Source organism: Globicephala melas, chromosome 8 (genome assembly GCF_963455315.2).
Source record: "Globicephala melas chromosome 8, mGloMel1.2, whole genome shotgun sequence".
Taxonomy (NCBI): domain Eukaryota; kingdom Metazoa; phylum Chordata; class Mammalia; order Artiodactyla; family Delphinidae; genus Globicephala; species Globicephala melas.
In genome coordinates, this window is record NC_083321.1 from 48,328,964 (window position 1) to 48,432,416 (window position 103,453).

At 45.7% G+C, this 103,453-nt stretch overlaps 5 protein-coding genes across 9 annotated transcripts; 1 reads left to right on the plus strand and 4 right to left on the minus strand.

The window, feature by feature from the left end:
- Positions 1-21,484: 21,484 nt before the first annotated feature.
- Positions 21,485-32,866, minus strand: CCKBR (cholecystokinin B receptor). The gene is made up of 5 exons (XM_030831216.2): positions 32,615-32,866; positions 23,954-24,205; positions 23,550-23,799; positions 23,070-23,242; positions 21,485-22,897 (listed from the first exon to the last, which is right to left on the minus strand). The coding sequence occupies exons 1-5, from the start codon at positions 32,763-32,765 to the stop codon at positions 22,359-22,361; spliced, it is 1,365 nt and encodes a 454-aa protein (XP_030687076.1). The 5' UTR covers positions 32,766-32,866; the 3' UTR covers positions 21,485-22,358.
- Positions 32,867-47,114: 14,248 nt separating this feature from the next.
- CNGA4 (cyclic nucleotide gated channel subunit alpha 4) lies at positions 47,115-52,017 on the minus strand. Its single transcript, XM_060304339.1, is given in 7 exon segments — positions 47,115-47,628; positions 49,338-49,685; positions 50,462-50,970; positions 50,972-51,111; positions 51,412-51,518; positions 51,718-51,819; positions 51,956-52,017. Coding segments are annotated over 7 exon segments (1,782 nt in total).
- A 3,986-nt stretch (positions 52,018-56,003) lies between these two features.
- On the plus strand, positions 56,004-77,243 carry FHIP1B (FHF complex subunit HOOK interacting protein 1B). Of its 5 annotated transcripts, none has more exons than XM_060303589.1 (12): positions 56,004-56,156; positions 63,273-63,601; positions 63,732-64,370; positions 64,737-64,895; positions 65,089-65,175; positions 65,382-65,582; positions 69,541-69,620; positions 69,834-70,039; positions 70,427-71,206; positions 73,686-73,864; positions 74,024-74,186; positions 76,721-77,243. In XM_060303589.1, the coding sequence occupies exons 2-12, from the start codon at positions 63,464-63,466 to the stop codon at positions 77,080-77,082; spliced, it is 2,994 nt and encodes a 997-aa protein (XP_060159572.1). In that variant the 5' UTR covers positions 56,004-56,156; positions 63,273-63,463; the 3' UTR covers positions 77,083-77,243. The 5 variants fall into 5 exon arrangements, with proteins under 5 accessions (XP_060159572.1, XP_060159573.1, XP_030687068.2 ...); XM_060303590.1 differs by having other exon boundaries at positions 69,834-69,997; XM_030831208.2 differs by having other exon boundaries at positions 65,382-65,549.
- Positions 77,244-77,566: 323 nt separating this feature from the next.
- On the minus strand, positions 77,567-82,264 carry C8H11orf42 (chromosome 8 C11orf42 homolog). Its single transcript, XM_030831215.2, has 3 exons — positions 82,193-82,264; positions 77,966-78,764; positions 77,567-77,700 (listed from the first exon to the last, which is right to left on the minus strand). The coding sequence occupies exons 1-3, from the start codon at positions 82,262-82,264 to the stop codon at positions 77,567-77,569; spliced, it is 1,005 nt and encodes a 334-aa protein (XP_030687075.2).
- A 4,982-nt stretch (positions 82,265-87,246) lies between these two features.
- On the minus strand, positions 87,247-88,214 carry OR52W1 (olfactory receptor family 52 subfamily W member 1). Its single transcript, XM_060304443.1, is given in 4 exon segments — positions 87,247-87,356; positions 87,359-87,566; positions 87,569-88,153; positions 88,155-88,214. Coding segments are annotated over 4 exon segments (963 nt in total).
- Positions 88,215-103,453: the final 15,239 nt, after the last annotated feature.

Here is a 103,453-nt window from a genome sequence, read left to right on the forward strand (position 1 = left end):
AGATGAATGCATCTTGGTGGCAGACCCCCAAAACTGTTTTTTTAAAATAATTAATTAATTAATTAATTTTTGGCTGCATTGGGTCTTCGTTGCTCTGCCCGGGCTTTCTCTAGTTGCAGCAAGCGGGGGCTACTCTTCGTTGCGGTGCGCGGGCTTCTCATTGCGGTGGCTTCTCTTGTGGAGCACGGGTTCTATGTGCGCGGGCTTCAGTAGTTGTGGCACGCAGGCTCAGTAGTTGTGGCTCGCGGGCTCTAGAGCGCAGGCTCAGTATTTGTGGCGAACAGGCTTAGCTGCTCCACGGCATGTGGGATCTTCCCGGACCAGGGCTCGAACCCGTGTTGCCTGCATTGGCAGGAGGATTCTTAACCACTGCACGCCACCAGGGAAACCCCCTCCAAAACTGTTAAAAGGTCATTTTCAAAATTTAAGAAGTATGATTCTAATACACGTATAAAGATGTATTAAAAGATTTTATTTAACTCATTAATGAGAATCCAAAGAACAGACACATTTACAAATTAGAAATATTAAAATGCATGTGCAAATGGAACACAAACTGAGTGTTTTGGGGGGTGGGGTTTGGGGTGAGGGAGGTGTTTTGCATTGCTATTTTCTGCAACTTGAGTAGTAAGACAGCTCCAACAAGATCAGAATCAGATAATGGGAAGGGTGTACATAGACAATACATAGTTCTATTGAAGCTTACATGACCTGGCTATTGTAAATAGTGCTGCAATGAACATTGGGGTGCGTGTGTCTTTTTGAATTATGGTTTTCTCTGGGTCTATACCCAGTAGTGGGATTGCTGGGTCAAATGGTAATTCTATTTTTAGTTTTTAAAGGAAACTCTATACTGTTCTCCATAGTGGCTCTATCAATTTACATTCCCACCAACAGGGCAAGAGGGTTCCCTTTTCTCCACACCCTCTCCAGCATTTGTTGTTTGTAGATATTCTGATGAAGCCCATTCTAACTGGTGTGAAGTGATACCTCATTGTAGTTTTTATTTGCATTTCTCTAATAATTAGTGATGTTGAGCAGCTTTTCATGTGCTTCTTGGCCATCTGTATGTCTTCTTTGGAGAAATCTCTCTTTAGGTCTTCTGCTCATTTTTTTTTTTCTTTTTTTCTTTTTCTACTCATTTTTTGACTGGGATGTTTGCTTTTTTAATATTGAGCTGTATGAGTTGTTTATATATTTTGGAGATTAATCCTTTCTCTGTTGCTTCATTTGCAAATATTTTCTCCCATGCTGAGAGTTGTCTTTTCGTCTTGTTTGTAGTTTCCTTTGCTTTGCAAAAGGTTTTAAGTTTCCTTAGGCCCCATTTGTTTATTTTTGTTTTTATTTCCATTTCTCTAGGAGGTGGATCAAAAAATATCTTCTGTGATTTATGTCAAAGAGTGTTCTTCTTATGTTTTCCTCTAAGAGTTTTATAGTGTCCAGTCTTACATTTAGGTCTCTAATCCAGTTTGAGTTTATTTTTGTGTGTGGTGTTAGGAAGTGTTCTAATTTCATTCTTTTACATGTAGCTGTCCAGTTTTCCCAGCACCACTTATTGAAGAGACTGTCTTTTCTCCATTGTATATCCTTGCCTCCTTTGTCATAGATTAGTTGACCATAGGTGCGTGGGTTTATCTCTGGGCTTTCTGTCCTGTTCCATTGATCTATATTTCTGTTTTTGTGCCAGTACCCTATTGCCTTGATTACTGTAGCTTTGTAATATAGTCTGAAGTCAGGGAGTCTGATTCCTCCAGCTCCGTTTTTTTCCCTCAAGACTGCTTTGGCTATTCAGTGTCTTTTGGGTCTCCATACGAATTTTAAGATTTTTTGTTCTAGTTCTCTAAAAAATGCCACTGGTAATTTGATGGGAATGCATTGAATTTGTAGATTGCTTTTGGTAGTATAGTCATTTTCACAATGTTGATTCTTCCAATCCAAGAACATGGTATATCTCTCCGTCTGTTTGTGTCATCTTTGATTTCTTTCATCAGTGTCTTATAGTTTTCTGAGTACAGGTCTTTTACCTCCTTAGGTAGGTCTATTCCTAGGTATTTTATTCTTTTTGTTGCAATGGTGAATGGGAGTGTTTCCTTAATTTTTCTTTCTGATCTTTCGTCATTAGTGTATAGGAACACAAGAGACTTCTGTGCATTAATTTTGTACCCTGCAACTTTACCAAATTCATTGATTAGCTCTAGTAGTTTTCTGGTATCATTTTTAGGGTTCCCTATGTATAGTATCATGTCATCTGCAAACAGTGACAGTTTTACTTCTTCGTTTCATTTTTTTTCCCTCTCTGATTGCCGTGGCTAGGACTTCCAAAACTATGTTGAATAATAGTGGTAGGAGTGGACATCCTTGTCTTGTTCTTGATCTTAGAGGAAATGCTTTCAGTTTTTCATCATTGAGAATGACGTTTGCTGTGGGTTTGTCACATATGGCCTTTATTATGTTGAGGGAGGTTCCCTCTATGCCCACTTTCTGGAGAGTTTTTACCCTAAATGGTGTTGAATTTTGTCAAAAGCTTTTTCTGCATCTATTGAGATGATCATATGGTTTTTCTTCTTCAATTTGTTAACATAGTGTATCACATTGATTGATTTGCGTATGAAGAATCCTTGCATCCCTGGGATAAATCCCACTTGATCATGGTGTATGATCCTTTTAATGTGTTGTTGGATTCTGTTTGCTAGTATTTTGTTGAGGATTTTTTTTTTTTTTTTTTTTTTGCGGTACGCGGGCCTCTCACTGTTGTGGCCTCTTCCGCTGCGGAGCACAGGCTCCGGACACGCAGGCTCAGCGGCCATGGCTCACGGGCCCAGCCACTCCACGGCATGTGGGATCTTCCCAGACCGGGGCACGAACCCGTGTCCCCTGCACCGCCAGGCGGACTCCCAACCACTGCGCCACCAGGGAATCCCTTGTTGAGGATTTTTGCATCATGTTCATCCATGATATTGGTCTGTAATTTTCTTTTTTTGTAGTATCTTTGTCTGGTTGTGGTATCAGGGTGATGGTTGCCTCATTGAATGAGTTTGGGAGTGTTCTTTCCTCTGCAATTTTTTGGAAGAGTTTGAGAAGGATGGGTGTTAGCTCTTCTCTAAATGTTTGATAGAATTCACCTGTGAAGCCATTTGGTCCTGGACTTTTGTTTGTTGGAAGATTTTTAATCACAGTTTCAATTTCATTGCTTGTGGTTGGTCTGTTCATATTTTCTATTTCTTCCTGGTTCAGTCTTGGAAGGTTATACTTTTCTAAGAATTTGTCCATTTCTTCCAGGTTGTCATTTTATTGCCATAGAGTTGCTTGTAGTAGTCTCTTAGGATGCTTTGTATTTCTGCAGTGTCTGCTGTGACCTCTCCTTTTTCATTTCTAATTTTATTGATTTTAGTTCTCGCCCTCTTTTTTCTGATGAGTCTGGCTAAAGATTTATCAATTTTGTTTATCTTCTCAAAGAACGAGCTTTTAGTTTTATTGATCTTTGCTATTGTTTTCTTTGTTTCTATTTCATTTATTTCTGCTCTGATATTTATGATTTCTTTCCTTCTACTAACTTTGGGTTTTGTTTTTTCTTTTTTCTGTAGTTCCTTTAGGTGTAAGGTTAGATTGTTTATTTGAGATTTTTCTTGTTTCTTGAGGTAGGCTTGTATTGCTATAAACTTCCCTCTTAGAACTGCTTTTGCTGCATCCCATAGGTTTTGGATTGTCGTGTTTTCATTGCAATTTGCCTCTAGGTATTTTTTGATTGCCTCTTTGATTTCTTCAGTGATCTTTGTTATTGTTTAGCTTCCATGTGTTTGTGTTTTTTACTGCTTTATCAATTCCCTGTAATTGATTTCTAATCTCATAGCATTGTGGTCGGAAAAGATGCTTGATATGATTTCAGTTTTCTTAAATTTCCTGAGGTTTGATTTGTGACCCAAGATATTATCTATCCTGGAGAATGTTCCATGCACACTTGAGAAGAAAATGTAATCCGCTGTTTTTGGATGGAATGTCCTATAAATATCAATTAAGTCTATCTGGTCTATTGTGTCTTTAAAGCTTGTGTTTCCTTATTAATTTTCTGTCTGGATGATCTGTCCATTGGTGTAAGTGAGGTGTTAAAGTCCCCCTCTATTATTGTGTTACTGTCGATTTCCTCTTTTACAGCTGTTAGCAGTTGCCTTATGTATTGAGGTGCTCCTGTGTTGGGTGCATATATATTTTATATCTTCTTCTTGGATTGATCCCTTGATCATTATGTAGTGTTCTGCCTTGTGTCTTGTAACATTCTTTATTTTAAAGTCTGTTTTATCTGAGTATTGCTACTCCAGCTTTCTTTTGATTTCCATTTGCATGGAATATCTTTTTCCATCCCCCACTTTCAGTCTGTATGTATCCCTAGGTCTGAAGTGGGTCTCTTGTAGACAGCATATATATGGGTCTTGATTTTGTATCCATTCAGCAAGCCTGTGTCTTCTGGTTGGAGCATTTAATCCATTCACGTTTAAGGTAATAATCGATATGTATGTTCCTATGACCATTTTCTTAATTGTTATGGGTTTGTTTTTGGAGATCCTTTTCTTCTCTTGTGTTTCCCACTTAGAGAAGTTCCTTTAGCATTTGTTGTAGAGCTGGTATGGTGGTGCTGAATTCTCTTAGCTTTTGCTTGTTTGTAAAGCTTTTGATTTCTCTGTCAAAGCTGAATGAGATCCTTGCCAGGTAGAGTAACCTTGTTTGTAGTTTCTTCCCTTTCATCACTTTAAATATATCGTGCCACTCCCTTCTGGCTTGTAGAGTTTCTGCTGAGAAATCAGCTGTTAACCTTATGGAAATTCCCTTGTACATTATTTGTCATTTTCCCCTTGTTGCTTTCAATAACTTTTCTTTGTCTTTAATTTTTGTCAGTTTGATTACTATGTGTCTTGGCCTGTTTCTCCTTGGATGTATCCTGCCTGGGACTCTCTGCACTTCCTGGACTTGGATGGCTATTCCCTTTCCCATGTTAGGGAAGTTTTCAACTATAAACTCTTCAAATATTTTATTGGGTCCTTTCTCTCTCTCTTCTCCTTCTGAGACCCCTATAATGCGAATGTTATTGCATTTAACATTGTCCCAGAGTTCTCTTAGGCTTTCTTCATTTCTTTTTATTCTTTTTTCTTTATTCTGTTCCACAGCAGTAAATTCCACCATTCTATCTTCCAGGTCACTTATCCATTCTTTTGCCTCAGTTATTCTGCTATTGATGCCTTCTAGTGTATTTTTCATTTTAGTTATTGTATTGTTCATCTCTGTTTTTTTGTTCTTTAATTCTTCTAGGTCTTTGTTAAACATTTCTTGCATCTTCTTGATCTTTGCCTCCATTTTTTTTCTGAGGTCCTGGATCATCTTCACTATCATTATTCTGAATTCTTTTTCTGGAAGGTTGCCTATCTCCACTTCATTTAGTTGTTTTTCTGGGGTTTTATCTTGTTCCTTCATCTGGTACAAAGTCCTCTGCCTTTTCATTTTGTCTGTCTTTCTGCGAATGTGGTTTCCATTCCACAGGCTGCAGAATTGTAGTTTTTGTTGCTTCTGCTGTCTGCCCTTGGTGGATGAGGCTATCTAAGAGGCTTGTGCAAGTTTCCTGATGGGAGGGATTGGTGGTAGTTAGAGCTGGGTGTTGCTCTGGTGGGCAGAGCTCAGTAAAATTTTTATCTGCTTGTCTGCTGATGGGTGGGGCTGTGTTCCCTCCCTGGTGGTTATTTGGCCTGAGGCGACCCAGCACTGGAGCCTACCCAGCCCTTGGTGGGGCTAATGGCAGACTCTGGGAAGGCTCATGCCAAGGAGTACTTCCCAGAACTTCTGCTGCCAGTGTTCTTGTCCCCAAGGTGAGCCACAGCCACCCCCCGCCTCTGTAGGAGACCCTCCAACACTAGCAGGTAGGTCTGGTTCAGTCTCCTATGGGGTCACTGCTCCTTCCCCTGGGTCCCAATGCTCACACTACTTTGTGTGTGCCTTCCAAGGGTGGAGTCTCTGTTTCCTCCAGTCCTGTCAAAGTCTGCAATCAAATCCCACTAGCCTTCAAAGTCTGATTCTCCAGGAATTCCTCCTCCCATTGCTGGACCCCCAGGTTGGGAAGCCTGATGTGGGCCTCAGAACTTTCCCTCCAGTGGGTGGACTTCTGTGGTATAAGTGTTCTCCAGTTTGTGAGTCACCCACCCAGCAGTTATGGTATTTGATTTTATTGTATTGCGCCTCTCATACCGTCTCATTGCAGCTTCTCCTTTGTCTTTGGATGTGGGGTATCTTTTTTGGTGAGTTCCAGTGTCTTCCTGTCGATGATTGTTCAGCAGTTAGTTGTGATTCTGGTGCTCTCGCAAGAGGGAGTGAGCGCACGTTCTTCTACTCTGCCATCTTGAACCAATCTCTCAGTTTTCTTGCTTTTACTAGAACAAACATGGGAAATTTCTACCTTTCTTACTTTGCTTAAAACTATTTTTCTTCCCTGGAATTCCTTTTTACATTCACCTGAAAAAACTCTAGAGCTCTAGAGAGTAGTCTAACTTAGAGTGTACTTCCTTCACAAAGCTTTCCCAAGTCTCTACAATCAAAAGCCCTATTTTGTCCATTATTGCGCATTCAATGGGAGTGTAGTCTGTTTGCTGTAAGGTATTTTATGTACACCTATGTCTTCCAAAAGTTGGTGAACCTGTGCAGACATGGGTCATGTTGCAACCACCTTCACAGATCCAGCCTCTTGTTTGTATTTTTCATCTCTCCTTTCCTATAGCAGGAAATATTTGTTCACTCACATTAATCAGTGGCTTGGCCAATATTGTAATCCTCACCTCCTAGACATAGTCCCACTGTTTCATGAAGGTTAGAGTCACCTGGGTGCTTGTTCAAAAGTCAGATTCCTGGGTTTTACCGTAAACCTAAAGAATCATATAGTTCAGGTAAAGAGAACAAAAAATTGTAGTACTAACAACTGCCCCAGGTAATTCTTATCATGACTGAAATTCAGAAAACACCATGGAGGGACTTCCCTGGTGGCGCAGTGGATAAGAATCTGCCTGCCAATGCAGGGGACACGGGTTCGATCCCTGGCCCGGGAAGATCCCACATGCCACGGAGCAACTAAGTCCGTGCGCCACAACTACTGAGCCTGCACTCTAGAGCCACCAGCCACAACTACTGAGACTGCATGCCACAACTACTGAGCCTGTGATCTAGAGCCTGTGAGCCACGACTTCTGAGTCCGCACGCCTGGAGCCCGTGCTCCACAACAAGGGAAGCCACTGCAATGAGAAGCCCGTACACCGCAACGAATAGTAGCCCCTGCTCGCCGCAACTAGAGAAAGCCCGCGGGCAGCAATGAAGACCCAACGCAGCCATAAATAAATAATTAAAAACAAAAAACAGAAAACGAAAATACCATGGAGTATAATTTAGGTCAGGGAATTAGCAGGTGCTAACCCTAAGCTAGATGTTTGCTCATTCACCTATTTTTTCCCCCTGTGGCTGAATAGGTGTTACTGCAGGAGGACTTGTTTTTCTCCAGCACTTTAAAAGGGAAGGAAGGAAATGTGTTTTGCATATAGAATTATTTCAAGATGGATGTTTGGAACTGCGAAGAAAACCTGAACTGGAAATCTGGATTAAAGAGTAAATTTTCATAGAACAGACCTGAAACCCAAATTTGAGAGAGAATCAGCCTAGAACAGGAGCACCTAGTATACTCTAGGAGTTGTTAGGCGTTCTATGTATAACTCAATATGGACTTAATCCTGACGATTTTCCCTATAAAGTAGGCTTTGTTATCTACATTTTGTGGGTTAGGAGACTGAGTTTCAAAGAGGTTAAGTGACATATAGGTCACAGAGCTAGTAAGCAGAAAAGCTCCCAAATCTAGCGTGATTGTTTACTCATTTAACAAATGTTTATTATGTCTCCCGTGTACCATGTACCTTTCTAAAACATAATTTATCCTTTTCTCTAGCAGATTCTCAGCTTTTCTCCTTTACTTGGGTTTTTAAATAATTTAATTATGATGACTCTAGGTGTTGATTCTTTCTGTGTTTATTGCAATTCATAGGGTTTCTTGAATCTGTGGCTTTAGTTTCTTGCTAGAAGCTGCCCTAAGCTCCTTGCCATGTGTCTACTCACAAGACCAAGACTTTTATAACATAACAATCATGAGAGGAACATCCTATCACTTTGCCATATTCTCTTGGTTAGACTAAAGTCATATAGGTCTCTTCTCCTACACTTAGGGGGCTGGGGGATCCCTTAGTGCCTGTTTACCAGAGTCTCCTATTAGATTCCCTACTTTGCAAGCCCCTGGCTTTGATTTCTGTGCACTGGGACCCTTGACGCTAACATTCTAATTTGGGGAATATGCAAGTACCTTCAGGGTGAAAGCGGCTCTCATGGCTTCTTACCCTTCTTAAGTCCACTTCACATTTTAGCTTGATTATTCCTTACTGTTTTATCATCTCTTCATTGACCTTAAGAAAATGTTTCTTACGTTTTGTTCAGTTTTCCTCTTTCAAGTTATTTTTAGCCAGAGGGTTGATCCAAATAACCTAGCCCACCATTACTGGGAAAAAGAAGTCCTGATTTAGTGTTTAGAAGATTCACTCCGATTACTGTTTGAGGAACAGCCTGTAAGGATACAAGCATGGAAGCAGAAAGATAAACTAGTTCGTCATTGCAATAATCCAGGTGAGAGATGACAGTGGCTTTGTGAAGGGTGGCAACAATACAGAAACTCCAGACAGAAGGGGCAAATAATTTAAAAATAAGCCCTTTAAAAATAGACATTTAAGGGTTATATATCATCATTTTCTCCCAAGTAAAATAGTTAAGGCTAGGGTTGAATAGAAGCTCATTAGGACTCTGAAATCTACTGGGTGGTGTTACATTCCAGTATTTTTTACACTTTAGTGGAAACTTATGGTTCCATTGCCACCATACCCACCATCAGACATTGGTTAAAACTGTATATATATATATATACATATATATATATGTGTATATATATATATATATATATATATATACAGTCTAGCTATACATTTTTAGCAGACAAGCCCTGAGCTAGTGAGTAATAAACTTCCATGTACTGACATCGACTGTATAAAAGATTTCCCATTTTTCTGCAGACAAGGGAATGGGAAGGTGCATTCCCATCCTCAGAGGAAGTCACTTAAGAGACTCTGCAGCTTTGAATTGGGCTTGTGGTCTAAATATCCTCTCAAATACTCCTGATTTTCTGGGTTTGAGTGGTTGGTGTGGCTCTTGGTGAGGGTCTTTAGGTCACTGGCATTCTGTGTTGCAAACTATTGGTCTTTGTGTTTCCTCCCGTTAATCCATGCCATCTTCACATAGGAGGCTCAGCCAGGTTGGCCTGGGTTGCCTTGTTGCACCTCCTTTGCTATTCTGCAGTATTAAATCAGTGTCTCTAAGGGAACATTTCTATCTCTTCGGGCAGCCCAGCCCTGCCCAGATTTTATCCCTAGCCTGCAAGTCCCTCCAACCACTCCTATGATTGTGGTTGGCCCCTGCCTTTCTCTTTAACTCCATTTCATGCCACTTTCCCCAGCCTCCTGGGACATCTGTTTCCTGAACTCACCAAGGTTATTCCTGCCCTAGAGTCTTTCCTTCCCTGTTCCATCTGCCTGGAAAGCTCTTCCTCTAGACCTTCTGGTAGCTGGCTCCTACTCACCATTCGAAAGTCCCTAAATCTTCCCTTGGGTTCAGCATCAGTGGATTAAATGAACACCTAAGTTATATGGATCCTGCACACCAATCAGAAGAAAGGTTAAACACCTTCTAAAACAATAAGGGAGGGCAGGCAAGCCAGTCTAAAAGACAAGAGAGAAGTTTGTAGCACCGTCTCACTCCTGCAGAACAAAGGAGCAATAGTTTCACCTGAGCATATTTGATACCTCCTAAGCTGTGAGTCCTTTATGGCTCTGTTATGGTCTGAATGTTTGTGTTCCCCCAAAATTCATATGCTGAAACCTAACCCCCAAGGTGATGGTATTAGGTGATGAGGCCTTTTGGGGTGATTAGATCATCTAAGCAGAGCCCTCATAAATGGGATTAGTGCCCTTATAAAAGAAGCCCAAGGAAGCTCCCTTGTCCATTATACCATGTGAGGTTACAGCAAAAAAATGACCATCTAGGAAGCAGGCTCTCACCAGACACCAAACCTGACAGCACCTTGGTCTTGGACTTCCCAGCCTCCAGAAACATAAATTTCTGTTCATAAGCCACCCAGTCTATGACATTCTCTTATAGCAGCCCAAACAGACTAAGAAAGGCTCCCAATTTCTAAACTATTACTCTGAGTAAAGGCATGCCTGATAGAGAGAGGGCTCCACACTGAGGGCTCTCAGAGATGCTGTAGTGGGACCAGGAGACCTGAGGTCCAGGGTGATCTGCCTTTCTGGAGAGGATGATTTTTGAGTCTGGAGACATTTTTTTGTGGTCTCAGCAAGTCATCAGTTCTGTGTTACGTCTTGTCACTGAGTCACATCCTACTAGAGTTATCTTTATTCCAGACTGGCCGATATTGGCTTCAATAATATCGTAACCAATCTGTTGTTTCTACTGAGTCATTTACCTTATCTGTGACTCTGAGTAAGTCATTTCTGTTTTAACTTCTTTGCCTGTAAAGATGGGGATAATGTAACCATCTCAAGACATTACTGGTGTTGCTGCAGTGACCAGGTTCGAACAAGAGGAAGTACTTCGAAAGGGTTAATTAACCATTACGTGACTAGGAGGTAGGATTATTAATTACTTGCATTTTGTCAGATCACAACAATTACAACCCAACCCAACAGTTAACAGCAGTGTCTTCCAAGTCCCGCTGAGTGGGAGGCCTGCCAGTGTCAAAACATATTAGGCTTACCCAGGCAGCTACTTCTGGGGTCCATAACAGCACGTGTTTTTCCTGTACTTGGTGAGGGCCCGTCCTTGCTGGAGTAAGTGAGTACACTGGCTCTCCTCCTAAGTCCTGCCTTTCCCCAAATAACTTTCCATCCTCTATTTCACTTTCCTTTCTTCTTCTTGCCCATCTGTTTCCCTTCCTTATTGATCACTCAACTCAAGCAGCCCTGCCCTTCATCCTGGTCCCTTCCGTTCATTACCTCCTCCTCTGATTAGTCTCCCCAGCCGCTCACCCTCTCCCGACCCAGCCACTTTTCTTTGCACGTCTTTTCTGTCGCGTCCCTGTCCAGAAAGCCCATTTCACCCAGCGGCACCCTCTGTGCACCAGACCCTCTCCCTCCTCTCATCCCAGCCGTTCCTGACAGCCGTTTCCGGTGCATTGCTCAGGTTCCCAACAGCAGACACTGCAAGTTCAAAGCTGGCAGGAGCGCACGGGCTTCACGTGCGCCCACGGGTCGGGGCCCAAGGGGCGGGGCGTCGGGAGGGCGGCGCCTCAGCCCCTGAGAAACAGACAGATCAGATTTCCCTGGGGCTCACCCAAGCAAGGTGACCTATCGGTCGGTACCAGCTGGAGCCCGAAGTTTTGCGTGTTGCGTGTGGCAGGGCCTGGCGCTGAGCCACCCCTCCCTTGGGCACACCTCACATGTCTGCATCTCCTCCAGAACTGGCCTGGGTCAGTCTCTCCTTCAGAACCTGCCCTTGAGAGGATTTACTGGAAGGCAATGTGACAAGGCAAAGACCATGCAAGCCGGACCTAGTACCCATTCATGGGAGTGTCCTCCCTGTTCATGCTCTCTCTATAAAATAACTAATTTTATCATTGTTTTTATAATTGTTAAATTATACTTGTTACAACTAAAGTGATTATTTAAGGAATGCACTGAATATGCTGATAGTGGAATTGTAGTTCCACAAGCCCCAGCAGAATTTGCTCCTTAAAGGCCAAAATTTACCTCCTAAAGCAGCCCATTGGGTGCTGGATAATTCAAGAGAAAACTCAGCAGAGGCCTCGGGCACTTCCCAGGAAAGATTACACTTTGAACACAGTCATAACATTTTGCTCTCTTTTAAAACCCCACTAAAAGTACAGGAAAGGGATTTTCCCCCCTAATGTACTATTTGCAATATGGGTGAAGGTGAGAGGAAGTTAGGGAATAGGATTTCCTCATCTATCCCAGGCCAAAATGTATAATGTGCCCCCACCTCTCATGCTCTGTTGCCCCTCTGGCACCACGTTGAGGATTTCCTGATCGCTTAACTGAGTTTCAAGGGACTTTTTTTAAAGGTGTAAATCCTCAGAGATGGTGAGAAAAAAGAGGTGATGACAAAATTTTGGAAACTGAAAAATAGATGGACAGGTGTTTTATGACTTAGGACACCTAAGTAAGCAGAAACCTAACCCTTCAGGGTAAACAAAGAACTGCCCTGACTAAATGACAGAACCCTCAAAAGGCCTAGGAATTGGTGGTTCGAGATCTCTCTGGAAATGGGAGGGGGAGGGAAAATAAAAGAAGATTCGTTGACAGCTGTTGAGAAAAAGATTTCTAGATCCCTTCCCTAACTCTCTACTGCTCTTCTCACTGGGCAGAAGACAAGAGATTTGTCTGGTGAAGGAAAATTGAGGGTTCTTCAGGCACCCTTGAAAGCAGGCATACCATAAAACAACCGCACGCTTAAGTGCCCATATGCACAGAAAATGCCTGGTCAGCCTACCCCCACCCCAAGGTCTGCTCCCACTGGCTCCCCAAATGCTGCAACCTGGGCCTTTATTCTCTTCAGGGAATTGGAGAAGTTCTCTAGGACATCTCACCAGCCAATAAGGAAAGAACTGAAGGTCTAGACATCTGGAGTTCCCAACAAACAGCCTGACCAGATCAACCCACAATGAAGCTCCCAGCTGCCCAGCTCTAGCCACTGCTCAGAACTTCTGATCAGCTGTTAGTCCTCCACTGTTAAACTAAGTCCTGTCCTACTGTGAATAGGACTGACCTGTACAACCAACCAAATTCCAAAATCGACAGCCACTACATAAAGTAAAGTTTCAGAAGTCAAATGACTTTGGTCTTCAAAAGAACATCTTCAGGGCTTTCCTGGTGGCGCAGTGGTTGACACTCTGCCTGCCGATGCAGGGGACACGGGTTCGTGCCTGGGTCCAGGAGGATCCCACATGCTGCAGAGTGGCTGGGCCCGTGAGCCATGGCCGCTGGGCCTGCATGTCCGGAGCCTGTGCTCCGCAGCGGAAGAGGCCACAACAGTGAGAGGCCCATGTACCGCAAAAAAAAAAAAAAAAAAAAAAAAAAAGAACATCTTCAAAATATTGGTTAAAAAATTCCCAACCTAGAATTCTATATGTGGCCAAACTAAGAATCCAGTGTGAGGGTAGAATAACACATATATAGACATAAAGATATCAAAAGTTTACTTTCCATGCATCCTTTCTCAAGAAGCTATTGGGATATGTTAGGGCCAAGACCAAGGTAAAGTTAGGTACTTTCTTGCTTTGGTTGCAAAATTTAAAAGAGCATCAAAAAATTTAGTCATCAAGATAAAAAATAATTTAGTGCAATATTAAAATAAATTAAAATTAATGCCAAAAAAATCCATGTTGAACAAAAACATCAAAATGTTGAATAAAGACAAAATCCAGCAGGGCTGGGATTAAGGTGAGGTGAGTGAGGCCAGCTCATGCAAGTGCAGGACGGGATCCCATCTTCATTAAACATTTTGATATTTTGTTGGTTATATACATCAGCCCTACTTAAAGTAAGACAGGACTACATAAGGTCATGAATACAAGGAGGTGAACATCATTGCGGATCACCTTGGAGCCTGGATATCACAATAACAATAATTATGCTATTATTTTATTAGGTGAAAAGGGGGTATAAGATTGCGTGTGTCTGGTTGGTGGAAATGAGAGTTAAACCCTCATCTTCCTTGGAGGGGTAGTCAACAGGTAATACTGCCAAACAGAAGAACCCAGAAGTAATATTAACATGTTATTAAAAGACATGGTGTTAAATACTGGAGAAAATGGATAAAAGATTTGAAAATCATTCCCGCTGGGGAAGGGGAAATGAGCAAGGCAGGGGCCCGGGGACTGCTATTTGTCTTAATGTTGTAGAATAGTTGACTCTTTAAACTGTGTGCACATATGACTAATAAAAATATTAAAATAAGTAGATCAGTGTTCGAGATTTCAAAAAAAAAAAAGAAGACTCTAAAGTACTCATAATGGGGCACTTCCCTGGTGGCACAGTGGTTAAGAATCTGCCTGCCAATGCAGGGGACGTGGGTTCGAGCCCTGGTCCGGGAAGATCCCACATGCCGTGGAGCAACTAAGCCCAGGCGCCACAACTACTGAGCCTGCGCTCTAGAGCCTGCAAGCCACAACTGCTGAGCCCGTGCACCGCAACTACTGAAGCCCGTGCGCCTAGAGCCCGTGTTCCACAACAAGAGAAGCCACCGCAATGAGAAGTCCACGCACTACAAAGAAGAGTAGCCCCTGCTCACCGCAACTAGAGAAAGCCCATGAGCAGCAATGAAGACCCAGTGCAGCCAAAAATAAATAAATTTAAAAAAATAAAGTGCTCATCATGGGAAAGGCAGAAGTTTATTGGACTTCATTACATGATGTTATGATTCAGTATTATTTTTACTTTGGATTACGTATAGAGGTGGCTGCCAGCGTTGTCTCAATGCTAGGGCATCTAATAATTTTCCTTAGCTTGTATTTCACAGGGGAGATAGCTGCTGTATCTCATGTAGCCCACACAACCACATAGCAAGGCATAAAATATCCCCAGGTGAGGGATACTGACAGATGGGGGGAACTGAGGCTCAGAAACAGAAAGTAACCAGTCAGAGCTAATCACTCCATAGTTAATGGTATTTGGGTAGACTGGGTACCAGATCTTTTCTGTGAGACCAGTTTTTCTTTTTTTCCTTTGGCCATTGGGAGCACAGGATCTTAACCACTGGACCGGCAGGGGAGGTCTCTGACCAGGAAACTGGTGTTAGCTCTTCACCCTGTAGCTGCATATTGGTCTCCTCTAGCCAGATCCCCACTTTTTTTTTTTTTTTTTTTTTTTGCGGTACACAGCCCTCTCACTGTTGTGGCTTCTTCCGTTGCGGTGCACAGGCTCCGGACGTGCAGGCTCTGCGGCCATGGCTCACGGGCCCAGCCGCTCCGTGGCACGTGGGATCTTCCCGGACCGGGGCACGAACCTGTGTCCCCTGCATCGGCAGGTGGACTCTCAACCACTGCGCCACCAGGGAAGCCCCAGATCCCCACTTTTGCTGCCTAGTTCTGGTTTGATTTGCATCACCGTCCCAAGTTCGTGGATGCCGCTGCTCCCTGACAATGTGAGGGTCCTCCATCTCTCTGGCTGCACTTAAAGCCAGCCTTCCTGCCTCAACTACGCTAAGCTCTTGCTCTTGCCTTTTCTGGGCTGAACTACAGATCCCCACATCTAGGCAGCCTGGGGGCTTCCCTTTAAGTTCCCTGAACTGCTGCCCATTACTTCATGGAGGGCTAATACAGCTAAATTTAGAAGGATCAAGGGATTATCTGATTTGAGGCAAAAAAGGGATTTCTTTGCCCCTGCCCACAAACTGAATTCTACCTGGAAGGCTCTGCCCCTGTCCAGGTGGGGCCTTTGCACCTGCCTTTCCTTGTCCACATGCAGTGTGGTAGCTCTGTTTCTTGACACGTAGATGGGATCTTGTATCTTGGCTGGGAGTGTCTTGTGTTCTGCCTTTCCCTTGTGGGTCAAAGCCCATTTGTTTCACCCTGGGAAATTCACTCAAACCAGCCTTATCGTTCAAATAAATGTACATTCCTCAAGAGCCCTTGCATGTCTTATCTCTCACTACTTACATGCCAGGTTAGTATCCTGGAGCCCCAGACTCTTTGATTAAGGCAAAGTGCCTAATTTGATTAAGACAATGTGCCTAAGACAATGAGCCTAATTGGTTAACTATTTCCCTTCCCAAATGTAGATACATGGCTGGGTTAGAATTCTGTTTTGAAAAGACTGGGCCCTACCGAAAGGGAGGGGCTGATCTTTGTGATGGACTAAGCATCTGGCTGACCAAGTGCCCCCTGAGGTTGGGGGACAGTTAATGAGGCTCAGACAATAGGAAGCAACCAGTGAACCACGGTTAGAATCTGTGACAAGGACTGTCACTTCCGGGATGGCCCCACCTCCAGGCATTATATCCCAGCAACAAAGCTTTGACCTCAGAGGGGACTTGCTTTCTTCCACACCCTTTCCATTTGCTTTTCTTCCCATAGATAACCTGAAGGAACAAAGTCTGTCCATAGAACATCCCTTGCTCCCCACTAGTCATACCTGAGTAAGCAGAGTGTATAGTCCTCCAAAGGTCTGGCTTGAGTTGCCTATGAGAGGGGCCAGCTTCTGGCAGAAGGGCCCCCACACCCCCATGCAGGTTCACTGTGATACCTCCCCTTCTCTGGTTTGTCCCCATATCTGAGACTTAGCTGGAAACCTGCTTTCCTGGAACGTTTGAGGGGGGTTAGATTTCCAGGACAACTGCCATCCTCATGTTTTGCGGATCTGGCTTCCCTTTCTCTGGGGGGCTTCCCTCCAGGCATAGAGATACTAGAACTGGGGCTTGCTGAAGGATCCAGGTCTGTAGAGATAGACTTACCTGTGCTTCTACTTTGAGCCCTGAGAAGTGTCCTGAGTGGTTCTAGTTGCTCCCAACTCCCCAGCCCTGAATGTCCCCTCTTGGAGGTCAAAGTCAGGATGTATAGTGAAAAGAGCATGGGCTTTGGAGTCAGGTAGACCTGGGTTCAAATTCTGACTCTACCACTTTCTAACATCGTCTCCTAGCAGACTCTGAGTCTCCCCTTGGACTCAGGGTTCTGTCCCCCTCAGTTAGGGGAGGCCTTCTCTCTGCAGAGGGCTTTGTTTCCTGGTGCTGTTCCTTCATCCTGGTCTTAAAGCAATCTCAGATCTAACCATTCCTATGATATGTGCTTGTACAATGGTACAATGATAAGCACATTTTTTTTTGGTCGTGCCGCGCGGCTTGCAGGATCTTAGTTCCCCAACCAGGGATTGAAACTGGGCCCTCGGCAGTGAAAGCGCGGAGTCCTAAACACTGGACCAGCAGGGAATTCCCAAATAAGCACTTTTGAGCATTGTTTCACCTAATTCTCAAAATGGCAGTGTGAATTATGCTTCTGATACCAATTACAATGTTTTTTACTACACCATCAAGCAGTGCTCTGACACCAGCTGGTGTCTTATAATTCAACCCAGTTCAGACATTATCTACCTGGAGATAGTGTCAGATCCCACAGATTAAGAGCTCAGTCCTACAAGACTGGCCCCCCCTCCCCACCCCCACTGCCCCAGATGCTGTCGTGAGTCCAGGTTGTCACTTGTGCTTCTGACCAGCCAGTTATAAATCGAAGGTTCCCACAGCCCCTACCTTTGGTTTGATTCATTTGCTAGAGCAGTTCCCAGAACTCAGAGAAACATTTTACTTACTAGTTGCTGGTTTATTATAAAAAGATATAACTTAGGAACAGCCAGGTGGAAGAGATGCATAGGGCAAGATACGTGGGTAGAGGTGCAGAGCTTCCATGTCTTCCCAAGTGAGACACTGTCCCCAAATCTTCATGCGTTAACCAACCTGTCAGCCCCTGTCCTTTTGAGGTTTTATGGAGGCTTCATTACATAGGCACAATTGATTAAATCATTGGCCATTAGTGATTGATCTCAATCTCCAGGCCCTCTCCCCTCCTCCCATCCTTGGAGGTCAGGGAGTGGGGCTGAAATTGACAACCCTCTAATTACTTGGTTGGTTCCTCCGAGGAACGAGCTCCCATCTTTAGGTAACCTAGGGGTGGTCCAAAAGTCACCTCATTAACATAACAAAAGATACCTTTATGGCTCTCATCACTTAGGAAATTCCAAAGAGCTCTGTGCCAGGAACAGGACAAAGACTGAATGTATATTTCTTTCTTTTTTGTTTTTAAATCTTTATTGGAGTAGAGTTGCTTTACAATGTTGTGTTACTTTCTACTGTAAGGCAAAGTGAATTAGCTATACATATACATATATCTCCTCTTTTTTTGGATTTCCTTCCCATTTAGTCACCAGCATTGAGGGGAGTTCCCTGTGCTATACAGTAAGTTCTCATAAATTATCTATTTTATACCTAGTATCAATAGTGTATATATGTCAATCCCAATCTCCCAATTCATCCCACTACCCACCCCCCTTCCCCTTTGGTATCCATATGTTTGTTCTCTATGTCTGTGTCTCTATTTCTGCTTTGTAAATAAGATTGTCTATACCAGTTTTTTTCAGATTCTGCATATAGGCGTTGATATATGATACTTGTTTTTCTCTTTCTGACTTACTTCACTCTGAATGACAGTCTCTCGGTCCATCCACATCTCTACAAATGGCACTATTCCATTCCTTTTTATGGCTGAGAAATATTCCATTGTATATATGTGCCACATCTTCTTTATCCATTCCTCTGTCGATAGACATTTAGGTTGCTTCCATGTCCTGGCTATTGTAAATAATGCTGCAATGAACAATGGGGTGCATGTGTCTTTTTGAATTATGTTTTTTTCTGGGTATATACCCAGTAGTGGGATTGCTGGGTCACATGGTAGTTCTATTTTTAGTTTTTTAAGGAACCTCCTTCCTGTTCTCCCTAGTGGCTGTATCAATTTACATTCCCACCAACAGTGCAAGAGGGTTCCCTTTTCTCCACACCCTCTCCAGCATTTATTGTTTGTAAATTTTTGTGGTGATGATGGCCATTCTGACTGGTGTGAGGTGATAACTCATTGTAGTTTTGATTTGCACTTCTCTAATAATTAGTGATGTTGTGCATCTTTTCATGTGTTTGTTGGCCATCTGTATGTCCTCTTTGGAGAAATGTCTGTTTAGGTCTTCCACCCACTTTTTGATTGGGTTGTTTGTTTTTTGATATTAAGCTGCATGAGCTGTTTGTATATTTTGGAGATTAATCCTTTGTCAGTTGCCTTGTTTGCAAATATTTTCTCCCCTTCTGAGGGTTGTGTTTTCATCTTATTTATGGTTTCCTTTGCTGTGCAAATGCTTTTAAGTTTAACTAGGTCCCATTTGGTTATTTTTGGTTTTACTCTCATTACTCTAGGAGGTGGGTCAAAAAAGATCTCCCTGAGGTTTATGTCAAAGAGTGTTCTGCCTATGTTTTCCTCTAAAAGTTTTATAGTGTCTAGCCTTATATTTAGGTCTTTAATCCATTTTGAGTTTATTTTCGTGTATAGGGTTACGGAGTGTTCTAATTTCATTCTTTCACATGTAGCTGTCCAGTTTTCCCAGTACCACTTATAGAAGAGGCTGTCTTTTCTCCATTGTATATTCTGGTCTCCTTTGTCATAGATTAGGTGACCACAGGTGCGTGGGTTTATCTCTGGGCTTTCAATCCTGCTCCATTGATCTATATCTCTGTTTTTGTGCCAGTACCATATTGTCTTGATTACTGTAGCCCTGTAGTATAGTCAGAAGTCAGGGAGTCTGATTCGTCCAGCTCCATTTTTTTCCCTCAAGATTGCTTTTGCTTATTATGAATCACAATATCACAGAAGTTAACGTAATTATTCCCATTTTACAGGTGAGACTGAGAACTCACTAAGATAACTTGTGCAGAATCACACAACTTTTAAAAGGCAGGACCACTGGTACACAGATCTTCAAGGCTTGAAAGAAGGCAAAACAGCATAATGGAAAGAAACAAAGCTTTGGAGGCAGATACCCGAGCTCAGTTCCTGCCTCCGTTCTAGCTGTAGGGCTTGTGTAACTTCCCTAAGCTTTCTCAGCTTCACTTTCCTCTTCTGTCAACTGAAATTGTTCTGGAGAAGAGTTTTGAGAATGAAATGAATTGGTATATACAAACTCCTGTCACACAGCACCAAGAAGCATCAGATTTCACCCCACCCCCTCCATCACCCCACCTTCTAGGCCCAGGCTCAGTCATCTTCCCATGACATCATGATGTTCCCTGCCCAGGATGGGAAATCAGGCAGGAATACAAATAAGTATGACAGAAGAGAGAAAGCAGTAAGTACTCTACAAGCAGACAAGCTTTGCGAGGATGACCAAGCAGGACTTCATGGAGACAGTGGTATTACATCTGGACCCGAAATGTTTTGTCAGATTTCAAGAGATGGAGAAAAGATGGGAGGATCCCAAGATTCCACATCTGGTAACTAGATAGGGCACAGGGTGGAGTGATGGATGTGTAAGTATTCTGCAGATGAAAGGGCGGCACAGTGTGTGAAATGGTGTTATTTAGGCCGTGCCTATGCACTAGGTTCTAGGTTAGCCCTGGGCCACTGTACTTGAGCTCATACTCCAGGCTGAGAGGCTGGACTGATCCCTCCCCCACTGAGCTCCCCACCACCATCTGATGGTCAGCAGGAGCCCAGGCCCCAGCTGGAGGGGCTGACAGTGGGGCAGCCTCAACAAGGCGGTCTCTCCTTCAGAAGGGATAGTGGGGCTGGGGGCTGGGGAATGCTGCAAGGGCAATGGGCAACCTTATTTCCACCCCCTGGAAAGCTGGCATGAGAGAAAAAGGTCCAATATCTTGCTTTCCACAACTCCGACCAGCTGGGATTCTATTTTTAACCAGTGCTGTCTTAGTTGACAGCTTGGAACGCCTTCTCCACCCTTTTCTTCCTTCCTCCTGCCTCTTGCAGCCCAGAGCCCTGTAGAAAGGATGGATGGGAGCAGCTCAGCATTGGTAAAGAGAAGACCACTCTCCCTTCTCACTACCCTTCACTCCATCCAGGCTTTGTCCAGCATAGTGGGTGGATTTTAGAGATATTATTGGCTGAGAAGCTAATGAGGCTTAAATTTCAGGGCTCCTCATTCCACAGGTCTCTTCCAAAGGCCCTGGTCAGTGTCCTAGCAATTTTGTATCTTTAATTTCATTTTTTTTTTTCTTAAAAAAGGGCACCCAGTTTTATAAGCTCCAGGCCCCACAGAACTTGGGTCTGCCCCTTGATGGGTACGGCGTCTCTCCCACCTCCAGCTCAGTGCCTACTTCAATAGGGTTATTTCTGTCTTGGTCCAATTTATTGTATTACCTTGAGCAGCTTTCTTTCTTGTTCTGGGTCTCAGTTTCCCCAACTATTACAAGATGAAGTGTCAAGGAGCCCTCTCCCAGCATACCATGCCTCTGTTTATTTATGTATGTCCCCTTGGTGAGGTCATCTGTTCTTCCTGTTTGTCATCATGTGTGTGGAGGGGTGGTATTGCTGTCTCCGTCCCTCTCTGGGGCTGGATCAGTCTTATAGTCAAGAGGGAGGCTGGGCTCTGGGACTCCTATTCAGGTCCAGGCCCCTGTCTCCCTACGCTACCTCTCCTCCTTGCTGCTGGCCAGTAAGGGTGTTTCCATGGGGAAGAGTGCATTAAAAAGTCCCTACTCTTTAATTAATTCTGTATACCTGTCATGTTCTGACCCATGGTGTTTCAAATACACATTGAATAAACTGAGTCTTATCATACACTGCTTCCTCTTTTCATTAAAATTTTAATAAGCATCTATTAATACAGCACCTTAACAATGGTACCACTTTAGGACAATGTGCTCAGGAATCATTATGTGTCATGGATGTCCCACCTCCCAGCCCCACCTCCATTCCCAGCTATTGCATACGACTGTGGTGTGAGGCGGGTCCAGGTTGACCATTCGGAGAGAATTTACACAGCCTCATCTAGACTCAGACCACGGGCTTTTTGGCAGGGGGTCATGCACAGGAGTGAACAGCAGGGGGAGGGACCTGACGGAGAGGACTCTACAAAATCCTGTGCCTCCACGCGTGCCCCAAAAAAGTCCAAAAAGGAAATTAAGGGGGAAGCCAAGTCATTTATTATTTCTTGAAAAAGTTGGGTAAGGGAGGAGGGGAAGGCCTATAGTATTTAACTGGAAAGGAATGAGAGGACTTTTCAGTGCAAAACAGCTTGTTGGTCTGGGAAGTGTGAGATTAGACAGGTTGGTGTTTGCAGCACTGATTGGGGAAGGGCACGGTGAGGTCAAACTGGGGACAGCCTGGAGCATCTCAGGAGTCATTCCTGTGCCAGGCTCCAGAGCCCTAAAAGATTCAATGCCATTACTATATGTGTAAGAGGCAAGTCAGCCCCTGTCAGAGTTTCCACAGTGTAGAGATAGTCCACAGCTAGGGACGCTGTGTCTGTATGTCCAAGGTCAGTGCCATGTCTCTGTGTGCCAGGCTCAGTCCCACATCAAGTGCCTTCTTTCCTGTGTGGGGTAAGCCACCTTTTCCTGTGCGTTGGGGTTAGTCAGTCTCTTGTGTCCGTTGGTCTGCGTCTTTCATGTGTCTGGATGGGGCCAGTCCGTCTGTCCCGCCTCAGCTCCCACTCCCGCTCCACCCCTCAGCCAGGTCCCAGCGTGCTGATGGTGGTGTAGCTCAGTCTGGACAGTGAGGCGATGGAGGGGGTGGGAGGATCCTCGTCCGGTAGAGGTCTGGGGCGAGCTCGCGGAGGCCGAGGGCAGCAGCGGGCGCAGGTGTCGAGGCAGGCCTGGCGAAAGCGACGGTGCATGAAGCAGTAGACCAGGGGGTTGACACAGGCAGAGGCGTAGCTTAGCAAGTGGATGAAGGAGATGGGCGCACCCGAAAGGGCGCGATGTGCACCGGGGCCGTCGAAGGCGCGCCACGTGTTGGCGCTGTACACTGGCAACCAACACAGGAAAAAAAGCACAACGATCACCAGTAACATCCGCACCACGCGCTTCTTAGCTAACAGCTTGGCTTGGGCCGGCCGGGTGCAGGATCCTGGCCCAGGCGTGGGTCCGGTCAGCGCGGACAGCTCCAGTACAGGCCGGGAGCGCGGAAGCTGCACGTAACAGCCATCGCCGTCCTCGCCAGCCAGCCGGGTCTCCGACCCGCAACGCCCGTTCGGGTGGGCAGGACCTGAGCACAGACGGTGGGCGGTCAGAACCGAAGGCTGAATTCTCCAAATCCCCATTGGTCTCCCCCCAACCCCCCCATTTCCAGTCTCTCTTCCTACTCACACACCTTTCCGCCCCACCCACTTTATGTCCCGCCTCTTCCCAAAGTCCCGCCCCTCCTGGATTTCACCCACCTCGTCCGGTCCCACCGGGCAGTCCTCCTTGACTTCCGACCCGGCTCTGGCTCTCGCTGTCACTGTCACCGTCAAAGCGAAGCCCTAAGTAGAGCTCGCGGGAGATAAGCCCGTAGGCCACCGCCATAACCACCCCCGGCACGAAAAACAAGAGCAGAAGCAGCAGTACCGACCTAGAGACAGAGCACAGACCAATCGCGCGGATCTCTGTCCAGCTATAATCACAGATGGAGGAAGACGCAAGGGTTGATGTTTCTAGGGCTGGTGACCAGGCCCCAGAGGTAGAAGTAGGATTTGGGTATGCGGCCGGGAAGGGTTAGAGAACTGGGGAGAAGCCCCAATGGGAATCCCAGGATGGTGGGAAAGGCAATTGTAGTGATAATTGTTAGAGCAGCTGGAGGGAGATTCTGGGTAATGCTCGTGAGTATCTGATGGAGATGGAGAAGGGAATTCCCAGGAATGGGTTATAGGGACCCTCACCAGGTTTGGCGAACTCGCGCACTGGGCCACCGATGCATGCATTGCAGCACACGAGGTCCCGCTGGCTGCACGGCAGTGTACACCGGGTAGGGCACCATGAGCAGTCCGGACAGCATCCACGTGGCTACGATCACTCGAGCCGCGTGTGAGCGCGTCTGCCACACACGCGCCTGCAGTGGTCGGCAGATGGCGCTGTACCGCTCCAGGGCGATGGCCACGAGGCTTAGCGTGGACACGCTCACAGACACGCCTAGCAAGGGAAGAGGAAGGGGTCACCTAGGAAACTTGTACTACACACTCACCAGTGTGACTTCCATACCCGCTGACGGAGAAAGACCCCCTACATCCGGCAAGGACTTTAGAAGAGGAGAGGGGCAAGGGAGGCCGGTCGGTTGTTCACCTACCCATGAAGTAGGAAACCGCCTTGCAGACGACTGTGCCAAAGATAAATGTGCCCATGAGATTGGGCAGGAGGGTGAAGGGCATGCAAGCCACGGCCAGAAGGAGGTCGCTGACTGCCAGGGAGAGCAGGAAGGCGTTGGTGACGGTCCTCAGACGGCGGCTGAGTCCCAGGACCACGATGATGAGCACATTTCCTCCGACGCTCATCAGAAAGATCACAGCGTAGAGGGTGACCCTAATGGCCAGCTCCAATTCTGGGTGGGAAAAAGGGGGGGTGGCAGTGGGAGTCCTGGCCCCCACTCAGCCCGGCTCTCCAATTTCACTTATCCCCAGTCCTCCAACCCCCACTACCCAGCCAGATCCCCTGCTTTCCAAATCCCGGCCCCCGCCCCCAACCCCGACGACCCACTCAGTAAATGGTGAACTTGAATCCTTCACCCTCTAACCCCTAGAGGCCTAGTTAAAGCGGCCTAACGCTACTCTTCCTTAAGAAAGCCTGTCCCTTCTCAAGCTTTGTTCCAAATCCTTCCTTCTCTTTGCAGCCAAACTTCTCGAAAAGATTATTTCCATCTTTTCATTCACCCCTCCATCTGTTACAACCCAGTGACCTGTTCCCCCATTACTGTTTGCACACTTCTCAAGGTTACTGAGCTTTAACTGCTAAATCCAAAGGTCTCTTCTCAGCTTATTCTACCTGACCTCCCGGCAGCATTCGACCCAGTTGACCACCCACTATCTTTTGAAACGCAGGTCCGAGCATGTCTTTATTGTCTTAAAAAAACAACGACAACAAAACAAACAAACAAAAAGACCCTTCAGCTACTCTCACCTGTCTGCAACCCTTTAGCTTGTCATCCAGATTCTCCCAGAACTGCCCTCTTCCTCCTCCCACTTCCTCCCTGCAATGCACCCAACTTAAGGCACCGGATGACTCAGTTTCTGGAAGGCAACGTGTGCACTCATGATTCTCTCCTTTGCTCATGTCGGTTTCTCAGCCTAAAATGCTCTTTCACTGCCCCCCCCCGACTATTAATACCTCCCCCCGATTAATGACTTTCAATAACAAACTTGTTTTCTGTTATCTGGTAAATTCCTATTCACCATTGTCTTTCAAGACTCAGACAGACTGCCCCCTCCTCTGTTAGGCCTTTCTGGACACCTTATTTGGAGCTAATCTCCCCTTCCTCTGACCATGCATGTTCCCTTCACATCTGTTAGGACCGTTTTTACTTTCCACCTTATATTTTAATTATCTATAAACATTCATTCTCACTCCACAAGCATTTACAGAGGACTCCCTTTATACCAGGCCCTGGGGACAGAGGACATGGCAAATGCCCTGTGAGCTCTCATCTGAGAGCTCACAGTCTAGAGGGAAACTCAGATGTATAAACAGATAATTGTCACATGGTGTGGTAAGGAGCGAGGTTGAGGAATACACAGAGTGCTCTGGGAGCTCACGGGAGGGACATGTAGTGTTGCTGGGCTAGACAAAGGGCTGACCCCATTCATTTTTGTCATTGCCTATTGGGAGAAGGATTCATCATTGGGCTTCCATATCACAGCCAAGAAACCCAGACAAAATTGAATAGAATTAAATTAAACTGGACCCAGTCACCCATGGCCTCAGCATGAGGGAGACTGGAGCTTGGAGGGAGAGAGGGCAGGGACAGAGCCTGCCAAGTTGGGGGAAGGGAAGGGCCCAGAGCTGCAGGGCCCTTTTTCATAGCCCCATACCTTGGCTGACTTTGGCCAGAGCTCCCAAATTAAACTGTTTTCTCATAACAATAGTTTGTACTTATTCAGAAGTTGTTGTAGACTTCGAGTAAGTGCTACTTACAAGAGATCCCCTAACTGAACTCAGCAGCGATACTACTTGTTCAGAGCACCCAGTAAGTTAGGAGCCGATTCAGAACAGAAGCCAGTCTCTAGATCTCTAAAATGCTTTGCCTTCTATCGCTTCCTCCCTTCTCTGTCATTCATGATGCTGTCCCCCTCTATACTCTACCATGGCATTTCTCACTGTATTATTCTGTTCACTTTCTATCTCCACCACTAGACTATGAGCTCTTGAGCACAAGGGCGATGTCCACCATGTTCTCCAGCATGTCCCTAGCATTTGGCATAATGTCCCCTGCACAGGAGCTGTTAACACCTGCTTGCGGATGAATCTTAAACGGATCTCTGTTACTCCCCACATAAATGCACCTGCTCTGTCCCTCCTCATCCATCTTTCACCTCTGTGCTTCTAAGGCTCCAGCATGCGCTCTCCTTGCTGCCTCTGTCTCTTTAGAGACCCATGTTGGAGGATTTTGTTGGTGGAGGGGAGGGGGCAAATGACAGGCTGTGATTTTGGATGTGTTACTTTTACTATTATATACAAACCACCTGTGTCTCATTTAGAAGCTGGGCCCCTCTCTGCAGGGAAGGCTTATGGATGGTTTATGTGTGACAATTTGAGGTGTATGTGTGTGTGTGTAGGGGGAAATAAAGAACTTTGGGAGGGGGATCTCTGTCAGAGGTCCTTGGACCCAGAAGAATAGAGCAGGTGGTCTATCTTGTGCTCTATGTCTCCTCCCTGTCTATTTCCCCTCTCCGCCTCTCTCCCCCTACCCCTTAATCTCTCTAGTTCTATCTTCTCTAACACTTCCTCCTCTGTCCTCTGAATGTTTCTCTTCAACTAGTTTTTTTTTTTGGCTGTGCCACGGGGCTTGAAGCATCTCAGTTCCCAACCAGGGATCGAACCTGGGCCCTGGCAGTGATGGCGCTGAGTCCTAACCACTGGACCACCGGGGAAGTCCCTCTCTTCAACTAGTTCTTGATTCAACAACCATACCTCAAGTTTGTACGGCACTCTAAACTGTGAAAAGCACATTTCTCATTCATTCATCTGGCTAATGGATCTCGTGTGTATCCTTGAACTTGGCTAATTGTAGTGTAGCTGAAAGATGGGGCTAGGCCCTCTATTATGAAGTTCCCAATCTGTGTGGGGACCTCTGAAAACTAGAGGACAAAGTCCCAGTAAAAATGGCCGGCAACTGTACAATGCTTTGCTGTCTAACTGGGCACTTCCAGCTGTTACTTTATTTCCAGCCATCACCATCTCTCTAAGTCTTTGCTGTTGAACAGTTAGGAGATGTGAAAAGGCTAAGTAAAAGCAATCTTAGACCTAGGGATCTTGGAAAAGGCAGGGAAGGATAAAGAGTTGGTGCACAGGGGACTTTTAGGGCAGTGAAACTATTCTATATGGTACTGTAATGGTACCTAAATGTCACTATACATTTCTGAAAACCCATAGAACATACAACACAAAGAGTGAACCCTAATGTAAACTATGGAATTTAGTTAATAATGTATCCATATTGGCTCATCAATTGTAACAAATGTACTACACTAATGCAGGATGTTAAGAACAGGGGAAACTCTGTGTGTGTGTGTGTATGCATCCGTGTATGTTTGTGTGGTGGCATATGAATGACCACAGTGGCTTCAGGGGTGGCAGAATGGGACATGCACCTCCTGGGGTACAGCCACGAGTGCCTTGACAGTCTATCTGTGGGCATCCTTCTGCTGGGGATGAGAGGAGAGCAGAAATCAGACCAGGGGACTCAGAAGACTGGCACAGTTCAGTTCTGCTTCTGGGGTCTAGAGGATCTGCATGTGTTCTGTCCAGATGATGGCAGAGAAGTGTGGGTACAAAAATCCAGATGACGCGACATGAAACAAAAACAGGCTTTTCTAAGAAAGGGTTCCACAGAACACTGAAGCCGCTGATGCCTCAAATCCTGCCACTCACTGGTGTGTTGGATCTGGTCACCCATCCCTCAGGCATCAAAGTAGTACCCACGCCTCTGTGGTGAGCATAGATAGCATCTAGCTGATTGTGGGTAACAGCTGGGTGATGGGGACATCCGCATGTTAATGGATTCTAACGGAGGGGGCAGAAAGAATATGCAGGGTGTGTATGTAGGTAAGATCAGAGTGAGCATTGGGTAATACTTTAGTCTTGGAGATGATATCTGGGTGGGTGAGAGTAACACATATTTCTGTAGGCAGTATCTGGAGAAGGGTAACAGCTACGTGTCTATAGGTGGTATCTGATTGAGTGTGGGTTGCCTGTAAGTTTAGGTAATATCTGAGTAAGTGTTGTAACATTTGAATGAGCCAGGGTCTGCAGATAACATCGCAGTTTGTAAGTAACATCTTCAGGAAGCGTGGGTTACATTCAGAGGTCTGTATGTGAATAGGAGAATATCCAGCTGACGGTGATCATAGCTGACTGAGCAGAAGTAATATGCAAGTATATGTGGGCAATATTTAAGTGAGTGTGAATATGAGATATTAACAGATTAAGATGTTAATCTTATTGAGTAAAATAACTGAGCGCCTGAGCGAACATAGGTAGTATTTGAGTCTTTGCGGGTAATATCTGAATATGTAAGAGTAATATCTATGACTTTATGGGTAATATCTGGAGAAGGGTTACTTAAGTGAGCATGGATAGTATTTGATTGTACGTGGATAATAATAAAACAAAAGCGAGTGTGTTTGATGGGTGAGTAATATCTGAATGACAGCGGGCGATATTAAAGTGAGTGTGGGTGACATCTGCTTTTCTGTGGGTAGCATCTGAGTGAACATGGGTAACGTTCAAGTCTATGTGGATTATATCAGAATAATGTGAGTAACATCCATATTTCTATCGGTAACACTGGAGTGAGCCTGGGTAAGATGTGTCTGTCGGGGTAACAGCTGAGTGAGTGTGGCTAACAGAGTCTCTGTGGGTAGCTTCTGACTGCCAGGAGTCACATCCAAATGTGTGTGGGCAGCAATGTCTAGATGACATGTGCTCTGAATCACTTCACATTCTGCTTTCTCAAGGTCCCTTACTCTATTAGCTAGCCCTGCTATCTTCTGCACTTCAACCTTTCTCTCTCGGCCCACTCCCCAAAAACATTTTTAAAATGGTCTTATCTCTACAACACATACACACTCAAAAGACAAACTATGCATGAGTGAGCGTGCGCACTCACACACACACACACGCACACGCACACACACCCTTCCTCAACCCCATGTTATCCTCCTCAGCCCCATGTTATTTCTAGCACTATTCTGTTTTCTCTTTGTCTCTCTCTCTCTCCCTACCAAACTTCTGGAAAGTTTTATCTGCACACCTTAGTTCACTTCTTATAACCCCTCCCCCATGGCCCAAACTTCTACCAACTGTAGCCACCCCCTAACACCCACAGCTCCTCCTAATACTTCCTTGTTATTGAATCGGAAGGATGCTGTTATGACCTTATCTGACTTATATGGGCAGCATTTGACATCACTTCTCCCACTCTGCTTGAAACTTTCTTTTTTCCTTGCCTTCTTGTCTCTCTGATGGTCTCATCTAGATCTACCTCATGGACTCTCCTTCCTCTGCTTGGCTTTTAAAAATTGGTCTTCCCATGCAGATGGCCAAGAGACACATGAAAAGATGCTCAACATCACTAATTATTAGAGAAATGCAAATCAAAACTACAATAAGGTATCACCTCACACCTGTTAGAATGGGCATCATCAGAAAATCTACAAACAACAAATGCTGGAGAGGGTGTGGAGAAAAGGGAACCCTCTTGCGCTGTTGGTGGGAATGTAAATTGATACAGCCACTATGGAGAACAGTATAGAGGTTCCTTAAAAAACTAAAAATAGAACTAACCATATGACCCAGCAATCCCACTCCTGGGCATATACCCAGAGAAAACCATAATTCAAAAAGACACATGCACCCCAATGTTCATAGCAGCACTATTTACAATAGTCAGGACATGGAAGCAACCTAAATGCCCATCGACAGATGAATGGATAAAGAAGATGTGGTACATATATACAATGGAATATTACTCAGCCATAAAAAGGAACAAAATTGGGTCATTTGTAGAGACGTGGGTGGACCTAGAGACTGTCATACAGAGTGAAGTAAGTCAGAAAGAGAAAAACAAATATCATATATCAACGTGGAATCTAGAAAAATGGTACAGATGAACCAGTTTGCAAGGCAGAAATAGAGACACAGATGTAGAGAACAAATGTATGGACATGAAAGGGGGAAAGCGGGGCTGGGTGGTGGTGGGATAAGCTGGGAGATTGGGATTGACATATATATGCTAATATGTATAACTAATAAGATAACTAATAAGAACCTGCTGTATAAAAATAAATAGATAAATAATTTTTTTAAAAAAATTGGTTTTCCTCAGGGTCCTGTCCCAGGACCTCTTTTTTTTTTTCCCCCATCTGACACAATCTCGGTATGATTTAATCTATTCTCATGGCTTCCGTTACCACCTCTAGACAAACACCTCTCAAGTTTGTATTTCTAGCTCATACCTCTCCCCTATGTTCCAGACCCTTGGATTCAACAGCTGACTGGGTAACTCCACCTGGATATTTTACCAGCATTTAAACTCAGTGGGTTCCAAACTGAATGTATAATCTCCTTCAAACCTGTTTCTGTTCCTTTGTTATCCTCATTATACAGCACCAACATCCATCCAATTGTCTAAGCCAGAAACCTAGATGTCATCCCTTGACCTCTTCCTCCCTCTCCATTTCTAATAAATCATCAAGTTCTGTTGATTTCACTTCCAGAAGTGCCTGTCAAATCCACCCAATTCTCTCCATCCCCATTGCCAGTAGCTTAGTCTACGCCAGCATCATCTTTCATCAGGACCAATGTAATATAATAGCCTTCTAAAGGATGCTCCTCTCTCCATTGGATTGTCCTCCAATCCACCCTCTTTAATGCAGAACTAATCCTGGCAGTACTACTGAACTTTTCAGTAATTCCCATTGCCCTCAGGATGAAATCCATACTCCTTAGACAAGGTCCATAAGGCTCTCTGGAAACGCTTTAGGCTGGTCTTCATCTTGAGTGTTCATTATTCCTCTCTTATGGTACATGTCTCAGGCACACAGAAACTATGACACACTGAACAAAAGGGCCATGGACTTAAACTCTGGCTGTTTACACATACTGGTCCTCTGCTCGAGATGCTTTTTGCTTTTTCTGCCCCTTCACTTGGCTGGTTTTCCCTCAGCTTTTTAATTTTTATTTCAATTTAGCCTTCACCTCCTCAGGAAGCCAACTCTGATTCCTAAGCCTAGGCTAGGCTAGATAGAGGTGCTCCTCTTCTGTGTTCCCACATCCCTCTCAAGGCACTTCCCACTCTGTACGGCAATTCTCTGCTTGCTCGTCCTTCTCCCCCACTGAACCGTGAGCTCCATGAAGTAGGAGCTGTGTCAGTTTTGTTCTACTCCTGTCCTTAGTGCTTAGCACAATCTCTGGCTCCATAAATATTTGTTGAGCGAAAGAATCTGGGTGTAACAATGAGAGAGTGCGTGACAACTGGTCTGAGAATGCATGCAATATTTTATGGGGGTAAATAAATACTTGAATTGCAATTTATTCCCATTTTCCCTTCTAAAGCTTGGAATAATTTCCTTCTGCTTAACACTGTTCCCTCTCCTGGAATCCCACTTCTTCCTTTTCTGCCTACTGAACTCCAACTTCAAGGTTCCCTCTGTGAAGTTTTCAGACCCCATCTCCTTCGGGTGCCCAGAGTTTGGTCCCTCTTGTGGGAATTCCAATGCTGACTGTGATTTTCCCATTGGTTTTTGTCTCCCGTTTGCACTGGAGATGACAGTCCAGACTGGGTCTAGTTCAGCCCTGTGTACCCGGCACCTAGCCCAGAGACTATAATAGCAGGTGTCCAGTAACCATCTAAGGAAAGAAAAGGTATAGGAAGGGGAAAAATAAGGCTTGAGCTGGGTCGTTGAGAAAATGTGGATGTTGGTTGATGGGAGGAATAAAAGTCACTGTGGGGACTGGGTGAGTGGAAGCAGTCTGGTGGTGAGGGGGAGAAGGTGGCACAAAGGGGTGGGATGATGAATGGGGCAGCCAGGCTCTAGGAGGCTGAAACCTAAGGAGAGGCAGGTTGGAGAGGGGCTTGGAAGGGACCTGGAGACATTACTTGGAGACAGCAAAAGAGGGAGGGTAAAGACCCTTGAGAAAAACTCCAACTTGGGAGGCAAGGGGATCTGAGGAAATGGAGACAGGCAGCTCTAGAGAGCAGCCCCTCAGTCCAATGTCCAGCCTAATTCAGGTTAGAGGACCTCTTTTGGGAAGGCAGGGGGTTGGGTGGGGGACACAGGAAATTATAACGCTAACTTCCCATTCGGGTCTTCCGAGTGCCCCTTCCCCAACCAAGCCCCTTCTTTCCCCCAATCTTGCCTTCCTTCCTTTCTTTCCTTCTCCACTGTGGCTCCGTGAACTGGCTGCAAAAGGAAAGGAGAGACCTGGGAGGATTGGCCAGAGGAGGTGCCTGTCTTCCCACCGTCTCTGTCTAGGAGGCGGCTGTGTGTTGGGGGTGACCAGGAGCTCTGGGGGTGGTCAGGGGACCAGGGTGTGAAGGTGCTCTGACCTGGTAGTGTGAAGCTGCCATGGAGTCTTATGAGCTGTGGGGGACACATGCGTCGGGGGAGCTGTTTGGGGACAGACGGAGTACTATGAAGGGACAGCGTGGGCGTTTGGGGAAGCAGTGGGGGCCTCTGTGAGTGTTGCGGGGTGCAGTGAGAAGGAGCTCGTGGACGGGGCTCAGGGAGGCACCCACCTCGTGTCCCGGCTCCGCGGATGCGCGGGGGCTCACAGCTGAGGTTGCCGGTGCCGCTGCCGTTGAGGAGGGGGCCCCCCGGGCGGCACAGGGAAGCCGCCGGCCCGGGTCCGTATCCCGGCACGCTCCGGTTCGGCTTGAGCAGCTCCATGGCCCCGGCCCATCCGCCGCCCCCTGCGATCGGCCGGGCCGGCTGCCCGCAGCGTCTCCACCTGCTCCAGCGGAGATTCCGGCTGAGGCTCCCGCCCCGCCTGGTTCCCGCCCCCAGCCCCGGCCCCCGCCCCTCCGCTCCTCCTCTCCTCGCCCCGCCTCGGCTCGCCTCCCTCCCAGGCTCGGGTCCGCCTCGGTCCTGCCAGGTGACTCTCCGCCCCCCTCTCCTGCTCCGGACTTACTCGTCCTCCCACCCCCGACCCCCACGACTGTCCTCGCCCCCTCCCTAGATCTCTCCGGTCTTCTCTTAGAGATTTCCTTCCCGCCCACTCCCCTTCGCCAGCGTCCCGGTTCCGGAGAATTCTCGGGAGCCTCCGCGTGTGTGTGTGCGTGTGTGTGCGTGTGTGTGTGTGTGTGTGTGTGTGTGTGTGTGTGTGTTGGCGAGGGTTGGGGAGAGGTTAGGAGTGTGTGTGTGTGTGTGTGTGTGTGTGTGTGTTGGCGAGGGTTGGGGAGAGGTTAGGAGTGTGTGTGTGTGTGTGTGTGTGTGTGTTGGCGACGGTTGGGGAGAGGTTAGGAGTGTGTGTGTGTGTGTGTGTGTGTGTGTGTGTTGGCGAGGGTTGGGGAGAGGTTAGGTAGGAGTGGATGGAGAGGTTGGGCAAGGAGGGAGCGTAAGAGGGAGAGCCCGGCTGCCGCGGGGTCTAGCATCTTTCCCTGGTGGGTCGGGGAACGTGGAGACGGGGCCGCATGCTGGGATCCCTGGCTGCAGCGCAGATGCCTTAGCCCGCGCGGAGCGCCACGGGTTCCCTACTTTGCCGCAGTGGCCGCAGTGACCGCGACACCATCGCTGGTAGTTCCCTGCAGCTCCTCGCCTCGGTGCTGGGGTAGCTCCCGCATCCTCACCTCTTACCTCAGGCCCAGCACCCACGCTTCCACCCGAAGCGCTCAAGGAACCCTTCTCAGCGGGCAAGGATGGGGAAGGGGCAGCATTTCCCTCCGGGGAACCCTGGCAGGGGAAAAGGGCTGCCTGGACGAAGAGTGACTTGGGGGTTGAAGGGCGGCCGGGGTAGCGGTGAGAACTGCCTGGGATAAACAGGAGTGGGTATGGTTCGGTTCCCAGACCAGCACAGGCATAACCCGGGAGGAGGCGGCTGGCTTTCTCTGTGGTCTCCAGGCAGCGCCCACCCTCACCCGACACACTGGCGCTCCCTGTTTGTTCTCAGCGCAGGTGGAGCAGCCTGTGTAGGGCGTCAGGTTCCCACGGGAGGGGGCTGGAAGAGGGCTGGAGCACCCGAGTGCAGCGGGAGCAAAACTGAAGGGGGCCTGCGCAGGCCTGCGCTGGGTTCCTTGGGCCGGACGTAACTCCTCTAATGGTTCAGCCCTGCTTGAGGTCATTCTTCTCCATTCCAAAGAAACTCTGATATGACCTGGAATTCCATTCTCTGGCCTCCAGCAGTAGCTGTCAGAGGTGGGAGTTATCGGTCAAAGGGAACATTAGACTGGGGATGAGGTCTGAGTTTATGGGGAATTCAGAGACTCTTAGCCAATCAGTCTTTTGGAGAGAACCTGGTCCAGCTAGCACTGAGTTTATAAGGGATGAGACACTGAAGGAGGATTTAAGCCTGAGGTCAGTGGGAATGTTGTCAACCGCCCCCCTCCCCCTTTCTCCTGGCTCTACCTGCCTTCCCCACCATAGCAGCCTGATTTTGCTGTTTGTTCAGCTCCAGCACAGGTGAGGCCTCAGATAACCTGCTGGACTTTTCCCACACTGGATGCGGGTAAGGTGTGGGAGCAGGGAAGCAAAGGAAATGTAGGGGAAAGGGGAGTGGAAATAGGAGAAGTAGACGGGCATTTACTTATTCAGCAAAGTATGTGCCAGGTATAGGGCTGTACACTAGCTGTCCGACACGGTCTGTGCCTGAGTAGCTCCCAAGCGAGTGGGGGAAAATGACAGGTAAGCCAATGATGGCAACATACGGTCATAAGTGCGTCCATCAGGATGCACAAATCGGACATCTACAAATCATCCTGAATGCCCTACTCCCTTATGCTCCTGCACCCCTGTGGTGGAGGCTGTGATGAAAAGCCCAGACTCCTGCCGAAAAATGAAGGATTTACTCTCCTTCTTCACTGAGAATGCTGCTGGAAGATAGGCCACAACTGTCAGCCCCCTTTGGGAGTTGCCTAAGCTGAAGAAAGCTGGCTCATTTAAGGTCATGTTCCCTTTCTGGGGCATCCTGCATACAATGACTGATCAGCAGAGAGGTATGAAGGTTCAGCTCCCTCACCCCGACAGAGGACAACTCTGAAAGATGTTCACAGCTGCTCATAGGGTTGACTGAGGTCGTTGGGCTGCTCAGCTTCTCCCTTTGCCCAATCCCACTTTCATCCTCTCTCTTATACAGGTGTTGACTCTGAGAGCACTCCTTAGTAAACATCCTCCACAGTAATCTCTGTCTTAGAGTCTGCTTCCTGGGGAACATAACAGGCTCCCTCCCGTGTTCAATCCATCATGAAGTGCTGTTGATTTTAGCTACTGCTCCACTGACGTTGCCCCACTGTTTCTTGTACTACTCTCCCAGCCTCCTAAGTGGTCCACATTTTACTGATGCCTCCTTACATCCACCCTCCACCTTATAGCCAGAGTGATACATTTAGAATACAGATCCGATTATGCCACTCTTCTGACCTTTGCTTTGGGGATAGAAAAAGCGTTTTAACAGAGTCTATGAAGCCTGCATGTCCTGACTCCTACTGATCTCTCTAACCACCTTGTTTTGAGTCACTGTTGTTCTTGGTCTCTCCACTGAAGACACTGGCCTTCCTTTAGTCCAGTTTTTGGATGTATATCCTCTAGTTACATGGTTTCTGGGCATTCTCTCTGGAAGTTTTCCTTCCTTATTTAATTAACTCCTACTCATCCTTCTGATCTCAGCTCAAGGTCTCAGCATTTCTCAGGGGTGTTTCTCCTGGCTTTCCCTCCTGGGTAGGCAGAATCACAAGATGATCCCTAATGACTCTCACTCTTGTATGGTCTCCTTCCCTCAGGTGTGGGTGGAACCTGTGAATGTGATGAGACTCTACTCCTAAGATTATGGTACATGGCAAAAGGGATTTTGTGGATGTAATTAATGATGCTAATCAGTTGACCTCAAGATACAGAGATTATCCAACTAGTCCTAACTAAATCATATGAATCCTTTAAAAGCCACGAATTTTCTCGGGTTGGCAGCAGAAGGGGAAGTCAAAGAGATTTGAGGAAAAAGATTTGATACACTGTAGCTGGCTTGAAGATGGAGGGGGCCATGATGCAAGGAATGGGGGTGGCTGTGGTTGGCTTTAGGATGGAAGAGGGCATAGAACAAGTACCTGAGAGTGGCCTCTAGCTGAGAGCCATCTCTGGCTGACAACCAGCAAGAAACTAGGGACCACAGTCCTACAACCACAGGAATTGGATCCTCCTAATCACAAGAATGAACCTGAAAGCAGATTTTCACCCAGAGCTTCCAGAAGAGAACTTAGTCTGGCTAGCATCTTGACTTCTGCTTGGTGATATCCTCCCTGAGCAAAGAACCCAGCCATACTACCTGTGAGCTAATAAGTGGATGTTTTTAAGCTACCAAATTCATGATAATTTGTTACCATAGAAATAGAAAGTAACACACCTCTCATCTCAGGAGGTAGCAAATACAGACCCTTGCAAGCCGTGCAAGGAAGAAGTGAGGGCATTGGAAATTCGTTAAAATTTAGAAAGACTTGGAAATATTGTAGTGGCAGCTGGTTTGGAGAGCAACTTAAGGAATGGGACCAACTGGGAACTGCATAGGAACTGTTTGATAATCACCTACTATGTTCCAAGCATATTATCTTTAATCCTCACAAAGAACTACAAATTTGGGCACAAGATTATTGATCACTATTTTAAATGAAAAAGCTGGCTCAGAGAGAGTTTTAATAACTTGCCCCAAGCCACAAAGCTACTAGGTGAAAAAAGCCACAATTCAAAGCCAGGGATTTGGGAAGTCAGAATTCAGGTGCTCCTAGTATGCTGCTTCCCAGTGTAAGTTTTATTGTTTCTCTGGTCACCTTCTTTTTCTCATTTTACAAAATATATTTTTTTCAAATTTTCTTGACTTATAAAATCTCTTATTTCATCTCTTACCCTGTTGACAGCCCATATGTACAAACACACACACACACACACACACACACACACACACACACATACCATCTTCAGTCACAACAAGTAACACGGCCTCCCACTTCATAGAGAAAATAGTAGCTATAAGACAGCAGCTCCCACCAGGGAATCTGGTCCATTTTGGATAAGTAAAGTTTCAGATGCCTATTAGACATCTAAGCAGGAATTCCAGTAGGGAGCTGAATAAGCAACTTGTATAGGAAGTAACGTAAACCATAGAATTAATGAGAGTATGTTGAATAAGGAGAAATGAGGAACCAGGTCAGAAGTCTGGAAAAGACCATTATTTAAAGGCTGGATAGAGAAAGACCAGTCTGTAAAAGAGACCAAGAAGGAGCATATAGTGGGGTGAAAGGAGAACAAGGGGAGCAAGGCATCATGAAAGCAAAAGGAGACATGCTGAATGGAATCAAATACTGCTCCTGCACGAAGAAAACAAGGATGAGAAATGTTCTCTGAATTCAGGGTCCTGGAGGTCCTTGGCCACAGAAAGAGCCATTTTGGTGAGGTCCTAGAGACAGAAGACAGATCAGATGTACTGAACGCTGAATGTCACGGGAGAAAGTGGAGCAAGTGACTTTAGACAAGGGTTTTTTTAAAAATTTTATTTAATTAATTTTTTTATACAGCAGGTTCTTATTAGTTATCCATTTTATACATATTAGTGTATACATGTCAATCCCAATCTCTCAATTCATCACAGCACCGCCCCTCCTCACTTTCCCCCCTTGGTTAGACAAGTCTTTTTGAAGAATAGTTATTAAGGAAAGGAAAGAGGGTAGTAACTAGAGGGGGATGTGGAATGCAAGATTTTAAGATGGAAGAAGTAGAACATTTTTAGGGGCAGAGGGAATTACTGCAATGTGTAGAAAAGACTGAAGATACGAGAGAGAGACACTAATGCAAGGTTCCTGAGAAAAGGTAGGGAAGTATGGAACCCAGTGCATGTGTGGAGGGTTCTAGCTTTTGATGGGAGTACAGATTCAATTGTAAGAAGTTAGTAGAAGAGAATAATTATAGATGAAAATGTCATGGCAACCAGATAACAAGTATATAGATGAAAATGTCATGGCAACCAGATAACAAGTATATTTCCTAGACTTTTTTTTGCAGCTAAGTGTGGCTTAATGACTTCTTTCTAGACAGTGGTTGTGGATGGAAGTCATAAGTGCAGCTTCCAGATCAAGTTCTTAAAGGAAAAGAGTGAACTCGCTCTTCCTCGTTGACTTTTCTTGCAGGTTGACTGTGGATGTGGATAAGCCACTTTCAGTCATGCAGTGAAGTGTGCATCCCTCACACACTAGGGATGGCAGAGTGACAAGATGGAAAGGGCCTGAGTCTCCTACATGCTCAAGTCATTTTTCCACCTCTGGTTCTCTTGTATGAAAAGGAAAGAAACTACAGTCTTAAGGCTCTACAATTTTTTTTCTCTCTTTTATCATAACAACTTGATCTGTAGCTTAAGACAGTAGGTGTTAGATTTGGTGGAGAGCTATTTTTTTTATAGTTTCTGGTTTCTCTATGAAATTGGAGATCTGTTTACAGTGAGTGGTGTGTATAAGTATGTGTGTATGTGTATAGGACTGAAATTTTAGGAGTCAAGATGGTTTAAGAAAACTGTATATAATGGGAAAGGGAAAGTGGACATCTGAGGAATGTAGTAAGATAATTAGGAAAGTGTTGAGGACCCACTTAAGAGTTGGTGACCGTGAATGTCTAGTGGTATCAGTTTCTCCAGCAGAGCCCAGACAGTTGGATGCAAGCATGGAGAATGTTGATGGTTCAGTTCCTCCTAAGTTGAGATTTTACCAGATGGGTGGGATGGAAAACAAAGGGACAAGCGTGAAATGATGGGCCACAAAATCTCAGCTGGACATGGAGAAGACACAGCTATGAGGTAGGTGACAAAGTTTAAATGAGTAATAAGTAGGCTTTAGAAGGTTGGGAGTCATCAGCAATAAGGAAGGGAAGAGGGTAGCACAATGAACACACGAGTGTCAAAGTGCAGAGGTCTATTGAGAGTAAAGAAGCAGCATTGCTGAGGGCAGAGGATCCCCAAATCTGTGTACATGGATTATGAGAGGATGAGAGGCCACCCCTTTCTGTGAAGGATATACTGTCCCTGGGGGATGGCTGGTTTTAGTTAACATGGGAGTTGAGAGGGTGTTCAAAGTTGAGGACATAGCAGTTTGCTGATGTTGGGAAAGGAGTTACAGAGGATGAAACTCCTCTGAGAAGCTTTCCTTAGCCCCACACATCTGGGTTAGGTGCCTCTTAACCCATGTACTTCTGTAACACCTGTATCTCTCATTACAGTAATTCTTACAATTACGTGTCTTGTAATTGCCGTTTTGCTTGTCTATATTTCAAGGGCCTGGTGTCTGTCCTTTTCTCCAACATTTTCTCAAACCACTCCCCACACTACTCTCATTTCTATCTTTTCTTTATGCTCAAGGAAGCTTGAGTTGTTTATTGTTTCATGGTGCTTTCCATATTGTTCATCATCCGTGTACCCTGCTCACATTCTCCCCTCGAACTAAGTGCAGTTGGGTGATGGGAGGTGAGGTCCAGGAGACGGTGGGTATAAACTGTTTCAAGAAGATGGTTTGGAAAGAGGAAAAACAACCAAGTCATGGATACAGTGGGGAAAGAGGACATATCATGATCAGAGGAGGGAGGAGGAGGGATGAAAACACACTGCTAAGAGGGTCAAAGCTCATTTCTCAAAATCAGGAAATTCCATCCATGCGAGAGTTAAGCCAACACTTGGGGAGAATGGGATTGCTTAGGGCCAGGAAACAGGGGAATTTTAGATGAGAGCAAGGAGGGAAATGCAAAGTCCATGCCAGAGGACAGAGACTTGGACCCTTGTTCCAGAACAAGTCAGAAACCTAAGAGGTCAAGGAAGCAAGTGCATGAGGTCCTGAAGTAGGGCCAGGTTCAGTCCTCAGGGAAGCTGCCTTTCTGACTCAGGCCTTGACCTGTCAATGTTGTCAGTTTTTTGGTTTTTGGTGCTTGTGTGTGTGTGTGTGTGTGTGTGTGTGTGTGTGTGTGTCTTGCAGGGGGTGCTGGCCCACCTCGCTCGACTCTTGTGGCTTAGAACAATCTACCTTTGCCTTGGGGAAGTCTCAGTCACCCACGCTACTGCCCAAGGTGGGCACATGATCCTTCTTTCAATACTCCATATCACAATTGAGATAAGAGGGGAATGTTTAAACAACATGTCAGTAAATGTGCAAGGGAAAGAACGAAAGACAGGAGCACATAGTGCCGAATGCACAGCCACATAACCTGCTTTATAAGATAGGACCTATTTCCAGCTAGCTTGCAGGTCCACAGAACATCAGCACTTTCCTTGGGAAACCCAGTGCTCACACACGGTGGTGTGAGGGTCCTGAACATGCTCTGTCTCCACACCCCTGGCCCAGACACACAGGCAGCTGGGATCCAGTGCTAGGAGGGGAACCAGTCATTTTGTCCTTGGGGTGCCAGCTTGCCCACTGGCTCAGCCCCTCCCCCTGTGGCTGATCAGGTTGCCTCTTCCCCTCCCCGTTCAAGGCCTTCTTTTCTGGGCATTTCTGTGATGTGCAGATACTCTTCTGTGCTGAGCTCCTGCCCACGCACTCCCTGCCCACGCAGAAGCCCCTTCTCTTGGCATAATTCAACAAAGAGGGAATGGGCTGAGAAGACACACCACCTGGAGCCAGAGCAGGCAGAGATGTTGGCCAGAGGAAAGAAACCAGGGGCAGGAGCAGCCCTCCAGAGGCTGGCCTTATGCTGGGGAGAGCAGAGCATACACTGGGGGCTGGCTCCCGCTGGAGGGTTACATTTGGCTTCAGATGTGGCTCTCACAGGTAGGCCAAGACAGGCCTGGATCCCCCAGGTCAGGGCCTCACTGGAGGATTAAAATGGCCATAGGAAGGCTCACCCAGGAAGTCAGATGGATAGAGGGCTTCCAGGAATACATTTGAGCCTCTGGGGCCCTGTGAAACCTACTGGTGAAGGGCAAGGCTGAGGGCAACAGGCCAAGGTACCGAAACCGGAAAGGCAATGCCAGACACAGAGAGGGCCCATGCATTCTGCGTGAAAAGCACAGGAGTTTTCAAGCTCCCAGGTAGGGGAGTCTTGAATGATCCCAGCCATTCCATAAGTGTAGATCCCACCAGGTGCCTTGGGCTCTGATTTGGCACAGCTAATGTCTCTCAGCATCACCACTGCTGCATTTTAGTTTTTGTTAAGACATCTGAATACGTTTTTTCATAACCCAAATCGAGAGCCCGGTTCTGTCTCTAAGATTCCATTTCTCCCTGGGGAATTCTCCCAGCTTTGCAAGGCAATGCAATCCTAATGCCTGGGAGGGAGCTGGAAGGAAGGGAGGAAAGGAGAGCCCTGCGCCCTCTGCTGGCCAGACCTGGCATTGCCAGCACAGCCCCAAGGCCCAGGGCCAAGCAGGGGGCCACAACCCAGCTCCTCAGGGTCCTCAAAGGCATAATGAGCTGCTAGAGGGATAGGAGTAATGGTCATAGCTATTATTCATTATTAAGCATTTGCTATCTGTCAGACACTGGTAGACAGTTTACATTTCTTATCTCATTTACATTTTAATTCCCCAAGTACTGCTTTCAACAACCTTGAACGATTTTGTAGGAGGTGAAGAGTCCCCCAGCCAGTAAGCAATGTTTCGGAACTAAAATCTGACTCTGACTGGCCTACAAGCACATGATTGCCTCCAAACTCTTTCTTATCTGTTGTGCTTTTAGGCCAGCCTAATACCTGACCTGACTTGGGCCATGCCCTGATCCCAGCTCCAGTCCAGCTTGACCATCCATTTCTGATCCAGGCGTCAAGCCAAACCCTAGCTTCGGCCCCAAGCTAGAATCCACCAACCTTGCCTCCTGTTCCTGGCTCCTAGTGTCTGCGCCAGACCTTCCCCGGGCTGGATGGCCTGTCTCGCTATGAATAGGATTTCCTCCCAAGCTTGATACTTTATTTCCATCTCTCTTTGGGGCTAGCAGCCAAACTGTCAGAAAGGAAAAGGTGAAGTACAAGGGCCAAAGAAGCTTCTGTGGGGGGAATAGCTAACTGGGAACACTGAGGAGGAGTGTACATCTCAAATCTCAGCCAGGCCAAGGTGTCCTGAGGTTAGTGACCCAAGGAGGGAAGTGGGTGAGGCCCTAGATCCTGCGGGAGGGAGAAGAGGTAAGCCAGAAGCAGCTGGGCTCTCAGCAGGAGGGCCCTTGAACAGTTCTGACACCCCTGTAGGAATCTGGCGGTGACTCCCCAACACCTGCCCTCCTCCCACAGCTGCATGTGTGCGGGCAGAGAGCTGCAATTGGCACCTCTTCTCCAGAGCAGTGGGTGGTCCCTTGTCTTTGGCAGTAGCCCTGAGATCACACTTCAGCACACTGGGCGGGCTTGCTGGTGATTCACAGGTTCTGCTCTGCACCACTGGCTCCTTCTCCTCTAGTTACTACTTGTTATCACCATCACAGCTTGCAACAGTCATTCTCAAGAAAAGAAGGAGCTTGCCTGGCCTTGACCTCAAGCTGAGGTAGTCCCTTTACTTATCTCCCTAAAAGAAACAGTAAGACAGACCTCGGTTTCTTTCCATGTGACTTAGGGGCCCTGAGATACTGGGCAAGTTATCTAATCTCCCAGAGCCTTGGTTTCCTCATTTCAAAATGGGGAAATAAGAACATCTTTCTCATAGTTGTAAAGATTAATTGAGACAATGCACTTAGCCCAGGACCTGGCATAAAACAGCTTTACAATAAATCATATGTAATATTTTTAGTTGCTCCATGGGCTTGTTTCCTGATTTGGAAAAATGAGCATAAAATCATCTAAATTTCCTAATATTGCTAATTTAAATTTCCAAATGAGATAATTTATATAGAGCAGTTATAAGTGATTCCATAACAGTGTGTTAAAAAATTGGACATTTCCTTGATTCTCTAAATCAGACAATTCTCATCTAAGTGTGTAACCACCTACCTTACAGAAGATTTAATCTCACTTGTGTTTTGTGACTTTCTTTCCATTCTCTCTTCCTCCAAATTTAGGGTCTTATAAAAGTCTCTGGGGGTTTTATTTTGGACAGAATAGCTGCAGAGGGGGAGGGCCTCTGGCAGTCAGACCATGTTGGTTATGAAGGTATGCACCTCGCTCAAGCCTGTGCTCCCCCTAAGGGTGCTGCTCTGAGGCTCCAGTGTGAGCTGGGGCAAGGTGATCTTTCTCCAGTTTCCAAAGACTCAATTCTTAGTGTTCCCTATTCTGGGCCTGCGGTGAAAGTGGGGTCCAGGTTGCTTTCCTTCCCAGAAACCCTGTGATAGGTAGAATTTTTACTTCCATTGTCTTTGCCCTCTGGTGTTACTTTTCCAGAACTGTGAGATAATAAATGGGTGCTGTTTAAAGCTCTTAAATTTAAGGGCAATATGTTACAGCAGCATAAGAAAACTAATAAAATGCTGAAGAATCCCATTCCTTTTCTTAGTCTTGGGGAATCTCCTTCCTCAGAAGTCCATAAGCTTCCGCTTCCTCAATTCTCAGTCCTTGCAGACAATCGGGCACAATTCACCCCTAGGTGAATTTTTTGTGAAAACCTCGGAGCTCTGATTTTCACAAACAAAAGGTAGGGCAGAGAGTTTCTGAAAATTTATATATGCTTTTAACTTTTTATTTTATATTGGAGTATAGTAGATTAACAATGCTGTATTAGTTTCAGGTGTACAGGAAAGTGATTCAGTTATACATATTCATGTATCTATTCTTTTTCAAATTCTTTTCCCATTTTGGAAATTTCTATTTTTGATGCTGCAATTCAAAAAGCTTTGTCAAGGGGATACAGAGATTGAGGTACTTTCTTATGATGAGAGGAGGGATAAAATGAACAAAACCCAAATGAATATCTCAGTGAAGTTTCTTGCCACATATATAAGTACGTAGCCTAGCAATTGACACACAGTAAATAATATTCTTTGGGCTAAAAGATTATTTTTGTTGTTGTTTTGTTGTTGTGATTCCAGGAACTTAAAATTGTGTTCCCTTCTGCCCATCCTGACTCAACTCTATGCAGCTTGATCCCAAGTTGTCAAAACACTGTCTTCCACACAGAAGTCACTCCACAACTAGAGGACCCCAGCACGGTATTGCTGATATTCAAGATGTCTTGCGGTGTGGTGGCTCTACCAGGAGGAATTTGATCCCCTCATCCTAGAAAAGCAGAGGCAGAGCAAGAGGCACAGCTGACTCCAGAAGAATTTTGTTCCTGCATCCAAGATAGGCAAGATGGTCAGTTATTACCCTCCTTGTGCTGTAGACCAGGATTCTATGGGGTGGCAGGGCCACCTGTTCTAAGAGAGCCTTCTCTTGGGACAGGTGTGCACCTTATCAATGAAAAGCTTATTCTCAGCACCCCAAATCCATCAGGAACCACTAAAAAGGCCTTCATTACATACCCACCCATTCTATGTCAACATGATTTGAAGGTAGAGATGGTAGGAAAACCTCTTGAGAAATTGACACTCGTCTTCCTCCAATGTTGGGCCTTTACCTGCTTCGACTCCCATCTCTTTGGTTGCCAAATATATATTTAGGTACCTACCGTATGCCAGGCACAGTTTTGGCTCTGAGGATAGAGTGATAATCAAGACAGACGGTGACAATCTGATGGATCTCATAATTTGTGAGGAGGCTATCAAAAAATAACCACACATTTTAAAATGACTTAATGTGGGGCTTCCCTGGTGGCGCAGTGGTTGAGAGTCTGCCTGCCGATGCAGGGGACGCGGGTTCGTGCCCCGGTCCGGGAGGATCCCACGTGCCGCGGAGCGGCTGGGCCCGTGATCCATGGCCGCTGGGCCTACGCGTCCGGAGCCTGTGCTCCGCAGTGGGAGGGGCCACAGCGGTGAGAGGCCCACGTACCGCAAAAGAAAAAAAAAAAAAAGACTTAATGTGCAATGACCCTCATAATCTCTCTTGACACCCTGGCTCCTGCCACAGCCTCAGTTTCTATGGCTGTTTGAAAAAGTTGTGTTTCAGGTCCTTCATATCTGAGTCCTGCATCATATCTAAAAGGTTGATCAGCTTAGAGGGCCCCAACAGCTCTGGGGAATGTCTCCATGACAACACATTAGCAGATGCTCCCTACACATCCTGCCCTCACAGCACTGGGGGCCCTAGCCTACATTCTTTTGTACTACCTGTAATAATCATTCTTGATATTTTGTAACTGATGATTCAACATCTTGAAATCATGAGAAAATTAATGACCAAAGTTGTTTACATCTCCCCTGTGATCTTTCATGGATGCCTGAAAATCATATTGCAAACACTTCAACCACAAGACCCCAAACTGTTTTTCGCTTCCTACCTAATAGGGGATGTCCCCACCTAAAAACTTGCTACCGGTATAGAAATAAAGGCTCTTTTACCCATGTTTTCTTCTTGTTGCTTCTGCCTCCTGACCAACGCTGGTGCTTCCCCATGTGGCCCTGCATGGCACAGCGTGCCCCCTCCTGTTGAGGACTCTAAGTAATCAATTCCTCTTTCAATGGCATTGATCTCTGAGTGTGTCATCACTCATCAGTGTAATATAAATTTATCAGTTTGATATTGATAAATTCAATTCCAGGCACATTTTAAAATACCACCTGGCACAGCCCACACCCAAAGACTTGCCAGGCCCTGGAGGAGCTAGAGTTGTGGCAAGGGTGAACCTGATTCAGAGATGACACCTGACTCTGCTCCGCAGACCCTATAACACCTTTTCCGCCCCAAACCTGCAGACCTTCTTCTAAGTATGTAAAAGTTTCTCCAAAACTCCACAAACACTCATCTCCTGTTGTCCCCAGTCATGATATTCCACTCCACCTAGTCTCTATTCTCCACCCTATATCTTGGAATGTATAGAGGAGGAGGGCTGGGTTTCTGACAGGACAAAGGCCAGCTCTGAGAACCAGCATGGTAGGACAGGGCCAGCTGAGTAGTTCTGGGAAATACTCTCCCCTTGGAATCAGTCCCGAGAGCAAGGTAGCCCTGGCCTCAGGTTCCAGGGCTGAACCAAAGGAAGGAAAAAGGAGCAGAGGTATTTCCTCTGGCTTACTAAGCTAGATCAAACCCTTCAGAGCTCATGAGGTTGAGGACACAAACTCTGCTGTGAGATGCAATGGTCAGTGTGTATATGTGAATGTGTCTATGAAAACATGTGCACACTTACAGCAGTGTGATGCAGAAGCCTGCTTTGCCTTGGCTCAGTGCTTCTTTTTTTTTTTTTTTTTTTTTTTTTTTGCGGTACGTGGGCCTCCCACTGTTGTGGCCTCTCCCGTTGCGGAGCACAGGCACCGGACGCACAGGCTCAGCGGCCATGACTCACGGGCCTAGCCGCTCCGCGGCATGTGGGATCTTCCCAGACCAGGGCACGAACCCGTGTCCCCTGCATGGGCAGGCGGACTCTCAACCACTGCGCCACCAGGGAAGCCCGGCTCAGTGCTTCTTGATTCATCAGGTACTCCCGCCTCTTTGAATCCAGCCCACCAACTCTACACAGCCTGTGCCCCTTTCCCCTGTAACCGAGAATTCAGACAGAATTCATCCTGGACCACATGGGCTTTGATTTTTCCCATCAGCCCCATAAATGCTTAGTGAGGAAGCAGATATTTATTGAAGTGCTACTTGCAGGGTACACTTGTGAACCTCCCATATGGAGGGGCATTTAAAAGATATCTTGGAACGAGAGGGTTATGGGAGTACTTTTGTGTTGTGCAAACCTGTGGAAGGCATCTGTGTGTACTGATGTGTGATTCTCAGTATATGCGTGTTTTTGAGGTGTGTGACTGAATGTGCATGTATGATGTGGGTATAAGACGTATCTATGTGAGAAAGCATGTGTCTGAGAAGGGGAACTCCAGAGCATTTTATATGGATTTCACAGTCTCACGGCCAGTGTGGATATATGCAGATAGGTGTGTGTGCGTGCGTGCGTGTGTGTGTGTGCGTGCGTGTGCGTGCGTGCGTGTGTGTGTGTGCTGCGCGAGCAGGGGATAAATGTGTGCTATACTCCTGCATCTCTAGGCGGTGCATCTACATATCCAGTTCACTTCCATCTCCGTAACCTAGCAGACTGGATGGCAGAGTTTCTGCAGGCAGGCTTTCCTACAACTCTGGATTCAATTGGTGGTGGGGGTCTGGGGAATGGCCATGGGGTCCCTCTGGGCTTGGGGGTCCCTCCTGGCCAGCTCTGCCCTCTCCATCCTTGGACGTTCCCTCCCCAGGTTTGCCCTCATGGTCGGCTTCGGCCAGTTCCTCAGGCATTGGCCACTCCTGAGTCTGCCACTCCTGCCGCTCGATGCGATAGGCGATCTTGAGTGCCCTGGACTCCAGCTCAGCCAGGAGCCGTGCGAACCTGGTCTGCAGATCATCGAGTTGCTGGTCGAGGCCTCGCAGCTGGGCCTCCGTGGCCTCCTGTAGGGCGGTCTCAGCTGCCTCGGCGTTTACGTCCAACTTGTTCATTGTGAGCAGGATCTCACGGCCCTTTTCCTCCATGACGGCCTGGGCCTGTGGATACTCGCTCAGCACTTCCTGCAGGTCCTCCTTGCTCAGGCAGAACAGATCCGAATAACCTAGACTCTTGATGTTGGCTGTACGGCAGTTCCCAGACATGTTCCCTGTGGCCACGGGCAGACATGTGGGAGGTTAGTCAGGGTGGGCGTGAGGGGGCATCTCCCTCTGGAACCAGGACCCCCACTTCCACATTTGTGCTTCCAAGCCTCTCTTCCTGCCTCATTAATTCTCTCATCCAGTAGAGTACTGCGTAGGGACTGGGCCCTGTGCTGGGTGGGTATCAGTGACCTGCCTCCAAGAGTTCACAGTCTAGAGGACTTAGACATTTAAGGGGATAGTTATGTAACAGTCTAGCCAATGCAGCGCAGATGTGCATCTGGTACTGTGGGAAGATAGGCAAAGAGCCCCTGACAAGCTGTAAGGCAGAGAATTTAGGGAAGCCTGGAGGAACTTATGCCTGGACTGAGTAGGAGGTAACTAGGGGAGGGGGTGGGGAGGGCAGCTAGGCGAGCAGAGGGATGGACTTAGGAAAGAGTCAGGTGGTTACAGAATACAGTAAGCAGTCCAGGAAGGCTGAAGTTCAGGGTGTGAGGAGAGATGGAGAGAGCCGGGTCATGCTGGCCTCGTAGCCCTGGCAAGGAGTCCAGACCTTGTGTTGAGGACAATGAGAAACTATTGAAATATTTCAAGCAGGAGAACTGGATGGTGTCATTTGCATTTTAGAAAGATGGTGGTGGGTGGTGGGTGGGAAGACAGGTTCGTCTGAATGCTGCAACGTCTCAGAGGTAGAAGGACCTTAGAAGGGGCAAGGGAACTACCGTTTGTTGAACTCTTGCCATGTGCAAGGCATTGCACTGGGTGCCTCACTCATAGCTCATTTAATCCTCCCAAATAACTCTTTGGGTTTTTAATATCATCCCTCTTGGGTAGGTGAGGAAACTGAGGCCTAAAAGAGGGAAGTGACTTGTCCGAAGTCAGGTAAACAGTGGCCAACTACATACAAGATGTGGGTCTTGAGGGGATCCTTGGAGGAATATGTGAGGCATTTAGGACAACTGGAGAGTGGGATCCCCAGACTGAGAGCACATCTGGTGCTCTCGTGCCCTTTTCAGTCTTTCCCATCTCCTGTGGCCTCAGTGTCTTTACCCATGATTAGGTAGAACAACTCCTACTGCACAGGCTGATAGGAGGAACAAATGAGCCAGTGTGCAGTACCTGGACTGGACTGGAGCTGCTGCAGTAAATAGGAATTCCTTCCTTCTACCTTCCTTTCCACTTGGCTATGAGATATTTGTTTCTTGTACTGTTCCCAGGAGTGTATACTTATTACCTGTGTGACCTTGGACAAGTTCCCCAAACTCTCCGTGTTCTGATTTCCTTACCTTTAAAATGGGGATAATAGTACCTACTTTATAGAGCTGCTGTGAGAATTTGATGCGTTGGTACATGTGGAGAACTTTGAACAAGGCATGTAGTAAGCAGGCAACAAATATTAACCATTATTATTATTATTATTGATTGTTATTATCTCTGCACTTTCCATGGATCTGTTGGTGCCTTGGGTGGCTATCCACAGAGCAGGTCTGCTCTCTCTTCCAAGGACCCACGCTGCTCATTGACCTTGGCACAGCCTCTTCTCAGGGAACAGACCCTCCTTGTCCTGCTTCTCTCTTGAGCCCTCTAGTGCCTCAGGCAAGGGCCAGGTGTCCTTAATCTGTAGGCTCTGAAGTACCATCTGGTCTCAGCATGGGGTTCTGCTGTCCCCATTCCCCTCCCCTAGCCCTGTCTCCGGAGCCAATGATGGCGTGCCCTCCTTTGATGTTGATGATGCTGATCTCCCCACAGTAGAGCCCTGCACCAGGCACAGCATACCGAGTGACACCATCATCGGCTACCACAGCCGGCTGACCCTCTTGGATGATGTACATCTCTCGGCCAGTGTCCCCCTTGCGGCAGATGTGTTTGCCTGGTGAGTAGGTCTGGGGCTGCAGCTTCAGCACCAGCTCCTCCAGCAGGCCGGCCTCACAGTTCTGGAAGATCCGCACCCGGCTCAGAGTAGGCAGGTGTACAGACACGGCCACTTCTGCCCGCAACCGCTCAGGCAAGTGCTGTAAGATGGCTACCTCATTGGTCATCTTCTTGTTGATCTGCAGGTGCTGGTACCTGGGGGCAAGGTACATCATCAGTCCTCACCAGCCCGCTACATGCCTCCCTCTACGTCTTCCATCAGGGCTCTCAGCTTGGCCTCGGCCAAGAACCCAACCACACCAAGTTCTCACAGGGGTCATGGGAATACTTGACAGTTGGTGGATAAACATCTTTAATGCACTACGTGCTGGTCAGAGATATGTTTTGACAGCTTCTCCCTCACCCAGGGCCTGGAAGCCTCCACCAGTGAACAGTGACTAGGATACCCTTTAGCTCTTGTCAGGCTCTACTCACCCACCATTCAGTGATGTCTTGTACCATATCACCGATATCTACTTCAGTCACCAAGCCCCATCTTCTTTAGCGATCCTCTGCTCTAGGTCCCCAACTTGGTGACACTTCCCTTTGTTCAGCCTACAGTATGGACTCCACGACATAGTCAACCGTCTTGTTGTTGGCCATCCCCTGAGGAGTATTGCTTTTCCCTCTTACCTCTTCCAGGACCTTCTGAGTCCTACCAGGTGGTGGCAGTTCCCATTCCCTGGGTTCTGGGTTATCCTTCCTTGTGTATGAATTCCTCTCCCTGTCAATCTTTTACCCAACCCCTCGCCCTAAGTCCATATCCAATTAGTGGAGGAAATCCTTTTCCAAGTCCCACCCAGTGAACCCTCCAATGAGCCACATCCTGAATGCCCTGCCTGACCCACCCGGCAATGAGAACCCAGCCACTTTTCTCAGATTCTATCCAGTACACCTCTCCCTGTCCTGGTCTGGAACCCCAGCATCCTCACCAGTCCATGACTCGCCGCTGCAGCCTGCGGTTGACGCAATGCAGCTTCATGTATTTCTTCACCAGGGCGTGGTCTGGGTAGAAGGCTGCATCTGCAGTGTTCATGTTGTAGATGACAGAGCTCATGCTACCCATGATGGTGGCGAAACCCATGACGGCCGGTAGGAAGTCTCCCACCATGAAGAGGTACTCCTCCTCCCGGTCTGACAGCGGCGTATCGCCCACGGTGGTCAGGATCAGCGTGGAGAAGTAAAAGCTATAGAGGTACTGGCGCCGCAGCTGCTCAAAGCCAGGCTGAACGGGGTCGGGGTACACCCAGGCGTCACTCCCGAAGCCCAGGTACCGGGACAGGGCAAAGTATAGGCAGCTGTTCCAATGGATGACAGCAAAAACGTAAAGCATCAGCTTGGCGATGCGGAAGGCATTCGGGTGAACTGTGCAGGTCTCCATGCGGTCAAAGGCCTCAAAGGGGCGGGGCACCCGCAGAATGCGGTTCAGCCTCAGCGTGCGTGAGCGTGTGCGGACCCAGACTCACATAGGCCACTTCCGTGGGTAACAGGGAAGCCAGGTCCAAGAAGAAGCTCCAGGTGCGAACGTAGCGACTCGAGATCCTACCCTTGTCCACCACCAGTATGCCTTGTTCCAAGAATCCTGGTGGGGGAAGTGGGGGCCGCCGTGGGTGGTGTCAGATATAGGGTGGAGTCAGGGCATCTGCCTGCCCCAGAAACGAGGTTGAGGGTGGGCAGGCCAGGGCAGGCCAGGGAGACAGTTACCGGGGACAGGGTGGGGGCCGGCTTAACCCTGCTCCAGGGTTTCTGGGGTGAGCCCAGGGATACCGTAAACATAGAGGCATGTGAAAGTGCTGTCAGGGAGGGGGTCACTTTCTTGTTACTAAGAGGCTCTCTTTAGGAAGGGAACATGGAAAAAAAGTCAGTCCTGAGACTCACTGACCAGTGTGGAAGCGCACCACGATGTCCAGTAGGTAGAGCAGGTCACTCGTGCAGTCCAGTACTAACCAGGCCACCAGATAATAGCGCTGCAAGTCGGGAAAGCAGGCTCTGCGTGGCAGGGACAGAAAGGACTGGCTTAAGGGCGCCCTCCGTGTGTTAGGTGTTCTCCCACAGCCGCTGAGCATTAAGTGCTGGGCTCTCGTATAGACGCCGCCCCTACACCAGCCCGTGCAAGGGACCCGCCCCTCTCCTGGGCCTCACTCTTTAGCCCTGGTCTCTGCTTAAGGCCCTTCCCATAGTGCCAAACCTGCACACGACGATGATGAGGTTATACATTACTGGGAAGACCATAGTGTTCAGCCACCAGTAGTAGTAATCCCCAGATGGGTCCAGGACAGGCAGCAACTTCCTGTTGGGCAAGAGGGGAAGTTGTGCTTCACTTATTCACCATTCAGTGCTGCGGTTGTGACCAGAAGCAGCAAAGAAGGATCAGCCTCCATCTGGTGAGGCAGACAGATCTTACACAGGGGACCAGGATCTCTCACCTGGCCTTGGGTGGGGCAGAACTGCTGGACTCTGTCGTCTTCACTTTGCTGTCCTGGCTCATGGTTCTGTGACCTGGTCCCTGGGTGTAAGATACCCAGGGCCTCTGCCTGCAGGTGGCTTCAGGAGGTGGGGGTAGTGCCAAGCTGCCCTTGGTCTCCAGGTGCGATTCCTCTGTCTTTGTCTTCTAAAGCTCTTAGCAACACAACCAGGGCCAGCCGCTACTGAAGGAGTGGAGGCAGTGTGGCTCCAGCGCTCCGCCCCCTGTCCTAGGGCCTGGGCTTACACCTGCCCAACTAAACATCTCTAATGGAGTCCCTGGAGATGGTGGAGTTTCATGCCTCAGACGTTAAGGCTACGCCTCGTCTCCCTCCGCCTTCCTCAAAGTTGAACTACACAGGGGCCCTCTAGTCAGGAGACCTGTGTGTCAGTATAGGCTCAGAAATTCATTCTGTTTTACCCTGTGCAAGTTCCCTGCTTGCACCTCATTTTTTATTCATTGAACAACTATTCACTGAATGGCTTATTTGTGTCAGGTGCTGAACTAGTCTCCAGGGACAAAGAACGCCTGTCACATCAGATATGAGCTCTGTTTCCATTACCTGAACCCTATCCTTCCTGCTGGATGAGTGTGATGGGGGCCATCCTGTGGCATTTTTGCCTTCATTCCCTTCTTGCTACCTCTCATGCCTGATCTCACCCGTTATTTCATGTGCTTTCTAGATCCTCAACCTCTTTCAGTTTTCCCTTTCTGTGAACATGCTTAAACCTCCCATACCAGAACAAACAAAAAAATCCTAAAAATTCTCCCTCAACTTGATGTCCCTTTCACTACTATCATCTTTCTCAGTCAACAAGTCATAACCAGAACACCTGCTATGTGCCAGGCCAATATTGTGCTAAGTATTGGGGATAAAAGATGAATGAAGCACATTCCTTGCCCTCCAGAAACTCACAGTCTGGTAGGGGGGAAGAGTCAGGTAGATAGGCAATTACACATCAGTCTGATGGGTACTCTGTTAGGTGGGTACACAGAGGGTTATTACAGTACATAGAAAGTGTCCTAATTGAGACTGGGTTCTGTAGGATGAATAGGAGTTAGTCAAGTATAAGATGGAAGAGTGAAGAGCACTCAGGCAAAGTGTATAGAGTATGCAAAGGCATAGAGATTTCAAAAAGCATGGGTGACTGGGAGAACATCACTTGGTTTTTGTAGTGAACCTGAGAGGCTAGTGGTAAAAGATGAGGCTGAATGGTGGACAGAGGACAGCTCAGGGAGAGCTTTGTCAGTCATGTTGTACAGCTAGGATTTTATCTAAAGGCAATGAAGAACTCATGAAATGTTTTGCACAGTTAAGCGATATGGCTAGATTTGTGTTTTCAGAGAGTTTCTTGGAAGGAACATCTATAGTTTCCAACATTTTATTTTATTTTTTTGAAATCCTCTTTCCCCATGGCTTCTATTGATACCATAATGTCTTGGTTTTCTGCTTATTTCTTCTCAGTCTCTTTCATAAGCCCCTGTGTCCACCCTTCCTGTTTTGGTGTTTCTTGGACTCTGTCCTAGGCCTTCCTCTCTTTGCATCCTCCCAACTCTCTCTGGTCAATCTTGGTCACCCACAGGATCTCCTTTTGCATCTAATGTCTCCCAAGAACTCTCTTTGAGCTCCAGACCTACCTATATCACTAATTGCTGTCTGGATGTCCCCACTCGGACATTCCACAGTCACTTTCAGCCCATTGGCTCCATAATTGAGCTCATTATCTTCCCCCATCTGCTCTTTCTCTTATAATCCCTATCTCTGGCTTATCAGCCAAAATACCTAGCACCAGTATTTATTATTATTACTATTGTATAACATTGTGGCAGTTTTCAAAAATAGTCACAAATTCTTTGATGCTCCTTCCTTGTGGCTGTTCAGTCAATAGAGTATAGCAGGAATGATGTTGTGTGACTTCTGAGACCAGATCATAAAAGTCCATGCAGCTTCCTTCTGGTTTTCTTTGAACACTCACTGTCTGGAAGCTCCCTCTCAGGATGCTCCCTCTTGGAACCTAGCTGCCACGTTGTGAGAAGCCCAAGCCACAGGAGGAGTCAGGTGTCTGTACTTTGTTTGACAGGCCCAGCTCAAGCATCAGACATGTGAGTGAAGAAGCCTCCAGATGATTCCAGCCACCAGCCTCAAGTCACTCGCCACACGTTTGAACTTTCTAGATGAGGTCACCCAGACATCAGGGAACAGAGACAAGCCATTCCTGCCATGTCTTGTTCAAATTCCCAGAATCTGTGAGCATAAAAAAATGGCCATTTTTTTACACTATTAAGTTTGGGATGGTTTGTTACACAGCATAGTAACCAGAACATACATAGAGAAAAGTACATATTTCCTAAGTACACAGCTTGATGAATTTCACAAGGTGAACACAGTCATGAACCAGCACTCACATCAAGAGCCCCACTCTGTCCACTTCCAGTCAACGCTTTTCCAAGGGTAATCACTGTCCTGGCTCTCAATCCTGTAGTTTAGTTTTGCCTGTGTCTGACTTCTATAAACTAAGCATCAGTTTTTAATCCTTCCTCTTATTTTCCTTTCATATTCATCCAGTCATCAAGCCCTGGTGACCTAATAACCACATATCCATTTCTCTACATCCTTACTATTCTAATTTGGGCATTATCAATCTGATTATAAAATTCTTTATAGTTCTCTGTTATCCCAAGGATAAAAATCTAAACACATTAACACGGTCTGCAAAGCTCTCTGGTACCTGACCTCTGTTTGTGTCTTCAGCCTCATCTCACAGTGTTTCCTCTGCACGTTCCCTAGGCTCCAGACAGCTGTACTGATTATAGTTTCCAGAGTACCTCCCACATGTTGTCCATTCTTTCTCACCTTGTTATGTGCTGATCCTTTGGGCTGAAACTTCCATTTCTTTTTCTTTTTAAATACTTTTCCTTTTGAACTAATTTTAGGCTTACAGAAAAGTTGCAAAAATCGTATAAAAGTCCTTGTAAACTCCTTACCCATGTTCCCTTGTTATCATCTTATATAACTAGAGCACAGTGATCAAAACCGGAGAATTAACATCGATACAATACTTGCAACTAAACTGCAGACCTTATCTGAAACTTCCATTTCTCAGTCTTACTCTTGCTTGGTTCTCAAGACTGCTCGAACATCACCTCCTCCTGGACGGCTTCCCTAGGCCCCTTCGCTCTTCTTTCCCCTCATCTTCTAAACACACATAACACGCTAAGTGCTGCTCCAAGATGGCAATTACACTACGTTGCAATTGTCTACCAATAAGGGCTGAGGTCCTGGAGGGCTGAGACTGGTTTTAATTGATCTGGAATCCTGCCTGACAAAGAGGACCTTACTCCATGTTCCTTGGGTTGACTGAAAACGATAGTGCCCAAGAGATCACAAGGCAGCAGGTGTTGGCGAGCCAACGAGGGGCGGTCATCCCCCGGGTACTATCCAAACCGTTCGTGCTGATGGTGCAAAAAAGGAACTAGACCTCTCGCTGTCAGCCCTCTCTAGGGCTCTGCTTTTCCACAGGCCCCGCCCACCTACCGACTCCTCCCCTCAGGCCTACCCTCTTGTTATCTCCTCCCCTTCCACGCCCCCTCTTCCACGGTCAGCACAGCCAAGATCCGTGACCCCGCCCCTATCACGTTAGCCTCTCTTTCAGCCGGATCTCTGTCCTAAGCCCCGCCCTCCAGTCTTTCCCTGCCTCTTTAAGTCACGTCGCTCTTTAGGTCCCTCCTTCTGCCCTCCGGTTCGACCTTTCTTCCTCAGGCTCCGCCCCCGCCCCGTGGGCCTCCGCCTTCCCAGAGGTCTTCCCCTATGAAACGCCAGAGTCCTTCAGAAGGGCGGGGTTTTCAGTGCGAGGGGGCGGAACCTGGGGGAAGAGGCGGTACTCCTTGCTTGGAATGCCGTCGGCGACCCCGCCCCTGCGCTCTGCCGTTGCCAGGAAACAAGCATCAACGCTCTGGCTTTGGCCGGGCCCAGCCAATGAGCTGGCACGCCACTGCCCAGCGGTGCGTCGCTGGGCGGTTACGTGTGGTGCGCGGGGGCGCGGGTTGCGTGTGGCGCGGGGCGGGGCGCGGCTGGTGCGCCTGAGGAGCGATGGCGGCCTCAACTCACCTAGCGCCGCGGTGGCGATCGGGCCTGCTCAGGGTCGGAGTTCTGTGACTGAACAGTAAGTGAGGGCCGGAGGGCGTGTGAGAGGGGAAGAGGGGCTGGGGAATGACGGCACTGGGTTTGGTGACTGTCCTGGTTGTGAGGGGACAGGGTGAGGGGCTGGCATGTGGTGAGGGGACAGGTGTGAGTGTTTAAGGTAGGGGAGCAGGGCGAGAGCCTCGGGGTGAGTGGGCAAGTAAGGAGCTGGGTTGTATGAGGGGCCGGGATGCCTTCTGAGGGGCCAAGTGGAAGGGACTTGTGAACACGATTTACTGAGGAGCAGGGGCTCCTGTGGGCAGGCGTGAGGGACAACCCTGGGACCAGAGTGAGGGGCTGAGGCCTGTGCGGGGCGGGGGAATGGACAGGGCGAAGGCGGGAGCATGCGGGCTGGTGGTGAATCGGGAGGGAGTTGAGAGTAGGGCATGGGGGAAGGAATGAGGGTTGTGAGACTTGGATAAAGGTGAGAGGTCGGTTCTGAGTGGAGCGTTCTGCCCAGTGAGAGCAGTAGTTTTAGACCGAGTAGGACAGCTTGGGTGGAAGTGTTGTGCTCTTGGCTCTTCTGCTGCATGGGCTCTACATATTTTGGACGATCAAAAAATGATAAGCGTCGTGGGCAGTAGTAACGATGATAATGGAAATCATTTTTTAGGCTTACTCTTCAACAGAGTCATCATTGGAATCCCTCGTTCCCTCAAGTTCCTCCTTGGGACTGCAGACTTGAAGATGGTCCCTCTCATGGAGATTTTTTGGCTATGACCGCCTATGTTTGTTGTCTTTCCACCTGCTTCTGGGCAACCTTACTCCACTGCTGCTCCTTACCTGTGCTGAGCTGTGGGGCTTTGACCGTTGCCACCTGTATTGGACTAACCACTTACAGCTGCTAATTCTACTTTCATGGAAATCATATGGTTTGTTACATACAACGCTGTATTTCGACTCCCAAACAGGATGGCTTTGCTTTCATTTTCTTACAGTTAAATTAAAAAAAAAAGCGAACTTATGTACAATAAACTACTCATATTTAAAATGTACATGTTTGATGAGTTCTGACATACGTTTACATCTGTGAAACCATTACCACTTTCAAGATACTGAACATTTCTCCCACCCCCAAAAGTTTTCTCCTGTCCCTTTGCAGTTCATTCCTCGCTCCACGACATGTTATTGGGTTCACTTTATTAGCATTTGACAGGTCCCCTTTTCCCTGCCAACCCATATGCACATGGAAATTTTGAATGTTCTAGAAAGCTGGGTTGGCCCTCAGATAATGGCTCCTTTCACACCACTAAAATTTCCTCTCTTTTGACAGTCTGCCACAGAGCAGATACCTCCCCCAACCTCAGGAAGAGGTAGACCTTCCCTATCCAGACCATTCTTTGGGAATTAGGGGCAGCCCAAGTCCCCATTCTGTTCTAGAGTCTGAGCCTCAGAACCAACTGTTCTGTCCTATGGTATGTTTTCATTGCTTCTCTCTGGAGGCTGAACAGGTTTTCATGCTGGTGGAACCCTTGGCAATCTGCCCAGATGTTCAGACCCCTATAGAACTTACATGTATAATGAAAGAGTTTAGAACAATGATTCCTGAACACTGGGCCAAGGACAGTGCCAGTCCATGATAAAGTTTTTTATCTATTCAAGGTGGAAGGAGAGAAAGGCAACATACGGAACATGAGTTTTCCATAAAGATAAATTTATTCTGAAATTATCTTTCCTATTCTTTTGGTATTAAAGTGCTCTCTCACTGGTAAAGTAATGGTGCCAGCGGATGATGGGTTTTAAAAAACGGATCTATTTGCCAAAATAAAAAGTAACAATCCTATTTAAAAAATTTTAAATCTATTTCTACTGGTTCATGAAATCCAGGAATGTAGGGTGATGATAGTGTGCCTGCTGAATTATGTTGAGGAAGCATGCATTTATACAGTAGAATTACTGTCTGACATCTAAATTGCATTCATGCATTACATAGCGATGTCAGATTTTACTGGAATTACATAGATTCCTTGTGAAGTATGCAAGGGCAGGAATTCTTATTTTATAGATGGAGAATCAAATCGAAGAGCCAGAGACCACATAGTGATAAAGTGGCAAAGCTGGACCCAAAATTTGGTTTCAAGAGAGTGACAGTGACTTGGGGAAAAAAAGTTTGTAACAGAGAGTGAAGGTGATGTGGAGTAAAAAGCATGTGATATACAGGAAGGGTTGTGATGACATGGAGGACGTTATCCTGGCAAAAAAGTCTTTTCTATGATTTGTAATTGTTCTGTTTCCAAAAGAGGTTAAAGAGACTGAGGGTGACATGGGTTTGAAGTTTTTGTTTAATAATGTGGCAAAAACATAGGAACAGGTGTACATAATACCTGGATCACATTGTGATAGTGATAGGTGAGTCAAGTCACATGTCCGCTGGTTCTTAGGGACTGTCCAAATTCTTGGCTGATATGGAGAAAGCACTGGGTTTCGTAAACTTCCTGTTTGCTATACTGAATTCTTTGTTGAATAGTGGTGCGTTAAGTATAATGGATTTTGCTTTATGATATATATAGCTGAGTGGTAGATCTGAGGAGATGAAACATAGATGTGGATGATGATGTAGAGATAGAAACATGCTTGGGGTGCTGTGTGTAACCATCTATTCCATATCTGCTATGTGTCAGGCACTCTTATAAGTGCTGGGAGGACAAATTCATTCATTCGTATAGTAATTCATTTATTCATTCAGCAAATACTTTAGCATATAGTCTGCCCTTGTGATGCTCACATTTTATGAGATAACAAGATAGATAAGATGTGGTCCTGTGAAGTCTCAAGGAATTTTCAATCTGGTTGGGAGAGATGGACACATGAAAAGATAATTTCAGTTGAGAGAGAGAATGTGAAATATGAAAGTATATCATAATGAGGTGATTACTTGTCTGTATCTAGTCTCAGTCTCTCTCTATGTTCCAGTCATATTTACTCAGTGATCTATGGTATATCTCTACAGGTATCGCAGTTAACGTGTCCAAAACAGAACTCGTTGTCTTTGCCTTGAAAGTCTGCTTTTGTACCGTGTGTCATATCGCAATCCAGGCAAGGACTTCAGTGTCATCTTCCATCTTTCTGCTCCTTCACCCCCTGTATGTAGTCAGTCACGAAAATCTTAATACATTTCCCTTTATATTATCTGTTTTCTTCATCTCCACAGCTACATCTTCACAGTTAAGGCTTTAGTTTACTACCTCCTCATCTCTCATCTGGATGTTTTTCCCCAGACAGTCTCCTGCCTTCAGGCTTGCTCTTTTCTCATCCGTCCCTGGAATGGTCTTTCTAAAAATGCAAATTTGATCATGGAGCTCCTCTGCTAAAAACTTTTGGCTCTTTGTGTTCTGTAGGATAACATCCAAATTCCTTAATATGGCATCATTTGGCCTCAACTCACCTCTCCAGCCTCATCTCGGGCCACTCTCTCTCTACTCTGTGTTCTAGCTTGAATAAATTGTTCACAGTTCCCTGACAAACATGTTACTTTTTTGAGCCTTGAAATCTTTGTAATAGCTGCTTCCTCTGCTAGGAATGCCTTTTCTTCTCTGCCCAGTGAACTTTCCTCATCCATTAGGATCTAGTTCAGTTTCACCTCCTCTTTGACTTCTTTGTCGCCCTTCTGCAAAAGGGTGGAGAAAGCTGTGTGTGACGTGGGGATTTACTGTTGTAAAGGGGAGTCACTGTGCAATAGAGTTCACGCTGTGAGTTATGAGGGCTCTGCTGGAGTGAGGTGGGGAGATCCCTGCAAGAAGCAGAGGTGGTACTGGGGAGAGGGGAGGGAGTGAGTTAGCACCATACACTGATAACCCATTTGTCTCTTACGTATAGGCTGAGGGATAGACAGGCAGAGAGGATATGTCTGAGCTGAGCTCTAGATCGTAGGCTCCTATGAGGTGGGGTTTGTTTATTTGTTTTTCCCTTTTGTATTACTATGAAGTTTTAATCAGATCTTTCTACTTTCAGAATCTAGGGTAAGAACCCATCGCTGCCTCTTACGTCAGTAAGAGGAAGAGCCATTGTAGGGGGAGAGAAGCCTCAGAACTTCACTGACCTGTCTTAGAAGGTTGTTTTGGTCTCTCTCTGTCTGCTGTAGATGTTGCAGGTGTATCCCTGCCCCCACCTTCCTCCCTCTTTGCCTCTCCCAGGGCAAAGGTTCATAAGTGAGACTGAGCCATTTCCTGCCTCGTGCCTGCTATTCCCAGGTTGGTGGACACCCTTGCTGAGTGTTCCTATAAGGCTGTATTTCGGGCCCTCCGGTGAGTGCTTGACCTTGGCCATTTTGGGGGGTCTGAAAGATCATCTCCTTCTCTTTTCCTTGTGGCTGAGCCTGTAGGTAAATTTGGGAAGAGGGATCTACTTTTCTCTAGACTTTGCTGTGGGAGGAAAGGGCACAGTAATAGGGTGGTGATCCCATTCTCTTCTGTCTTGTTCTGAACTTTTCAGGGTTAACAGGGAGTGAGGGAGTCTTAGGTGGGTGACAGGAACACCAAGCTGTGGCTTTCTTTTGGATTTCTGAAGTACGTGAAGAGGGTCCAGGTTAAGTGTTAGCTTTTGGGTTCTGAGACAGTGATTTCAGTGTGGCTTTTCTCTTTGAGGTCTTTGAATAGAAATGGGGATGGGGTGGGGAGGGAAAGTCCTGGAGGCCAGTTCCCCTTGGGTCTGTGAGCATTGCTCTATGTTAGTCAAGGAGTGGAGCAGAGGTGGGCGCCCCAGGTACATCCCAAGGTAGAAGCTGTTTGTTAGTCTTTGGAATTGAGTTCTAGAAGCTGGAAGCAGTTTAGTTGTGGACATGTTAAGGCCTTACTTTGCTGAGACTGGTTGCTTGGCCCTTCTTCAGCTCCCCTGGGGTATGAGTGTGAGGTTAGGTCTCTGTTTGCTCCACCATATGTTGCTATCTGACATATTTTTAAAGGGAAATTTGATCTTGTCATTTCCTTGTTTAAAAACCTCCTTTATTCCAGGGTGTTGATAGATAAACCCAAAGTCCTTAGCATGATATTCAGCGATATTTATAACCTTCACCCATGTTTACCCTTCAACTTAATATTGTATCTCTCTTCTCTAAATAGTCTGAGATTAAGTCACACCAAACTTGCAACTGTTCTTCAAATTTGCTATGTTCTTTCACAGTGCCATATTTTTGAACATACTGTTTTTAATATGAAGAAGGCCTTTCCGTCTGCTTTCTTTGTGGCCAGTATCTCGTTGTTAAAGATTTAAATCAGATATCACCTCTTTTCTGGAATCCTCTTATAGTTTCCCAGGAAGATTTAGTTGCTTTCCTTAGCACCCCCATGACATTTTTGTAAGTACCTCTGTTTATAATATCTATTGGAGTTTTTGTTTATGCTCCACCAACTGTTTTTATCCATTTTTGTATTTCCAGTGCTTACCTATTATTAGCACAGTGTCCCAGCACTTATCAGTATGATGTACACCGACTTAATCAGTGAGTGAGCCCTGCCTGCTGTTTAGGACTGCTCCCACCCTTTATAAGACTGTCTTTTGAAAAAAAAAAAAGACTGTCTTTTGTTCTCCAGAAGGTTTTCTTAAGCATAGTTGCTATCTTCCTTTAGTGTGCGCTGATAATGGTGAGAGGGAGTGTATCTGGGTAGAAGGGGTGGTGGTTAATATAACTGGAGGCCAAATGTGGGCCTGTTGCCAGGTCTCTGGGTTCCTTTAGCCTTATTGAGTGTAAAGAGGAAGGACAACTGAACCACACCTTTCCTCTGAAGTTTTTTTGGTTTTTTTCCTCTGAAGTTTTTATACTTGTGAGATATTGTTGACAGACAGTATTGTTGAGGGGGTGGTAGATGTGATGAGAAGGAACTGTGAGCCATGGCCGAGGCCAACAGCTGTTTTGGTACTTTTCCCCATTCTCTAGTGAGGGTGTGACGTCATGTCCCCAGGAGTGAGTGTTGGATGCATCTGACAGGAGTGGGTATATGTGTGTTTATTGGGAGTGTATCCTTGTGTTCTTTGCTAGAATGAAAATTCTTTTGCTCTTTTGGTTGGCTCTGAATTTTTACCTCTTAAGATTATTCAGCCAGTTAAAGGTCTATTAGTGTATTTCCTCCTGGGTGGGATTCTAGGGAGGGACCTGTAATAGTTAGAAAAAAATTTCTTCCTCAACAGCCCCAGAGGGCCGGAGTCAGATCAAGACTGGATTTCCTGATCTTTGTTTGTTCATTCACTCATTCACTTAAGCATCCATACATTCAGCAAATATTTATTGAGTCCCTAGGCACTGCTCTAGGTACTGGGGATACAACAGAGAAACCTTGCCCTCAATGAGCTTCATTGTAGTGGGGAAGATAGACAAATAAATAAGCAAATAAATATTTTTAGAAAGTAAAAAAACTGCTAAGAAGAAAGGATTAGGAAGCTAGAGAGTGAAGGTGGGAAGATGTGCTATTTAGATAGAATTGTTAAGTAAGTCCTCTCTGAGGAGATGGCATTTGGAAAGAACTGAGCGATGTGAGCAATGTGAAGATCAGGAAAAGTACACTCCAGACAGAGGGAAGAGCAAGTATTCAAGAAGCCTTGTATGAGTAAAGTATGAGTGAGGAGGGGTATGGTAGGAGGTTATACAGGTTAGATTATGTAATGCCCTAGAGACCAAGGTAGAGAATTTGGATTATTACCAGTGTGATAGGGAGTCATTGGAGGGTATTCAGCAGAGGAGAGATGTAGTATAATTTATGTTTTAAAACTCTGGTTGCCGTGTGGGGAATAGATGCTCAGAGGGGCAAGACTGGAAGTATGAAGACGAGATTGGAAGCTATTGCAATAGTGAGACACGTTTGGAGGGTATAGATGATAGGCTGATGAACTGGATATTAGAAGTAAGGACAAGAAGAAAGAAGGATGATGCCTAGGCTTTTGGCCTGAACAAGTAGGTAAATATTGGTATCATTTATTAAGGTGGAGAAGGCTGGGGGAGTAACACAGGTTTAGTGTTGGAATGAGTTCTGTTTTAGACATGTTGAATTTAAGGTGCTGACTGTGTGTGTGGAGTTCTCAGTGGAGTGGTGGTTCTGAGTTCTTACTGCTGGACGGTAGAGAGAGGCAAACTTCTATTAACCTCTTCCATCCTTTCTCTTTGAATTAGATTTGTAGGTCTGGATCAGGCAGTGACCTCTGAGCTCACTACTCCAGCCTGGTATATCTTCTGGCTCCATGGACAGTTACTGGCTCCTACAGACCGGATGAAGCAGACTAGAGACACAAGTAGAGAAAGCCTCCGGCTGGCAAATTCTCAGAGTGTGGCCCTCTGGCCACTGGCCCTGCCCGGCCTACCTCATGGAGAGGATGAACTGGCTGAGCAGACTGGCCTCCCGGGGCCCTGGGCATCGTGTACCACAAGGGGCCAGTCTGCAGACTCCTGTCATGGCTGACCCTGAGACCTGCCTCATGGTCTTCAAGAATCACTGGTCCCAGGTAGGAGACTATATGCTAAAGGTCCCAGTCTGCTGGCTGCCCAAGTCCTAACATTCTCTGTTCTCTCACCTTGCCATCTAGTCACCTGATCATCTTAAATTTTTTTCTCTTATCTGTCCTGATTCCCCAGGTGGTGCGAATTCTGGAGCGGCAAGGCCCTAGGGCAGCTCCTGGGGGAGCCGACGATCTCAGTGCTGTGTGCAACCACACTTACCAGATGCTGACACTGCTGGCGGAGGATCGTGCGGTGCCCTCGGCTCCCACGGCTCCTGGGCCCCTGCTGGAGTTTGCTCTGCGCGAGGATCTGCTAACCCGTGTGTTGACGTGGCAGCTTCAGTGGGATGAGCTTGGGGATGGGGTTGAGGAACGGCGGGCTGAGCAACTGAAACTATTTGAGATGCTAGTGAGCGAAGCTCGCCAGCCACTGTTGCGGCATAGTCCCGTTCGTGAGGCTCTGCTGATCTTGCTGGATGCCTGTGGCCGCCCTGTGCCCAGTAGCCCAGCACTGGATGAAGGCCTGGTGCTACTTCTCAGCCAGCTGTGCGTGTGTCTGGCCCGGGAGCCTTCATTGCTCGAGTTCTTCCTGCAGCCACCTCCTGAGCCCGGAGCTGCTCCCCGTCTTCTCCTCTTTTCTCGCCTTGTACCTTTTGTCCATCGAGAGGGCACCCTGGGCCAGCAGGCCCGTGATGCCCTGCTCCTGCTCATGGCTCTATCAGCTGGAAGTCCCACTGTGGGCCGCTACATCGCAGATCACTCTTACTTCTGCCCGGTCAGCACCTCCTGGGATGGGGGGTAGGGTATGGTGTAGGCACGGGAGAGCACCTTCCTGTCCAGGAGTTGTGGAGGGACTATGTACCAGGGCCCTCTCCTTCAGGAAGTAGCCCCCCCGGGTTTGAAAGCAGCACCTGGAGTTGGGGTGGGGATGAAACATGGGCTTAGGTGGATAAGGCAAGTATGAAGGCTCTTCATGGGCCAGTGTTCCCAGGTGATGTGTTGGCACCTTGGGTGACTAAATATCTGCTCTGGTAATAACTCTTACCCCTACTCGCATAAAAACTCTGGGTTAATAGTTCCCTGTTCCCCTTTTTTATATTGTCTAAGTCTTTGGTAACCTGTCCTTGGGGATGGCCCCCAGGTGCTGGCCACAGGGCTGAGTGCCCTGTACTCTTCACTGCCCCGAAAGATTGAAGTTCCAGGAGATGATTGGCACTGCCTGCGACGGGAGGACTGGCTGGGGGTGCCAGCCCTTGCTCTCTTCATGAGTTCCCTAGAGTTCTGCAACGCAGTCATTCAGGTGGGCCTGGGGTTCCCAGGAGATCTGGCCTTTGGTCATTCTGGGGAGATGGGGTGGGAGGGGGTGCATTCCCTGGAGTTCTGGTTTTCTTTCAGCTTGGGGGTAGGGTGCCTATTTGTATTCTACCATTCTGCTCCCTTCCTGACAATGGCCCCCTTCAAAATCCTCCGTCCTCTGTCTTGCACCCTTACAGGTGGCTCACCCTCTAGTGCAAAAGCAGCTGGTAGATTATATCCATAATGGGTTCCTGGTGCCTGTCATGGGCCCTGCCCTGCACAAGGTGAGAGTCATGGGTGGCAAGGCAGATTAAGGGATTAGGTTGAGGGGTGGTAACCTCAATGCCAGGACCAATGTGGGTGGCAGTGGGCTGGGTACTCCTCCCTTTTTCCCTGTCTGCTCCTGGTACCTCCTTAGAACTTAGGGAAAATGGCTTAGCATATGTGTGGGGAAGCCCTAAATTTCCAAACTTTCCCTTTCTTTGTCCAGACCTCTGTGGAGGAGATGATTGCCAGTACCGCTTATCTGGAACTTTTCCTACGGAGTATTTCAGAGCCTGCCTTGCTCCGTACCTTCCTGCGATTCCTGCTATTACACCGGCATGACACCCACACCATCCTTGACACCCTTGTTGCCCGTATTGGCAGCAACTCCCGGGTATGGCCCCTACCTCTGTCCTGGCTTACCTGGGTGAGCCATCTTCTCTCTCCGACCTTTGTTCTGGGAGGGTGTTCCTGCCCTTCTTTGGCCTTTGTCTCCAGCAATCACTTCAAAGTTAGGTGGCATTTTCTTTCTAGTATTAAACTTTTAACTGTTTTGGGTACAATTTTAATGTGGCCTCCTGCTTTTGTAATATACAAATCTAGGACACAGTTACCTTTTCTGGATGACTTCGGCTGCTCGTCACGGCTATAGGTGTTGCCATTGTGTGACACTTGTTATGTAGCGTTGACCTGAGGTTCTCTTCAGCTGTGTAGCGCTTTGTGACTTGCTCTGGGTGACTTGAGATCACTTCTTCAGGCTTTGTGTCTGCTTTGATAGGTGATCCAGCTGCTACTAGTACGTTTACCTTTTCTTCCCTCTGGATTTGCTGTAGAGTTATAGAACTTGGGGCACCCATTTGCCCGCCTACCTACTTATGTTCCTTCTTCCTGAAGAACATTTTGATTGAATGTTCACTATATGTCATACTGTTCTCTGGTACTGAGGATATAATGGTAAGCAGTGGTTGCTGACTTCATGGAGCTTCCTTCATAGAGGAGGTAGACAAGTAAACACATAACCAAAATAATTGAAAATTGAGGTCATTGTTATAAAAAACCCAACAGGGTGCTTAGAAAACAGTAGAGTGGTCAAAAAAACCATTCTGAGGAGGTGACATTGAGTTGAGACCTAAAGGTCATGAGGGAGTTAGCCTATTGAAGAGCAAGTGGAAGAACAGTCTAGGCAGAGGGAGCAATGCATGCAAAGTACATACGTGGGGAACAGGAAATGAAATGTATTTGAGGAAATGAAAGACCAGTGTGACTGGAGGTATAGTGAGCAAAGGGGAGAAGGGAAGGAGAGGTGGGTGAGTTCAGATCATGTGTGGCCTTGTAGACCATGGTAAGAAGTTTAGATTTTAACCAATAGAAATGTATATAAAATAGGAGTAAATTGTTTCTAAGTCATAAAGACCCGAAGTCTTTCTGGGGGAGTAAAGCATTAGTTTAGCCGTGGACTTTATGGCATTTATTTTGGCTCCATCAACCATTTTTGTTTCCTTCTTTTATTATAAATAATTGACGTTCTCTGGGTCCTTGTGTTTAAAATAGAAGTTCTTAGATCACTAAAGGTTCTAGAAAACTGTTCTAGATAACTGAGGTACCTGGTAGTAGGGTTCCAGGTAAGTAAGGTTCCTGGATAGCTATGTTTTGTATAGTTGAGGTTTCTGAAGCTACGTTAGGGTGTATATGAGATATTCTAGACTGACTCTGATTTGACCAGTGTTTCTGAACCAAGTGTACACTTTAGAATTTGAAAATGAGAGTAACCATAACAACAGATTCTAGGCTCTGCCTTAGATTTCTTGAGTTATAATCTTTGGGAGTAGGCCCAAGGCATGTGTACTTTTATAATACTCCAAAATGTAATTATGATACATGCCTTGGGTTAAGAATTATTGTCATAAACTGATAGGGAAGAGATGTCAAAGCTTTAATTTTACAAAGGCATTGAAAAAGTTTTATTTCTCATTATGCTGAAGCTCGACCAAGGTCTTAAATCTGTTTGGCCTCATGGAATGTCCTGTTCATGTTTTGGGAATGTTGATTTCCTTCCTAGGATTTGATTTTTCTTCCTGTATTGGGCTCTGTCCGTCTTGCTTTTGTCTTAATCTTATCCTAACTTCTTTGATTCTCCCTCAGTGTCTTTAGTCTTCAGCATATATTTCTGTTAGTCTTGCATTTGGTCCCCTGGTCTCAGGAGCCTTTCATGGTTTTGGGGTATTTATTCTTGGCTCTCAGTTCTTGGAGGAACCAAATCTCTTCTGGTTTTAGGATGCCCATGTTAAACATGCAGGTGCTTTCCTTTCCCCTGTTTAGCCCTTTTAAGCTTGATTCTGTTGGCCTGACTTTGTAACTGCTATAGTCCAACTTTTGTGGCTTAAGGTGAATCATGCTGGCTAGCTAGCCTGCGTATCTGTATTAGTTTCCTATTGCTGTCATAACAAATTACCACAAACATAGTGGCTTAAAGCAACACAAATTGCTTTACAGAATTTGTAAATTCTGTAATTCTACAAGTTCTGTAGGTCATGTATCTGACACGGACCTCACCCCACTAAAATCAAAGCATCAGCAGGGCTGCATCCTTTCTGGAGGCCCTAGGAGAAAATCCGCTTCCTCGCTCACTGGGATCATTGGTCGAATTTACTTAATTGTAGATATAGGACTGAGACTCCTGTTTTCTTGCTGGCTGTCAGCTGAGGACCATTCCCATCTTCTAGAGACCAACTAAATCCTTGGCTTGTGATCCCTTGTTCCATCTTCAAAGCCATCAGTGGTGGATCGAGTCCCTTTCATGCTTCAGATCTCTCTCCTTTTTGACCCAGCTAGGAAAGGTTCTTGGCTTTTAAAGACTCGTGTGATTTGAGTGGGCCTATCTGGATAATCCAGGCTACTCTTCCCATCTTAAATTTTTTAATAACCTTAATCATACCTGCAAAGTCCCTTCTGCCATGTAAGGTAACTTACAGGTTCTGGAGATTAGGACCGGGACATCTTTGAGGGGCCATTTTTTCTACCTACCGCACAATCTTTCAGTGAGTCTGAATGTTTTCATTGCTAGTTAAAATGGTCATTTAGGATAAACATCCATGCTGTCTAAAATGGGAACTGCTATCTTATCTCTTTCCCACCATGATTGGCTTTTGTTTGGTTTTGTTTTGTTTTTTCCTTGAATGTATGTGTGTATTCATTTATTTATTTATGGCTGTGTTGGGTCTTCATTGCTGTGCGTGGGCTTTCTCTAGGGGTGAGCGAGGGCTACCCTTCGTTGCGGTGCACGGGCTTCTCATTGTGGTGGCTTCTTTTGTTGTGGAGCATGGGTTCTAGGCACGCAGGTTTCAGTAGTTGTGGCACATGGGCTCAGTAGTTGTGGCTTGCGGGCTCTAGAGTGCAGGCTCAGTAGTTGTGGCACACAGGCTTAGTTGCTCCGCGGCATGTGGGATCTTCCTGGACCAGGGATCGAACCCGTGTCCCCTGCACAGGCAGGCAGATTCTTAACCACTGAGCCACCAGGGAAGTCCCATGATTGGCTTGTAATTCCCCCACAGTCATTTAGTTAATGATGAGCACCTAGACTGTGCAGGTAGTGCCCTGGACTAAGACCCAATAGTTGTCTTCAGGGTGCTCAAGGTATACTTGCCGTAAGGGAAGTATAGAGAAAGTGCTTCGGGGATTCACAGGAGTGAGGGAGTGCTTACATGTGTCTCTTCTCTTCATCTAGCCAGAGGTGAACCACCCTTTTTACTTTTCTAAAACAAAAGTTGCCCTTGTTCTGGACCCACCTATTTTTTCCTTTTCCTGTCAGCTGCCCTTGAACTTTTCTTTATCCTACCTTCTGAGAGAGACACTGGTGTTGGAGAGGTGACTCAGACCCCTTGTTCACAGCCCCACCCACTTCCCAGCTGGGATTCTTCCAGGTTCCCTCTGGTTTTTTGTTGGTAGGCGTTCAGTTACTATGCTGCTATAGTCTGTTGACAGGCATTCCCTTAGTTAACCACGTTGCTGTTGTCTCCTGTTAGTCATTCACTCAGTCCCAGTATTTCCTGGGGTCTCTTCATGGGTATTCATTCCATTTAAGTATTGCTGGTATCTCTGCTGCCAGGTATATATAGCCAGAGAGTTTGCTGACATGTGTATGGTCTATAGAAATACATTAAATCTGACATGTGGTTCGTTCCTATCTGTGAATAATGAAGTCTTGACCACAAAGATCATGTGATCATTTATTTAATATTTGAATGATTGTTTTGTGCCAGGCCCTGTGCCATCATTGCTCCAGGAGAGGTTGGTTGGGCCTGGGGTTGGGGAGGTTTCCATTTGGTAAACATCTTGGAGGGTAGAGAGCTCTTATGGTGACTCCCCGCCCCCCCCCCCCCCCCCAGCTCTGCATGGTCTCTCTGAGTCTCTTCAGGACCCTACTGAACCTCAGCTGTGAGGATGTCCTGCTGCAGCTGGTTCTCAGGTACCTGTGGGGGCAGGGCTGAGGGATGGCTGATCCTGAACCCTCTGGGCCCTCAGGGCCTTGTGCATTGCTGGGGTGATGGGTTGCATTGGGGTTGCTTGTGTGTGTGTCCTCTCGAAGCCTGACTTAGCCATATAGTTCCACTGATGTTCTCCCAAGCCCTGTCCTTCCTTCCTGATCTATCCTGTGTCCCTTTTTTGCTGTCTTTCCCAGGTATCTTGTCCCGTGTAACCATGTGATGCTGAGCCAGAAGCCAGCTGTGCGCGATGTGGACCTATATGGACGAGCAGCAGACAAGTTTCTCTCCTTAATCCCACGCTGTTGTCGGCACCGTGCCTCCAGCCCACCTCGTCCAGAGCATGCCTCGTGGGCACGAGGTGGGCCTAGCAGAGAGGCAGGGAGAAGGGAGGACACGACGGGTATGGCCCAGGTTCTGGGGGAGCTAGCCAGAAGGTGGGAGGAGGGAGGTGGCCGTGAGTGGCATTCCATCTTTGGGGAGGTTGATGAGGGGTGTTGTAGGGTGGATCCTCAACTCCACCAAAGAAATTTATCTTCTGAGCAAAGCTGTTCCTTTTCTTCACTCCAGTTGTACTCTTCTATTTCCGTTGTTTTTGTGGTGTTGGTGGTAATGAGGAGGGGGTGGTGGATGAGGAAAAGGTTAATTTGAGGGGTGGAGAGTCAGCTGTCTGAATCAGTCCCATGTTTCTTCTGCTTCATTGCCTTCTCTCTTAGTTACCCAAGGTGTCTCATCCTTCCTCCTGCACCTCTGGCTCTTTGATCTCTCTTATGTGTTTTCCCCTCTGCAGGCCCTGGAAGCCCAAGCGTTGACTCCTCTTCTGTGGTGACGGTACCCCGGGCCTCCACGCCATCTCGTCTGGCCCTCTTTCTGCGACAGCAGAGCCTGGGTGGCTCCGAGTCCCCAGCCCCAGCTCCTCGCTCACCGGGGCTTGCTGCATCCCCAGCCTCCAGCCCTGGCCGACGGCCCAGCCCTGTGGAGGAGCCCGGTGAGCTGGAAGACAATTACCTGGAGTATCTGCGTGAGGCGCGCCTTGGTGTGGACCGCTGTGTCCAAGCCTGCCGTACCTGGTCTGCCCCCTATGATGGCGAGCGGCCCCCTCCTGAGCCCAGTCCTGTTGGCTCCCGGACTAAGAAACGCAGCCTACTGCCTGAGGAGGGCAGGGGCCATGCAGGGGAAGGGGAGGTGGAGGAACTGGGGAGGGGGGCGCTGGCTCTGGGTGTGAGGGAGGGCCCTGGCCACCTGCGCCCTCCCCAGCTCAATGGGGTGCCAGGACCATGGCCTGAGGGGGCCAAGAAGGTTCGTCGGGTGCCACAGGAGGGAGCTGGGGAACTACTAGAGGGCACCTCCGAGGGCGTGGCAGGACTAGAGAGCTTTGGGCAGGAGCTCCGGGAGCTGGAGGTGGCGTTGAGCAATGGGGGCGCTGGCTCAGAGCCCCCTCTAGAGCCTTCACTACCTCTTGAGGAGGAGGAGGCCTACGAAAGCTTCACCTGTGCCCCTGAGCCCCCTGGCCCCTTCCTCAGCAGCCCTTTGCGGACTCTCAGCCAGCTGCCAAGCCAGCCCTTCACTGGTAAGCTACTTAGCCTAGGTCTTCTCCTTTGTGTACTCTTTGCATGTTCTCCACATGTTTGTGCTGGTTTCTGAGACTTCTTGCCCATGTCATTCCTGTGTACTTGCCTAGCTCCTCATCCATTTTGCCTGGGTCCCCTCCAGATACATATCATGTCATACTTGTGTCTCAGTGTCTGTCTGTAGTCTTCCATGCTTGTGCTGGTTTGAGTATTGACTTATGTCTGAGTCTTGTATGTCTGTCCTTTATGCATGTTCCTCCTCTTCCTCAGTCTGGCCATTTTCTGGGATGTGTGATTAGGATATTCTGTGTTTGGTATTTCCTGGTGAATCACAGCAATACATCTGAACCATGTGGAAGACATGCGTGCTGTCCTGTATGTGAGGCACCTATAAATCATGCTGTTCCATGTTGTTCCCGCCAATATATCTGTCTGGGTGTTGGGTCTCTCGTCAGCTCTTCTGTGGCCCAGGGTCAGCTTTCTGCTATACTTCCCTTCTTTAGCCCTGGCCTCCTTTCTCCCAGCCTCTTTAGAGAAGGGCTCAGCTTCAAGTTTCTTCTGTTCCCTATCCTTGCACCTTGTTGGTTGCCCTGACTGCTCAGTAAGACTTTCTAAGGGTTTATGGTTAGTGGTAAGAACTGAAGCAGATAGAGTGAAATACCTCTCTCTGGGTAAATTAGATCAGTGAAATACCTCTCTCAGGGCAAATGACAAAGCATGGCCCTGAGCCCCCTGGCTAAGTTCTTTTGGTCTCTCCAAAAGACCTTGGAGCTAGATCTGGCCTGAGTGGCTGGGCTAACTCCTCTTTGTTTTTGTTTGAGAGCCAGCTTTACCCAGCCCAACCCTCATCTGGCTCTTGTCCCTACTCTACACCCCATGCTGGGGATTGGTGGGGAGGCACTTCTGGGAAGCTGTATAGTGCTTTGGACTAGACATACCTTGAGTTAGCATTCCATCTATGTCTTTGTTGCATGTAAATCACTTACTATGATGCTGGTACATTGTGAGAACTCAGCATGTGGTAGTTTAGGATTATCATCTCTTGGGTGCATGGCGGATACAAGTTGACCAAGGTACCCACATATCTTCCTGTTGTTTGTAGTCAAGTTATCATGCATTGATCAGTACATGCCCTAGCTGGGCCTTGCACAGCATCAGGCCTTTTGCTCTGGAGTAATGACAACTCTCTTGCAGACTACAGAAAGTATGTCTTTTCATTTATTTAGGCTTTGCTCTGCTCTTTCCTTCTCTAGACCACGAGAAGGTGGTGTGCAGGTTTTACTACTTTCTTGAAGCGTTATTTGAAGTTCTGTCCTTTTTCTTCTTCTAAACTCATCTGAGCTTTTTCTCTTGCAGAAAAGTCCCCGGAGATGAGAAGGACAAAGTTATGGGATATCTTAGGACCCTGCTAAGCTAGAGTTGTTTTAGAGCCAAGGCTAGTCATGTGCATGTGGAGTAAGAATGTTCTAGGATCTTTCTCAGGATTCAGTGTCTCTTGCCCTTCATTGTTCTCCTGCCTCAAGTCTTAGTGCAGTTCCTAGGCACACTCCCTCTCCCTGACAAATCCCTGACCAGACAGACTGTGATGGTTCTACAGTCCTAGTGTTGGTGATCTGGCTCAGTTGAGGCCAGTTCTCCCGGAAGATCATTCTAATCCCTTCTGCCATCCTCTTTCCACCAAAGAGTCTGTCCTGAATCAGTTTTCTCTGGCCCTGAACTAAGCTCTTTTTCCCCTACAGATTCTATTTCACCACCTTGGTTCCCCGCTCCTGAACAGACCTGATTTCTTTTTTGGTTCTCCAAAGATTCCTCCCCTAACTTTAAGTTGACCAATCTAGTCACCGTCTTTGCCTTCACTATGCTTTCTTCTTGCTTTATTTCTGACTCAGGTCTAGTGTTATCCCCTGTCTTGTATGTAACCTGATTTCTTCTTTTGGTCTAATCACTTTCTCACTTGTTCTTTCTTCAGTTGTCCTCTTGGGTGAAGCTTTTTAAAAAACTGAGAACTATTACATAGCTTATGGTTATTATTGAATACTTATAATTTGCTAGACTTTGGCCTAAATGCTGTGTATCAGTATCTCTTTGATCCTCTTAATAACCTTATGAGGTGGGTGTATTTTCTTATTTTACCAAGTAGGAAACTATGCTTGGAGAGTTTTGATTCATCCAGTAACTTAACTAGTAAACGGTAAAGCTAAAATTTGAACCAAGTCTGTCTGATTCCAGAGCCTGTGGTCTGGTCCTTCAGCTAGAATGTGTATAAGCTGGCATCTGGACCTCTTGTGGGTCCATGTGGTGTCTGCCATTTTATCTCCTCCAGAATAGGTGGTCACAGGATATTTAAACATGCAAATCATTTTCTGACACAAATAATTTTCATCTAGTGGTGGGGGGGGGTTTCATTTTGGGGAGGAATGCGTGTGATGTGCATTGTGTTTAGGCCTTGTATCCTTGTGCCCACCCACCCCACCCCAGGCCCCTTCATGGCTGTGCTCTTTGCCAAACTCGAGAACATGCTGCAGAACTCCGTCTATGTCAACTTCCTGCTGACGGGGCTGGTGGCCCAGCTGGCCTGTCACCCCCAGCCCCTGCTCCGCTCTTTCCTGCTCAACACCAACATGGTCTTCCAGCCCAGTGTCAAGTCCCTGCTGCAGGTGTGCGATGCATGCATGCATGGGTGCGTCCAGGCTCCATGGTGGGCCAGGCCCACAGCTGGAGTGGCCCTGGGGGGGCTGGGAATAGGCCCAGCGGGGCTAGAAAGGACTGTGTCAGTCTAGAGCCACCCAGAAATGTCATGAAGTTGTGCTTCATAGGTGCTGGGCTCTGTGAAGAATAAGATTGAGAGCTTTGCAGCCTCCCAGGAGGACTTCCCAGCACTGCTATCCAAAGCCAAGAAGTACCTCATTGCCCGTGGCAAGTTGGACTGGACGGAGGGCCCTGCGGCAGGATCTGCCCCCCGCCGGTCTGATTCCCTAGGTGAGGCGTACCCTGCCACCACCTCCCTGTCCTCCCTAGGCAACTAATTAGCTCAGGTTAACTGAGTTTCTTATTTAGGTTGAAGCCTTGCACCGGGAACTAGGGAGTTGCAGAGAGTAGAGTCTTGATTTTGTCCTCAGGTTTCTGGGCAGAGGAAAAACATAGTTCTGTCCACTGAGAGCCAAACCAACAGTACCAGCAAAAACTACTCTAGAAGTTGGGGACGGGCGAGGGGACAGAAGAGTCTCTAGGTTGAGATATTGTTAAAGCTTGGTAAAGGACATGGCATTTGACATGGGCCTTGAGAGATGGGTAGGACTTGGGTAGGCAAAGGAGTGGGATGGCTTTATTCTTTTGTTCAGGGGACAGCATGAATTGTTTAGTTGGAGCAGGGGATTTGGAAGTTGGTGGAACAGTTGGTAGTAGGGTTGGAAAGATTTGGTCAGAGCAGAAGGTTCTCAGCGTAGAAGTTGGGCTAGGCAGAGGTTGTAAACTTTTAGGCAGTGAGAAACCTTTGGAGGTTCTTAGATCTGGGAATGGACAGATAAGTGTGTTAGTTCATGTGCTAGTTGCACTGGAGCTAGGAGAAAATGAAGTCAGAAGAGCAATTGGGAGGCTTATGCCATAATGCAGATGTGACCTGGGAGGCTTGAATTAGAATAGTGGAAATAGAAAGGAAGAATTTGATGGAAATGGGAAGGAAGTACTGGCAGAGTTTGGTGAGTGGTTGTGGGTAATAAGGAAGAAGGAAGAGTTAAATATGACCATGATATTCTAAATTTAGATCTTTCATCAACAAGTATCTGAGTGCTTGCCGTATGTGCTAGGTGTTGTCTGTGATACAGGGGACTCAGGGAGGTACAAGATGTGATCTTTGCTTTCAAAAAGCTGATAGTCTAGATAGTGACTAGAGGATTGTCATAACTGAGGGAGCAAGGTCCCAATGGTGGTGGAAGTAAGTGGAATCCAGAGCACAGGAAGGTTTTTTTCCCCCTTTGAGGCAAATGAGGAGAGATCAAAGGAGGAAATGTTATGTACAAGTGGAGTTTTGAGGTGTGGAGGGAAATTTTAGGGAGTTGAAGTCATCCTTTATTTGCTAATTGAAGTAGGAGGCAAAATAATATGCTGAGCAAGAGAGCAGAGGTGAGATGGGGGCTTAAGGAGGAAAGTGTATAGGTTGGGAAGAGAGTACCAGAAGGGTTGTTAGATAGCTGTGAAGGCCCAGCTGAAGTTCCTTAGCATGATTTCCTCATGGTCCAGTACCAGGAATTATTTCTTGCTTCCACAGTCCTGGTACTATGTTCACTGTGGAGGGCCCAGGGATATAGAGGTAAATAAGACAGAGTCCAAGCCCTTAAACTCACAGATTAATGTATGAGGTAGAAGACATGAGAACAAGTTATTAAAATGCAATGTGATAGAGCAGTAAAATGGGAAGTTAGTGGAGGGCAAATTAGAGGAGAGGTAGGGATGGGGAAATTAGGCCAAGGATGAAAACATTGAGGAAAGCAAAATTAAGGCAGAAGGGGCTACAGAGGCATGAAAGGAGCCTGGAGGGTTCCAGGAGGAGCACATAGGTGTGGATGCCAAAGCAGGCAGAGTTTCTAGAAGAGGTGGGAGGAAGTGTGTAGAGAGTTTCTAGAAGAGGTGCGAGGAAGTGTGTGAACCTGGTTGTAAAGGGCTCTGAATGCCAAATCTAATATATCTGTTTAGCATATCTCTGTAGCCATTATTAGAGGTCGAGAATGGGAATGGTATCATGATCTAGAGACTAGATCCCTAGAGTCTAGGCCCTAGATCCTGGACAGGGCCAAGAACAGATCCAGAGCCAGCAATCTAGGAGGAAGGAAATTAAAGAAGAGAAGGCAGTATTTTAAATGGTTCATTTGAGTCTAAGCTGACATGAAGTTGTCTGGCCACAACCAGTGGGAGGGTGGCTTTGGTGGATGTCGGAGAGGGATTGGTGGAAGGCCAAGTGGTGGCACAGGAGAGCAGAACTTGGAGGGACAGTGGTGTGTGACAGATCTGATAAAGTCACTGAACTATGACTGCATATGTAGCACCTGTGGGTATTGAAGGAGCAGGGGTGTGGGTGAGGTGTTACAGATAGGCAGGGGAAGGAGGAAATGTCTAGAGGATTGACCCATCTAGTATAGGAGGGTGCTGGGCAGCAAGAATAAGCGCATGTTACAGACTGAGGAGAAAGAGCTTGGTGATGGTAGAAGAGTGATTGGAAAGGGAGGTGCAGTAAGAGAACCCCTCAAGGTGAAGGGGCCTGGAGAAGGGAGGGGTCTTGTCTGGGAATGAAGTATCTGAAGGGTTGACTGCCTAAAGACTGAGCATGATGGTTGGCTGTTGGGGAGGTTGGGTAGAGGGAAGGAGGCTGGGCAGGCAGCACTTTGGTGTTAAGAGTTCTAGTGGAGAGGTCCCTGCCCCTGGGGGAGTGGGGGTGCGTGGGGAGGGGAATCTCCTCTCCCAGGCCAGGGAACTTTGCCTGACGCCAGCAGCTTCATGACACTCCTGTTTGTTCCCAGTGAAGAGCCGGAGGCCGTCCTTGGGGGAGTTGCTCCTGCGGCACGCACACAGTCCAACCAGGGCTCGGCAGGCGGCACAGATGGTTCTTCAGCCTGGGAGAGACGGCACAGGACTTGGCCTAGGTGGGGGCTCCCCTGGGGCATCAACACCGGTCCTACCCCCCGGAGGTGGGGCCCCTGACCGCCAAGGTGAGGCTCTGCGAGTCAAGAATGCTGTCTACTGTGCAGTCATTTTCCCTGAGTTTCTCAAGGAGCTGGCTGCCATCTCCCAGGCCCACGCTGTCACCTCGCCTTTCTTGTTGGATACTTCAGAGGAGGGATCTGGCCCTCCCATCTCAGGCTTTGGGCCCCTCAATCCTTAACTTTCTTCCATGGACAATCAGGGCCTTGAGTGGCCTGTGCTGGGGCCAGGGTGTAGGCTCCTTTTTATGTTTGGAGGCAGTGGCAAGAGGACTTTTTAATTTATTTCCGATGAATGTTTTCTGGAGAACTTGTTGCAATATGTATAAAAGGGAAATCTCTATTCTGTGCTCATTCTTCTTTCCCACGCTTTTTCTGTAGGGCTGGGGCCCCAAGAAAGTTGTACATGGATGGGGAAGTGGTCAGGGTGTTTTCTGTCTGGCGAGGACACGATGCCAAGGTTTTGAGGTACTTCTTATGCCTTTAGAGGGTGAGGGGACATGAAGCCTGGGGAAAAACGTTGGGACTTTCCTCCTCCACACTCCTACAGGAAGAAGCACCATGGGCCCAGGATGGTTTGGGGGAGCAGCAGCTGATGTTTATTGGGGACCAGTATCCCTTTGTCAGATCTTGGGGGCCTGGCCCCCTGTATCTCTCGCCTCAGCTTCATTCGTCGTCGCTGTCGAACTCCGAGGACAGACCCTGCAGCAGGGGCAGGGACATGGAGTGCCGCTCGGGGTCCCCAGGGCCCCCACCCTGGGCTCCTGGTGCGGGGCTTCGGGGGCTGAAGAGCCAGTTCTCTGCCAGGGTTGAGGATAGCCACAGCTTGACTCATGCCCTTGTCTTTCTGCCGCCCTGGTCCCTCCCTCTGGTCTTCTGTGCTGTACCCACCCCCTCACCAGGACCACGCTTCCATCTCGCCCTCCCCTGGCTCCCTCACTCCATCCCCCTCACCAGGGTCCAATGTGGAGTTATGGGTGCCCCACACACTCCTGGGCTCTACACCCCACGCCCTTTCCCTCTACCTTATCCCATCCCTCTCATCTTCATTTCCCCTAGCAGTACCTGACAGCATCTGGGGCCCCCTTCGGAAGGGGTTTCGGCCCTTGTAGGAGAATCTGGGTGGTCTGCCCTCTGGCCCTTCGTGGGGAGGTGGTGAAGGTGGGGCTGGGCCAGGTGAGAGCACATCAGCAGCTTCGGGGACATCAGCAGGGGCTGACATGGGGGCTGGAGGTGGCATGATGCTGAGGTCAGGTCTGACCCAACTGGCCCCATGGGGCAGTGGGTCTTTGATCAGGGGCTTCTGTGGTCCCAGCACTCCCTTGGGCTGCAGTGAAAACTTGAGGCAGGAGAAGGCAATAGGCAGTGACCGCTGTAACCAGAGCAGTTGGGGCTTCCGGGCTGTAGGCAGCAGCCCCAGCTGTAGCCAGGAACAGGAGAAGACCTGGTAGATGACGTAGATGCTGTGGGTGCTTCGGAGCCAGGGAAGAGTCTGCTGTAAGCTCACCTGCCCTGGTGGCAGCAGCAGGAAGGCCACCTTCTTGCGCAGGCCACCCATATGTAAGCGGATCCGGCAGGGCTGCCCATCCAACAGTCGCATTTCTTCATAGGCTGTCTCTGCCCGGCCATTTGGTGAGTATTCTCTAGTGCAGTGGGCAAAGGCACCTTCAGAGCCTGCCTGCTCCAGGAGGTTCGGTAGTGGCCCCACTGGTTGTAGTGCCCGCCGGCCCTGCCGACCTGGCAGAACCAGGCGGGTGTGGACTGGGCGGGACTGTTTCACTAGCACACCCAGTAGGTCAAAGCAGGCTGCATCCGACAGGAAAGGTACTGCCACTACATTGGGCCCAAAGCGCTCCTCTGTAACCTGCAGGTGGCCAGTTTATAGGTCAGGGACTGAGTTAGGGTCAGAGTTAGGAGTTATCTGGTAGCCTACTCTAGCTTGACCCTCCCACTGTCACTGCACACTGTGCTCAAACTGTTGTGCTTCCTGCTTGTCTCCCAGTTCCCTCTAGCAAAACCTGAATCTCTACTATGTGCCAGACTCTGCTAGATACTGGGAATGCATTACAAAATGAGACTTTGTTCTTGTCCTGATATAGCTCAGAGAGCAAGCTGTGGAGCAGATGAGATGTGATTTAACAGCCTTTGTCTTTGATAGAAGAGGATCAAGGATAGTTTCTAGGTGGTAATGCTTTAACTTTGAAGGAATTAGCCAGGTAGGAGAATGGTCAATCCAGGCAGAGGGAACAGCCAGTGAAAAAACTTGAACTTACAAACTAAGAGGGGCATAGTCAGGGAAGTATACTTTCATATTACTTAAGTGTAGGGTGTGGAGAGGGACAAGCACACAGGAGCTTGATTATTCAAGGCCTTGTGTGTGTGCTAAGTGATGGGACTTTTATCCTGAGGACAGTGGGAAGCCACTTGAAGGATTCTGGTTAGGAGGGGCACAATTCAGATAGGCATTTTAGAAAGTTAATTTTGAATAGGAAGGCATAAAATAGAGAAAAAGTCAGTTAAGAGTATTGTAAAATTCCAGGCAAGACATGGTGAGGCCCTGAACTAAAATAATGGGGGAAGGTATTTAGGTTATAGAATTAGTAGAACTCGGTCACTTAAGGGGTGTGGGAAAAGGCATCCTCAAGGATTAGGGTTACATGGGTGATGTCATTAACCAAGAGTGGTTACACAGAAATAGGTTTGGAAGTCCACACCGCGTCTATAACATCTTAGTATACACCTTCTGCCCGAGCTTCAGAGGATAGTTCTTTTAGGGATTTGAGGCCTCATCTTTGTAATGCTAGTTCCAGTAGGCTTTCACAGATTACAGTTCCTCTTGGTTTTGTCCTTCTGGCCTTTTTGTGCTGGGTAACCCAGTTCTGGAAAATTTAATTTCATGACCAACTGGGAAGCCCTGTAAGATCCTGTCTAGTAATTGTACTTAGGTATGATCTTGACTCATCCAAGATATTGTTGGTTGAGACTTCTGGCTCTGTGTTCTGCTAAGGAGCATACACAGTTCCCTCTTTGGGCCCCTTTCACGTTAGAGTCCTATTCTTAAAATGCTGTGTGCTCTACTTCCCTCCGCCAGACCCCCAATCCCATGTGTCTGTGCCCCTGCTGATGGCATTGCCCACTTTACTGGCTTTCTTGTAGAATTCACCAATGGTCCCTTAAGGTTGATCTGCTTTTTGCTACGTAAAGCTGTTTTGGAAGTGCTGCCCCCCAGCGTAAGGGGGGCGTAGCTAGTTGTGTCTGGACTTTACACAAGCTGAGATAGCTTGTCACTACTGTCTTGCCACCTAGCCAAGGAAGTAACTGGTGCTCTCTGTTGATCTGCCTGGAAGAATTTCCTATCATTCCTTCTCCTTTGTTTCACTAAGGTATGGGGCATTTAACTTCTGGGTGGGGGCATAGGTCTGAAGAACAGGACCCTGAGAAGAACAGTTGGATTTCCAGGGGTGAGAGCAGAGCAATGGTGGGTTACCATTTTTGTATAGAATGCTCTGCCTCATGACAGTGAAAGCATAATCATCAAATATAACCTCAGAATCCCAGCCTAGCTGCTCCTTTGGTGCCTAGGATTCTGTACAAATGAGACGAATTGGAACGTCTCCAGGAGAGGTCCCTCTAACAGGAGTGTGATGTTTCTTATGGTCTAAATTTCTGCTAAAAGGTGATTAAGCTGGAAACTCTCTTTCAGAATACAGACATGAATTTGCCATGGAAGTTTATTAGGCCCTTATTCTTACCCTGAGGGCCCCAGTGGTTATCCTAAAGCAGGAAAAATAAAGCACTCAACACTATGCTAGGGTGAACGTGTTCATGGTCACCATTTGAGACCATGACCTGCTTCCACTGCACTTCTGGGTAGAATTTCTGAGGACTTAGAGGCCTGCAAATTCAGCTCTCCCCGGGGCAGCCCAGGAAAGTCATGGTGGAAGATTATCTTCCTGGAGGTACCTTGGCGGGTTTGAATTCTGAATAGGGAGCCCTTGAGCCACATTCTGTTTTTCTACAAAGTGCCCAGTAAATCAGCAGTTCTGGAAGAGGAAACCAGGTTACTCAAAGGTATCCTACTTCTTGAACTTGTCACATACTACCAGTGATTTATCCTGAATGTCCCTACCCTGACTTTCCTGGCAATTTTCCATTTAAATAGGACAGGGAGTTTTTCTGATACTCAGAGATGGTGTAGCTTTTTAATAGTTAAAGACCCCATTTACTTCACCCTAATTCTGATTGATCTAGTCCAGGACCAACCTCTAACGCTGCTGAAACTAGTTGCTCTCATTCTTGGGAGGACCTTGGCTCTTCTCTTTCTGCTTCCTTGGGAAGCTGACCTTTGTGGTGAGCTGCTACTCCATTGCAGATGGGAGCTACGTGCCATTAAGGCTGCTTTGAGTTTGGTAGTTACTGCTTTAAGATGATTGTTTTAAACTTGGTGGGCTGCTTTCTGCAAATGCTTTAAATTCACTCTCCTTCAGATAGGCTGACCAGAACCCGATCCCTAAATTCTCTAATATCAGAAATTAGTGTCCATCTAGATTTTGTGGGATTTTCTGGACACCAGCAACTCAGAGCTGAGATCTGCCTGCTCCTGGAAATCTGTATATTTGGCTCAAAACCCAAATTTCTCATTCTGTGGAAGTTAAGCTGGAGGGAATATCTGTGAAGAGGTCAAAGGTAAAGTTCAGGTTCTTTAGAAAACGTAAAAGGCCTTTCACCGTCAGCCCCTATACCTCTTCTTCCGCATTTTCACCACTAATTCTTTGAACCCTGTTCTAGAGGACCATTTGTAGTTCACTAATTTACATTTTTCTTTCTTTCTCTCTTGGCTTTTGCATATATTCTGCCTTTAACTAGTACACTGTTCACTCACACACACACCCCCACCCCTTGCTCATTAGGTGTTTATTAAGCACCTTTTATGTGCCAGGTATTCCTCTTCCCTCCATGTGAATAACTCCTATATGCCAAGCTGGAATGTACTCACTCCAGGAAGCCTTCCTGACCTCCTAAGTCTACCCCTGACTTAGCGCTTCTCTTTTCTGCTCTCATAGCTCCCTATCCATTGTCTTTCAAGGAACCTTTCTTACTGTTTTTGCAATTGTAATTAAATTGGACACTCTGTGCAAAGCACTTAATGCAGTGCCTCACACATAAGCCAGCACTGAGTAAATGTTAGTTATTATTGTCTTTAGGCTTCCAACTCCTTCCAACTTATAAACTGCTCAGACCCATCTAGGTCCCACTTTGTTACTTCCTCTTTAGCCCTCTTTACTTACCTACCTTATCTTTGATGAGGGTCCAGGTAGCATCAGCTTCATCCAGTGTCAGCAGGTGAGGGGTACCAACCAACATGATGGAGTGTGGGAGGGGTTAGGCAGGGCAGTAGCTGCTGCAGAAACCCCAAGCTGCCCATAGAGGTGAGGCCCCAGGCCCTGGACTCTGACATACTACAGCATGAGGTCATAGAGGTCCTGCCGGGTGTTGGGGCCTTGGGTGGGGAGAGGGCAGTCGCTTTCATAGCCTCACTGTACCCACCACCTGAGTCCATACTCTTTAGTCACCTATTCATTCTCCTGCTTTAGGGGAGGTAGATGCAGGTTTCCATTAGGGTGTGCTTGTATATGTCTGTATATGTGTGTATATGTGTGTGTGTGTGTGTGTGTGTGTGTAGTTCTTTGAGTTCTTTAAGGAAACAGTATCGGGCCTTTCCTCCTTAAAGCAATTTGCTATGCTATCCTGTCAGTTGCAGATGACTTCTTTGTGAGGTTGGATTGGGGTCCTGAAGGACATGGGAGAAGCATAGATCAGGACTTAAACTGAGAACAAAGCAGTGGCGCTCAACCTCGGCCATACTTTGGAATTACCTGGAAGCTTTAAAAATTACTGGTACTTGGGTCCTACTCCCAGAAATTCTGGTTTAATTGGTCTGGAGTATGCCTGGGCATCAGGATTTCTAAAAGCTCCCCAGGCAATTCTCACGTGCAGCCTAGGTTGAAACTCATTATTAATGAGTGGGTTACAGTTGCAGTGAGAACCAGGTGTGTGTAGGAGGGTGCCATGCTGAGTGGTGACAATGTGGAGGATAAGAATCGAATTGGAATAATGTTGCCTTAGTAACTGGAGAGAACTTTCAGGAAGCCAAAATTACCCAGCTAAATTTAAGGAAATTTTTCTTCATCCTCTACTTCCTTTCCAAGGCTGCTTTGTATCTAGTGGGTACTCTTCCTTTATGGCCCTAATCTATGTGTGGCTTTCACTTGCGTCTCCATCCAGAGATCTCAACCTGGTGTTTTGCTGGAGAAGAAGAGTGGTTTTTCCTTGGAGAAGAACCACTCTAGAGAGTCCTTCTAGTAGCTGCTTTCCCACTACACTCCTGTGTGCCCACGAAGACTCCTTGTGTGTGGGGAGCATCCTCCCCTATCCTTGCCCAGCATGTGGAGTTATCCCACAAAGTGACCATTGTCTGAGGTGACATGAGCATGAAGCACTGGGAAGGGTCCTACCGTGGTGGGAGAGAGTGTTACCAAGAAAAGTTTCTTCAAGGAGAGGTGACTGGCCCCAGGAAAGGGCCGGTCTTCCTAGAGAGCTGAGAGTTTGGGTATCAGGTCTTTGAGCAAAGGTTTGGCAAGTGAGCATGGGCCTGTGCTCCAGGAGAGGAATTAATATTCAAATATTTGTTGAAATTGAATGTGTTAGGGGCTATTCCAAACACTTTGAATGTATTATCTTAGTTAATCCTTTTAGTAACTTCTTGAAGTAGGAACTATCATTTCCCCATTTTACAAGTGAATTAACAGGCTCAGAGAGGTTAAATAAACTAGTGCAAGGAATACAGTGAGTTAATGGAGGATCTGGGATTCAAATCTGCGTCTGCCTGATTCCAGCTTTAACCATTAACTAGTAGTTCCTTTTGGTGAAGGGAGAGATCAACACGTTCCTTCTGCTCTCCTGAGTGTGGTGGGAGGGGTGTGTGCCAGGTGGAAGTACAACGTGATGTGGTGACAAGGAAATGGGCAGGATGAGAGAAGAGCTGCAACAGACCAAACCGGAAACCCCAAGCTTCCTGTTACGTGAAACCAAGTCTCTTCCTCCTACTGCCCCTTTAGCACATTTTTTGTTATTGTTGACAAGGAGAGGTCACCTGGTAAAGTACAACTGGCACCTCTGTTCCCTCAGAAAGGAATTCTGAGTGAGGTAGACAGAGACAAGGACAAGAGACACAGACGTGGGGCAAAACTGACCAACAGTGCAAGGAGACAGATGCAGAGGGACGGAGACGTTGAGAGCTGTTGAGAGACAGAGGCAGAGAGTGATGCACATCTGTATCCTGAAGGGGGTCCAGAATGAGAAGGGGGTGGTTGAAATAGGGGTGCAAGGATGATGAGTTGTTGGTGAAATCAGATGAGGCTCTCTTTCAGATTTTTGTTCATAGAGGGAGCTTGGAGGGGAAATTGGGTACTGTTGAACTCCTCGACCAGAAGCCCATACCTCTGTCTTCTGTCTTTTGTGGTCTGAATACCATGATTCTCTAGGATCCCTAAATTCCACCCTGCCCTTCTCTAAGTAAGTCCGTCTTTCCTTTCAGCTCACAGAGTCTGAGACTGAAATTTGATGAAGGAAAGCACATGACAGCTGAGTTCTAGGTGGAGCTGATGAGCCCAAGGCCTGGGCTCTTTGGGCCATATCCTGTTCATGGGTTTTGCCACCATGGTAGCACGTTCTGGCGTCTCCCTGGGAAAAAAGGCACAGCTTATCAGCATATCTGAGGAGTGACCAGAGTGGAGAGCACAGGGAAACAAACAGGTAGGGGCTGTTATCCGGAGAACATGCTGCTCTCTGCAAGAGCCTCCAGGGCAGTACAGAATAGTTTGGATAGCAAAGACCTCAGAGTGATCAAGAGCCCTAACAAGTCTCTTCACTTCTCTCAGGCTACAGGGATAATCCTATAGGTCCCTAATCGCTTATTTGAAACCTTTTGGGATGGATGTGTTTTGGAATTCAGAATTTTTCAGATTTTAGAAAGGGAATATTGTGCCCTTATGATATATAAAGCAATACCCCAGTGAGATTGAGGGCAGTGCCCTGTCATCAAACCCATCAATATTTCTGTAGCTAAATGTATGAATATTCATACTAAGTGAGTTAAATAGTATAAATATGATCATGACGGGTCAGGCCAGATTTTGGGTTAAAGTTATGAAAAAACTATTGTTTCTTCAGAGATGTTTTATTTTGTAATTATAGGTAAGGGATTATGGGCTTATAATTGTTCTCAGGTGGTAGTGAGGAGTAAGCGTGCCGGAAAAGCCTTCTGAACACACTGCATGCTAAGGTATGTATGTGATCTCAATCCAAAACAAAAGGTAAATGTCTGCGTGGGTGGACTTTTGGCTTAGCAGTGAACAAGGTACAGCTTTGGACTCAGCTGCCTTGGGAGTTGTGCACAACCATGGAGTGAAGGTGCCTTAGCAGAGAGGCTTCCTGTGGTGGGAGGGAGACAACTCACTGCTTTTGAACATCGGCTGCACATGATTTCCCTTTTCACGTACCAGAGGTGAAAGACAAAAAATGGTGTGTGTGACACATGACTGTCACGCATTTCTTTATATTTCTTTATAATAATGTTGTAATAAGTATCTTACTGCATACATCTTTGTTCACATCTCTATTTTGTCAGGATAGATTTATTGAGGAGGAATCACTAAGAGAAGGATGTGTACATCTTAAAGACTCATGACCCATTAGGATTAGAATTTTGTCACAATTATCTGTAAAATCATTGCCTGGAGGGCTTTTTAACTTAGAACTTCGTGAAAAAGATTAGCCTTGAGAATGACTGAGCCCACACTTGGGTTGAGGAGAACCGTAGATTTCCTCCTCATCCACTTGGCTTCAGCATTGCCACCTCTGAAAATCACACTGAGCTCCTGGGCTGTCTCTTTAGTTCCTTGTTAATGAGGACCTGGTGAGACCCCATGTGGCTGTGGAGATGGCATCACTTGCTTTTTCGGATCTGCAGCCCTCCTGTGTGATATCCCATGGTGCTTGGTCCAGCCGTCTGAGTGGTCCAGATTGTACTGGGCTTCAGGTCTTAATGGCTAACCCTAATACCCACGGTTATGATAGTTTTCCCAGAGAGCTTGGGTCTGCCTGTGCAGCCCATAGCTTTCTCTGACCTCATAACAGTGACTCCCTGCCTTTTGTCTGAGAATATTCTCATTCTGGATTTTATGCTGGCATGAAAGATTTTTTTTGTGCAATGTCCTTGCAGTGTGGAGTCTTTTAGCAGAAAGTGAATCCCATGTTGGGCAATACCACGACGCTTCCTGTTTAATATCTCTGTTCTCTGGAAGCCACAACAGTGTGAAATATTCCTATTTCATCATATTGCACCAGCATCGTGTGCTACTCGTGATGTTGGCCAGAACAAATGGGGGTTCTATTTGATGAGGATTTTTTTTGAGAATTCTACATTCTGGCTCAGGATGCACAAAAGGGCAGACTGGTAAGAGACCATAATGCCTCGACCTCAGGCAAACAGGTGAAATATTAAATACAACGATTTTCTGGGATATCAAAATTTCTTTCAGTTGGACCCCTGGCCCCTGAAGCTGCAGGCCCAGGGAGAGACATTGTAGCCACTAACTCCCAAGACTTGGGCAGCGCAGTGAGAGTAGCAGGAATAGTGATTACACATGAGACCAAGAAGATTCTCTGAACTGAATATGTCTTAAGGATCAGGGTCTTTAGACAAATTTGGGACTCCAGGGCACATTATCCAGATTCTCAGAAGGTGGGGAATAAGCCTGTTTAGCTCCTTCCCTAAGGACAGACTGAAAACAGCATCTGGCTCCAGGCATAGAGGGCTGTGATCCCAGACAGGTACCCAAGCACTTGCCTCCAGAGGCAGTGTCAGTCTTCCCAGGCTCCCGGGTCCAGGATCTGTAGAGGAGCTTTTGTGTGGGAACAGGGGCAGACTTAGGTTAAAATGATGGGGCAGAGTAGGGGGAGGAGGAGGAGGGTAGTCTTCTTTAAGTTAAATTGTGTGTACTGTGATCCCATGATAATTCCCTGGTCCCTTTTCTTATTTTCTCTGCATGGTAACATGTGGTAGCCTGTCTCCTGCCTCCTCCCAGGCAGAATGCATGGCTAGGCCAGTCTACATATGCCAGTGGTACACACAGTAGAGCCTTCACAGCAAGTATCTGTTGAGTGATTATCACAGTCATAGGCAGACCATGGGACGAAGATGACATAATCCATACCTCCAGACCCCAGACTCCTCTGAATGTCCCCCCACTTCCACCCCCAGCCTCCGTTGTTTTCACTGCCTATTAGAACTGGCTTTTTCTGAATGCAAAGGTTTCTAGGAGCTGGTCGCTGATCTGCTTGGTGCGGGCCCCGTAGATGAGCGGGTTGAGGGCAGATGGTAGCAGCAAATAGTTGTTAGAAGGATGTGCATGGGCTTTGGGATGGTGTGATGACCAAAGAGGCGTGTGAGATATGAGAAAAGACCAGGCACGTAGAAGGCTAGAATGACACAGATGTGGGAACTCCATGTACCAAAGGCCTTGGCACGGGCTTCCCAGGTAGGCAGCCGCAGCGCAGCGTGGGCAATGAGCCCATAAGAGCCTGTGATGCCTAGAATATCTATACAGCTGACACGGCCGATGGAAGCGCCAGCCCATACAAGTTGCTGGCCAGAGTGTTACCCCCGACCAGCTCCACCACCGCCATGTGTGCACAGTAGGCGTGGTCTGTGGTCTTGGCTCGGAAGTGCCCAAATTGTGCAACCAGCAGAGGGAAAGGCACAACAACTGCCACAGCTTTCAGTGCCAGTGCCAGGGCTGCATAGCCCACGCGGGCTTTGGTGACTAGGACGGGGTAGTGCAGTGGATGCCCTACTGCCACAGCACGATCACAGGCCATGGCCAACAGTACACAAGATTCCATGGCCATTGGTGCATGAACAAACAACATCTGGACCAGACAGGCAACGTATGGCACAGGCTGGGGCCCAAGCCACAGCACAGCCAACAGCCCTGGAGCTATAGATGTGGCTAAACACAGGTCTGTGGCTGCCAGGATGGCCAGGAGCAGAAACATGGGCTTGTGCAGTGTAGAGTCTATCTCCACCACTGCCAGCCGTGCTCCATTGCCCAGCAGGGAAAGCAGATACATGGGCCCAAAGACCAGTGTCAAACAGGCCTGGGCAACCCCGAACTCTGGAATGCCAGAAGAATGAAGGAATGAAGAAGGTTGGGCGTGAGAAGGGGGAGTTGGACTGTGGAGCTTCTGCCATCCTGTGGGGTCAAAGCTTTAGGGCTCATGGGGGCATCAGTCCTGATAGGAGAAGGACAAAGGGAGAGATATGGGGGGTGTCTCAGTGGCATAGATCCATCCAGGTATGTGTAGGAGTGGTGCAGGGCTGGGAGGATTGCAGTGTTATAACCTTTGACTTGCAGTGTTATAACCTTTGACTGTTTTGGATGGATAATCCAGGTCACAACCCTAGCTGGGATGGGAGAATCCTTGTGCCTGAAAGTCCATGAGTATTGCAGGGGGAGTAATGGGAGACAGTGGTAGTGAAGTGTGGTGTCACTGCTGCAGTGGCTAGTATAGCTGGAGCCCTCCATTTGGAGCTCAGCTGAGAGTGGAGCGGAGATGAATGTTTTTCTTCCTAAGGGTCCAAGTAGAGTCAATTTCGGTCTTGTAGATGGGGAGAAGGCCAGTGCTGGGTGGGGATCAGGCCTCAGGCTGGTTTTGTCCCTGACTGTGTATCCTTAAGCAGAACTCCTGGGCCTCAGCTTCCTCAGCTCTGCAGTGCGGGTGAGCGCAGTGATCTTAAGTGTTGCCCAGCTTTAACATTCTGGGCACCAACCCACAAGAAGAAAGAAGGAGAGTAGAGAGAAAGGGAGAAACAGGAGGAGGAGGCAGATGGGACCTGGAGTGAAGGCTGATGTGACAGGAGAAAACCTCGTGGGTTTTTGGGGTGTGGGATGTGTATTTTATTCTTAACTTGACGCTGAAGTAGTGAACTTGAACGTGGGCTGGAGAATTGATGCTGGGCCTGGGAAGCAATGGAGAAAGAGATGGCAGCAAAAAAAAGGAACTTCTCTGTCTTCTTTCCTTCTTCACGAACCAGAAGGGGATTACCCTCGAGTTTCATTCCTGGGGTGCCAGAGGCAGAACAGGTGACAGAAGGGGAGGAGATGGCACTCAACCCAGAGTGGCAGCCAGAAGAGGAAGAAGCATCTCTGGTGTTGGAGGAGGCAGGATGAGTAGAACCGATTCCTCCCAGAATCTAGCCAATGGCAGAAACTTAATAAAGGTTGGATGGATAAATGAAGGAGGAAGAAAGCACCAGCAGAAAACTTGACTGGGGAAAGAGCCTAAGCACCGTGTGTTTGCAGCTTCTCTTCACCTTGACCAATGCCTGTGGGGCCCTTTCTACCCACTTCCCTCAGGACCCTTACCCCTCCCACCTGGGCCACATTAACTCTTCCCTGTTCTGCCTCTGCTAGCCTGGGTAACTCAGGAAGTAGAGTAAGGAGGCAGGGATGGGGGCAACAAGGAAAGAGACTGACTTTTGGCAGTGGAAAGATCTGGGTTCGAGGAACACTTCCTCTGGGAGGTCTTTGCTGACTTCCTGAAGTCTGGAGAGAAGACCTTGTTTTCTTTATTCTTTAATAGCATCAGTTCCCCTCTGTTGTAATTACTTGTCTCTCTCTCCCCCACTAGACTGAAAGAGTTACAGGCAGTGCTTATTAGCCTCAATATTACCACTGCTTATCACAATGCCTGGTAGTTAGTTGTCTATAAATAAATATTTATTGCTCTTAATTGTGGGACAAAATTGCTGGCCCAAACAGCCACGCAAACAGCATTTGCTAACAGGGGCTCCTACAGTTTCAGAAGCCTTTGGTATCCATGGAAATGAAAAAGAGTTATTCACCATCATCCACACGTCCACTGAGTAAAATTCTTTCTGCTATAATGAGACATATTCTAAAAATCACCACACTATGTAAGATAATATAACAAAACCACAGGGCCTATGGGAAAAATGGGAGTAGGGGCACAACGTTAACAACTTAATCAATGACACATTTAAAAAAGGATGGGAAGCTAATAAAAGTGGTAGTACCATTTTACACACGTTAAGAGGTTAGAATGTAACCTGTGGGATGAGTAAAAGCAGTTCTAAGGGGGAATGTTATAGCAATAAATGCCTGCATTAAGAAGCAAGAAAGATTCCCAAATAAACAACCTCACTCTATACCTTAAGGGATGTAGAAAAAGAAGAAGAAACTGAGCCCAAAGTTAGCAGAAGAAAGGAAATAATAAAGATTAGATCAGAAATAAATGAAGTAGAGAACAGGAAAATGATAGAAAATATTAACCAAACTAAGAGTTGATTCTTTAAAACGATAAACAAAATTAATAAATCCTTAGCTAGACTAACCAAGGAAAAAAGAGAAAGAGACCAAATCAACAAAATTATAAATAAAAAGGAGACATTAGAATGGATATCACAGAAATTCGAAGGGTCATAAGATGCTACCGTGAATAACTGTACACCAACTAACTGTACAACCTAGAAGAAATGGAAAAATTCTTAGAAACATACAATTTACAGTTCAAGACTGAATCAGAAAAAAGTAGAAAATCTGAATAGACCAATGACTAGTAAGGAGATTGAATCAGTAATCACATTCTCCTGGTGAAGAAAAGTCCAGGACCGGATGGCTTCACTGGTAAAATTTTACCAAATATTTAAAGAATTAACCCCCAGCCTTCTCAAGCTCTTTGAAAAAAGAGCTTGAATTTGAGTTTCTTTGAAACTCAAAGAGTTTGAGTTTCTTTGAAAAAAATTCAAGAGGAGGGAACACTCCCAAACTCATTTTACAAGCCCAGTATTCTCCTGATAACAAAACCAGAAAAGGACACTGCTAGAAAAGAAAACTACAGGCCAATATCCCTGATAAATATAGACGCAAAAATTCTCAATGAAATACGGAAAACCAAATTCAAACTATTCTCAAACTATTCCAAAATACTGCAAGGTAAGGAATGCTTCTGAGCTCATTCTATGAGGCCAGCATCACCCTGATATCAAAACCAGACAAAGAAATTAAAAAAAAAAAAGAATTACAAGTCAATATCACTGATGAACATAAGTGCAAAAATCCTCAGCAAAATATTAGCAACAAATTTAGCAATACATTAAAAGTATCATAAACCATGATCAAGTGGGATTTATCCCTGGGATGCAAGGATGATTTAACATACACAAATCAATCAATGTGATACGTCATGTTAATAGAATGAAAAATAGAATCACATGATCATCTCAATAGATGCAAACAAAGCATATGACAAAACTCAACATCTATTCATGATAAAAACTCAACAGATTAGGCATAGAAGGAACATATCTCAACATAAAAGAGGCCATATATGACAAGCCCACATCTAACTTCATACTCAGTGGGGAAAGGTTGAAAGCTCTTCCTCTAAGATCAGGAACAAGACAGTGGTGCCCACTCTCAGCACTCCTATTTAACATAGCACTAGAGGACTTCCCTGGTGGTCCAGTGGTTAAGACTCCACACTCCCAAGGCAGGCGGCGCGGGTTCGATCCCTGGTCAGGGAACTAAGATCCCACATGCCGAGTGGTGTGGCTAAAAAACAAAACAAAACAAACAACAGAAAAAACACCCCCACATATCACTAGAAGTCCTAACTAGAGCAATCAGGCAAGAAAAAGAAATAAATAAGTATCTGAATTGGAAAGGAAGAAGTAAAATGGTCTCTATTTTTAGGTGACATGATTTTATATATAGAAAATCCTGAAGAGTCAATCAAAAGACTATTAGATCTAATCAATGAATTCAATAAGGTTATAGGATACAAAATTAACATGCAAAATTCAGTAGCATTTTTATACGCTAATGACAAATTTTCTGAAAAATAAATGATTCCAAATCATTTACAATAGAATCAAAAACAATAAAATAATTAGGAATAAATGTAACTAAGGAGATGAAAGATCTCTATTCTGAAAGCTATAATACATTGATGAAAGAAATTGAACAAGACACAGATAAGTGGGAAGGGTATCTTGTGTTAATGGACGGGAAGAATTAATTTTGTTAAAATGTCACTACTACCAAAAGCCACCTATAGATTCAAATGCAATCCCTATCAAGATTCCAATAGCATTTTTTTTCACTGAAGTAGAAAAAAATACTCCTAAAATTTATACGGAACCACAAAAGACCATGAATAGCCAAAGAAATCATGAGAAAGAAGAACATAAGCTATACTCTAAAGCTATAGTTATCAAAACAGTATGGTACTGGAAGAAAAACAGACAAATAGACCAATGGAACAGAACTGAGAGCCCAGGAATAAACACAAGCATACACAGTCAACTAATATTTGACAAGGGAGCCAAGAATACTTGATGGAGAAAAGAGAGTCTTTTCAATAAATAGTGCTGGGATAATTGGATATTCACATGTAAAAGAATGAAACTGGATCCATATCTTACACCACTCACAAAAATTAACTCAAAATAGATTAAAGATGTTAGTGAATGAACCCGAAATTATGGAACTCCTAGAAGAAAACATAGAAATAAAGTTTCTTGGCATAGATCTTGGTAATATTTTTCTTTGGATATGACACCTAAAGCACAGGCAACAAAATAAAAAATAAACAGGACTACATCAAACTAAAAAGTTCTGCACAGCAAAAGAAACCATCAACAAAATGAAAAGACAATCTATGGAATGGGAAAAAAATCTTTGCAAGCCATGTATCTGATAAGGGGTTAATATCCAAGATACATAAAGAACTCATACAACTCAATAGCATAAAACCAAATAACCCAATATAAAAAATGGGCAAAGGACCTGAATAGACATTTCTTCAAAGAATATGTGTGAAAGGCCAATAAGTACATGAAAAGATGTTCAACATCACTAGTAATTAGGGAAATGCAAATTAAAACCACAATGAGCTATCACTTCATGCATGCTAGAATGGCCATCATTAAAAGACAAGAGAATACAAATGCCAGCATGGATGTGGAGAAAAGAAGAACATGTATGCACCACTGGTGGGACTATAAATTGATACAGCTACTATGGGAAGTAGTATGAAGGATCCACAAAAGATTAAAAATAGAACTACCATATGATCCAGCAATTCCACTTCTGGGAAACAGTTGACCCTTGAGCAACATGGATTTGAACTGCATGGGTCCACTTATATGTGAATTTTTTTTTCCAATAAATACATGCTACAGTACTACATAATCCACAGTTGGCTGAATCCATGGATATGGAGGGCCAAATGTAAAGTTTATGTGGATTTTCGACTGTTTGGGGTTTGGGGGGTCTGTGGCCCTAATACCTGCATTGTTCATGGGTCAAGTGTTTATCCAAAGGAAATGAGAACACTAACTCCAAAAGATATCTGCAACCCCATGTTCATAGCAGCATTATTTACAATAGCCAACACAGGGAAATAACCTAAGTGTCTGTTGATGGATAAAGAAGTTGTGGTATATATATGAGGAAATCCTACCGTTTGTGACAACACGGATGGACTTTGACGGCATTATGCTAAGTAAAATAACTCAGAGAGAGAAAGGCAAAGACTGTATTATCTCACTAATATGTGGAATCTAAGAAAAAAAAAAAGATGAAGAAAGGAAAAAACCCTAAACTCATAGGAAAAGAGATTAGACTTTTGGTTACCTGAGGAAGAGGGTGGAGGGAGGAGAAATTGGAGAAAGGTGGTCAAAAGGTACAAACTTTCAGTTATAAGATAAATTATTACTGGGGATGTAATGTAAAACATGATGACTATAGCTAATGTTGCCGTATGATGTAGGAAAGTTGTTAAGAGAGAAAATCCTATGAGTTCTTATCACAAGGAGAAAACCTTTTTCCTTTCTTTTCTTTTTATTTTATCTGTATGAGAAGATGGATATTAGCCAAACCTAGTTGGTACTCATTTCACAATATATGTAAATCAAATCATCATGCTGTGTGCCTTAAACTTATACAGTCATGTATATCAGTTATTTCTCAATAAAACTGGAAAAAATTTGCTTAGGTTTGTTTTATGGTTCCTAATAAGGTCTATCTTGGTAATTGTCCATGGGTGCTTGATTTAAAAAGATGTATGGTCACTTGTTAGGTGGTCTTCTATGTATGTCAACCAGATCCTGTTGGTTGGTTATGTTGGTCAGTTATCCTATATCCTTGTTCGTTTTCTGTCTAGTAGTTCTATCAGTTGCAGAGATAGAAGAACTTCAACACCGAGGGGGTTTTGAAGTACTGAATTATAATTGTGATTTGTCTATTTTTCTTTTCAGTTATTTCAGTTTATGCTTAATGTGTTTTGAGGCTTTGTTGTTTGGTGTATACATGCTTAGGATATATCTTCCTGGTGAATTGATGCTTTTATTATTATGTAATGTGTCTCTTTGTCACTAGCAATTTTTTTTGCTTTGTAGTCTACTTCATCTGCTATTGATATAGCCACTCCTGCTGTTTTGATGAATGTTTGTATAATTTTATATATATATATATATATATATTCCTTTTATTTTCAACCTATCTATGTCATTGGATATGAAGTGAATTTCTTAACAGCATACGATTGGGGTGTGTTTTCTTTTTTTTTTTCCATCTACTTTGCCAGTCCCTGTTTTTTTAACTTGTGTGTTTAGACCATTCATGGTTCAGGTAATTTTTAATATATTAGGGCTTAAGTCTGACATTTTATTATTTGTTTCTTTGTCTCAGTCCTCTGTTTCTGTTATTTAAGGTTTTTTTTATGTGGACCATTTTTAAAGTCTTTATTGAATTTGTTACAATATTGCTTCCGTTTTATGTTTTGGTTTTTTAGCCTCAAGGCGTGTGGGAGCTTCGCTCCGCCACCAAGGATGGAACCCATACCCCCTGCATTGGAAGGTGAAGTCTTAACCATTGGACCGCCAGGGAAGTCCCTCTGTTTCTGTTTTCTTGCCTTTCTGTGGGTTACTTGAAGATTTTTAGCATTCCTTCTTGATTTATTTGTAGAGTTTTTGAGTGTATGGCTTTGTATAATTTTCTTTGTGGTTGCTCTATTAAAATATACATGTATGATACACAGTCCACTGAAAACAATATTTTACCACTTTTAATGGTAAAACCTTAGTTCCATTTAGCACCTTTACTCTTCCCATTTTAAAATATTATTTCTTGAATGTCAGATGGTATAATAACTTTCATTTTAATCATTGCATGTGATATAAAAAATTCATGGGAACAAGCATTTACCCATATTCCTACTCTTTTCATTACTCTTTATTCTTTCTTGATGCTCCAAATAATCCTTCCTCTGACATTTGTAGACACCCATGTAACCCACACTCCTCTCAATATATAGAATGTTTTCATCAGATAAAGTGCCTTCTGCTTCCTCCTACCCCAGAGACAATCACTGTTATGATTTTTATCACCATAGACAGGTTTTTATCTGTGTGGAACCTCATATAAATGGAATCATGCAGTATATAGCCTTTTGTGACTGGTCTATTTCATGCAACATAATGGTCTTGAGTTTAACCTGTGTTGTTGTATGTTTTAGTAGTATAAAAAATTTATTTTATATTGGAGCATAGTTGATTAACAATGTTGTGCTAGTTTCAGGTGTACAGCAAAGTGATTCAGTTATACACATACATGTATCTATTCTTTTTCAAATTCTTTTCCTGTTCAGGTTATTACTGAATATAGAGCAGTGTTCCCTGTGCTAAACAGTAGGTCCTGGTTGGTTATCTAATTTTTCTTTTTAACATCTTAATTGGAGTATAATTGCTTTACAATGTTGTGTTAGTTTCTGCTGTATAACAAAGTGAATCAGCTATACGTATACATATATCCCCATATCCCCTCCCTCTTGCGTCTCCCTCGCACCCTGCCTTTCCTACCCCTCTAGGGGGTCACAAAGCATTGAGCTGATCTCCCTGTGCTATACAGCTGCTTCCCACTAGCTATCTATTTTACATTTGGTAGTGTATATATGTCAATGCCACTCTCTCACTTTGTCTCAGCTTACCCATCCCCTTCCCCGTGTCCTCAAGTACATTCTCTACGTCTCTATCTTTATTCCTGTCCTGCCCCTAGGTTCTTCAGAACCATTTTTTCTTTAGATTCCATATATATGTGTTAGCATATGGTATTTGTTTTTCTCTTACTGACTTACTTCACTCTGTATGACAGTCTCGAAGTCCATCCACCTCACTCATCCACCTCACTACAAATAACTCAATTTCGTTTCTTTTTATGGCTAATATTCCATCGTATATATGTGCCACATCTTCTTTATCCATTCATCTGTCGATGGACACTTAGGTTGCATCCATGTGCTGACTATTGTAAATAGAGTGAAATGAACATTGTGGTACATGACTTTTTTGAATTATGGTTTTCTCAGGGTATACGTCCGGAAGTGGGATTGCTGGGTTGTATGGTAACTCTATTTTTAGTTTTTTTAGGAACCTCCATACTGTTCTCCATAGTGGCTATATCAATTTACATTCCCAACAACAGTGCAGGAAGGTTCCCTTTTCTCCACACCCTCTCCAGCATTTATTGTTTGTAGATTTTTTGATGATGGCCACTCTGACTGGTGTGAGGTGATGCCTCATTGTAGTTTTGATTTGCATTTCTCTGATGATTAGTGATGTTGAGCATTCTTTCATGTGTTTGTTGGCAATCTGTATATCTTCTTTGGAGAAATGTCTATTAAGGTCTTCTGCCCATTTTTGGATTGGATTGTTTGTTTTTTTGATATTGAGCTGCATGAGCTGCTTGTAAATTTTGGAGATTAGTCGTTTGTCAGTTGCTTCATTTGCAAATATTTTCGCCCATTCTGAGGGTTGTCTTTTCGTCTTGTTTATGGTTTCCTTTGCTGTGCAAAAGCTTTTAAGTTTTATTAGGTCCCATTTGTTTACTTTTGTTTTTATTTCCATTTCTCTAGGAGGTGGGTCAATAAGGATATTGCTGTGATTTATGTCATAGAGTGTTCTGCCTATGTTTTCCTCTAAGAGTTTTATAGTGTCTGGCCATACATTTAGGTCTTTAATCCATTTTGAGTTTATTTTTGTGTATGGTGTTAGGGAGTGTTCTAATTTCATTCTTTTACATGTAGCTGTCCAGTTTTCTCAGCACCACTTATTGAAGAGGCTGTCTTTTCTCCATTGTATATTCTTGCCTCCTTTATCAAAAGTAAGGTGACCATATGTGAGTGGGTTTATCTCTGGGCTTTCTATCCTGTTCCATTGATCTATATTTCTGTTTTTGTGCCAGTACCATACTCTCTTGATTGCTGTAGCTTTGTAGTAAAGTCTGAAGACCAGGAGCCTGATTCCTCCAGCTCCATTTTTCTTTCTCAAGATTGGTTTGGCTATTCAGGGTCTTTTGTGTTTCCATACACATTGTGAAATGTTTTGTTCTAGTTCTGTGAAAAGTGCCATTGGTAGTTTGATAGGGATTGCATTGAATCTGTAGATTGCTTTGTGTAGTATATTCATTTTCACAATGTTGATGCTTCCTATCCAATTTCATGGTATACCTCTCCATCTGTTTGTATCATCTTTAATTTCTTTCATCAGTGTCTTATAGTTTTCTGCATACAGGTCTTTTGTCTCTTTAGGTAGGTTTATTCCTCGGTATTTTGTTATTTTTGTTGCAGTGGTAAATGGGAGTGTTTCCTTAATTTCTCTTTCAGATTTTTCATCATTGGTGTATAGGAATGCAAGAGATTTCTGTGCACTAATTTTGTATCCTGCTACTTTACCAAATTCGTTGATTAGCTCTTGTAGTTTTCTGGTAGCATCTTTAGGAATCTCTATGTATAGTATCGTGTCATGTGCAAACAGTGACAGCTTTACTTCTTCTTTTCTGATTTAGATTCCTTTTATTTCTTTTTCTTCTCTGATTGCTGTGGCCAAAACTTCCAAAAGTATGTTGAATAATAGTGGTGAGAGTGGGCATCCTTCTCTTGTTTCTGATCTTAGTAGAAATGGTTTAAGTTTTTCAGCATTGAGAATGATGTTGGTTGTGGGTTTGTCATATATGGCCTTTATTATGTTGAGGTAAGTTCCCTCTATGCCTACTTTCTGCAGGGTTTTTATCATAAACGGTGGTGAATTTTGTCAAAAGCTTTTTCTGCATCAATTGATATGATCATATGGTTTTTATCCTTCAGTTTGTTAATATGGTGTATCACATTGATTGATTTGCATATATTGAAGAATCCTTGCATTCCTGGAATAAACCCCACTTGATCATGGTATATGATCCATTTAGTGTGCTGTTGGATTCTGTTTGCCAGTATTTTGTTGAGGATTTTTGCATCTATGTTCATCAGTGATACTGGCCTGTAGTTTTCTTTTTTTGTGTGACACCTTTGTCTGGTTTTAGTATCAGGGTGATGGTGGCCTCATGGAATGAGTTTGGGAGTGTTTCCCTCTCTGCTATATATTGGAAGACTTTGAGAAGGGTAGGTGCTAGCTGTTCTGTAAATGTTTGATAGAATTCTCCTGTGAAGCCATCTGGTCCTGGGCTTTTGTTTGTTGGAGGATTTTTAATCACAGTTTCCATTTCAGTGCTTGTGATTGGTCCGTTTAAATTTTCTCTTTCTTCTTTGTATAGTCTCGGAAGGTTGTGCTTATCTCAGAATTTGTCCAGTTCTTCTAGGTTGTCCTTTTTATTGGCGTATAGTTGCTTGTAGTAATCTCTCATGATCCTTTGTTTTTCTGCAGTGTCAGTTGTTACTTCTCCTTTTTCATTTCTAATTCTGTTGATTTGAGTCTTCTCCCTTTTTTTCTTGATGAATCTCGCTAGTGGTTTTTCAATTTTGTTTATCTTCTGAAAGAACCAGCTTTTAGTTTTATTGATCTGTGCTATTGTTTCTTTCATTTCTTTATCATTTATTTCTGATCTGATCTTTATGATTTCTTTCCTTCTGCTAACTTTGGGGTCTTTTTTTTATTCTTTCTCTAATTGCTTTAGGTGTAAGGTTAGGTTGTTTATTAGAGATTTTTCTTGTTTCTTGAGGTAGGATTGTATTGCTATAAACTTCCCTCTTAGAACTGCTTTTGCTGCATCCCATAGGTTTTGGGTCTTCATGTTTTCATTGTCCTTTGTTTCTAGGTATTTTTTGATTTCCTCTTTGATTTCTTCAGTGATCTCTTGGTATAGGAGCGTATTGTTTAGCCTCCATGTGTTTGTATTTTTTACAGGTTTTTTCCCTGTAATTGATATCTAATCTCATAGTGTTGTGGTCAGAAAATATACTTGATATGAGTTCAATTTTCTAAAATTTACCAAGGCTTGATTTGTGACCCAAGATATGATCTATCCTGGTGAATGTTCCATGAGCACTTGAGAAGAAAGTGTATTCTGTTGTTTGGGGATGGAATGTCCTATATATATCAATTAAGTCAATCTTGTTTAATGTGTCATTTAAAGCTTGTGTTTCCTTATTTATTTTCATTTTGGATGATCTGTCCATTGGTGAAAGTGTGGTGTTAAAGCCTCCTACTATTATTGTGTTACTGTGGATTTCCCTTATTTTGACTGTTAACATTTGCCTTATGTTTTGAGGTGCCTCTATGTTGGGTGCATAAATATTTACAATTGTTATATCTTCTTCTCGGATTGATCCCTTGATCATTATGTAGTGTCCTTCTATGCCTCCTGTAATACTCTCTATTTTAAAGTCTATTTTGTCTGATGTGAGAATTGCTACTCCAGCTTTCTTTTGATTTCCATTTGCATGGAATATCTTTTTCCATCCCCTCACTTTCAGTCTGTATGCCTCTCTAGGTCTGAAGTGGGTCTCTTGTAGACAGCATATATATGCGTCTTGTTTTTGTATCCATTCAGCCAGTCTATGTCTTTTGGTTGGTGCATTTAATCCATTTACATTTAAGGTAATTATCGATATGTATGTTCCTATTACCATTTTCTTAATTGTTTTGGGTTTGTTATTATAGATCTTTTCCTTCTCTTGTGTTTCCTGCCTAGAGAAGTTCCTTTAGCATTTGTTGTAAAGCTGGTTTGATGGTGCTGAATTCTCTTAGCTTTTGCTTGTCTGTAAGGTTTTAATTTCTGTGTCAAATCTGAATGAGATCCTTGCCAGGTAGAGTAACCTTGGCTGTAGGTTGTTCCCTTTCATCACTTTAAATATGTCATGCCACTCCCTTCTGGCTTGCAGAGTTTCTGCTGAAAGATCATCTGTTAACCTTATGGGTATTACCTTGTATGTTACTTGTTGCTTTTCCCTTGCTGCTTTTAATACTTTTTCTTTGTATTAAATTTTGATAGTTTGATTAATATGTTTCTTAGCATGTTTCTCCTTGGATTTATCCTGTATGGGACTGTCTGTGTTTCCTGGACTTGATTGACTATTTGCTTTCCCATGTTTGGGAAGTTTTGAACTATAATCTCTTCAAATATTTTCTCAGTCCCTTTCTTTTTCTCCACTTCTGGGACCCCTGTAATTCGAATGTTTGTGTGTTTAGTGTTGTCTCAGAGACTGTCCTCAATTCTTTTCATTCTTTTCTCTTTATTCTGCTTCTGCAGTAGTTATTTCCACTATTTCATCTTCCAGGTCACTTATCCATTCTTCTGCCTCAGTTTTTCTGCTATTGATTCCTTCTAGAGAATTTTTAATTTTATTTATTTTGTTGTTCATCATTGTTTGTTTGCTCTTTAGTTTTTCTAGGTCCTTGTTAAACATTTCTTGTATTGTCTCCATTCTATTTCTAAGATTTTGTATCATCTTTACTGTCATTACTCTGAATTCTTTTTCAGATAGACTGCCTATTTCCTCTTCATTTGTTTGTTCTGATGGCTTTTTACCTTGCTCCTTCATCTGCTGTGTGTTCCTCTGTCTTCTCATTTTGCTTAACTTATTGTGTTTGTGGTCTCCATTTTGCAGGCTGCAAGTTTGTAGTTCCTGTTGTTTTCAGTGTCTGCCCCCAGTTGTTAAGGTTGGTTCAGTGGGTTGTGTAGACTTCCTGGTGGAGGCAACTGGTGCCTGTGTTCTGGTGGATGAGGCTGGATCTTGTCTTTCTGGTGGGCAGGACCACATCCTGTGGTGTGTTTGGGGATGTCTGTGAACTCATTATGGTTTTAGGCAGCCTCTCTGCTAATGGGTGGGGTTGTGTTCCTGTCTTGCTAGTTGTTTGGCATCGGGTGTCCAGCACTGACTGGAGTTTGCTGGTGTTTGAGTGGAGCTGGGTCTTAGCATTGAGATGGAGATCTCTGGGAGAGTTCTCGCTGATTGATATTATGTGGGGCTGGGAGGTCTCTGGTGGTCCAATGTCCTGTACTCAGCTACCCCATCTCAGAGGCTCACGCCTGACACCCAGCTGGAGCACCAAGACCCTCTCAGCCACACGCCTAGTCGTTACAAGAATTCCAGTGTCTCCTTTCTCTTTCCTCTCCTGGCAAGTAATAATAACTGCTGGGCCTCAGGTTCTCCTGAACATATCAATATGATCAGTAGCACAAGATGATATCTGGTCTTCCTAATGCAGCGCCACCTGCAGCAGCAACTTCTTCCAGCTCCTCCCAAAGGTGGCTTTAAATACACAGGAGACTCTCTATAGAAACACCTATTTCTATTTCCTCTGTTTCTATTTCAGCATTTGTGATTCCAGAAAGCACATAATACTTGGATAGTGAACATTTCCTACCCAGTTTCTGTTGTTCTAGTATCAAAATTCATTTACCTAGTACAGGTAGCTAACATTCTTAGGTACCTAACTTTGTATCTAAACATTTATATATTTAAATCATTTCACCTGCATAACAATACTGCAGAGCAGGGATTATTCTTCCCCTTTATATATTCGAAAACAATAATTTATGGAAAAATATTGACAAAGGTCACATCTGGTGAGTGGTGGAGCATCAGTACAAGTGCAAGTCTATCTGTCTCCAGAGCCTTTCTGACACAGCACTCCTTCCTTGCATACAATTGAAGCTCTAGTTCTGCTCTGCAGGCCACGATCTCTGGGCCATTTTTGTGAATCTGCTGCTGCCGAGAGATATCTTCTCTCTAGATTCTCTCCCTTGAGAGTCTGGAAGAACTAAGGAGAGGCACAGAACTCAGAGAGGTTACAATCTTTATCTCATCCTGACTGTTCCAGCTTCTGTTACAAAAGGATAATATTCATAATGATACTGCTTATGCCCAGAAGAATCCTCAGACACCTTCACACTCTTTATGGAAAGGCCAGGGCACTGAGGACCCAAGTGGAGGTAGATGTGGGGAATGAGAAGACCAGTAATGTGGGAAATGGTAAAGCTGATTGTGGTGGTATAGGGGACATTCTGTTTGCTCAAAATTATGTACCATACAGTCTGGAGCTGCACTCAAGGGCCTCAAATGAAGAGAGTATAAGTATGGCATATGGTTAAATTTCTGGATGTCACAATCTGGAGAATATGGGTGAGGAAACAATATATTATTGTAGTTGGTAGGCAGTGGTGTCATTATTTACATCAGTAGTAGGAAATTTAAGGTTTGGGGCTCATCCAGTAGGCGTACCCAAAGGTCAGACAAAATTCTTATTTGTAAAATTCCATAGACTGAAAGCAAGGGCCACTCTATTAAGAGGTCCTTAAACACTGGTTCCAGTGAGTAGATTCCAAAATTCTTAAAGGCCTTTGAAATGTAGATAGTACTAATCCATTGTTTTCAACAAATATGATCTCTGTTTTTGAAATGTCTCTTGACTGGTAAATTGAAGATATTGGATTTGAAAAGGTATTTATTATATGGCATTAGAGTATTAAAAAACTTGGTGAAAAGTGAGAGCTGGAAGGCTCTTGATTTCTTTAATTGCAAAAGGCAAGAAAAATTGGTTATAAAGTATATTTTAAGGAATTTCTTTAAAGAATAAGCAGAACTTGATTATCAGTTGGATATGTGAGAGGGAGAGAAAGATGACTATATTTTCATGCTGACACTTCTGTGGGTTTTATCTCCAGTCTTTGGTTTTTCAAGGAATATTGGCATAAGGTTCTCTTCTTATGAGTGAAGACAGAGATTGGGTTCCCCAGAGCCCAACATAATTAACCTGGAGGCCTGGTCATGTAGCTGTCCTTGCTTAACTCTCTAACTCTGTGAATAAAAGATTGACAGTTACATGTTCTTCCCTGAGACACTCATATTAATTCTGAGTACACATCCTATTGTCTGTCTCTGCACACAGGGAAGAAAATTTTGATAGACTCTGCACTTAAAAATAAATCTAAGGGCCATTCTTAATCTTGAAGGTCCTGAAGTAGTCACATCTCATTTGATTTCCCATTTCTACACACCACTGCCCTTCCTCCAGTCCTAAAATCTATTTTCTTAAAATTTCTTGGGGATATATATATATATATACACATACATATTTAAACTTTTTATTTTATATTGGAGTATAGCCAATTAACAATGTTGTGATATTTT

Excerpts from the sequence above, each read along its gene's own strand:
- CCKBR (XM_030831216.2), bottom strand. The coding sequence starts at position 32,765 with ATGGAGCTGCTCAAGCCGAACCGGAGCGTGCCGGGATACGGACCCGGG. Across the intron at positions 23,800-23,953 it reads GGCGGTTTCCTACTTCATGG|GCGTGTCTGTGAGCGTGTCC; the intron begins GTAGGTGAACAA and ends TTCCCTTGCTAG. Across the intron at positions 22,898-23,069 it reads GCCCGGTGGGACCGGACGAG|GTCCTGCCCACCCGAACGGG; the intron begins GTGGGTGAAATC and ends GTCTGTGCTCAG.
- FHIP1B (XM_060303589.1), top strand. The coding sequence starts at position 63,464 with ATGGAGAGGATGAACTGGCTGAGCAGACTGGCCTCCCGGGGCCCTGGG. Across the intron at positions 65,583-69,540 it reads CTCTGTCCTGGCTTACCTGG|CTCTGCATGGTCTCTCTGAG; the intron begins GTGAGCCATCTT and ends CCCCCCCCCCAG. Across the intron at positions 69,621-69,833 it reads CTGCTGCAGCTGGTTCTCAG|GTATCTTGTCCCGTGTAACC; the intron begins GTACCTGTGGGG and ends TGTCTTTCCCAG.
- C8H11orf42 (XM_030831215.2), bottom strand. The coding sequence starts at position 82,264 with ATGTTGGTTGGTACCCCTCACCTGCTGACACTGGATGAAGCTGATGCT. Across the intron at positions 78,765-82,192 it reads GGACCCTCATCAAAGATAAG|GTTACAGAGGAGCGCTTTGG; the intron begins GTAGGTAAGTAA and ends GGCCACCTGCAG. Across the intron at positions 77,701-77,965 it reads GGGGCCCCAGATGCTGTCAG|AGAACTGGCTCTTCAGCCCC; the intron begins GTACTGCTAGGG and ends CAACCCTGGCAG.